The sequence below is a fragment of the Pempheris klunzingeri genome, chromosome 5 (assembly GCF_042242105.1).
Source record: "Pempheris klunzingeri isolate RE-2024b chromosome 5, fPemKlu1.hap1, whole genome shotgun sequence".
NCBI lineage: Eukaryota > Metazoa > Chordata > Actinopteri > Acropomatiformes > Pempheridae > Pempheris > Pempheris klunzingeri.
Genome location: NC_092016.1, coordinates 22903902 through 23023706, shown reverse-complemented (window position 1 = coordinate 23023706; position 119805 = coordinate 22903902). Strand labels below are relative to the sequence as shown.

At 41.5% G+C, this 119805-nt stretch overlaps 1 protein-coding gene across 2 annotated transcripts; it reads left to right on the top strand.

Moving 5' to 3' along the window:
- The first annotated feature begins 21868 nt into the window (after nt 1-21868).
- gnao1a (guanine nucleotide binding protein (G protein), alpha activating activity polypeptide O, a) lies at nt 21869-112811 on the top strand. Of its 2 annotated transcripts, none has more exons than XM_070831114.1 (8): nt 21869-22616; nt 23461-23503; nt 41821-41962; nt 83286-83446; nt 91156-91284; nt 92696-92825; nt 108534-108687; nt 111902-112811. In XM_070831114.1, exons 1-8 carry the CDS (start codon nt 22499-22501, stop codon nt 112087-112089), a joined length of 1065 nt encoding a protein of 354 aa, XP_070687215.1. In that variant the 5' UTR covers nt 21869-22498; the 3' UTR covers nt 112090-112811. The 2 variants fall into 2 exon arrangements, with proteins under 2 accessions (XP_070687215.1, XP_070687214.1); XM_070831113.1 differs by lacking the exons at nt 108534-108687; nt 111902-112811 and adding exons at nt 98457-98610; nt 100894-101108.
- The last annotated feature ends 6994 nt before the right edge of the window (nt 112812-119805 follow it).

Genomic DNA, 119805 nt, shown 5'->3' with positions numbered 1-119805 from the left:
TTATGCTTGTCAGGATTGCAGATAGATAAGGAAGTATTTCTGTTAACTGAGTGAAAAGATCTCTGCTGTAACAAAGCCTGACATCCCAAAAGCATTTCTGCACTATGAGCGGAGAACAACAAATCAGCACACCAATACATATAACACTTAAGTTAAGAAAAATAGGCAGCAAAACACTTTCTTGTTACAGCAATATACACCTGCTGTCAGTCAAGACACACAGGCGATCTTAGTGCTTAGATGCTTTTGAAAGAGGGCCACAAACCGCTGAAAATGTGAATTTGTTTTAAATGGTTTTTTGCAAAGACTAAAGTGTATTGTTACAGAGAGTCAAAGAAACTGAACATGTATTCCACCTATGTATGAAATATTTAAGTTGTTCAAACAAATAAAAGTAAAAGAAAGCAGACTAAGAAACATTTTCATTACTTTCTTTGAATTAGTGTTTTAATTGTTGTGCATTTACTACTTGCAAATGCATGGCCTTGTCCTGTAATGTCCTGTCCAAATGTGTTGTAGTTTCCACCTAACTCAAGCATACTGAGTTAGATAGCACAGCTAATAAAATCTACCAGCAGTCATTTTAGCCATCAAAATCATCAGTAAAGATGAGAAGCCTGGTTTAGTCTGCCTCTGTCTGAACTTAAGGATCCTTTGTTTGAAAAAAATAAGCCACCATCATTGTCACTACATTGGCAATGGAAAGCTTATCAGGCGTAGCAACAGTAACCATACAATGTCAACTTTTTGTGAAACAGGAGCAAGTACCAAATTATAAAAACATCAGTTACACTGGTTACAGGTGACCCTTATGAACAGATGTATTAAGGGGTGTTATATATGGTTATGTTACGTTATGATGTTATCAAGTGGGAGCATGTATAGATTAAAAAGCAGTGGTCCATGAAACAAACCTTGTGGAACCCCTGGTAAGACCTTTGCTCATAAAATAGAGAAGGTCCTGTCCATTAAACCATTGAAAATCATAACCTGATATACCAACTGAATCGCCAAGTCTTTCAAGGGGAGACAGGTGTTGAAATATTATGTAGTACATTATTTAGCAGCAGAATGTGCTAAACAGACTTCTGTGATTGCTATGATTCCACCAAGTTTACATTTCTAGATCTACTGGTGTTTATTTTTTGTATACCTGTGAAAAACAGCAGTATGACTACAATAAGAATCTTCTGTGCTTGTTCTAAATCATAAATCAAAACTGACACAGTAAATATCCAAAAATTAAGTAACATAAATAATATCCAGTCAGAATGCAGTAATTTATGATTGACTGCAAGCTACACTTCTGTCCAACTCCTCCGCCAGTGATAACAGCATGTGCTGTACTGCACTGTGAAACACACTAACTTAATTAAGATTGCAGGAACATGCATATACATTAAAGTCTGAGTCCATCAGAAACCCTGTTCCAACATGCCTATTCCCACTACAATGGTAATGAAGATAATATATGAATCATATCTACCAAATATTGTCTACAAAAGCATATTGAATGATATATTGGTTTTCTCAGTCACACTGACAAAGTCCTTGCTGCAACATAAAATTGGACACGTTTGTAAGAAGGACTGATGGTTCAGGTGGAGAAGGTAGAGTCCCCTTTAACTGCATTTTCATTTTATTTGTATTGCTGTTGCTTTAAACTCTGATGCACAAAGCCCTTTTTTGAGCAGCACTACACAAATGCAAGTTATTATCTTCACATGACGTCTGAGGATGTACAACAGATGCTGATTTGGGGTCATCTGTAATAACCAGCACACAGTGTCTGAAAAATAAATGGCTCACAAAACACATTTTTCATTTATGAATGCCAATCATCTTTTGTCCTCCACGTGGCACAGATAACCAGCACGTCACAAACTGCCAGCTTGTCCTGTTTTAGACCTGCAATTGTGGTCCTTAAACAATGCTCATTTCCAACGCTGCCAGGTATTTTTAGCAAAGGGATTGTACAGTACCGTTTTCTGTGAAAAGGCTATTTTGTCAGACAGACTCAGGAATAAGAACCATAGTCTTTTTTTATTCACTTTGGCTTTGTTGTAACATAAATCTCTAAATACTTGCTGACATGTAATATGTTCATCTTAGCCCCTGTCTGGTAGCCACCAGATGAATGTGACCATCTCATGTTAGACTTGACAGTAACCGAACACCAGGCAGAAAAGTAATGACTCTCTCTGTCTCTTGTCACTCAAGTCTGTTGCATCTTGATGCTTTCTGTGGTCAGAAGTGTCCACTGTTGCACCTGTGATCACACCTAACAGTGATGTCACAGTGTGCTGACACACCCTGGCGTACACCTCTACATCACCTCAGCAGGGAGGGACCGCAGCAGGTAAGCAAAAACAAGATTTTCAGCTGGTGTTAAGTTGCTTTTTGAGCTTGTAACAATAAATAAATGGATCATTTAGAAACAACTTTGGGGAAAATTTACATTTTGTGTAATGTAAGAGCAATTTACCTGTTGATGCTTGCGAAATTTAAACTGCTAAATAAAATAAATAATAAATAATAATAATAAATAAAAGAAGTCTAAGTCTAAGTCTAAATATTTCTGATTGTCTATGAAATGTAAAGTATGTTTCTTTGGAATCCAGACTTCTGTAGGGGATCAATGAGAATACCTATCTATCTGTGTGTGTGCGTGTGTGTGCAAGGTAACATGTGCTATGCTGTTCTGTGTTCAAATATGAATAAAGGTATAAAATGTGTATGTGTAAGGGAGAGAGAAAGCTTGCGAAACAGGGAGAGTGTTCCAAAATTCATATATGTGTGGGCATGCTTTGAGGTTACATGATTAGACTCAAGTCAGTGTCAGACTGAGAGTTGACAAAAACGACTTGCAACTCGACTTAAACACCAATAACTTCACTTGGACTTGATTTGTTCTGACTTGAGATCCTGCCCAAAGCCTAAGTCTCTCTTTATGATTCCATGGACAGTGTTTCCTTGTTGAATTGCAGTGACTTTGTTATGGATTTTGTTCTCCATCTCCTACACTGAAATTGAATATTGAATAAAATATATCTTTGCAGCCAGTATGGACTGAAGGAACAAATGAAGCAGCCAGCAGTTACTATTGGCATTTGAGTAAAAAAAAAAAAAAAAAGGTTTATTTGATAGTCATTTTAAAGGTCATTCTTATTTTTTGAAATTAATATACTTGAAGTTATACCTGTATTTTAAGTTTAGGACTTTAGAAGTTAGGACAAGTTTGACTTGGGACTTCACCTGACCCTAACCTAACAATGACTTCAGCCTCTGATTGACTTTAATGGCAACAAGCGGACGGCATCACAGTTACGAACATTTACACATCTTTGTTGTTGCACTGTTACATCTGCTTGTCCTGTCACTTTGATTTCCTATCAGAAATCTGCCCCTGCTGTTATACTGTAACCGTGCGCTTCATGTCTCAAAAAACCCAAAACACATACAGACACATTCTGATGTATTTTTAGAACAAACATTTTCTTTCCACAAAATATGTAATGAAAGTGGGACAATTGTTTGGATATGTCAGCATTACAAAGAAAGGGTTTTGACGATGACGTTCATTTCAAATTCTTATAAATTAGGCATAACAACTTATGCTGTGAATTTCACTGTGTGGCATTATGTATGTGTGCACACACACACACACACACACAGACGGGAAATGTAGCTGCTATAAATATCATTATCTCTCCTCTCAGCTTGTGTGTCTCTCAGGTTCTCTTTGTCTTGCCTTCTCCTTGTTGCATGGCTTGGTTGAGCTGCACTCCTCTCCAGTTACACCTCTGATGTAGCACATATTCCATTTGTGATGCCTCCAAATTAGATTTCAGCCCTTTTAACCAGCCATAACCCTGAGAGTGTCAGTGGTGAAATTACTGTCTAAAATGCAGAGAGCATGTTGCTTTCTCCGGTTACTGGCTCATCACAGTTGCAGTCAGGCGCGAGGCAGTAAGTGCAGTTTCCCACAACAAGGTTATGCAGGATATCGATGTTAAGAATTGTATTGTTCTTTTATGCAAATGATGCACATTTCTAAAATTTGAACTTCAGGTTGTCGTCAGTCGTGTTTTTAATGTTTCTAAGCCTTTTGTTTGTAGTTGCCGCTGCTGTTTAATGCTTTTATTAAGTCAACCTGCCACGAAGTCAGCCCCATTAGCTGTTATTATTTGCTGTTTGCTGTTTATGTTTACTACGCAAAAAGCTTTTTGTTGATCCTAAAATGATGCCATTCATGCCCACCTCACTGCATGAGTCACACAACAAGACCTCTGTTCTTTTCTAGTACCTAAATGTTTCCAATTGAACTGGTTTGTTGGAGCTTGAGTCTGTTCAGCAGCACTGTGGCAAATATTGAAGAAGCGTGACCTGGAAGGTGGTTTTATCTGTGCAGCGTTGTCTGAGGTTTGTGTTTGAGATTTGGGGCTAACAAACCTGAGCAGCTTAGGTCATGTTCAAACCTGTTATGTCCTAGAATCTCCTGGTTTTTCACCAGGATTTTATGAAACTAATTTCCACTTTTTAATCGTATAGTTGTAGTTTTTCATGTTTTGTCTTATGTCTGCTCTGTCTTATGACAATTAGCTGATATTTCAGTCAGCATATGGTTGGTGCCTTTAATTATAAACCTGTTACAAATACCAAAGTCATGGTGGATATCAAGCCTGTGAACTAAAGGGTGATTTCCTTGTGGGCGCATCTATTCGGTCTACAGATATCTGTGTCTTTAACTGCTCAATGCTCCACTATGTTCACAAACAGCATAACATGGTGCAATAAATGTCTTCACCAGGGCCGATCACCATTATGAGAGGCCCAGCCGACAGCGGTCCCCAATCCTCAGTAAACCCCCCCACGGAGGAAAGCAGTGACAAAGAGAGAGACGGCGCAACGCCTGAGCCTGAGCACCCAGAGGCCAACGGGCACACACTTCATGAAGAGATGCTCAAGATGCCAGCGAGAAAAAGCCCTCAGCAGTGGTATGTATATCCATTGGTATTATCACTGTATGGTTACTTTGAAGACTGCATTATACAGTCAATGTGTGAGAGGCCCCACCCACCCAGCATGGGCCCCTGACAGCCTGTGGGCCTTGGTGCTGCTGCATCAGTTGCAGTTGGATCAGTTGGATATTTATGGCAGTGAAGTTCACCACCAGGTGGCTAAAATTTGGTGCTGAGCAGACAGAGGGATACTTCTCAGTTATGAACCCCTATTTTACATTTCACATCATCATTTCATGCATTGTTAGAGTCAAACTGAAATGAAATTGCATCTTGGTCTGCCTCAGTTTACATATTTGCTGTGTAAATCACTTGTCCTGGTCGGAACCGTTATCTGTCTCTGTACATGGAGATCTTATTTCTATACACCCAATCAAATCTTGCATAAAGCAGTGTTCTATCACAGCTTGAGCACATTGACAGCCACACTGAGCCAGGCAGCAACAAGAGCCACAGACTCTGAACACATTAGCTTTTCTGCTCAAGTCTCGTGTCGTGCTGTACCTCAGCATGCTGAACAACCTTTTCTTCCTTTTAACAATAAAGAAACTAATGATAATGAAAAAGTATTAACAATACATTTAAAAACACGCTGACATTATTTTTGACTTGGCTGAATGTGATTTCAGAGTGTTTATCAATTCACCACAGAGATCATAGACAGTTAGAAAGACTGTAAGCAATGGCTGAGTGGTTTCTTATTACTTATTACTCATCAAAATATAAAAGGTTTTCTTCATTATATATTCAGTATATCTCCGTATTCAGGTTTATGAGTCTGATTTATTCTGACACGATTTCATGTCCAAGAATTGCTTATTGCTTTTTCACATTTTAAAACAATTTTAAAACATTTTCACTCCTAGTGTTGCATTTTGTTTGGAACCTTACAGCCTTTTCTTTTTAATTGTTGTGTAATTTATACTGTATCACAGGAACTTGCAGTATTATTAATAGTAGTTTCTTGCTAAACTGCACATGATGATACTTGCTTACCATTAGGGTCAGCTCCACCAGTATTAAAGCAGAGTTATTATTAGACCTGTAGAAAAAGCTTTTTAGCTTCCAGAGAGCGAGCTCCTTTTTTTGGAGTAAGAGCCGAGAGGGAAATGATCCAAACTTCACTCTCCTGTCCTCCTTTGTCTTTCCTCTCCTCTCACTGTTACTCATCTCCTCTTCCCCCTTCTCCTGCCATCTTCCGTTCTCCTCTCTCTACGTACAGATTGCTCTTTTTATTCCTCTAGCTTCCACATCCATCACCGCGATGTCTCCTGTGCCCTTTGGTCTCCTCCTGCCCCCTTTACCGTCTTCTCCTTCCTCTTGTCTATTCTTCTCAACCTTTTTCGTGTCATTAGGAATCACCAGTCATTTTTCCTCCATTTCTTCTCCTCCCTTCATCTTGCAACTTATCTCCTCTCTTATCTCGTCCACCTTTTACTGGCTTCATCCTACAACTCTGCTCCCCACCCCCTTCGCTATCTCCCTTACACCTTCTCCATTAATTCTTCCTCATCTTCTTCTCTCCACCCCCCCCCTCCACCCCCCTCCTCCCTAGCTCCCCCTCCCCTACTCCCTCCCTCCTCCATACTGCTGCATTATTCAAACTGAGTGCTATTTTGAATGGCTTGTGTTGTCCCTGAGTACCTCTCCTCTCATCGCGCTCCATGGAGCATCACTCCATGGAGTTTAACCCCTCCCTGCAAAAACCCTCGACTGCACCAGACACACAAACACACACACGTCAGGTCAGACCGTGGCACACACATGCACTCTGTCAAACTCACGGATTCACACACATACATTCAGGTGTCTTCCTGAGCATGCCGAGGTGAATGTAAAGAAGTTCTCACCATTGTCATGTCACACATGCTCCTCCTTTCTCCTTCTTTTCTCTTCCTTCCCCAAATACCAGCCAGCGCTCCTCAGAGATCACTTAAGCAGCAGCTGCAGGCAGATGCAGGGCCAGACTACAACAGAACAAGGCGTCTTTTATTCATAACTACCAGTAGCACCGAACTGAAGCACTTCAACTGCAGGCGCCACGGCTTTACAACACCGAGCAGGGACAATGTTCTGCACCAGCAACAAAAAAAGAAAAAGGAGAAACATCACTGCATATTTCATCGCCTAAAAAAACAAGGGGGGGGGACTGAATGGAAATACAAAGAGATACAAAGAGTCGCTTCACACGATGGTCCTGCATCTTCAGTGATGTGTGAAAGTTAAGGGGGAGGAGGAACACATATAAGGGGGAGACGAGAAGAGATGCAGGAAGATAAAAATGTTGAAACGAGTGATTGACACATATGATATTGAATATTGCAGAAGCTGTTTTTAATGAAAAATACCTGGCGGTGAAGAGTACCTGAGGGTTATAACTATGAAATCCCAACTGTTTGAGCTGCTTTTCCCAAAACATTCAGAGCTTGAGGCGGTTCTCAAAATGTGTTTTGGCAGTTGTTTCCTTTATTGAGTTTTCTTTTTTTTCTTCAGCAAAATGGCCTCTGTGTCACCACAACTACCTCTCCTGTTTTTATCACCCCTTAATTTTTGCCTGACAGCTGTTCAGATGAGCTCCAGGGAGCATAATAGAAAAGAACGAGCTATGACTGTTCTTGGAAAAAAAGTCAGATTTAGTGTTAGTGGTGGCACTGGCGACGTGACTAGGGCATCAGGGTTGAAGCTCTTCTGCATTTTTCATGCAAAAAGTCTTTTTATAGCCGTGCTCGAGTTGTGAGGATGCGAGCAGGCCGCCAGTGAAATGGAGTTACTGACGTCAAACAAGACTGGGAAGTAAAATCAGTGGTGATTTCTGTTCCCATACAAAAGACTCCTGAGTGTGTACACAGCTCATTCCACACAGTAAATTTAACTTTGTAAAATTTAGATTATCACCTACAGCTGGAAATAAACCATTTTACCATCACTTGGCTATTTGGATCATAAAATGAAAACCGTCACTGAGGTCTGACTTAATGCCTGTAAAGGGAGCTCACAGTATGAATTACTGACAGCACACAGTCTTTGTCAAATTTAATTTAGTTGCTAACTTTGTCAGTGTTGCTCTTGTACACACATTATATGACAGCACTTATCATTGAAAATAACACAAGCTCATATCAAGTGATAAAAATGAATAAAGAAATCCCACGCAGGCCCTGCTTTGGTAAACTCTCTCTCCACAGGCCAATTATCTTAATGTTTTACAGCTAAAGCAGCAAAGGGGTCTCGATTTTAATTTGAAGCCTCAAGAACTTGCTTGCGGAAATGAGGCAATTAACAAAAAGATTGGTTACTTCTATTATTATCATAGCCTTTATTTAACCAGGAAGTCACAACCTGCCTTACACGGGGGAACTGGCCAAGACGGGGTCAACCAGCAGCAACAAACACATAACGGTGTGACCAAAATACATTGTAGGACACAGTGCATGAACATGTATGAGCTGTTATTTTGGCTGTTATGCAGTGACAGAACATAAACAGTCTCTTTTACTTTCACTGTTAACATACTATACATCTGCAGGCTACCAACACCAACATGCTCTGCGCATTCATGCCTGCTCTTTCCGGTGAACCTAACCCTGAGGAGGGTACAGACTGCTGCCGAGCGATGACCCTCCGTCATCACAATCAGCAAGACGAAGCAAAACAATGACAGAATTATCAGCACGCACTATGATTAACGGGTGGCACAGCGGCTCCGTGGTTAACACCGTCGCCTTGCAGCAGGAAGTCACAGGCATAAACAAGCTCTCATACACAAACCTAATATATAGGAATAAGATCAAAAATGCATGGAAACTATATATTAATCTAATTTAATTTAAAAGGCACTTTGATACAAATCACAGCTCTCGACAAAGCTGGGAAACTGAAATCTCAGTATATGACTAATACGATTTCTTTTTCTGTGCCAGACGTAACTTTTATTTACAGTTTACACAACGACCAAGTAGATTAGGCTCTTTGCACCCCCCCCCACCCCTTTTTTGGTAAAGAACTCTAATCATCACACGCTGCACGAATGTATTAACCGTCAGCACAGCACTGGCTAAATGTCATTTACTCTTAATTGTATAACTAGCACACTGATTTGATCACATCTTAACTCAGATGATACATAATGACGAAATAATACACAAAGTGACATTTTATCTGATAAGATATGAGGCATATATCTTGTTAATGTGACAAAATGTAAAGGCAGTTGTATTAAACATACATTTACATTATGTCAAACCTTCTGTACATCTGATCTTCATATTAGTCTTACACAATCTGATTTCTGATTTTTCAGCAAACACTTTTCATTTGTTGATGTATCGCAGATAACCAACATTCATCACATTTCACGCTGTGGTCTGATTGTTAATACTTTCCCTCTTCTCCTGCATGTATATGCTCTTACGTTTCTTATTACCATACAAAACTACTCAAAATCACTTGGAATTGCATATCTTTGAACTTGAAGTAGTTAAACATGATGAACTACCCCATGATAGCTTTCCTCCTTAAGGCATGATAGTCCTCACAATAACACAGAAAATACACACACACACACACACACACACACACACACACACACACACTCTCATTACCCATTGACTGTTTGCTGTTTGGGTGGATTAATAGGGATTACACTTTACGAACACATGCATCAGTGTCTTTCGGGGGATTGCATGTGTGTGTGTGTGTTTTATCTAGTGTGAGTTCCAGCCTTTTGCTGTCTATGTCTCGCAGCTTGTGTGTGACTGCAGGCTGCTTATGTTTATACTTGGCAGTCTGGGTCATGTCTATAGGATGGTAGTGAGGGGTCTGCAGATGACAGCGACGTCCTAAACAAAGGCTAAAGTACCTGCAAGGTTGTGCTCTGTCTCTGCAGATATTGACAGTCACCATATTTGGAGAACACACCGCTGCTGTCATGTGAAAACCTTGCATTTCTAATGTTTACGTGTTATTTAGAGGCACGAAAGCCATTTCAGCAGACAGCGGCAATATATATTAAACCAATAAAAAGCGTGTGTGTGAAACAGAAATGTGTGTGTGTGTGTGTGTGCTTGTATGTTTAAAGTCCTCTGGTATTTCCCCTGGAGCTTGTGCAGCACTGTTTACCTTTAATACGTGTACCAATGCCTCCAAGATCCAGATTAAATATATGGGATTAAAAGCACAGCAGGCTCATTATAATACTTTTCTGTTTGCAGGCCAGATACTAATCCTCACTTTGATCCATGTTTTACTACACACATCTAAAAGGTTTCACTCAACTCGCTGAAAGTAAAAAGCCATGCTGCCATGTTCTTGGCTGTAAAATTTGCATATGGGTTCATCTTCAGATGCTTTGAGCAATAAATGTTTCCATGAGGGCTCTAGCTTTTGTCCAGGACGTTTTTTTCATGGCATTTTATGGTTTGAGTCTCTTTTTTATTGTGGAAATATCTTTCCACTGCCACAAACTACATGTTTGCATTCAGTGGGAGAACTTTTTGGTCAGTGGTTTTATGTTTACTTTCATGTGCTTGGTCTTGACAATAGTTAATCTTTCTCTTTATCTGCCATGATGTTATGGCGCTCCTTCTTAAACATTTGTGCCTGCATTCAGGTATTTTTTTAACCTTAGTGTTATCCTCAAATTGTGGCTGCACTGACTATGCTAACTTTGCACTCGCCACAACAAACTGTAGAGATTTGTGTAACGTGACTCCGGTCTCACAAAGTATATTTAGGAAAGCGGGGCGAGCAGCTGACATTTAATTTCATTTGAAATGCCAAAGTAAACACAGAAATTAGTCCCTTGGATTAGCTATTTTTGCAAACCGCTTACAAAGCAACCAGCCAGCTAACCTGCTTGGTGTGTGGCCAGCACAGTCAGCTGGCTGGCTGGTTGTATGGCTAGTTTAGTTTAGGTGTACAGCAGCCTTAAATCAACAGCGATCCACAGCCTTACAAGTGTAAATAAACTGCCATTCAGCCAGCTTGGCTGTTCACAAAGTTGCCCTGGAACTACTGTAGATCCCATAGACTGTATGAAACAAGTGGACGTAGCTTCCAGGTCTTAAAAATAATAAAAGTCAAAGCAGAAGTGCCTTAAACCTGCATTCTTTCAAATTGCCAGCAGGAGGGCGACTCCACTGGTTACAAAAAGAAGTCCAAATGAATGGAAGTCTATGAGAAAATGAGCCTATTTCTCCATTGATTTATTACCTCAGTAAACAATTTCCTAAGTTGCTGGTTTCAAGTCTTCTTCAGTACAGCATGATTTTCATTTAGTATATTATGGTCCCATGATATACTACTATATATTAGGGTAAAATAGACCATAAAGCAGGGTATGCTTTAGGATGGGACAATGTCATGACTAACCAATCAAATGCGGTCTTCATGGAACAACATGGCTCCAAAACAACAAGAGGATGACAGCCATGAAACCAAGATGATGGAAGACGTCCATTAAGCAACACTCGAGGCTTCAAAACAGCAGTCCACAAACATGTCTGTCAGTCAGTCACTACGTCCACCTCTTATATGCAGTGTATGGAAGAGCTGTATAGTTCGTCAGAAACACTGATCCAGAGGGGATCGCCATCTGTCTTTATTTAAATGAGTCATGAAGAATTGATATTTATTTTGAGAGGCCCAGATGAACTTTGTTTTATTGGTTTCACAAATCTCTGCAGCCATTAGTCACTATAATCCATAATAGGGAAAGCCACAATCATGACAATAGGACTAAAGTTGAAAAATAACAGAATTTCCTTTGAGGACATGTCTGCCTTCCTTCGGGGTAACTTAGAGCGACTTACCTGAGTTTCATAGGCCTTTCTTTGCATCTGTTGTTCCATCATTCCTCCATGGAAGGCCTCTCTGTTTTTTTGTCATGTTCAAATTGGGCCATCACCATTATGAGGCTCAACATCATCTACTGAGAGCATCAATGCATACAAATATAGTGTATTAGTAGTATTAGCAGTAGTATTCCGTTTTGCGATAACTTGAGCCTGCCATCAATGATTATTATGGAGTTGTAGGTTTATTATGGATCATTTCTCACTCAACAAACATACACTATGCTGTTCTTGTCAACTCAAGTCTTTCCCAATTTATTTTGCTCAGCTCCTCTTTCAGAGAAGCACAGCTTTTCCGTCATCAATTACCTTGAGAGTTTCTGTCTGCTTTAGACTAGATCTTTTTGCCCCCAGCTTTTCCCTGGAGAGCAAAGTGCTGTTTTTCATGAGTTACTGGCTTGTCATCTCTCCCTTTGATCAGGATCTGATACACAGTCAGGCTACTCCTCTGCTGGAGAGGATGATGATGCTCCGTCTTATTTTGGAGCAAAAAGCAGGAGTGTAAACCAGTTTGAAAACCACTATTAACCCAACTGCTCTTTACTGTAGTCTGAGCTTTCTTTTTATTCTAACCTAATGTTTACTCCTTAGTGTAGAGATGGTTTAATGAGAGTTTTCTAGCTGGTGTCCCTACTAACTACCTTCATATTTCTGCTTTATTTGATTTTCTTTATTTTGAATTAAAAAACAATTACATGACACAGAAAGAGTATTATGTTAAAATAAGAGACAAGATGAGACATTTATATCTAAATCACTGAATTATATTTTAATTTATTTATATCTATTTATATCTATTAATTTATATCTAAAGTTAGATGTCAACACTAGTTAATTCAGCCATATTCTGTAGTTGAACTGATTTTCTTGGTAGAAATTTAAAGTATCCCATATACTTTTGATAATTTCTCATATCATGGAGGATTGAAATTCACATATTTTGTTTTGTCATCATACAAAACTTGGTTACAATTAAATGTAACATGAACCATTTAAGGGGAAAATGATTGATCAGTAATAATATTTTTTATTTAATCTGTTAAATATCAAACTGCTGCTTCTTTGGAGCTGAGGCCCACTCATCAGTGACAGAGAAACATCTCACTGCTTTTTCATCAGATTTCATTACACAGGGGTGTTCAAGCAGCACAGGTAGAAACAAAGTAAACAATCATTTTTCAGACCCACACAACAAACACACAGAGGGATTAAATGTATAAAATCAACAACAACGGGAAATAACACACATCATTAACAGCTGCAGAAGAAATGCACATTACATCATCAGTATCGTTGTGTGTCTTATGTAACCCCCAAACAAAACTAGAATGCAGCAGTGGTGGTTGTGTGGTAGGCAAAGGCGAGCACATCATAACTTCATGTCCGATACATTTGGTGTTATTTAAAGGCATGTTTGTAATAGCCCAACAACTTTCCAAACTGTCCAGGCTTCACTCAGGAAGCAGGAGTGGGTGTGTTGTTTTTGAAGGCCCACACAGTGCAGTGCCCCCAGATCAGTCAGGACTTTGGTGCTTTGTTTGCTTGTTTATCACTGTATTAACTGCTACTCTAAAATGGAAATACCTTTGTGGAATTTTGCTCTTGCTCAGCACCTGCTGAACAGCAGCTTACTTCAGCTGACACTTGGGTCTGCAAAAAGGGCAAAGTGTTGGCAGCCATGCTAGCAGCTCTTTGAGGCCGTACGGTGGTGCTTGGAGCTAAATGCCAACGCCAGCATGCTAACTAGCTCACAGTGATAATTCTAACATGCTAATGTTGAGTAGGCAGAATGTTTACCATGATAACCACGTCAGTTTGGCATATTAGGATACGAACATCTGCTAAGAAGCACAAAACACAATGTATAGCTGAGGCTGATGGGAATGTGATTAGTTTTGCAGGTATTTGGCCATAAAGTATTTGACAAATTGAGATGTTGATTTGGTGGTGGGGCTACATGTAAGGTCAACAGAGTGATCACAGTTCATCCAGAAGGGGAGCATAAATGTCTCCACCAAATTTCATGGCAATCCATCCAATATAGTTGTTAATTTCTATCAAAACTACATGCCAAACTCACAGTGGTGCTAGAAGAGGAAAGGTCAATTGATCATCATCTGGGCACCATGAATGGCTGTACCAAATTTTCTGCAAACTCATCTAGTGCTGTAGATATTGAAATTTTTCACAAGATAAACGATAAAACTGGTGTTACAAGAAAAGTCAGATGATCACCACAGTCATTAAAATCTATCCTCTGGGCACCATGAATGTCTGGTTCATAGCGAACCTAAAAGTTGTTTAGATGGAGGACAGACCAACACACTAAGATAAAAAACTGTCCAAATGAAGCTTAATGAAATTTCGGGTGACCCACCTCTATCCCATCCACCGTAACTCACCAGAAGCTCCACATCACATCCATCCAGATCCTCAGCTAGAGCTGCTTTTCACCATCATCAGGAGGATATTCCTGGAGGGTACTGTGTTCACCATCAGAACCAAATGTATTTCTTAACAATCCTATAAGCCCCTTTTTCAGTTAATCTGTCTTGGTTGACCCAGAGGTCAAATAATTGAAATCATGCATGGTGTATGTTTAATCACTGCCAGCGGGGCTCCATCACTATATATCCCATTAATGGTCTGTAAAATGAATTACTCTGATAACTAGGTTTACCGTAATGCCAAGAAATGTTATCTTGAAAGGATCAACATGATGATCGTGTGTAAAATACAATGAACCTCAGTTTTAAGATCATTGAAAACTGTACCTTTTTCTACTGACGGTTTGGCCTTCATGAGAAAATGTGGAAGGAATTATCCTCTTTTCTGTGAACATTTTATCATTTTATTTTACAATAATATAAATGTTTGTTACTGCAACAGTGAACAGACCTCAATAATTTCATTCACTTAATTGCGGTATTACATTTTACAAATATTGAATATAGCTTGGAAATGAAAAGATAATCCTTGTGCTGGTTATCACTTTAACTATGAAGATGATTATTCTATTTTTTTAATGTAGGAGCATTAAATATGAATTTGCTCCCATGGCAAGAGCAACATAGCAACACACACACACACACACATACACACACACTATCATCAGATGTATGGCCAGTGGATTAAATGGATTTTTTTGAAGCTCAATCTAATAATTTCACAGCACCTCACACAACTGATTCTGAGCCTTTTTATTTAATGATTTTTTTAGGTCTTAGGCTCGTACACATTGCTCACATTGTTAGCTAAACATCCATTTAGCTCATCCTACTGCAGTAGTGACTATAAGGGACTAGTTCAATTTAAAACAAATATGATTTACTGTCTTGCCAAGAGTGAGATGAGAAGATCAATACCATTCTCATGTTTGTACAGTAAATATGAAAGAGGAGATTGTGTATTTAGCTTAGCTGGACTGTAAACATTGAGAAAAAGCTAGCCTGGCTCTGACGCTAATAGAATATTATTATTATATTATTTAAAACTCATTCAAACACCAAAGCATTTTAAAAAAAAAAAGACATGTTGCTTTGGACAGAGTCTGGTTAGAGACTCTTTATTTCCACTCTTTCCATCTTCTTATCGATTTCTCAGAAAAACAGCAAATAAGTGTTTTTCCCAAATAGTTGAAACCTTAACCTTAAACCTTTTATGGTTTTTAAAAATATCCATGAGGCATGTAAAACAACACTACAGTTGTTCACTTCATTCTAAAATAATCTAATTTGTCCCCTGTCACAGAAAAAAAACACATATTTGCGTCTGGCGTACTGTATGTCACAGGATTCTAGGTCACATCTTTGTGGTTGTTTGTGTTCTTGTGTTAATCTTTTGATCGTTTCACTCGGCCCAGACATTATGAGAGGTCAGGGGTCAAGCTCATCAACAGTGCGACGTCTGCAGAGATGGTAGGGTTTCAGTATCTTGATCAGGCTCTCTTCAGTAGGGCAGATGTTTGAACCCAGGATTTATGGACAACAGAATTTTTAGCCATTGTTTGTTGGTCACAAGCTAAATCACATGCTTCACTGTACATAGAGTAAAATGTAATTCTTGCTTCATGATCGCCTGGCTGTTTAACTGATTTGTCTCAGTGCAGTTCACTCTGCACTAAAGCATAGCTCTAAGTTGTGGGGAAGTTCTCAGTACATTTTCAAGTCTATCACTTCACTTCTCTCCTCTATTCTGACTGGTGAGTTTATTTCTTCAGTGCTGCAGTCAGCATATAAGATGTCATCATTAAGAGCATCAGGATGCTCCATATCACTTCCCCTTTTCCCCACTCACGCCCCTTTCTTTAGGCCTGTAGTTTTCTTCCTCACATCACTCTTTATTTAATCAAGCTCTTTTTTTTTTCTTGATGTTTCTTTGAAGGACGAGGACTGAGGAGTGCAAATTACATCCTGACACCTCCAGTCAGCCCTCGTTCCACACTCTCCTTTTCACAGGCTGCATCAGGCCCCAGCTTCTGTACGGTTTCGTAGACAGGAAAATGTAGGTCTTTTTTTATGAGAAGCAAACCCTGGTTCTTTGTTTTGTTTGTTGGGGCTGTGATGTGGTATTGCAGGATATCGCAGTAGAAGCAAGTTTTTAATTGAGCTAGTGTTGTCAAGCTTTCCTTTCTCATATGACGCTGACATATTGCAATGTAAATGGAAGCATTTTTCCCAGAAAAAAGAGGTCTTGAATATTTACTTGATGGCTACATACATGAGACTAAGACAGAGACTAAAACTGACAGGTCCCTAGTAAAAAAGTCAGCATCTGCATCAGATGAGGATCCACATGGAAGACATGTAAATAAAGTGATAGCACTGTTCTTGTGTGGCAGCGTAGAGCTAGTTAATCCTACTTTATTTTCTACACACACCAGTTCAACTGCCTTCCCTGCACTTTTGGTCATGCATGTTTGATTATTCATGCATGTATTATTATGAGTATATGTTAGTCAGGGTGTTTATGATGTGCTAACATGCCATGTTATGCTTTTTTAGATTCCTTTAGCAAACAAGGTCTAAACAGGGTAAATATATGATCAAAAAAGTGACTGCTGCCAGCATAGTTCTGGTTTGATGTATTGCAGAATACTGTTTTAGTTTCTTCACTTTATATGTCCTCAGTCAGTGGATCCCACCCAGAGTCTGAGGCAACAGCACAGCGCTTAAACTCTGCTGGGAAGACTTGCATCACATCGGTGTTGATTGTGTGTGTGTATGTGTGTGTGCATGCGTGCTTGCGCGTGCTGCTTGTGTAACAGTAACTGCAGCCTGTGCTTGTTAATGGACTGACCAGATGTGACAAAGTAAGGAAAGGGAGAAAGATGGTATCCTCGTTGCATCAGTGCCTCTCTGATATCAGTGCGTATGGATCATGCTACACACTGTAGATAAAAACCACTCACAGAATAACGTGTACATAGTGTGGATATGGAACGCTTCTTAAATAGCTTGTGACTGAGCTCACGAGTGCTCTAGATGCAGTCTTAAATCAGTTTATTCTGCAAAGAAATTGAAGGCCTTAATATTTTATGAGCTTCTTTACTGCACTATAATTTAACTTATAGCCAGGTATCAACAATACTTAATGTTGAAAATACCTCAACATACAGTATATCAAACAAACAACCTACGTTCAAAATGGGCTCAAAATCAGCTGATACTCTAGGGTCCAAGGTTATGGTTAGACTGCTCACCCTGAAAGTGCAGCTGAGACACAGATGGGGAAACTGTTCTCACCACAGCTTCTGCTTCTATGAAGCTTTAAGCCACACTAGCTGCGTGGCTCCATGGATAGCAAAGTCAGTCAGTCAGTCAGTCTACAATTTTCGGATGACTTGCTGTGAGATTTTGTACAGACATTCATGGTCCCAAGAGGATGAATCCTGCCAACGTTGGTGATCCCCTGACTTTTCCCTTAGCGCCCACATGAGGTTGACATTTGTGGTTTAGGTTTGTGGTGACTTACCTTGAAAGCAAGTGGATGGATTGATATGAAATTTGCAACAGATATTCAACGTCCCTTGTGGATCAACACTTTTTGATCCTCTAACCTCACCTCTGGCACCACTGTGAGGTTGACATTTTTGATTATGATTCATCATCAGGTACAAATTTTAGTCAAATACTTTGGTTCATGACTTAAAAACCTGCAAAAACTCAGAGGTAGAGTGGGTTGTCCTTCAATCAGAAGTTCAGCGGTTCGATCCCCGGCTTCTCTAAGCATGTCAAAGCTTGTCCTTGGGCAAGATACCGAACCCCAACTTGCTCCTGGACCATGGCTTCAGCGTGTGAAAGGACAGATTCCTCCTGTATGAATGATGTGTGGATGGGTGAATGAGGATGTAATGTAAAAGTGCTTTGAGTAGTCAAAATGACTAGAAAGGCGCTATACAAATACAGACCATTTACCATTTAATGGAATTCCAGTTAGTGCTGATGAGTAATTGTTAGCATGCTCTCAGATGAGATGGTGACCATGGTGAACATTATACCTGCTTAACATCAACAATCTAGCATTGTGATTGTACAGGATATTATGAATGTGACCATTTATCTCACACTTAGCTGCTGCAATGGCTGCAGACCCTTTTCTTGTCAAAATGATACTCAGCTGATTCATGAATAAAAGATGACTGAAGTTTACAAGTATGCTTGTTAACCAAATTGTGCACAAAGAAAAATTATTATTATTGTACTGCATTTTTCTGTGTACTCATGCAGTCGAGGAAGCCAACCACGGTCTTTGAGGATCAGGGTTATTTGCAGTGCAGAAGGATGAGCCATGAGGAGCATTTGCAGCCAACAATGAACACAGTGATTTGGTTCATACAAGTTTATAGGTCCATCCATCATCTATACCGCTTATCCGTCAGGCTCAAGTTTATAGGTGTTAAATTGAAAGTCTGAATGTGTACGTGTGTGTGTGTATATTTTTTGCCTTGAAGTTGTATGTTTGTTGTGAAATGATCTTCTTTAAAAATACACCCGGATGTGGCTGCTGTTAGGCAAGTGCTTGCACTACTTCCTGCACCATCCACTTGTTCACATTGGCTCAGTGTTATTTGGTGCTGGGCAGCAGACACTCAGCGTGTGTGAGTGTGTTTGCAGGAAACAGCTGCCGAGGGTTTCATAGGTGGGGAACTCTGACACTCAATCATACCTGTCTACGCATCTGAAAAAAAGCAAGCTGTGCAGACCTGCAGAGTGGGCGGGGAGGGGCAGCAACAATAAATGAAAATGTTTTGCCGCTAAATGTAGGGAAGATTTTGGACAACCACTCAACTAGGGGATCTTTGTTTATACTGGATTAAGTGTAACCTGATAAGACCAGTGTTAAACAAGATGTTTTTGCATAACCACCAAAAACTGAGCACAAACAGGCATGGCTGCATTTTTTTGCTATTTGATGAAAATAGATGCTATGTAATATTGTTTGTAGTAAAAACATGGAAATGTTTGATAAAGTCAGTTTAATTATATTGGTAAGCCTTCCTTTCAGTGGGTACTTCTGTCCATTTGCTGAAATAATCAATGAAGTGTGTGTTTCTTGTTTAAACAAATGCTTTGTTTTAGATGAAAATGAACCATCCCACTGACTGAATGTATACAGAGTCAATTGACTCTGTATACATTCAGTTTTTTCTTCAGAATTTAAATGAACTAACCACACAATGTATTAGTTTAACTAAGTTTTCCTAAAGCTCAAAACTGACCTAAATAATTCTAAAATCTAAATGGATGTAAACTTTGCCAGGCATCAGAGCTCTTCATCAGATTTGGTCTTTGCTGATGCCACAAATGTAAAAATTGCGATGGTGCTGATAGACGAGTAACCTCCAAGTTTTACTGCAAATGCCAGTTGGGCGCCAGATATTGCCAACAAACATTAACCATTACTGCAGCCTTTTAGAGAATGGTTCCCTTGAAACCATGAAATCCAATACATTTCTCATGTTGTTATTGCATTATGCCTTGAGACTACTGAGACTTATTTTCTAAGGCTTTGCATATCAAGTAATTAGAAACAGCAATCAGCAATAATATATTGGCTGTGATGATCAGTTAAATAAACCTTTACAAAATGAGCAAACACTCAAGATTATTTACATTTGGGAATTAGATTTAGATTCAAATGCGGTATTAGATGGACTCACCTTTAGGAGCAGCACTAAGCAGCGGCATACTGTGCAATTTACAGCAACCAAACAACTCCAGAAAAGGAAGAAGTATTCATGCACCCCACTGCCTGACATGTTTCAGCTAACTGTCCATCTAGGAAGCATCACAACCAACAGTAAACTTCACTGAATATCTTAGGGGATATGTAATGAAAATGGCAGTGTTTGCAGTTGTGTGTGGTAAAGACTTACAGGTTAGCTCAGAGATCTCTGTTGGATTACTGGTAACTCAAATGGTTGCTGTGAAAGCCAATCAAAGGCACCACAGATGTTCTTGAGTAGATACAGGGGTCTGGTGCAGGGTGTCGATGGGGCCATTACACAGATATGGGTATTAGTAGTGTGCGTTCACTGGCTGCATCACATTGGACAAGGTCAAATTATAATCAAGGCACTGACAGGCTTGTTAGTGTTGCTGGTGTAAATGACAACGATGATGATGATGATTATGGACACTTTAATACTGCACAAACCACACTAATATTGGGATAAAATGTCGTCCTTTATACAGTGATGAATCAAATGGATAAACGGACATTATGGAGCAGCTGCTTCCTACGGTGTCTCTAGCTGCATGTGATTATCCTCATGCATACATTTGTGATATTATATAACATAACTGTCCTTGATATCCTGAAAGCATTGAACTAAAACTAAACAACGTATTATTGCTATAATTACATATAGATTCTATACCATTTGAGAAGCAAAAGATGACGATAATACCAGCTCTGTCATCGTGGCTGTATCACCATCTTAGCTTAGCATGTTAGCATGCTAACATTAGGCAATTAGCATTGTACACAAGGCAGAGCTGGGGCTGATGGGAATTAATTAGTTTTGGAGGTCATAATCCAACATACTGGACAAATTAAAACTCAAACTGGTGGTTTGAGATCTCCAAAGTTATCGCAATTCATGTCTGAGGAGGACGTTAACTTTTCTTTTAACAAAATGTCATGACTGGAATCCAGCCAGTAGTTGTAGAGACATTTCACTCAAACCCAAAGAGTTAATGACATGGAGGCACTATGAAAAATTAGGAGAATAAAGGAGTTTTTCTAAATAACATTGGACCCACTATCCACCTGTGTCTGACTGGACTGCACCATTAAATGCCAACTAATGAACCTCCATGCTATGCACCCTCTGGTGTGTCTGAAAGCCCCTACAAAACCACCAGGAAGTGGACCTGTAAGTGTTACTTCCTGTGCTACTTCCCAGTGAAGCGTCACGCAGACATTTTAGTTTATAGATAAAAGTACATATTTGAATGTAACATTACAAAATTAAAAACCTAAATTGATCAGACTTAAACAGCTAATGACACATTTAAAGATGAGCAGTGTGTTTACATGTTGGCTCTCGTTGGCTTAATCACGCACACACCTGTGACCGCATCACATTTCATCTCCATCGAAATATTCATGCGCTGAAGGAAGATCACGCGGGCGCTTCACAGGTGTGTTTGCGAACTTTAGCTAAAAGCTGCACATGTGCAGTTTGTCGCTCTTGGGTTCACTGGATAGTTTAGTCATCATTTACAGCAACTACTTGTTGAAAACGCGCAATTTATCGCACGGCCACCTGATACTTATTTTGTGTTTAACACGAAGCCTGTGAAGGTGCTGTACACCGGAGCACCGCCAGGCTGCGCCATTAGCACCTGAGTGCTCTCCCTCTCTCCCCACTTTTTTTTTTTCTTTGCACGTCTCTGACGTCACCAACCTGCAATTGAACGAATGAACTAACGAGCGACCGAGCCCCCACCGGAGCTACCGGGAGGCAGTAGCGTTACAGAGCGAGTCCGCGCCGCCCGCCCGCCCCGGAGGAGCCTAACGGAGGAAGGTCCGCTGTGAACGCCGTGCTGGAACCAAACGATGCGAGCGCTGCTCCCCGCCGCCCAGTAACACTTCACACTACCGACCACTGGAGACGAAGAGACCCGGTACCGTGATTTAACTCCCAGACAGGAGGAGAGAGAGAGAGCGAGAGAGAGAGAGAGAGCGAGAAAAAGCAGAAGAGAGCCGGAGGACGGACGGACCCACGGACAGACCCCCACCAAGAAGCACGCTTGAGAAACGAACAACAGCGGTGGCTGAGCAGCTCCGTGTCGTGTCTGCGCTGTGGATCAAACCGAGCGGATCCTCGATTTAAATGCTTTAACGGCGCCGTGTCCCCGGTTTGAGAGCGAGAGAGAGGGAGCTGCCCAGAGAGAGAGAGAGAGAGAGAGAGAGAGAGAGACAGAGGGATCACTGAGGGATCGAAGGCACGGCACAGAAAAAGGAGGAAATTAACCAAGAAAGGAACAAATAAAGAAGGATTTGCAGCCAGCTTTGTTTCCAGGCGCAAGTTTTCATTGAATCCACCCTTTTATTGCCTTTTTTTTTTCTCCCGTGGATCCCGGTGTCGGTAACGCTATCAAGCTGTGTTCTCTAACCATGGGATGTACTCTGAGCGCAGAGGAGAGGGCGGCTCTGGACCGGAGCAAAGCCATCGAGAAAAACCTGAAGGAGGACGGTCTCACCGCGGCCAAAGATGTGAAACTGCTGCTGCTCGGTAAGAGACGCCGGTTCACCCCCCCCCCTCCACCCCCACCCCCAAATCACCACCCACCCACCCACCCACCCGTAGGGCCTGCAGAGCCACAGCAGAGAAACGAAACGCCTGGGGAGGGGAGCTAAAGGTGTGGTGTGTGGGGGGTGGGCGGCTGGTAGAAGATGATCACTGAAATAATATTGGTGGAAATTATTAGAAATAAAAGCATGACGTGTATTATAACGCTACCAATCAACCACATGAAGAACAGTCCAGTATGTTAGCAACGAGGTATTGATTTTGCCATCCAAACACACCCTTCCTCCTTATTACATCACTGTGAAGCCACCTGCCATTACACGATTTTAGCCATTACAATGTAATTCTGCACAAGCAGTCAGCTTGTAGGTAAAAGGTGGGGGCTTCACCAGAGATGATAACTGCAGATGGGAGCCAGGGGGGGAAAATGGCAGCATGCAGCAATGGAGGGCCAAGCACAGGCTGTGTTGGTCCATTGGTTCAGGGTGGGACATCGATTCACTGACTCTTTGTGCGAAAGAAAGTATCTGTTAGTAGTTAATCTATTTGACTAAGTTCACAGATGGGAGGGTGGAGGGAGGGAATTAGAGAAAAGGAGGATGTTGAGGAAGAAAGGGTGCAGCCACTCTCTACTTTCTCCATCTTTTTATCTCCACCCTGCTGCTGCTGCTGCTGTCCTCATTCACTTAGGTTTTCAAGAGGCTGATTCTCCCTTTCTCTTTCTTCCACCCCCTCCTCTCTCCATCTTGCTCTCTCCCACACACACACACACACACACAAACATATACACCCTGTTTACATTGTGTTCTTGTCTCTTATCCCTCAGGGGCTGGAGAGTCAGGGAAAAGCACCATCGTCAAACAGATGAAGTAAGTCTCTAATAAGCACGGTCTAATAACCCTATAGTGTCTGTGTGTGTCCCCCTCTCACTCTTTTCCCCGGTCTCTCTCACACACATGCAGCCTGATCTCAAAATGAGTCTGTAGTCGCAGCCTGCTAGCACCTCGATCTTGTGCCATGTTGGGTTTTTTTTTTTGTTCTTGGACTGTTGACCCTGTAGCACCCCTGACCTCAGCCACATTCGGCCTTGTCAGACACCTGATGTTGCTCTCCAGTATGTGGGTGGAAAAAAATGGGTGTGGGGGGGGGCGGGGAATGCAGTTGCAGTGTTTTACTGTACTGCTGAGTTTGCATGAGGGTGATATGTGCTGCTATAGAATATGTTACGTGCACAGAGACATTTGTCCAGTAATGACAGATGTTGCGTTTACTGAACTGGTTTGAAATTGCTGCTTTTCTTTCATTTGTTAGAATGGTTCCGATTTTAGGTGTGGCCATGTCACCAGACCTAGTTAAAAATAAACAGGAACCCTGAAGCACATTTAAGCGATCATGTCAACATCAGTTTAGACTTTTTTTGGACTTGTGCTTACATATTATTGGATTAAGTACTCCTAAAGGGGTTTCGGACAGGGACATTCTTAAATTGATATCTGTATTGTATGAATGCCTAAGGTAGGATAAGACTCACATCTGCTTTGCTTTCCTCCTCCACGTTAATGATTCTCTGATCTCTGGTGCAGAGCTCACCTCCGGTCACACACTTGTGCCTTTGCTGTCCACCTTAATGCTCCAGACATGTTATATTCTGTAGGGTTTTTATTTAAAGAAGCTACAGTGATACAATGCATAGGGCTTAGTCTGCACAGACAGTAGGGATCTCAGTGTTTTCCACCTACCTCAATAGAAATCTATGATAATATTCCCACATGAGTCACGACTGCTGTTTTCAGTGAGTTCACTGAAACAGATAATTCGTTAATGGATTTAATTGGAAACTGAATATCTTTGGGTTTTGGATTGTTGGTCGCACAAAGCAAGATATTTTATGATGTCACCTTGGGTTTGGAGATTGTATTTGGCATTTTTCTAACATTTGAGGACCGTTAATTGAGAAATGGGATCACTTGAGAAAATAATCAGTAGTTGGAGCCCTAGTATTCATTTATTTTTTTAATGCAATCTATATAACAGCTAGTCTTTGTCATGGCAATATCTGTTCGCTGTAGCCAATTATACCTTCATGTAAATATCATGTAGTCTGTTGGCTATGTCACTGTGTGTGTGTGTGTGTGTGTGTGTGTGTGTGTGTGTATGCCTACTTATTAACTACAGGTCAGTCCAATATAGTTCTGCTGAAATACCACCACATTACTCCTGTTTTACTCCTGTAAGGACTTAATGTGTAACTGTGGCAGTGAGTTTTGTGGCTTAATTTAAGCAGTCTTGAGCTTTTGTTTCTCCTACAGTATCATTATATGTTTTTTTTATAATACTCCCATAGAGATTTATCTGTGCTGCTCAGTACAGTTTCTTTCAATGTTATCATACTTTAATCCTTCAATAATCCTGTAATATATCAACAGGATTTACTATAGTGTAGTTCTTAAGGTTGGCTGCACATCAGCTGGTACATCAACAGTATACCCCCCCCCCCACCCATCAGTCTCTCTGTAATCCAGTCATGACATATGGTTTTTTTTCTCCAATCTCCTCTGCTGCGTCATTTTACAGACGGCAGAGTGCGTTTCAGCCGATAATAGGCTTTGGTTGTGGTCGTGTAGTGACATATCACATGAGGACATGATTCAGTGGATCCAGATGAGCCTGTTTCTCAGCTGTTAACGGTCACTCCAGCTGCACAGCACGTTCTGCACACTGACTGACCAATGCTCCCAGAGGGTTCATTGAACATATATATATATATATAGTTGACCAAACCATTGAAGCAACTGAACTCATTGAACGTGTGTGACTGTTATATACATTTATATGACTTAGCGTGATGCAAATGGGTGTTAATAGGTGGCTGTGTTAATCCATACATGTGTAAACCCATTGTGCTAATATTACAGATATTAAAGGAGGTGAAACATCAGATTATTGCTGCTTTACACTGACTGTTAACACACCAAAGGTACACATAATGTGTGTATAAGATTACTACTATTTCATGAATTTTTACAGTAATTTCTTGGCAGAAAGAGAGCCAGTTTCCTTTCAGCTGGTTCACACCATGCTTACTTCTCTCAGTCATTCCTGCCATACCCCCTCCGTGGTTCGGCTGTCTGACTATACCCTCCAAGCTATTTTTGCTCAAGCTTACACAGGAGTTGATAATACTGCATCTTGCAGACAACATCATCTGTTAATTAAGAAAATGATACACTCTGCATATTTCTCAGGGGCCACCTTATCTCTTATCAATGCTATGTGATGTGCCCCTGGAAATGTCTTCTTGATAAGGTGCACTGACCATGATTGATTTGATGTGGCCACGTCGAGCCAGGGACTGTAAGTGCAGGAGGGCCACTTTTTTGTTTGCAAAACTGCAAAAATGTCTCCCGAGCTGGAATATTTGCTTGAGTGAATGTGTAGTTTTCACCTTGCATACTACTGTATTTCTTTACAAGGGTCATCTGATATTATAGAGAGGAAAGCTGTGGTGGACAGCGCCCTGCTAGGAAAGCCTTTACGTTCCCGTTCAGAGACGCTCTGCTATTTCCGGAACCGCATCAGAAGAGTGGAAAGCCCTCGCTGCATTTTCTTTCACAGTGCTTTGAACATCTGGGGCGTGCTCAAGTGTCCAATTGTGGTGTGTGTGTGTGTGTGTGTGTGTGTGTGTGTGTATGCGCGCGCTTTCTTCAGAGAGAGAGTGGAAGAGATAGACGGAGATAAGTAAATGAGATTTAGATCTAGATTTGATGGTGTTTGTAGATGGAGCTGCAGTGTGTGTCGCAGCTGTGCATGTGATCTCAGTGAGTGGAAATAAGAAGTCTATTAGCACTCTACAATACAGTGGAAAAATACTGCAACTGTACCCGCCTTTAACGCTGCTACTTCTGAGTCTGTTCCATAGGTTCTGTAAGGAAATAACTTCTGAACTGTGCTTTGTTTTACCAGACGTGTTGTGTCATCCAAAACTCAGATTAGACGCAATCACTGAGTGACAGTAACTCATGACAAAGCACAGATATCATCTCTGTGGGGAGCACAGGTGCACTGTGGTGTCAGTGTTTGTTTGTGTGTGTGTGTGAGTGTGTGTGTGTGAGAGAGAGACAGCGATAAGGAGACGTGGGACTGAGAGTGGATTACAGTTGTGCATGGATGAGTGAGTTATCAAGGTGTGAAGCTGCAGCACAGTCTAATGCAGAACAGCATCTGTAAGACAAGGAAGGGGAAGGAGCGACGAAAGAAAACATGACTGTGCAGAAAAAAGGCAATCCAATAGAAAAAGGATTTGCTGGAAAAATGTATGACTGAATTGTGTGTACTTGTGCCTACATATGTATACGATCACCATCAGTGAGCGTAATATTATATAAAATATTTGGGACAACAACCCAGGGGACTTGGTCATGTGTGAACAACATATCTTGTGTGTAGAGCTGTGTGTGCGTTTGTGCGTGACACCATCTGTTTATGGGGCCTGTGTGTGTGTGTTTAGACGTGTGCAAAGGTTCTCTCGCTGCCCAGCTGGCAAACTGACCTCTCCAGCAATGCTCACTCTGTGTGTGTGAGAAAAATAATTTAATGTAGTAATTTTTTTTTCTTTTATAATTGAGCAGAACCAAGGAAGCCACTGCCAGGCACAGCCACTTTTTCACTGGCTGTGCCTGGCAGTGGCCTCTAAAAAAGATTAGAGGTTCTATCCAGTGGTGGGTGTGAGTGCGGGCTCCGTCCCTTTGTACTTTTATAATTATGTGTGAGTTGTTTGCTCTCTGCCCTTAAAGGCTCTGCTTTAAGGAGTAGTTCTGCTAGGGCAAACTCCAGAGATGTGCCAGGGAAGAAATGAGTGACTGGTTAACAAGCAGCACAAGACATGTACACGTGCTTTAAAATAGCATCAAGCTTACCTTAAGAAAGCCCCAACTAGCTAGTTTCTGAGGTAGGCTGTGCCAAACAGGGAATGTCTGGTGAAAGAAGCTATCAAATTGTATTATGGGAAATGTAGGTTCCAGCATTATCCATACTAAAAGTCTCTAGTAATTGGTTAATTAAACAGTTAATTTTGCGAAGTGTCTTTTGAGTCCCCCAACTTTAGGGAAGTGACACACCAAACCACTGGAGTACCCCTTAAAATCAATTAATAGTTCTAGTTTTAATCAGTCGTGTTTGCGATGAACATGTTGAGAAGCTACATAATTATTCGGCCCTCTAGCTGCAGAGAGTGAACGCAGTGAGTCTACCTGACTTCCCCAGGCCACCCGATAATCAGAGGAGACGCACCATGACACCCCTTCATACCTGATTAAATTGCCAGGTAATTTCTCTTTCAATCATTAACAGTCTACAGCCCTTGTAAAACGATATAAACTGTGGACATAAGACTTGATAGGATAAATGCCGTTTACAGGTGCTGAATAGCAGCAATGGATATGTTCTGTAAAGCTCACACATCAATGCTGATTTGTAGTTCGATAACAGACTTCTTATTTATAACCAAACGGGGGGAGAGCCTGTGATCTATCATGATCTCGTCATCCTTGTTTATAGACACTCAGATTGTCCCGAGTGTCAGGACTCATCATATATGGACAGTACTGCTTTTTAAACATTCCCCCTTTGCACACAGCAGTCCTTATAATAGGGCAGAATCACCTTTGTGTATATTTGTTTGTACAGACATTTTGGAAGCTTGTGTTTTGTGGTGCTGCTGAACGGTACTGCATTTGACTGAAAATGTTTCTAACATTTAGTCTACCTCCGTCTAAAATCAAAAGCCAATCGTTTGTTGCATTGTTTTGGTCACTGAAAGCTGGCTTAATGTTGTGATTCGGCTGTCTTTATCAGTTGTCTTGAGTATTTTCCATGACACATTTACTAGAAATGATTGTTTCAGAGTTGTAGCGAACGGATGCTGAACAGTGCTGTCAGATGAAAACCTTTCGCCCTGATCACAATTCATTTGTTTGACTATTATCCACTGGGTTTAGAAAGGATTTCATGACCTGAGGAGGCCTGCATCTTTCCACCGAACTATATTTTTATATATTTGATTTAAACTATTTTGATCAGAGTTTGGTAACACTCATAAAATGTCTCCTGTTGCTCTGCCATTAGGATTTGAGCAAAGACGCATTCGACCCACACAGTCAGAATTCAGAGAGGGAGTATTCAGAGCCTTTCTCTCGCTTTCTTTCTCCTTTTCTTCTTCTCTGGCTTTCTCTTTTACAATGTATGTGTGTGTTTGTGCCACACTGACATGATCGGAGGCGACCGGCCGAAGGGAGAACAAACGCTGTCCGTCCCTCACGGCTGCACTGCTTCCCACAGGCTGTTCCCACCGTGTGTGTGTGTGTGTGTGTGTGTGTGTGTGTGTGTGAGATTTCTCTAGAACAGGAGATAATTAGGTTTAAGCCTCAGAAGAGGAGAATAAAAGGGGGAAGGGGAGGAAGATGGAGGAAAAAAGATGGAGGTGTTTTGTGCTGAAAGGCAGAGGGGGAGAGGGGGGTTGTAGATGGAGGGACATAGAGAGGGAGTTTTAATGAAGGAAAATAAATGCCCATTGCATAGAAAGACAGACAGAAAGAGAGTCACAGTCCGCAAGTGGGCATAGAAAGGACTGAACTTGATAAAGAGGTGGAAGTAAGGATGAAGAGAGCGGTGATGAAGAGAGGGGCGAGACTACTCTGGGAGGAGAGGAAGAAAAAGGGAGGAGAATTACCGGGACACCCTGCAGAAGTAACCAGGGAGGAAAATTCAATTGAGTGTCGGAGTGTGAAAAGAAACAGAGGAGGAGAGAAGAGGGGACAGGGAGGATGAGTGTGAATGAGGTTGGGGAGGTAAGAGGAAGGAAGCAAAGCCATTTTGAGCAAGAGGAGAGAGACTGGCAAGTGAAAGAACATATTCTCACTTATTAAGTAAGCCAGAGGAGGTGATAAAGGGAGATGAGGACAGCGGTGTAGAGGACAGAGTCCAAAGGGTGCTCCTCCTCTGGACTCTGCTCTCCTCGATAATTATTAGCCTCCTTTTCCAGGGACGGCTGGAAACAAGGAGAGAAAATAGATGGCAAAAAAAAGAGAGAGAAGGGGGGGGCAAGTGAGGGGGGCCAAAGTTGGCTGGCACCAACTCAAGTCTTGCATGAAGACACAGTCTGTAACTGGTCATCTAAAACAGTCCGTCAACCAGATAGTCACCCTTCATTGGTTAAATATAGCCGTGGGCGTGCTCATCACCGGAATGATTTGATTGGCTGCCTCAGTGAGCTGTGAAATAACAGCAAGGCAACATCTCATGATAGCTGTGTTTGCGTGTGCACATGTGCTCGCTGGCACGTCGGAGCCGTCTTTGATAACATTGTGTGTATTCAGCGTTTGAATCCTATTTGCATTTTGTCAATAGGCAGCGAGACGACAAACAAACAAACAAACAAAACTTTATCAAAGCATACACACATGTACGCACTATCCCAAATGAAGAAGCTTCCTTTTCTTCTCCTTTTCATCTCAACATCTCAACATTTTGCCCTTCTCATCCCTTCTTTTCACATGAAGCACATTTCCACACAGGGTTGTTCAGCCTTTGCCCTCCTCTGTGCACTCACACACAACTCAACACTCTATGGCCATTTTAACCCTGTGTTATAAATGGACTCGTGTTGATATGATGAGGTATTTTAATAACGCACTGTAGACTGTGTTGAGTAGAAATAGCCATATAGGTACTAACATTAACCAGAACCACACCAATGAGTTGATGATTGGGACTGCAGGTTTATACCACCTGCTTTTGTTGCCTTGAAATTCAACATCACTACATGTTTTATAGTGATGAACTTTACCGACCTGAAGCTACTGAATAGGCACCATCATTTCCAACAGGCACATCAGGTTGCCATTGACTTAGTACCTCTAGATGTCTTGTCACCTGGCTGACTAAGATTCCTGACTTGTCTTTAGGCTGATATCATCAGACTGTCACTACCAGATGCTTCAACTAAGGAGAGCACGACCATCAGCTTTAATAATCAGTTTCAGCACTGATGTGGAAGAAATCCGATGTGAGTCCCATCTTTCCAGACAACTAGTTCGTCAGTTAGCTACTTATCCACATGCATTAGGGACAGGCCAAGCACACAGAATGGCCAGTCTTATCTGTGCTAAAAAGCTTGCTGCACCAGGCATCTTGTTCAGGAGAACAGGAACCATTTGGTGACTGGTACCAGATCAGCTGATCCTCACCACATCGAAATCGATAGCCCCCCCCGACCCCTCCCCCGTCCTCGCCCTCCCCTCTCTGAAAATGATTAAGGCTCTGGAGACCCTCTGCAAATCTACAGTTTTCCCAAATTCCTCCTGCGTGGAGAGCCATGTGTCGGTCTACCTGCCAATAATCATCCAGCATGTGTCCTGTCAGAACACGTTAGCAGTTTAGCTATTGGTGGTAACACAGCAGTCACTTTTAATATAAAGCAGTCTTTCTTTGATCTGTCCCTCTCATTCTCTGTGGTTATATTATAGTGTGTTTCCACTCTAAGCATGTCTGCTTTCTCTTTCGCTCTGTCTGCATAGTCGTATGAGACCAGGTCAATATAACTGTGTGTGTGGTCGGGGCGCTAATCAGGACTTCTTATGAAAAACAAAGGTCTTTTGTGGGTGGAAATTGTGTTTGTGTGTGTGTGCACGCGCTTGTACACATATACACAAATGAGTGTGTTTTTTGGTGCTTTTATTTGTGCGCTAATGTTGATGTGGCTGTGTGAGTGTGTTTTCTTGTGTTAGATCCATTTGGCAGATTTCATGTCAGTTCAGTGCACTGCAAAACAAAGGAGTCTTGTTACAGTGGCCGCACTCAGCTGATATAAAGTCAGCTGATGGTGACTGTGGCTGGGTTTGTAGCTGGGAGAGTGTATCCTTTGAATGCATGTTTTAATTTTTGTGTTTGTGTCATTAATGTGCAGGAAATATAAACGGTAGATTTGAGAACAGTAAATACTACGTTTGTGATTCTCATGAAACAAACATTTAATTGTTTCTGACACCTTGTCGCACAGGTTCAAGCTTATTTCAGGCATAGTATAGTAGTTTAGCATAATGCTGTCAGATACAACACCACCACAAAGCACAGCCCAGGACTGAGCCAACACATAAGCAGCTAAAGTTACAGCTGAACAGAAACCAAACACTTTAAGTAAGTAGAGCTATTGCATTGCTTCTTATTACATCGTACATGTGTTTTTATTATTCTGGTCACTCTGAAATCCAGAAAAAGCACTGGTATGATTCTTGATTCGAGTTTGTTATTCTATCAATACAGGAATAGATGGGAAGATCTAGAAGTAATCTTTATCTTTATTGTCTCCGACAAAATGTGGCTTCATTGATCATATTGAATGGAATATTGAAAAGTTATGGGATCACCAAAGTCAGTAGAACTCCCTGTCAAGGAACCATGAAAGTCTGAACCACATTTCGTGCCATGAGGTCCATGCAGTGGATATTGAGTCTCAGGATAAGTGAAAACTCTGACCTGGTGGTGGCGCAAGAGGAAGAATCAGAAGTCATTAGGATTCATTTCCCGGCACCACGGATATCTGAACCTCATTTCATGGTTATCCATCCAATAGCTGTAGAGATTTTTCAGTCTGAGTGGAGGACCGACTGCCCGAAACCACCATCCTTAGAACTACGGTGCCAGCATGGCCAATCAAAGGTTAGAATGAATTAGGTCAAACATGTAATTAATTCAAATGAATTGAATTTGAACAGTTGCTTACATAATGAATATTAAATTTTTTTTCCTCCACTTTCAAATGTTTTTCCAAATATCAAATAAGAAGCCTTACTTTACTTACTATGAAGACAAACGGCATTTTGCTGAGCCTCAGCCAGACCACAAACATCTGTCTCTGATCTGACATCTGTTGTGGAATTCAGGAAGGCCCCACTCATTTGTTTCCACTAGATGACTGCGCTTTTCTTGGTTTGAATCCCATAAAGTAAGTAAATCACAGTGACACCGGGGGAAGACATGAAAGCTGAATAATTGCATTTTGACCCTGTACAGTATCTGGGACGACCTGATAAAACCTGTGACCCCCCCTTCCCTCTGTCTCATTCCTTCCAACAGCCTGTCTGGAGGCTCCATCAATTTACCCATGACTCAGATTGCCTAGAACAGAGCACATGTTGACTTATACGGGTTATAATATTAATATTATCAGCTGCTACTGGAACAACTACTTCCCATAATTCTGCTCACAACTGTAAATGCAGAACAAGAGTCACTGTGTTTTCACTTTATTCTTGCCTACTTTTCAGTAATGCTAACAAGAAATCCCTACAGTGTACTTCTCTTTAATGGCTGTTAGTTTTTCTGCATTTTACATGTTTATATGTTCATTCATTTAAAGCGTACTGGCAACAGAGACCGCAAAATATGTGACAGACCAAACAGACCAAAGAAACTACCTGAGTGTACTAACACTTGCTAGCTAGAGGCTTTTCTTTATCTGAGAAGATAATGGTATTATTTTGACATTTCTGGAATCTGAGTGGTTTCCCCTAAAGCTTTCTTTCTGTATTGAACTGTTATCTTTTCCAAATGACCAGTTGAAGATGTCAAGATCCAACCCGAAATGTAAACACCTGACAGTGAAAGCACAGTGGTGTGATTGGATGAGCCACTGAGCCAATAGCACAGTCACAAAATGGCCTTGAATCTCTTTATCATGGTGACCAGCCAAGAAAAAATGCTGAGCAGAAGTTTACATTTTATTCACTTGCGATTACCAAACAGTGATTTCTGATGGGAGCATCTACATTTGAGTGATTGAGTGAAACTGTCTGGTTTTCCAGCCAGTGAGAAAGATTTTCACTATATTCAACATAGAAATAGTTATAGACAAACCCCACAAGTAATGACTGAATTACAAGGCTTTAGTGCAAGATTTTGGGCGTGACTTTTTGTGCAGCTGTTGTTACCTAACTGTTAATTAGGCAACAGCTATGACACTGCACTCTCTGCAACTGTCACACTGAGCTTTGCAAGGTGAGCACCTGCTTGCATGTGCTGTGTGTGTGTGTGTGTGCACGTGCACTTGTGTTTCCCTGTAGAAATCAGTCACTGGGGAGGGGGAAAGGGTGTGTGAACACTGTTTTTTAATTAATAGTTAATTGCAAATGGAAAGGGAGCGGAAGCAGGAGGTGAGGGGTAAAAAAGAAGAAATAATTAGGGAGTGGGGGGAGGAAGAGAAGATGGCAGTGAGTGGGAGAGACAGTCGGGGAACAAGTATGATGTTAGGTGGGAGAGAAAAGGCACAGGAATATAGGATGAAAGAGGACTTGGCAGAGGAGAGAGGCAGATAGAGATAACATGCGACAGTGAAACAGAGAGATAATGGCAGACAGATTTAATGAGGTCTTCCCAGATGTAATCCTGAACTGTAATTATTCTGCTCTCCTGTCGGCCTGGATTTATACGCGTGTGTGTGCAGCTCCTAACGTCCCTGCTGAACCAGTGTGAAGCAGACTGTGTCCCTTGGCGCAAGAGCTCTCCATCAGCACATGACCAAACCTGGAGCCGGGACACATTGTTAGACTGAAAAACCTTTCGAAGGTAGAAACTCCTCATCTTCAGTCACAGTGGAAATGTTGCAGCTCTCCAAGATACACTGGCTGTTAGCAGCTGCGATGTCAGTGAGATATGAGAAGGGGCTCAAGGGTCAAACACATAAGGTTTTTCTTCTCTTTATTTAAATTAGCAATCCAATGTTTCTGTAGTCACAAATGTGGGGCTAAATCTATTTTCTCCTCTTTAGATTGTTGTTAGACCTTTAAGTGGTTCACACAGGATCATTGTTGTTGTCATGTGTTTGGCAGATTCATCAACTCAGTCAATTATATTCAATTCTGTATCATTTTGTGCATACATTAATCATCCCTGAAGCCACTAGTAAGGAAGAAAAAAAAAAAAAGTGTTTTGGGGGAAAAAAGGCCAGGGCACAGAGGTGCATGTGTATGTGAGAGAGAGAGTATGTGTGCTTAGGTTGCTACTGCTTGACCTTAAGGTGAGATGGCAAGTGAGTGGAGCCAAATGACAGAGCAGCTGATGCCTCTGTGTGTGTGTGTGTGTGTGTGTGTGTGTGTGTGTGTGTGTGTGTGTGTGTGTGTGTGTGTGTGTGCGCGCGCTAGGGTGGGGGCAGTGGACATCTTTGGTTATTTATAGCTTCTTTTTTCTGATTATCTCCCTCTTCTTTCGTGCTCTCCTTCATACCCATTCTCACCCATCACATTTTTATCCCCTCTTCCTCCTTCACTCTTTGCCCTTGCTCTAACGCTTCCCTAACCACTTACAGACAAACACACAACGCAGAGAGTGTGTGTGTGTGTGTGAGTGACTGTGTCCAGCCGTGTTGACAGGAGTTGGTCAGCGTGCACTTTGTCGCGACTAAGAGCTCTGTCGACAAAGACCACAAAGTGAGTGGATGCACAGCACAGCGATAAAGAACCAATCGAACAGGTTCTCGTGTGTTTGTGTGTCAGGACAAACAGTGGTAGCTAGCAACAATGCAGAACAGAGATAAAGACCTAATTGCACAGTGAGGTTCGTAGGCTTTGTGTTTGTGTGTGTGCACGAGTAGGTGTGAGGATAAAAATATGAGTGTGGGGGATAATGGGAGACAGAATAGAGAGAGGCAGGCATGGTGTGTTTGATACTGTGTGTGTGTCTTACATGGACTACAAGGTCTTCTTTTAGTATTGTTGGCGGTTGTTTCTGTCTAGCAGTTTGTGTTATCGTAGTCAGAGGTACTGACCTTCTGTACTGCTGTGCATTATAATTAACTTACTATGTAGAGTGGCTGCCTTTAGATTAGATAACACGTAATGTCGCTGCTTTAAGCATCTGTCTGTCTGTCAGTCTGATGACAGGAGTCACCTTCACACAAAAGGCATCACTTCCACATTTTAGGGGAAGTGAGGACAGTCTACTTCACTTTTTTTTCAATGAATATGTTTATTCAAAAATGCCGTTTGGTTTTTGAAAACCACATATCAAAGAGCTGACAGTATGCTTTTGTCCTAAACTCTAGAAATACAGAGGCTCACACATGTGACGTCACACACATGATCCTGGGGGAGGTTTTTAAGGTGGGTTTGATTCACAGCCCACGGGGTGATGGTACTGAAGAGTGGGTGTCGTTACTTAATTGCCTGTAAGCCGGCCAATTGGCGTGTCTGATTTAGCTCGCAGGCTGATGCTAACATCTGCTGAGATGCACATAATTTCCCTCCACAGTGCATCTCTTAGAAGCAGTCGCATTGCTGAACAATCTTGACTTTGATTGCCTGACATTTAAAAAAAAAAAAAAAGATCTTCCACTGTGATCAGTGCTTCACTATCTTTTTCAGTTACTTAACCCATGAAATGTGAAGCATTGTGTGGTCCACACAAGTGTCTTTACACAAGTGACACTCAAACCAGACAGTGTGCACGCTAAATACGGCCAGTTGGTGGTTGTGCTGTCAATGGACAGTATTCTCCCACAATGCAGTGCACAAAGTAAATGGAGAAACTGTCACACAGGGCTTCTGTTACATAGGTCACACTTTGCAGTAGCAGCCTGCCGCTCCGTAATTATTGCTGTCGCTGCTTCGTATTTTTCTGAAATGCCATGAAGTTGCAATTACACACCTCTGCGAAGCTGCCGGTCTTCTGAACTCAACCAAACGGTTGTCTGCTCTCTCTCCATTATGATGAGCCACCGGACCAGTGGCTGGATGTCAGTCACTTGCGAAGTCATGATAACCAAGTTAACAACAGCGTGAGTGCAGCGATTTCTCCTGAAGCAGAGCAACTGACAGGGCAGAGGATAAGATGACGTTACTGGAGAAAGACAAAAAAGGTGGATTTAACTAGCCGACGTTAGGTTGAGATAGATTTTGCAGTTTGAAGAAACATTCGTGGTATATTCACCGATGGTCACTACTAACTGAAGTCATTTTCCTAACGTTATGTAAGGTTAACAAACTCAGTGAATCATGATACCGGCAAGGCAACGTATCATATTGTCAAGTGTCATTTTATTTCATATTTTTAAAATGCCTGATTATATTTACTGAAAAATAAACTTGCTGAAAAAACATTCCAAAATGAAAACATTGCAACTTTGCCAATTCTTGTTTGTAGATACACACACACACACACACACACAAAGAACTTCATTTGTTATTTAAAATTTATCAATTACAAGTTTTCAAAGTACCAAACATTTACACGCTTATTGCTTGCTTACTCACATCTGTCATTACACTTAACACCTGCTACTTGGCTTTCAAAATGGCAGCCACATAATGATATCATGGAACAATATCGTGGCTAAATTGCCCATATGTCTGTCTCTGTGCCCATCTGTGAGGCTCGGTGTGAAACTAAACTATGTTTCAGGTCACTGTGCAAATTGTGCCAAAGCTACGGGAAATTGCTCACATACACATTGAGACACACACACACACACACACACATCGTGCTCTCTCCTTGCTGACAGAAGGGCTTGAAGAGAGGGTAATGAGAAAAGGTCCTCATGCATGAAAGCTCACGTCAGCAGGCCAGCCAGCCTAACGCACACACCACACACACAGGCACAAGTCCTTGATACACCTCTCATAACACTTGCTACAACACAAATCTAAATCTTTTTTCCACGGTATTGCACACAGGTGTGATTATGATGCCACCTGAGAGCGGGTTGTTGTATATCATATGTCTTGGATATCACATTAGAATGATAGACTCCCGATGTACCGGGTTCTCTGGTTTCTGGAGCCCCCGGTTCTACTTTTTAGTTTCTTATTGATTCGGTGCTTCATGTAGCTGTGAAACACCCTTCACCCTCTCTCTTGGCATCTCGCGCTAAACACACCGTTTCCGCAGAGACTGCAGCATCCAATTAAGAGTTTGTCCTCGTTTCACCTCTCTGGTGCAAAGAAAGATGGAAATAAGAATTTCACAAAAAGTGTCTGGTTGGCAAGTCATTAAGACGGCGAGAGAGGAGAGTAAAGACTGAAAATCAGCCTCGCACACATGAAGCTACGAAAAAATAAATGGATCTCTGTTTTCTGCTGTGATGCAGAATATATATCCGTGAACGCCTGTGCTTCAGCTCTGCACGGTATGTAATTTTGTCAGACATGTTATCTGATAAGAATGAACCATTTATTCATCCAAGTGCCTGTGTATAGATCTGTGCTTTGGCCCTCTGTGTGAAAGTCACCGATGTAAACAGAAGCCTGGTGTATTTATATGGGACTGGCAGGCGGCCTGATTGATCTGAAACATTACACTCTCCGGGACCGCACTGTCCCCAAGACCACAAACACACACACTCGCACAACATAAACATGCTCACACACACACGTCTGCCTGCATACAGATGTATAGTGCCACGTGTTTGTCAAATGTCCAGACACACACTGCTGAGGTGTTTTTTGAGACAGTACTCTGTGTGTGTGTGTGTGTGTGTGTGTGTGTGTGTGTGTGTGTGTGTGTGTGTGTGTGTGTGTGTGTGTGTGTGTGTGTGTGTGTGTGTGTGTGTGTGTGTCAGAAAATGTCAGATGAAATCTCACTGAACTATCTGAGAATTTTTCACTGACTACATGAACGTCACTTTTCATATATATATACACACACACAGATCCAGTGATATACTGTATATACACAGTACTGTGCAAAGATTTTAGGCAGGTGTGAAGAAATGCTGCAACAATGCTTTAAAAATGTAAAATTAAATTTTTATCAATTTACAAAATGTAAAGTGAGCGAACAGAAGAAAAATCTAAATCAAATCAGTATTTGGTGTGACCACTTCTTGCCTTCTACACAGCATCAGTTCTTCCAGGTGCACTCAGCAGGTAGGTTCTTCCAAACATAGGGTTAGGGTTAGAGAACTAACCACAGATCTTCTGTGGATGTCGGCTGCCTCAGATCCTTCTGTCTCTTCATGTAAAGACAGACAGACTGGATGATGTTGAGATCGGGGCGCTGTGGGGGCCACACCATCACCTCCAGGACTCCTTGTTCCTCTTTATGCTGAAGATAGTTCCTAATGACATTGACCGTGTTTGGGGTCGTTGTCCTGCTGCAGAATACATTTGGGGCCAATCAGAAGCCTCCCTGATGGTAATGCATGATGGATAAGTGCAGCCTTAAACTTGCAGGGAACCTCCACCAGCTTCACTGTTGCCTGCAGACACTCATTATTTTACTGCTCTCCAGCCCTTCAGCGAACAAACTGCTACAGCCACATATTTCAAATTCAGTCCAGAGCACCTGCTGCCATTTTCCTGCACCCCAGTTCCCAACGTTTTTGTGCATGGTTGAGTTGCTTGGACATGTTTCCACATCAGAGGTTTGGCTTTTTGGCTGCAATTCTTCCATGAAGACCACTTCAGGCCAGACTTCTCTGGAGAGTAGGTGGGTGTACCTGGGTCCCACTGGTTTCTGCTGGTTCTGAACTGATGGTACTGCTGTATGTCTTCCGATTTCTAAGGGAAGTCGGCATAATGTGTCTTTCATCTGCTGCACTAAGCTTTCTTGGCCAACCTGCATCTACGGTCCTCAGCATTGCCCGTTTGTTTTTGCTCCTTCAAAAGAGCTTGAACAGCCCATCTTGAAACCCCAGTCTGCTTTGAAATCTTTGCCTGGGAGAGACCTTGCTGATGCAGTATAAGTACCTTGTGTCTTGTTGCTGTGCGCAGTCTTGCCATGGTGTGAAACTGTCCTCCACAACCTCACCTTGGTAGCAGAGTTTGGCTGTTCCGCACCCAGTTTTAAGCCTCCTACTCAGCTGTTTCTGATTCAGTTAATGACTGTGTTTCAGCCTACATATAAAATTGATAATCATTAGCACCTGTTCGGTATAATTCGTTAATTATTTGCCTGAGTTTGATCCTACAAAGTCTCTGACTTTGTGCAGGTCTACCTAGAAGAATTTATGCTTTTTTGAGGGCAAAGGGTGGTCACACCCTTATTTTTTAAAGCATTCTTACTTTACAGCATTTCTTCACACCCACCTAAGACTTTGGCAAAGACATTTTGGTCTCCATTTTTTGTTTACATGGTGAGTTTTCTTTCAAGATTATTTCAGTTGTTTTTTAAAGCATATGTCACACACAGTCAGTGATGATTTTGTGTAACGCTGTATGGTGGCCTACTGGCGGAGAAGCCAATACAAGTCTTACAGACCAACTACAGGTCTTTAGCATTACTACAACATATGTGGAAAGTTGTATAAAGCCTCTTGCAAGCTGAATGAAGGCTGATAAATTGCCTCAAGTGATGTACCTTGAGTCAGCTTTGGTTGGGTCTGACAGCTAGTTTGAAAGTGAAAGTGAATTTGGGGCTGTGGAGTAAGAAAGAAGTGAGCTTACCCAGACATCTATAGCCCACTCTTCATCTCTGCTTAACTCTAGAGGCTTGAGGCTACATTAGCTGCTATTAGCATATCACAACCACATTGCGTTGGTCAAGTTGCATTGTGGGTAATGCAGGGCTTTGACATGGAAGAAAATTGCATGGAATAAAATAAATGTCGAACTATTCCTTTATTCATCTACGCTGCATCACACTGCATTACCACTACAACAGTATCCTACAAGTATTTCTTGAGAGATGCTGCTGTAGTGGTATGTCTCCATGCTTCTAATCCAATTTGTAAAAAGAAAACTACTTTTTAAAGAAGAGCAAGTGTAGATTTTCCAAGCAGTTGCTCCTTTGTTCAGCAGTACTGCTCACATGGGTCAGCTACAGGTCAGATTAGTCCGATTTCTACTGGGGTGTTTTATTCAAGCGAACAAAGCTATATTTTTTGCATGTGTGGAGAGTTGTGAGGCTGTATCTTATTCCATATGTGCGCACACAAATCTGAGTGGGCACATATGGAATAAGAAAATGTTCACAGCAATTTGCTTTGTTGTTTTTTTAAAAACACAAGGTCAAAAGGTTTGTTACATTAGACATTATGTATAATTTAATATAACTTATTACTGCAAAATACTTTATTATAGTTGCAAGTTGTTGGTCTTAGGATGATCCATTTGCTTCCTCTGAGATCCTTTACCCGCATCAAATGTTATTTTTTAAGGATTTTGAATTTATGGTAAGTAAGGCAGGGTGTCAAATATGGTTCTTTTTATGGTCCAAACTGAAGAGCTGTGACCACGATAGCATTAAGTCAGACAGTATGCTTTTTTTCAAGCTGTAAACTAGGCTGGCTGTGTAGCCTACATGAGGCAGGCAGCCGGTTAAAACAGTACATCCCCTCATCATAGAGATTAGTGGGTGGTGCACCCATGTGTAATCTGCATGGTTTGTCAGGAGGCTAGAGCCACAATAAATGGCTTTTATACAGGAGGACAGGACTGGACAAATGTACTGTAAGCTGTCAAAGATGGGTGAAGTTGTTTGAAGATGTGTTTCAGGAAGTTTTGATCCTCAGTCCTTTTGTTGGCGAGGTCCTGTTCACTGTGATTCATCTGTATGTGGGGATGTTGTCTCTCTGAATTGCCTCACAGTGTTGCCCCAACCTGTATCTGTCTGTGCGTATCAGGCACCTGTTTTCTGGTGTGCTGTCTGTTGTCCTTGGCTGTCTGTCCCTCTCTGTTAGACTCTGTCTGATTCGTCCATCCTTACAGTCTCTCCTCCTGTCAGGCCTCCTGCCTGGCTAACTGTCTAACTGTCTCTGAGTCTGTCTTTCTGTCCTCGTGTTAGCTGCAGTGAAAGACATCATGACATTTAAAACAGCAGGATGGGCTGCTGCTAGGACTGTGTGCCTAAATGTCAGCTTAGCCTACTGCCCCCCGCCTCTCCCTCTGTCTTTTGTGCTTTTGCTGTAACCCTCCTTCAACGTCCTGTGTTTCTCTATAACCCCTCACCCCCATTCTTTTCCTCCCCTATCATATTTGCCAGGAGCACATCCACTGCAGTGGAAACCTCTGATGTCCACATGAACTTTAACTGTACGTTTTTCGTAGCGTACATATACATCTTTAAATATGGCTGTCAATCGATCCAACCATTTTTTTTTAGTGTGTACTGATTGTGTACGTCTATGTAAGAAGTATGTAAAGGGCCAATGCCAAACCTACTTGGCCCATTGACTAATGCGTGTCCGTTTGTGTGTGTTTAGGATCATCCATGAGGACGGTTTCTCTGGCGACGACGTAAAGCAGTACAAGCCTGTCGTTTACAGCAACACCATCCAATCTCTGGCTGCCATCGTGCGTGCCATGGATACACTGGGCCTGGAGTACGGAGACAAAGAGCGGAAGGTCAGCACTCCCATCTCACACGCACACACGCACATATCCCCAAATATATAGTTTATGATGACTTACACTTACACTGAACTGTAGCACGAACACAAGACCATCACAGATGGAAATGTCTCAAGATTGTTTATTTTCTCAAGTCCCAAGCTGTGAACAGAATACGGCTAAAAGAAGATGTCAATCAACATGAACCACTGAGCTAATGAGCTTTCAGTCCTAAATGCAGCAAGTAGTCACTGGATGAAGAACTGCTGAACAGGAGTTCTTTGAGAGGGCACTGTGTGCCTTATGTAGAGTTACTGTCTTTCAGCTATAGCACTGGGAGTCCAGCTCTTTTATCGAACCTGATAAAGTATCTCTGAGCAAGACAGTGAACTGCACCAGCTACAGATAGTTGTTCCAACCTTTTGGGGAAAAAACATGTCAGGGATTGACAGAGTATGACATTATTTTGATTGGCTCACTAAAAGCAAAGTGAATCTGTCAGGGTCAAAACCCTGTGCACAGTGACTGTGTGTGTGTGTTAAGCATGCAGCGTACTGTAAGGAGAAGGTGGTAATGTCACAGCCTCATACAGCTAGCTTCACAACAGTAATTTGTTTTGGAGAGGACGGTGAGAGATCCTCACAGCATTAGCATTTTCCACCCACACTGATAAAGAAGAGTACAGACTGCTATTTATGCACCAGAAGTTGAAATATTCTTGCTTACCACAAGTAGCACTCATTTTCTGTCAGGTGGTTCCAGTAACTTGCTACTGGATTTGATTTCAAAATCAAAACACCCTCAGGAGCAGCAGTATAGCATGTGGTCAACATGCCAAAGGCCTCCAGGCAGCGCATAAGCCAAGCACTATTACAGATTCCAGTTAAGAGTGAATGCACACCTTCCCCACACAGTTTGCAATGTATACAATTTTGTCTGGTCAAACATGAATATTCAGCAGTGTGCAGCTGCGTCTGTTTGAGCAGCACAGCACATATTATGCTGTCAGCTGGAGGTGGATGAGCAGAGGTGAAATCTCAGCTCGGCTGTGTTTCCTTGTTTCTGTATCATCCATAACAAGTGCTCTCGCCATAATTTTTCAGGCAGAAACTACAATCCATGGCAGCAACAGCAACATGTTGCTCAAATGCAGATGTCTTATGGAGCGTTGTGTGTGTGTGAATCTAAGTTGGGATAGTAGAAGAAATACAAAGTGTTTTGAAGAGAAACAGAATCAGAAAAGAAACATATATGTTCCTTATGATGTGATGATGACATATTTTCTCTTTGACTTTGTTATTGAATGTCATCTCCTCACCCCCCTGGGTCTATTTATTTATCAAACTGGCTAATGGGAAAGGCTGCCAGCTAACCCTGTCATGCCCGTGCTAGAAGTTCCATCGTGCCAATCAATGTTAGTCCTGCTTCTAAGTCCTCTAAATCCTAGCGCACACAAGTTATATATGATACTCTAATTGAGGATTACGAGTCTAATCCCACAGAAGAGCATCAGTTCCATCTCAACACAGAGCAATGTGAGGAGGTTAATTATGTATGTAAGTACCAAAAAGAGACAGTATTGCGTTATACTAACCTCTCCTGACCCATGACTCGGTTTTAGGTCCCCAAAGTCTCATAATTCAGCCCATCAGAGTTGCCATGGTAGTTATACCTTTGAACCAGTGTGTCGAGTGGAGGAAGGTCCAAATGGATTACAGTGTTTCCCGCCTGGAATTTATGAGGACGGCCCACTTGTACAGCGCTGTAGATTAGCTGAGAAGTTTGGAACTGTGCTTTCAAATACAATCGCACTTAACGTCTCTAATTGAATATATGCAGTACATCAGGTACAAGCTCACATGTCTGCTCTTCAATGCGATGCTGTTGAATGCCGTAGCCTTCCAGCATCACATGACAACTCCCCCCCTCCCTGTGGGAATAACTGGATCATGTACAACAGATGATGTATTTATATGTAAGATATATAACACTTATTTATTTTATTTCTAGCAATAGGAGTCTTCAGTGTCTAAGACTCCTCTTCATCTTCAGTGATTTAAGAAACTAAGACAGCAACAATTTAATGCTGCTGTTCTTGACGTTACACTGAAGGAAACTGTTCAGGTCAAAGTTCCCCTGAATCTAAATATGCTGTATACTCGACAGTGTTAGTGATGTTGTTGACAGTGATGTGTTGTTGATATTGATGATGAGGATTAATAGCGTAATAATTGTGATGATGATGATGATGATGAAAATGACTAATAATGCCTTAGCGAACGCAGCTTTGACTTTATTGCCTGTAGATGGCTCTGTTTGGCCCCTGACACACCCTGCTGGAGGTCACAGGTTTGTCTTCGGTAGCAAGTTTTTCTAGAATATTAGAGTGAAAGAGGCTCCTGACCTCTCTTCTCCTGCACTTTTCTCTCTATCACACACACACCCACACTAACAGACACGTGTCATTGGCCTTAACCTTATCCAAAGGCAAAGTATATTTTTAATCACAATGAAGCTATTGATACTCAGAGCAGAGAGCTGAAATAACAATACACCTATTGATTAGGATATGATATCTGTGTGTGTGCTTGTGCGTGGTGTGTGTGTGTGCGCATGTTTGTGTGTTTTAATATATCTTGGGTATTGCATTTCTAGTCAGAGGTGAAGGGAAGGGCCTGAGGCATAACGGATTATTGTTGCCAATCATTTAAAGAAAAAGGCATGGCGTGTGTGTGTGTGTGTGTGCACGTGTGTGTGTGTGTGTGTGTCCCCTCCTCATCCATGCATGCCTGCATCTCTCTGTTCTGATGGCAGCAGCATAAGCAACTGATGGGAGCGGCCCACGCTGAGATGAGGCAGTGGATCTGACTGTGTCGAGGACATACGATTAAATAACTTGACAGGATTAGAACAGGATAAAGTAAGGAAAGAATTAATTTAACCACAATTGGACTACACAGGTTGTTTCATTGGCTTCCTTATTACTACACCAAGATTGATAGTTGAATGAATGGAGCAGTTATTCACATAATTCATTTCATATTTACAGTTTTCTAGATTATATGATATAGTTTAGTCTATGTTAATATAATGTTTAATTCAACTGTTTTTAACATAATGTAGAAATAATTCAGTCTCAGATAATCTGGGCTACACACTGCCAGTCTAATATAGACAAAATGTAAGCAAATATATGAGAATGGTTCTTTTCTTAAAATTTAATTTATTACTTTTTATTTTCCTCATAGGAGATGGTGATATTTTTACTTGGTACATATTGATAAGAGGAAATATGCTGGTTATATAATAATTATATAATTTATCATATTATATATTCTAATGGTATTCTGCCCGGCTTGTTCTGGAAACATATTGATGTAGGAAGATTACAGCATTAAAGTGTCAAAATCTTACCGCCTGGACTACAGCTTTCCCACAAATCACACATTTCTGCGATATGGTAAACCTACAAATGCAGCAGAGGCTGTGCCAGTGTTAAAGGAGGTGCTTTTTAATTTATTTTCTCACAAATGATTTCACATTTTCTGTAGTTGTTATTTATATCAGGTAATGAATCTGAATATGTTTCAAGACCAAGCAAAGGGGTGAAGGATGAAAGAAGGGCATCAAGGGACAATGAAAGAAAGCGTAAAAGAAGAGAGACACGGTGTAGTTGATGTGAAAGCCCAAACCATGAGAGGGAAAGAGGAAGGAAAGGAGATTATTTAGGAGAGAATAGAGACAATGTGACAGCGGACAAGAAACAGAGAGAGAGAGCTGACTGAGCCGTGTTTAAACTACACTCTACACCCGACTTCCCCTCAAAGTAACCAGAGGACTTGGAGGTGCTCACGTCTGTAGAGGATGAGGAGTACAGCTCCACAGGGGGACACCTATTCACCCATCAGCTGCCTTTATGCTGAAAAATGTGTGTTTTTCTTTAAGTTAAGCCGTACTTGTCTTCTGTCTTCATGTCCCTCCCTCACCCTTTGTCTCTCGTATAATACAATGTATCATAGGCACAAATATTCAACTCCACCTGTCCCCCCCCCTTTTTTTTCCTTTTTGCGCTCTCACCTCATCCTCTTATAACAACCCACCCCCCCCCTCATCTGTTTCCCTCGGCCTTGGTTAGTTGCTGTGGCAACTCAGTGTTTTGCCTTGCTCTCAACACATTCCGCAAGCCCATGTCCAAGGGCGGAGTGACACATACACTTACACACACACATACACATAACACACACACTCACACAATGATAGCGGGCTTGAAATAGACTGCGTGTTGTCACTGCTCTATGAATCTTCAAGCAGTTTTCACTCAGGTTTCAAAGAAGCTGCTGCTACCATGGAAATTTTGAATATCTCTTAAAACCTCTACAGGTATTTGGCCCCAATAGAAACCTAAATCAGCATTTGGTTTTTCTCTCTCGTTTTGGTCAGATTCTGAGAGACTTTCATTAAGTACCAATTGACCAGTAGTGCTATTGTTAGAATAGCGATTGCCTAATAGCTTGACAACTGTAACTGTCAAATTTTGGGTTTCTTAGCATGTTTAAGCCGTGAGCAAGGAGCTGCAGTAAGAGTGATACTCGGCATATAAAGAGGTTGGATGGTAGTTTCTTTTTTAGCCTCTCCAAACCAAAAATACAAGAGAGAAAGTGTAAAGAATAGATTCAACAGTGTGTTTCTCTGCCGGATTGTAAGCTGCTAATGTTAGCATGTCCAGCTAAATCTCGAACTGCCTCTGTAGTAACCTAACCCGGCGTTACTTACAAGGGTGGGGGTTACAAGTTGTGGTACAAACAGGACACCTTGCCAACAGCGCCCCGCCCAGGGGATACGAAGCAGGGTGTCTGGGGCTCCTCTCCCATGCGATTTTGAGTGTCAGACACTTAATTTCCTGCGTTCTGATTAATTTTTATACACCAATTTTTAAGTGCTCTGGTACTATCAACTTGAATGTGAAACAAAGAATCAATAAGAGGAAATAAAGAGTCAATAAGAGTATAGCACAGCTGCATCAATTATATTAAGATCAGATCATAGACATTTGAAAGAAGCAAGAATCCACTGAAACTCAGAAATAGCAAATGGCATAAACCACTGACTATACAGTGGATGACTGAAAGTAAAAAAGTTTTAAAAAATGAATTTATTTCTGGCTATATTTTCAAAAAAATATAAAGCCTATATATAGCCATACACATACTCATGAGGAGAAGAACTGTAAACATAGTCCGACCTAATAACAGTACAGTTCTGGCTCCTGTCTCCTGCCGAACATTGCTTGAAATATGGCACCTGCAGACTGACCCACTCACGATCCGTCTGCCACTCACATCTTCATTTGGACAACCTCATTTTGTTAAGGGAGGATTTTTAAGAAAATCATGCATATGAGTTTCCATAAGCAGGGCCACAGTGATGCTATGTGATGGACAACTTGCCTGTAATTCTGATCTAATACTTGTGAGACTCTTTTGGTTTTATCTTTTCCCATCATTTTATTATTTCTCCTATTGGGTGCCTGTCTCAGATGCTACACTGTCAGAGTCTAGGCTAACATTAGCAGTTCTGTCCTGCCCTGTTGAATTGCAAAGCTTGTTATCTGAGATAGTGTGACGCTCACCAAACACACTGGTCAGTGTCATCCTGAAAGTCTGTACTCTTGTAACATTAATAGTGAAACCTACTTGCTGAAAATAGTAAAAACAGTAAAGCATCAATCTAACCTCTGACTTCCAAGCCAAGTTAAGCAGCTAAACACGTTTATGGTAAAATGAAATAATAGTCTGATCTTACATTTTCTAATGATACAAGGACCACTGTAACGAGCTGTAACTGTAGCGCTAATCTTCAATGCTGTTTGTGTGTTTCTTCTACATCCTACTGTTTTGCCATCTTAAATCTCAGTCTTGTAGCACAATATTATCCCCTAAGACCACATTTAAGAACCCTTTTTTTTTAACAAGATTATTATTTAAAATGAGTCCGCTAGAGACAGTGTCCTAAACCAATTCATGACGTTAATGCTAGCATAATCAGCGAGCTAATACCAGTACTGTATACTGACAATATATCGGCATACAGCCGTCATACAGAACTGCAATTTAATCTTTAGTACTGACTCTGAATGGCATCAGTGGATCTTAAAAGTGAGCCAGGAGCAATAGCCAGGCCTGGTGTCTTCTCTTTTAGCCCGATTTCTTTGTTTGTTTCTCTTTTTTTCTTTGAGTGTGTGCCAGTGTGTACATTACTGATGCACTGGCCTTGGGCTCCATTTTGTATACACTAATTGCTTCATTGCATCCGCACAATTCTCTGTGTGAAAATTCACCAGTCTTACATTATGTTTGCGCATGCATGCTCAACCTTATTTGTTCAATGTCGGTAGACCTGCTTGTGAAGATAAATGAAGTCAGAGGCTGAATGGCGCCTGTGGTAGATACACACACACACACACACACACACACACACACACACACACACACACAGACACACGCATACACATTGACACACACACACAGACACACGCATACACATTGACACACACACACATTGACACAGACTGTATAGATCATCAGAACCTGGTGATGGATACATCTCAGTTCAAGAGATTATTTTGTTGAAGTTTAAAAAAAAAACAAAAACAAAACTCATCTCTCTAAATAACAAAGACAGAGGAGATGGGAGATAAAGTGTTTTCAGCATAACTTTCAACCCTTTTATAGTTGGACTGATCCATACCCTTTATCTCGCTCATCATTACAGCTGTTACTGTGGCTTCTAGTAGAAACATAGAAAGACTGATGAAGAGAAGGACATTTCGAACACAGCTGCTAGTCTGCTGCAGCTCGTACGTGGACACACATACACAACCGACATCAGAAAAACACTTTGTGTCTCAATGGACTCTTAAAGGGAGAGAGGGGAGGAAGACGAGAGGGAAATGAACTGAATAGATGGGTGAGATGGAGAGGGAGAGAGAGAGAGAGGGAGCTAGCAGACAGGTTACTGCCTGTTGTTGTGGAAACCAGCTAGTTATCCTCATGGGTTAGTGTGTGTGTTTGTCTGCGCGCGCGTGTGTGTGTGTGTGTGTGTGGGTATGTGAACAACGCCCCTCTGATGATAATGTTCCCTCTGCTCGTTAAAGACTTAAACAACCTGCACATGGGCACCTTTAAGGGTAGTTTAAAGTGAAGGTAAGTACGACAGGCCTCCTGTAGAGCTGCCTTTACTTGTTTAGCCTTTTTAAAGCACAGTGTATCCTTAAACAAGGTCACCTCACCATAATCCATAACTATTTTTATTTTGCTGAAAATGCTATAGAAGTACTTGCAGTCAGAAATTGCAGTCTAAGTAAATACATTAACTATGCAATATCATTTTGGTTACAGAGCAGCAGGGTCCCTCAAAGGTTTTGTCTGCACATTGTTGAACACAAACATTTAGCATCTGCATCAGAGCGCTGCTGCAACAAACATTAATTTGTAGAACTTAAACTGTCTGGTGATATTTTGTGTTTTTCTTGGTCTCATTAAATCCTGAAAAGATAAAAAATCAACAATGCAATGATTCTACTAACAAGTGAGTGTATTAATCTGCAGCTGACACTAGTCCCCAACAAATGCTCTATTTAATCCTGTTTGAGTACCACTTACTAAAAACTATGGCATCCAGCTGTTCTAGTTAGTTAGCCTTTTTAAAAATTCAAGTGTATATTTGTGAGTGTTTTTTGAAAATGTGTGTCTTTAGCAGGAATCAATGGTCTTGGAGCTAAAAGGCTGGTTAGCTATAGCTATAGAATAAACTACAGAATATCTCCAGCCTCATCCTTTAAAATGCTTTTGCGGATGCTGACAGTTGCTGCACAATATTGAATATTGGCTTTCGTTTATCTTCGTAGAACTATAAACCCTGTGGTTTGTATAAATTCATTTTTGGTTCAATTTGGAACCAATCTAGTAACTACTTCATGATGCAGTGCTGCAACCCAATGTTGCATCACTGATTTAATGGTTGTGGCTTGTGTCTGCTGATTGAGCTGGTGGGCAAAATATTCTTTCTGAGCAATAAACTTAATGTAGTTTTTTTTTTTTTTAATTATAGGAGGTTAGTGGCTAGTGAAGTTGTTGTTTACAGCCAAACAAACAAAAAAGAAGATATAAATGGAACTTTACAGTGCTATAATTTACCCCAGAACCAGTCATTTTTCCTAATTTGCTGCCCTGTTTTGGACTGACCCGAAAAATCAGTTTGACCTATTTTTTGTTCCCTAGTACACAGCTTGAGAAACACTTTTTAGTTTAGTGTGTGTGCGTGTGTGTGTGTGTGTGTGCACTCAAACCTGTGACACACCTAAGGTTATTGATCAGAATTTGAAGCTTTGAGTCGGTGTATGTGTGTGATTATAGGTTCCCTCCAGCCAGGTTAAGAAGGTCATTGTATGGACAGAGCCTTCACCACACACTCGCATCCAGATGATTGAAGTTTTTTGTGTGTGTCTGTGTGTTGTTGAGAGCCAGCGTGTGTGTGTGTTTGAAGTGTGTGAGTCTGCTACCTTCCTGCAGTGCTGAGCTCCCTTTGATTTTTGTTCCCTCCCTCTCTCTCGCTCTCCTCCCTCCCTTCCTTCTCTTTTGTTATTTTCAGCATCCTCCCTTTGTCTCTCCCCTCCTCACATCCTCTCTCCTTTATCCCTCCCTTCTCCTTTTCTCATTTTCTTTCTTCTCTGCATGCCTCCTCATCACTTTCTACCTCATATCATTTCACCTCTGCTTTTCTCATCCTTCCTCTACTTCTCAATCACAATCCTCCTCTCTCCTTTTTCCTATTCCTTTTTATCTCTTCTCATCATCTTTCCTTCCCTCTTTGCCTTCTTGCATTTAATCCTGTCACACCCTGTTTCCTACATTCTTGCGCTCATCGATCCACTCTGTTCATCCACTCAAATCCACTAGATCAATAATCTATGCTCTGTGTAAAGCATCTGATTGGCTAGTTCACTAGCCAGTGATGAGAGGTCATTAGTCTGTGGGTTACTGCAGCTGGCTAATGAACACACACACACACGCACACGCACACTCTCTTTCTCTGTAGATTTTAGGCCAGCTGTGTGTGGATGTGTGTGTGTAGAATGTGTGAGTGTATACCGAGATACTGAGCGGGAGACAGAGAGATAAATATAGTAAACCAGAGAGAGGAAGAACAGAGAGAAAAGAGTCTGCCTCATGAAAGTGAGATTGTCACAGCAGAGAAATGAACCGTATCCTAGCAACAGAAAGGACCATGATCCCATACCTGAGATTTGGAGAGTGTGTTTTTTTTTTCTCTCTTTCTTTCTTTCCATGTAGGGTTAAATTTTTGAGATATTGTAGTGTATCCTCTATTATTTATACAGTAGATGTGCAGTTGACACCGTTTGTCAGGACTCTGTATGATGCTGTAGAAGAACCAGTCTCTTATCCACAAATACTCAGTGAAGTACCCTGCATGGATCCTGGAAGCGGCCCAGTACAGAGACAGTATCCCACTGTTGGCCGCACTGAAGCATCATCGCATGGTTCAGTGGCTTGTTCCACTGTCACCTTTCGGTTTGAATCTGAGGACCAGCTGGGACCTTCCTGTGTACAGTTGGCTCATCCTCCCTGCTCTCCCACAGTCCAAAGACATGCAGGTTTGGTGGATTGGCCGCTCTAAATTGCCTGTAGGTGTGAATTTGTGTATGAACGTGTCTGTCTGTGTGTGCCAGCCCCTGTGATAGATTGGCAACAAATGCATCCTGGGATAAGTTCCAGAGTCCTGCGACCTTGAACAGGCTAAGCGGTTTAGAAAATGGATGGATGCCTGACTCAGTAACATCTCAGTGATACTTAGCGAGGAGGAAACAAGCATTGTACATTTCCCCAAGAGTGTGTGTGTCATCACAGTGTTAGATTAGGGGACCTGTGGATCACTTCATTTTAGACACAGTGTTAGGGCAGCAACTAAATATTTTTTCAGTAAATATTATCCTCCTGCATTTTCTATGAAATGTCAAAAAATAGTGAAAATAGCCATCATACTTTCTATACGGCTTGTTTGTAGCCATGGTGATCGTATTGCTGTAGCAATATTACGTCGGTTCCTCCATCACTTTGTCTAGACTTATTGTTTTATAGATTACATTGACATTTTGTAGACATTCATTATTCTCAGAGGATTGATTCATATGACATAATTTAAGTTTTCCTCTAGCGCCACAATGAGGTTCATATTTTGTTTTAGTGAAATGTCTCAAGTACAGTTGGATGAATTGTTAGTAAATTAGATGCAGCGATCCACGTTCCCCACAGAATGAACTGTGAAAACTTTACTGGTCCCTTAACTTTTCATCCAGCACCATCATCAGATCACAGTTTTATTATAAAAATACCTGGAAAACTACTGATAGTCCCATCAGCCTTTTGTGATAATTAGCAAATCATAGCATGCCAACACACTTGCGAATATGGTGAACATTGTACCACCCTTTAGCATCACCGTGTTGGTGTCATTGTGAGCATGTTAGAATACTGCATTTAACTCATTGACAGCCTCACTGTGCTGCTAGCCTGGCTTACTGCCGGAGCAATGCAGTTGGTGTTGCAGGGTTTGGAAGGTTAGGCTATATATATTTATTCTGAATGAATTACCCAGATTGTTCTAAATAGAGGATCATGGATACTCATTGATTTGATTGATTTATTTTATTGTGCAATGCAAAAACACCCACAAGGTTGCTCTGCTGCGTCGTGTCGCCTCTGGTACAATGAGGTGTTTACTTTAATCACTTTTAAACAGATTGTATTTGTGTTCACGGTTCTATGTAGTTTTTACCTGTTGTGGGGGGTGGGGGGGGGGGGGGGGGGGGGCTATTTAGAGACAAAAGTAGACCCGTCGCTTAAAAAGAGAGATGAACAGTGTGATGCCTGCTCAGGTGCACGCAGCTTCTGTGCTCTTCAATTTTGGTTGATTATAATGGACGTTCCTTGGACGTTTTGCCTACAAGTGTTGTTTGATCAACTGTACACAAAGATATTTAGTATTTGGTGTTACATATGGAGAAGATAGTGTCAAATAGGCACTGTGAAGTAAATCTGGACAACAACTAGAAAACCTTATTGTCAGTTAAGTATTTGATTAATCTACTAAATCAGCTTTACACACTGTATCTGTATAAGAGATACTCTCATTGAAGTTGGCAGGGCATTTAGGATGTGAGACAGTGTCCGAGTGATGACGAGAGCTTTCAGAGACTGTGTTTAAGACAGAATGATGCTTTTTATTTCTGCTGTTATCAGCCATGTAGGGCATGATAAATTGTGATTAAAGTAAGAAAAAACACATGGTGTGTGTGTGTGTGTGTGCAACCTGCTCAGTGTATATTTGACTCCACTTAGCTACAGCCTCTCATTCTATTGCCTTCTTGTCTTCCCAGCGTGTCTGTGAACAAACTGTGCCTTTTAGATGGAGTAAAGCCTGCAAAACACGTCAGAGTGCATAACATCAGAAAGGCCGAGAGTAGGGCCTTTAGGGGAGGCAACATACACGCAATCGCATCCACACACAACTAGTGCTCCACCAGAGCTCCATAAATCTCCCTGCAGCCCTGTAAAACCGCACACACACACACACACACACACACACACACTTAATACAGCCACTCTCTCGCTTACCTCCTCACTGTGTTTGCCAGACTGGTGCTTCCAGCATCATTTGACAGGCACATGGACCTGTCTCGCAACACGAGCCGCCACAACACCGAGCCGCTAAGAACAGGACCATGATTCCTTGCTCCTGTCGCCTCCAGTTACAGGGGCCGCCAATCACCAGTGTTGGTTTGCCAAGCAATGCCTTCAGAGAAAAACCTCACGCACAAATATAAACGCACACATGCACAGATTCAAGAGACTTTATGAAATCAGTGAAAACGTTGCATGCCCATAAGCTGACTTCTGAGTGACTCGAGGGCAGTTTTAGTCAGCAGAAACAACGGAGACTGAGAGCATGGCTTGTTTCTACAAAATGCTAGGGCAAAGAAAGAATTGAGTGCCAGGCATATTTTAAAGCTTAAAGCCTTGCTTTAGATGAAAGAAGTAGTGTTGGAAAACGAGTGTAGAATGCATCAATTTGTGCAGTAGGCTGCTGTTCCTTCCCTCCAGCCCTTTAAAAACAGAACACAATATGATAGTTCAGTTGAAGTAAATGGTTTTATTTCAGTAAGTCAATTAGATAGGCTTGTGATCAGTCAGTCATGAAGGCAACTGGCATTTATGTGTGTGTGTGCGCTTGTGTGTGAGTCCAGCAGTTTTCTCAGGGGTTGTGTGTAAGTTACCTCAGGGATTGGGTTCTCAGGTGCTGAAAAAGACAGAACATGGACCATATTCCCCCGAGAGGGAGGGAGAGAAGGATGAAGTATTCTCCCTTAGGTGTAAAGCATGATGAATAGAGGGATGGAGGAGAGAAAAAGAGCACAGAGCGAGAGGGAGGGAGCATGGGAGATGGTCCTTCAGGGTTTAGCACATCGGCACACATACCTCTGTGTCTATGAGTGTGTGTGTGTGTGTGTGTGTGTGTGTGTGTGTGTGGGTAGAGTGGATCAGGTTGATAAAGCACCCTACGTTAATGTCATCACATTTCCATTCCTCTGCAAAACAGCCAAAAGTCATCAATTGCTGTGTCAGTTCAGACCACTGACACAGTATAGTATCTGTATACAGAACATGCTGTTTGCAAACACACACTCATACTGTGTGTACCGCAAAACAATGCGCCAAACTACATACAGTAATACTGGATTTAGAAGATTATTTTTAGTGCCTGGATTTGTTGGGCATTTCTGTAACTTGTCGTGTGTCTGGTGGTTTATGTGTCTGGTTGGATTTTATTTAAAATCCAATATCAAGTGGTGCTAATTAATCCCATTCCATCGTAGCTGCATAACATTTGTGGGTTTTTCTTCCATTCAATCATTCAATTAATTGGTTCTATAAATCTTAATTTCGAAGGTACTGTGCTACGTCTTGTCTTATATAGACCTTTACATTGGCTGTAGTCTGTTAACAATGATTGAAGTCAACGACAACCAAGTTCATTATAAGTTGGAACAGTTCTTGCTATCCAAAAGTAAACTGTGTGAATAATACAGCAGTAGACTGGTGTAGTGTTTGTATGTCTGCGCTGGCACTCTCTTACAACGTTGTGTGTGAATTTCTCTCTGTTCTGTGTTCAATCTGTAAGCCAACCGCTGGTGCAGCTAATTAGGCCACGCTAAAAATAGACACCTGCCCATAAGATTAATATATCGTCTCCATCACACAAAACCTTCAATGTGTAAATCTCCTTCCTTCCATAGTTGCCGGCTACTCAGTATTTACCAAAGAATCCTTTTCTGAGCTTGGAGAAGTGGACCAGAAAAAGTGTGTATCCAATTAAAAATAATTTTAGTGAGAGAGGCCTCAATAACTGGTACTGTATTTTGAGCAAGATTAAGCAAAACAAGCTTTTGTTTCAAGCAATGTAAGTTTTGGCATTTTGAGTATATAAGTAAAATTATACTGTCATTGTGTACTCTACTAGTGTCTCTTACATAGCACTGTACGTACTACTGAAATTGTAGATAGCCTGTTAATTTTATGTGTCCCAAAATAGACACTAATGTAATTGAAGTACGGCTCTGCAGCAGAAAACTGTAGTTTAAACCATACTAGACTCAGTCTGCCGTGGCTGGCAATCACGCCTGGCCAAAAATAGACCCCGGGCTGATCTGGTGGTCGTTATTGGTGTGGACCAAAGCTACACAATCTACAATGAACTGGATATCAGAGCAAAAGCTAAAAAGTAAAGATGTAGTCTGATACAAACAACATTGATACAAACAACAACAATACACTGAAACCTTATGCTCTGACTTATATGCTGATGTTGAGCAGATAATCTATAGCTTCACCATCTTAGTTTAGCATGTCAACATGCCAACATTTGCTAAGTAGCACTAAAGACACAGTACAACTCAAGCTGAAGGGAATGTCATTACAAGCCAAAAAATATGAATTTGCTTTCTGGCCTTAGGATTGCGCTATACGTAATTTCCCATACTTATCGGCTAAACTTTTTTTCATCTTCATTTGCAATCTGAATCCCCCCCCCCCTCCCCTTGGAGGCACACATGGCCTACTCTGCAGCATTGGTATCAGCCTATCCATCATAATTACAACCTAGTGAATCAACTGCAAATATTAAGACAGTGGTTTCATATTGCTCTCACCAAGCATTAGCCCAGTTAACCAACCACCACACGCACTGAGGCAAAATCCTAAAACCTCAACCTCACCAACGCAGCACACTTGTAATTACAAACCCAGAAGCAACTTACTTTCAGCATTGAATCAAAACCGACTCACCACTCTGCCTTGATGGGAGAGACACAGTCATACCTGATGACAAACTGTTTTTTGTTTATATTATTTCTCTCTTTCCTTCCCTGTTTTCTGTTTTTTTGACCTCCCTTTCCTTTTTTTCTGGTGTGTCCTAGTTTTCCTGCTTGGTGACCTACACATTCCGCTGTACACACATGCAGTACATGCACATCGAGAGGGCAATGAAAGTGTGCGTGTGCCTGCTGTGCCTTGTAGACGTAAATTATGAAGGACATTTGAATCTATATTTGATGAATGCCTCTTATTAAGAAACCAGGCGTTTGGCAGCGGTGGCTGCAGCGGCTTTGTGTGTTCCTGTGTCCCATTTTATGTTCATGCAAGTGTGCGCATGTGTCTGTTTATACGGATGGAAGAGGTAAAAGGCTGCTGCTATCAGTCTTTTATCAGTCTCAGCAGCCCAAGCAGAAGAGAACTGATCTCTCTGTAGCCTTCGTTATCAGGAAGACCGCCGGTGTTGATTGTGCTCGGCAGAGCAAGCAGAGTTTGATCAGAAGCTGATGATGTGACAGAATCCAGGGGTGAACAGGATGGGGGGTGGTCGCACATAAGCAGATTGATCAGCTAGCTGTTTATCAACAAACTGATGCTTGATACAAGCTGATAAAAGCGTGTGGTTGGTCTGTGTATTTTAGTGATTTGATTCTTGATCAGGTGGGGGCAATTTGCCTGAGATGGCAACGACAAGCCCAGAAGAGACTTCAGTAATCATTTATTTGAATGCTGCTGAGTGTTCCCATTTGACATCCTGCTGGCATGAGTCACTGGGAGATTGTCAGAAGTCTTTGCCAGATCAAATATCCTTGTTTGAAGCACAGCAGTCTTTTCAAACAATTTCTGACATTTGAATATGCTTCATAGATGATGAGTTCATGCTGCTGTCTGACAAGGTGCTGTTAAGGGTTGGCTTTCCTCAGCTATTTGTGCACCCTACACTATGTAGTAGGTTCTTAATGTAGTTCAGAGTGGGAGGGAAATGTCTGATTAAGCTCATTTGATCATTTATTCTAATGTAACTGGAATAATAATATGTTTTTAGAAATTCAAGTTAAAATCTCCCTATTCCCTATCAACCTCTTCATTCTAAATGAATCATACATTAACAAGCTAACATTTTCATTTGTTAGTTGGCTAACTGCTGGCATAACATAAAAACTAATCTCTATATAGTAGCTAGTTTTATGTGGCTCAACACATTTCGAATTACTTAGTGAACAGAGCCTTCACAGTTCACCTTAAGTAACGAAACTTCACTGTACAAGCTTGGGACCCAAAGTGACTGATGTAAATATTCCCAGTGACTTCATTCAAGAGGTGAACCAGAGCTGATAATCTGTAATGTGCAATGAAAAAAAATGCAGGAAAAAGTGTCAAAAAAAACTGACTTTGAAATGAAAGCAAAGCAGAGAGGAGAAGAGCGACGCGTCTGCACCGCAGCTTAGTTGGAAGAGAGGCTTTATAATTCAAAACATCATTTAAAATCACTTTTTTGCAGCATTCACACTTTCATTCCTGGATCAAAGCTTATCCAAAATATAAAATGAAAAAGCACACACACTGAGACACACACAAACACTCCCTGAAATGCCCGTCTACTTTTTTTTTTTAACCCAGATGATTTAAATTACTTGCATCAGGGAGGAATATCCACTTATTACAGCATCCATTCTTGACATGAATGGAAGTGATTTGGCTGTAGAAAAATATAATCATCTGTGGATGAAATCCCTTCTCATCTCTTCATTACATAAGTTAAGAATTATATTTTTTTTTGCTGTAATTTTCCTTATCAGTCTGCTGGGGGGTTTGGTTTAGCCCCTACTGTCAGTTCTTTGCCAAATCAGACGGGTGTTTCCATAATGAAAAGGTTCTTGTGTTGGCAGATAGGAATGATGATTAAACCTTTTGTCTGTATGCAAGCCATGAATCTATGAGGATTGTCAAAGCACACAAATTTCTGTGAACAGTGTGTGTACGTGGGTGTGTGTGTGTGTCTGTGGGTGGGGGGGGTGGGTGACAGGCAGCATAATGTATGAGTGCTTGGCCTTGGTGCTGTGTGTCTGACCAGGTAATGAAACTCTGACTCAGTTGTTTTCCAGCAAGGCACTGTCCACCCTGATCTATGGCTACACACACTGACTCAGATGCATTCACACACGCACACACACACAGTCAGAGGTTGACTGTCCGCACACACACACAAGGACAGGCACATGCTACTAAATGACATGCAATGTTGATGTATTGCTACAAGCTTACACATCCTGCTGGCCACATTCACACACAGTTTACCTCTCACTCACTCGCACACACACACACACACACACACACACACAGTCAACATGCTGTTAATTCTGATTGTCGAAGGACACATTTTTCTCTTACACAGTAAAAGCCAGACAGATGGAGAGCTAGAGAGACTAGCAGTCAGAAAAAGAGAGCAAAAGATGGAGGAAGGCCGAGATAAACAGCAAAAAGGCTGAACAAAAGATACCAAACATGTACAGCAGGTGCTACAACTGCATAATCAATCAAATTAACAGGGAGCCAGTAAAGCCAAGAAATGTTCCTCACTGAGGAGAAGTTTCATGGACCAGTTCTAGTTTTTGGAGGCTTTTTTGACTCATACAGGTGCAGGGAAATAAAGTCGCCCAGGTGAGTACCAATGAATGCATGCATCATTATGTCTAGGTGTCCTCTAGAATACCAAGCTGTTGACATACAGGCTCACAGGTACTTTTATTTTGATTAGGTAAAAGGCACAACTGAGGATCCAGGCCACTGGAATGGGAACACACATAATATGTCTCCATACTATGAACCAGAGTACATGTAAACAGAAGATGAGAGGTCAAAGAACAGGCCCTGAGGTTCCCCAAAGGTCAGCTTCTTGCACAGTGATCTTGAATTCTAAACATTCTGTCAATTTAAAGACTAAAGATGGCCATACACTGATTTAAGATCCAATGATCAGAGGTGTGAAAGGCAGCGCAAAGGTCAAAAAGGCCTAAAATTGATCATGTTCGAGGGATGGTGACTAGAAAATCATTAAATAGTGCACGGAGAGCGGTCTTGGTGCTGTGTGGCATTCCATTAAGCCTGAATGAATTCGCTTGAAAAGAAATTAGTTGTTCAGCAAAATTTCTTCCCATCTTCCTAGCCTAGTAATGACAGCCCAGTCCAGTGTAAAACAAATTGTACACTACCTTCATCATCCTCCCTGCTGTCACTGTGATCATATTGCAGGACTGATGCAGTTGTGGCAACTTTAATATTAATATTATGGTATTATGGTTAAAGCTGCAATCGTATGTGGTGATGATTTTCGAAACTCCCTTCACCAATTGTGTGCATGAACATGTAATGGCTGTGAAATTATTTGTGACATTAATTTGTACCTGGGCACCAGAACGTGTGTGTGTGTGTGTCTTTGGATGTGGATGTGGGTGTTTGCACACTGCTTTGGCATTTAGAGGCTAATCAATGCCCTGCTGACTACCGCTGCTAATTGAAGGTTAGCAGATACCATCAGCATGGGTCTCTCTCTCTCTCTCTCTCTCTCTCTCTCCCTGACTTTGGTCAATAAAGCTGTATTTTTGTCCACCTCAAGAGCAGCATCATCCAACTCTTAGCACACATGCACACAACACACACATACCAGCACACGCTGATACACATCATCTTATCAGAGACCCCCCCCCAATTAGTAACATTTCACTGTTGGTTGCACTATACTTTGCATTTGATGGAAATGCATTGTCGTTGCATTATTATCCATTAAAACATTTCCATCAGCTGAATGGGGTTTGGAAGACAGCAGCGTGGCGGCATCTGAATCTCACTGATAACTATTGAGAAAATCTGATCATAATCTAGAAATCCAGAAAATTTAATGCACATTTTCCTCTGTACATTTGAACGATAGCATTATAAACAACTGTCAAAAATTTGAAATAACATTGCTATATTCTGTAATCAAAACCACAACACTTCAACATTGTGTGTGTGTGTGTGTGTGTGGGATTGTGTGTGTGAAGATACTGAACAAATGTTGCAGTTATGTAGAGTCAGCTGCAGCCAGGGGACAGTGTCATGTCAGCTTGACACTGTGTGTGTGTGTGTGTGGTTTGTGCAAGAGAAGATGGGGCGCTAGGTGATCGGTGATTAATTCTGATGTCTGCTGTTGCCATGGTAACAAGGACACCTGAGAGGGAAGCAGAAAGGGAGAGAAGACGAGAGAAAATGACCAGCGTTGATTTAGAAAAAATGACGCAAAGGAGAGGAAGGTCAACATACAGTGAGATGGATGAGAGCAGAAGTCTAGATGATGCAGGAAGAGGGAAGGATGGTGAGGAAGCCAGCCCTCCATTTTGAGCTGGTTTATGGTAAATCATTCTGTAACAGAAAAACTGTCCCTCTTTGTCTCTCTCCTCTTCCCCCATCTTCTCCTCAATCCTTCCCCTCTGTCTTCCTTCCTCCCTCTAATTCATCTTCCTTCAATTATTAACTCCATAAAAAGCTGCATCTGTCTGTTCATGAATAATTTAGCCTTAAATGGGGTGTCCCCCGTGAGTGTGTGTGGGAGGGGTGGAGGCATAAGACCCATTCCCCTGTGCACGTGTGAGATGGAAAAGAAAACATCCATCCATCTCTCTCCGCCCTGTCCAGTTGTCCCACTCTCTGTCCCCCCTCCTCCCTCTAACCCTCTCTCCGTCCCTTGTGGTCCTCACTTGAATGACCTGTTAAAATCGAAATCGCAGTTTGAAAGAGTGTAACTGTCAAATATGTGTGCTATGATGACAGCTGTTGGCTGTTACATTTAATGAAACCAGCCACGTAGTTGTACATTTACAGAGTGTCTGGATGCCATGAACGTCATTCATTCATTCATTAATAATTATTATCTAGTTATGTTGAATAAACCAAATGTGAGCTGTGTGTCAATCAATATAATATAACTACTAGTTACAGGTTAAACAAGACGTTTATGATTAGTACAGTCAGTCCTTGTTTAATGCCGTGTTGGCCACAATTACAGGCCTGGATTATAATTTACAGAAATAATTGCAGTTTAAATGCAATATTAGTCAGAAAAATCACAATTTTACATTGTAATCAAATTGTTCAGCCACTCCTCAGATTGACATTTGTTCTGCACTGTGACTAAATGGACACTGAGTTAAGACTATCGTTGGCTACATACCGTATACGTGTGTGCATTGATACTAACATAGAGCGCTGTTGTTGCAGTCTAGAGCCATCGACGATGGATTGAAGAGACTCACAAGAGAATACTACTATAAGCTGTATTGATTGTGTTGGATTTTTCATTTCTGAGGTTGCCGTGTCCTTTCACATCACAGCAGAACAATAGCATTTTACTTTGTACAGTTTCAGCCCGCTGTCATGACTTTGAGGCCTTTGCTTTTGGATAGCTACCCGGCCTCGACGTCGACGCCGTTGGATTGGTCCTAATTCCTTCTCAAAGGCCTCTCCCACTCTCCCTCTCCAGCTCATTTTGTGCTGCAAAAGTGCTGCTTCTATTGATCAGCTAGTGGAGAAAAGGCTCAAGGGTTTGTGAGGATTTGTGTGTGTGTATTTGTGTGTTAGGCAATGACATAACATGGGCCCCAACGTGTCTGGACTTTTAATGGAAAGCTGGTTGGAGCCCCTGTCTCTCCCCTGTGGTGTCCTCCCCCCCCCCTTTCTCCTTGTCTCTTTCCCTTCATTCTCGCTGTCTTTCATCTTCATCCCGTCCCTCTCTTTTCCCCTCCTCCTTCCCTTCTCTGCTCCTCCTTTCCGCCGTCCTTCACTGCTCCCTCTCCACTCAATCTAAACTAGCTACTTGGCTGTGGACTAAAATCTGTGCCAGCATTTTGTTTCTCTGTGCAGCAGCTGACCAGCTTACTGACCCACCCTGATAAATTCTAATGTTCCTTCTCTCACTGCTCTTGTCAGAGTAATTGCTGTAGGTGACAGAAAATGTATTCAGTTGCTGCACCGTCTCAGTACAGTACAATCAATATATTAGGCATGTTAACGTTTGGGTGCAGAGCTGTTTGAAGAGACAGACCTGCACTTCATTATAAATATGTGTCTATGTTTTCCACTTCTATTGATTTGATGTGATCCTTAAGCTATTTGTCACTGTCGGCCAATGTGCTCATTATTTGTGCCACAGTGAGATATCAGCCGATTGACCTTTCATACGCTTGCTCATACATAAAGTGAAATCTGTTCTGCTCTTGAAGTAAAGCTTTCTCTGCGCTGTTTCACAATGGGGGAAAAAAAAAGTAGCTCAGCACTTAAGGTAAAGATATGTGGTGGAAACAGGAAAGAGATGCAGGCTAATAATGATGGAGTGGCAAACGTTTGCCAGCTCAGCAGACTGAGACTGCAGATATTAGCAATGCTTTCAATTATCGCTCTGAAATTATGGTCACAGAGCTCATCTATATGGTTGAGCTAGCGACGTTTGAGCTTTAATTTGTCTTTTACATCAGCTTGGATAGATAATTTATGGATTTTTTGCTCTTTTAGTTCTATGCTCACATCCCTCAGCACATGTTGACAGTATTGACACACACGTACACACGTGCACACACACATAGACACACACACTGGGCTTATGACAGTCACTGTGCACCTGAAGGCCTTACAGAGGGTGACGCTCACTGGAAGTGCTGCAGGACAGAGAAACAGAGAGCAAGACTTAATGTCTGCGTGGTCCGATGTGTTCTTTGTGAGTTCACTGCTATAGTGAGTCCTGTATGAGTTCTGTCATGCATACAGTAATACGCCTCAGCGCAGCCCCCTCTCTCTGGGAGGGTGTGTGTGTGTGTGTGTGTGTGTGTGTGTGTGTGTGTGTGTGTGGTGGAGCTGTTCTCTGTCCATAGCTGCTTCTCTTCACTATTCTTCAGTCTTCTAACAGAGAAGAGAAGGCAGAGGGGCAGCATGAATAGACCAGAGTAATGGGCTGAGTGGGAGGGAGGGAGAGAGGGAAAGAGAGAGAGAGGGAGATGCGGAGAGAGATGGGAAAAAATGGATTGATGGAAAGTGTATGTGTTTGTGTTTGTGTGTGTGTGTGTTTGTGTTGTTAAAGTGCCCAGTCAGCCAAGCAGCTAGTGCATCACTGCTGCTTTCTAGTCTTGTACTGCAGAAAGTTCTGCCCACGGGGTGCTGACACACACATACACACACACACACACACACACACACACACACACACACACACACACACACACACACACACACACACACAGTTTTATCACAGTACGATGAGTGTTACAGCCAGACAAGTGCCAGCAGTTTTATGTGAGCAGTCACACACAAAAACACACACTCTGGGGTCTGCAATCCCCGACCTCATTGGCCACACACGTATGTTAACACATATTACAGTTCTTTACCCACATGAGCATTTCCATAATCATCAATAGCTTTGTTTTGTCTACAGCTATTAAAAGATAAGAGTCCAAAATTGACAAAGCTTATTATCTGCGTTGCACCGTCTACTTTTATTTAAGTCCTCTGTTGGAGTATAAACTGCTCCACAAGTGAGCAGAGATTTGCCAGATGGTTTTGAGACACAAGTCAATGGTACGGATACATCTCTTCAATGAATAAGAGCTCGCTAACTAACAGTTGGACAACTAGTTAAGTCAGAGAGGAGGAGTAAATGGCACAGTACAGGGAAAATAGAGAGCGGCTCAGAGGGGCTTCTCTTACTGATTAGAGCTAGCATTGTTCTCATCTGGTAGCATGTTAGCCATTAGCTAGCCATCTGCAGTAGTTTACCAATTAGCCCTGTGAATTGTCAATACGTCACCAGGTCCTCAGCACCGCCTCTTTCTCAAACATGTGTGGATACATTTCACTGTGACACTTTCTGTGTGTGGCCGGGCCTTAAAGGAGAGAGTCGAGGTAATTTTTACATCTGGTGAGGGAGAGAAGTTCAAAGCCAGTATTCAGTGGTCCCGACCCTCTTTCTTGGATTTTAACAAAGAGGGAGTGTCCATGACATAAATTTGAATTAGTGCAAGAGACAAGAACCAGTCCTGGAGTTAATCTTACCTTATTCCCTTTGCACTCATCATCATCACTTACTATGTGCTCACTTTTTAAAAATCACATTAATAGTATAAAAATGTATGAAAGTGAAAGGGAACAATGGTGATACATGTACTTGTCAGCGAACAAATGAACCATGGAGATATGGTCTGAAAATTCATTGAAAACCTTGACAAGCTTAGAGCTTTGGGACTGATATTGAAGCTACTACACACACACACTCTCTCTCTCTCTCTCTCTCTCTCTCTCTCACTCACTCACTCACTCACACACATGCACAAAACACACATAGAAAAGCTGCTGTTGAACGATTTCTAATACAAAATCGGCCAATAAAAACTGTAGTACAATGTGTTCTCAGGATGAGATAGCACCACTAACACATACACACAGTTGACACAGCTACTTACTGACAGATGATTCACAGACACACACAGGCATATTTAAGCTGCGCTCATCAAGCATCCCTGTCTTTGATTGTTTGTTACAGTGAACTGTCATTATTTATAGTTCATTGAGGCACCGGCCTGCTTGTAGTAGTGCTGTCTGTGTGTGTGTGTAGCTGTGAAAATAAGATAATCTGGTTCAGTAGCTTTTATCTCTAATGGCCACAACACCCCAAATGCATATACACACACACACGCTATGTTTTAAAATTTGTGTGTTTGTGTGTCTATCTCCTACGGTGTGAGATATGAGGTTTCTTCTTTTCTGCCTCTCTCTTTTCTCTGGGCGTCTTACCATTCAGTTTTCTATAAGCCCCAATGCTAGTATCTAGGATACCAACCAGTTACCGTAGCAACCAGGCTAGCCGGCCACCTCCATGGAACATGCAGCCGCGCAGTCACCTGACCACCTATCATTCACTTGATTGGATGCTGTGTTTTGGCCACGTCTATTCACACGTTATTGGTTGGACTGGGGGGCCCAACAAATTCTCTGGTTTTCATAGCCTTACTCTATTTTCTCTCCATCTCCGCTCCTCTGCATCTCTCCGTCCCTTCCCCCTCTCCTTCTGTCTCACTCTCACTCAGCAAACACAGGGATTGTATTACATCAGCGTAATGCTACAGTCACTGCATGGATTCACATTTGATACTTCTGCTTTGATGGACTTTATGTTAAGGGAAACACATGTTCTGCATTGAGATTCAAAGAAGGGGCAATAACTGAAGAAGGCTACAGACCATTTACAATAAACAAATGAAACAAATCTTTAGAATGTAACATTCCTCTAAGTCTGTAAAGATGTATTGTTTTGTCATCTCATTAAGGGAAGTTAATGTCTTTCTTTTACATTTTGAAAGGATTAATCGCCCTGAATTTGTCTCCTTTGTTACGCCACAATCATAGTAAGATACTCTGTGCAACCATTACAGATGGTTCCTCTTATAAACAAAGCAACACTGCTCTTGACCCACTACCAGACGATCTTGTGACTCCCTGGTATTCATAACCTGCAGGTTGAGATCAACGGAGTTACTGTGTGAAAGGCAGGTTGTTATAATTCTGAATCCTGCACAGAGACATTTTATTTTGTCTAAGACTACATTTAACAATTTCTTTTCATCATTGATCCATCTGCCTTGGTGGTAATCGATTTGTCTTTAAATGTCTTTAAATGTCTGAAAATAGCACCTGTCATAATTTTCCAAAGATATTCAACCTACAATCATAATATGACAGAGAAGCACCTATTTTTGTGTGTTTATAATGTTGGATGTCTCGCTGGAAATGTACTAATACATGTCATGGACCAAGTCAGAAATCGAAACTTTAAGAGAAAATCATTTATTTACAACAACTTCAAATAAATGAAAGTTTTAAGCAATAAAAATGGATCATATTTCACAGTATTACAAACTTCTAGCAGTAGAAGCAGAGCAGTAGAAGAGTAGATATACTCTGAGCAGCTTCTTCCTGCTTCTCCTGTGATTGCCATACTCTCCCAGGCCTGCTGGGAGATGCAGTCCTTTTCCAGTATGTCATGGATTTTTCCCGAAGTGTTCTTCTGGAGGGAACACTTAACCTTAAAAGCACCCAGCTACCTCTGGGCTCTATGTTGTGGTGCAGTGTCTCCTTGAATCATCAGACTCTTCGAATGAACGAATGAAAATGGACTGGTGAATTTAAAGCAGCCATTGTGCCTAAGTGGTGGCCAGTCGGACTGTCCTGGTTATCCTGACAAAGCAAGATAACTCCACACAGGTCAGCTGCTGGTCGGCTGTGGGATACGTCACTCTTTCCCAGGCCTGAGATCTCAGTTTCTAATCCTCATTCCATCTTCATTACGCTCAGTTGTGACAGTACAGAAAGACTCTGGAGATCACTGACGAAGCCAAGCAGCACACATGCCTGGTTAATGTCGCCAAACAAAGCTCTCTGGAAAGACCTCGGCTTTGCTTTGAGATCCTGTCCATAATATCAATGGGCACATCCCTGTTTTAAACATGCTTTCCTTAAGAATGCAAACATATGCCTTTTTCTAAAGCCACAGTAGGTGTACAGGAACCAAATGGTTTGCAGCAATATTAAACTTTGGCATAACGCAGGTGATAAGCAAACATTTTAATTATGTAATCCACACTACTAATGGCTGTCATGGTTGACAGCAGGCCATTAAATATGCACACAGGCGGCAATACACACATCTATAATATATATAATTTGCTGCCAGAGAGCTAACACCCAAACATAGGAAGTACTTGTTTCCTAAATATTGTAGCTCTTCTTCACTTTATTTATTTTTGCTTTATGTAACAGCTCCTAGTTTCTCCCAAATATGAGAATCTATTGCTCAGTGTCTGAAGTACAGAGAGATGCTGGGATTGAGCATTGTTATCCCCCAGTTCATTTAATATTCACTGTATGTTAATAGGTGTCACGATTGTGTGTTTGTGTGTGTGTGTGTGAGTGTGTGTGCTTCACCAGTACACGCTGAGGTCTCAAGTTATGTTTGGACAGAGGAGGGGTGGCAGCTCACTGTTGGACCTAAGTATAGATGAAGTGTGAGAAGAAAGAGACAGTGAGTGACAGAGAGGCAGATTGGACGAGAGGCTGATACTCCAAAGGCACAACGAGAGGGAAAGAGAGGAGGAGGATGAGAGCTCAGGGCACAAAGGGTGACAGTTAAAGAGAGAGTGAGGGAGGGGAGTTCGCCCAAGAAAGAGAGATAATCTGAGGTGGGAAAACACAGAAACAGATATGGAGAGAATGTTGAGATTAATGATCCCTGTTGGAGGAAAATCAGGTCGTTTTAGCAAAGCAGAATCAGAGGGGAAAAACGGAGGCAAAGAAGCACACTAAGCTATAAAAAGGAAAAAGTCAGTTCAAATAATGGAAAAAATGTCTCAATCCATTTTAAGAAGCGATGAGTGTCTGAGTTGTAGCTTGCATCTTGATGAGCTGTTGATCTACATACAGGTACACACACATACACACACACATTCAAGCTGGAAGTAAATGAAGCATTGCACACCTTTGTTTAAACTACAAAACAGCTGCCAAGGGTTTACACACCCTTTAAATTCGAAATAGGAAAACAGAATTATCAGGTGTGTCTGTGTGGCCGTGCAGGTGCAGCATGTCCACAGCAAAATAAGCCACACAAAAGCTTGAGTTGGGTACAGTCAGTTGACGTAGAGGATTACTCTGTATTTTTGGTCTTTCATGCTTTTAGGTTGTAGGGAGTCCTCTTTGCAAGTAGGTGTTATTTTGTATGATGGGTTTGCAAAAAAAAAAAAAAAAAACATGTTTTGTACATGGCAAGCAAAATGCTGTGCAACGGTTCGACCAGACCAGAACAAGTGAGAGGGCAGAAAGAGACCAGGATCCCTATGAGCAACAGTTAAATAAGAATATAAGAAGCACCCGTCACTGGTAAAAGAACTCGGAGGCTTAGCATCAAAATCAGTGCAGATTTAAAGAGGCACTGCACACTTAGTTCTTGAGCTGTAAACTGAATCATATGACTGTGTTATGATGAAACACATCGACACATATGATGTGTTAATAATGTGTTAATGTAAATATATAAAAATCCATCAAAACCCATCTAATGTTTTAAATCAACTCTGAACTTTGCAAGGCCAATACTGATAGTCAACTGGTTGGGACTTGACTATATCATGAAATTCTTGGGGTTGGGGCTTGGGGTTACAGGTGCATAGCCAGCCCCCACCCTTAAGTGAGACTGCACTTTTTTTGAAATATATGTTGATAAAGACTCATCATTTAGAGGAGTTTAAGCAAGAGGGAGGGAGGGAGGGAGGGAGAGGGAGAGAAAGAGGGAGGGAGAGGGAGTGAGATGTCCGCAGAGAGAGACCTGAGAGCACCAGCTTGGGGCTTTACTGGGCCTGGAGCCAACAGCTCCAATAGACATGGCTTAGGACCACCATGGTTGTCCACCACACTAATGTCCACTTGAGGGGATTGTGGAGGGGAAAAGTCCTCCACCTCTAAAGAGCCTGGCCAGGGGATGTCACTGAGCGACTCCTGCCTCACACAGCCACAACCACTTCTCACCCTCACATTCCCTGATAAGCTGAACCACAAACTATACCAAGTGATTCCATGCACATTTTATGGTATGAGAGTCGTGCATGTGTTGAACTGGTTTATCACATTGTTTCTTCAGTGGATGTTTTTCGGGGAATAAGACTTTTATTGTACAATTATTACTATCCAAATAGAATTTCTCCATAACCTTGTCTGGTATCAATATCAAAGTCAAAATTATTTGTATGGCAGCACCAACATCCAAGTTGCTTAAACTACTGCGAAACAAGATTTTCAGACAATACATCTCACCATAGACTGTAGTAAACTAAAGCAGTCAGCTTTTACACTGAGCACACCCACTCCTGAATAAAAATGTGTTGTTTCGGAGTGTCTGGTGGTCAAGTTGCATGCCAAACTGGCTGGGGACCTTTGTTGCATGTCTTGTCTCTCTCTCCTCCTGTATTTCCTGACGTTATTTGTACTGTCAACCATGAAGGCAAAATGTAAAAAATATAAAGAAAGGAATCCTTAACTTTAAAACACTGAGCTCAGTTGATTTGGCTCCAATTAGTCTTAATTCGCCCTGAAATAATTTTCAAGATAACATTAAATCTTTATCTTTAAGTTTTGGGGGAAAAGCAGATGACGTAACAGTCAAAAACTCAAAGCTAATGTAAGGGCTGTGTGGGTGTGCTCTGATTAGATTTGGCTGTTGCCATGAACAAGACAACCTCACTACTGTCTTCATCTTTTGAGTGAAACATCATGAAATCTTTTTCTAATTTGGCCCTGTCCACTTCACAGACGAGACACAAATTTAGAAAAATATTTAGTGGGAAATAACCAAAACGGTTGTAACCTCTTCTGCTGGCTACAGAATTGAAGAATGAGCAAATAACAAGTAAATTGGGAGCTCAGACTCTGTTGAAATGATGAACTGTTCAGTGAAAAACACACCCAGCAAAGATGATGTCTCTCAAATTGAAAATCTGAGATTTCAGACATCAGAGCCCAAATGGTGTGAACACATGCTCATGATCGCTCATCACTCGTCCACCATTTGCTGCTGATTTGGAGATTTAACAATACAATATTGTTCTCAACACAATCTCTGTGCAAAAGCAGAAACCAGGGTTTTTGCATACAGTACATAACGTTTTGTAACACACTCATGTACACATTCATGATGCATGCAAAGCCGTGCTTGCTCCTCCTCCAGCTCGCTCCATCTTTTTCTCCACCTCTCTCGGGGATGAGGTGAGGACAGTAGGAGTTTTTCTTTTTGCTTCCCGTGTTCTCTGGCTGCTATTGACTAAATGTAATTTAAGGGTCTGCTCATATGCCCAATATCCGCCACCTCCCTCCTCTGTGTGTGTGTGTTGTCTTGGGTGTGGTTACAGGATGCCCTGTGAGGGTGGTGGAAACGGAAGCTCCACTGGAGCAAGGCTTGGACCACACACATACTCTCACACACACATATACGTCTGTGTGTGTCCGTGTGTTAGGGCTCCATTGGGGCAGTCTACAGGAGGTCTGAACAACAATTTAATATTTCATCACTTCCATTATTCAGCAAGTGCTACAGAGAGAGAGGGAGTGGGAGAGACAGGGAGGCGGAGGAGGCGGTGTGTGTACCTCAAGCTAGTAAGATACTTTTGCATCTGACATCTGTATCGCTAACGGAATTAATTTTATTGTTTGAAAGGCAGAATTGGAGCAGAAAATGATTTAAACTATTGGTATATTGAAAAGAATTCAGAACAGCGGGACAGGAGGAAGGCAGAAGGGAGGAGAGGAGAGGTGAACACAAAGTAAAGTGGGGAAAGGGATGGAGGGATATATGAAGGAAGGGGAGGATGATGCTGATGGAGGAGGAGGAGGGTGCGGTAGAAGGGATTCGAAGGGCGAGAGAGAGAATCAGACACAAGATTGCATTCCTGGGAAATGAGGATGGTTACCATGGCAACTGCAGCTGAGAGTCACATGACGCAGAGGAGAGAGAAAGAGAGAGAGAGAGAAAGAGAGATGGAGCGAGAGGGTGGGGTGTGCCAGCAGACAACTGAGGAGGAGAGAAGAGAGATGGTAATGAGGTGAAATCATAAAGATAGAAAGACCGCAGGAGGTGGAAAAAGAGAAGACAGAGAGAGAAACGATAAATGAGTGTGCGTGTAAAGTCACTTGTGTGTGTGTGTGTGTGTGTGTGTGTGTGTGTGTGTTCTTTTTTGTAGGCCGCTGGATTACAGTGACGTTATGTGAGGTTTGTCCGGAGGAGGAATGGTAAAGGTTAGACTGTGAGAGACAGGAGGGGACAGACAGAGAGAGAAAGAGAGGAGGTGTGATTGACAAGAAGGACGAAGAAGATGATTGAAAGAGAGATCACAAGTCCGAAAATAGAAGAGAAGAGGGGAGGGGTGGGAGAGAGAGAGAGAGGGAGAGGGTGAGAGAGAGCCAGAGAAAGGGGAGTGAGAACAGATTGTTGATAGAGAATGCCAGCCATGTTTTTTTTCCCCGAGATATCTGATGGCTGATGCTGTGACGTCAGCAACACACACACACACACACACGCACACACACTCTTACATTTAGATTTTGTACTGTCTGTTTCTTTTTTGCCCGTGTTTTATTAATCCACTTTTGTGTTGTGCCATTTGTGTTAACTTCAAACAAGATGAAAATGAACTTGTTTGGCTAATTCTCAGTTATTAACCTACCACCACACTGAGCACATTCAGTGTTCAGTCAGTGCACGACTGTGTGACAACTGGTCTCAATCAGTCTGAAATGAATATTATATCCTTTCCCTTGTGGAAACGATCTAAACTGAGCCTACATTGTATAGATATACAGTTGTTAACTAAGCTAACCAGAATTGAACATTTTGGTCTCATGCGAAACATTAAAATTGAACCTTGAAGGTTATTTTTCCTCCAGTCTCTCATTTTTTCTTTTGACACTGAATGCTTTTGAAGACAACTAAAAGATATATAAGATAAGTGTGAATCCATTCAGGAGCTGCGCCTTGTCAAAGTGAGGCCAAAACCACGTGGCTGACCATACATCCATGAGCTGGACTGTTTATGAAATGCTAGAGGGCTTTTAATTTGAAAGAACAGACACAGGAATTAGCGGCATGGACAGTCATTGGTGTTTACTCAGCTGGTCCCTGCTGTTTTGAGCTGTTTGAGCAGATATTGTTATCTCAGGCAGGAAATCCAAAGAGTGGGCTAATTTCGAGAGCTAATTAATTAATTGATTAAATTGATATTCTAAATGGGCGACGCCTAGTCGACTAATACCTTGATTAAAGACTACAAGTCAACTACAAAAATCTTTGGTTGGGGGCAGTCTCAGAGAACACTTTGAATCCACAGAAATGTTTCTTCACCGTCCAAGCGTGTCAGCTTCTAATCGCATCTTTCTATTGGCTTTTTATGTAATCACACAGCTGGTCAAATTCACCATGCAGTCCTCCTTAGCACACCATAAGTCACATGTTCTATAGCATAGATATTCATACTATTTATAAGATGGAGTGAAACTGAAGTCAAACACTATACACACACTCCACACAGACATACTGTACAGCACTACACAGTGACAACAGTAAGAAAACCAGTATGTGAGTGTCAGTTGATTAATGTGCATGACAGGACATTGTTGAGTGTTTGATCGTAACTGGTCCATAAAGGCGTCCTGAGGTCTGTTATTTCTGGAAAACACTCTTAATTTAACTGTTTTAAGTGTAATTACATCACTCAGTAGTAGTAGTTCTTTGTGTTGATTTATAATTAAATTAGGGTGCCATACCATTTGCCAAAACGCATTACTCATTTCTTACTGCAGATGGCCCTCAGTTACTCAAGCTTGGAATAAAATAATTTAAAGTCAATATTTCATGTCAGATGATTAATGCTGTTGATAAATGACTGCACAACAAAGTGAAAATGCATAAGAAAGCTGGCCATGATTGCAAAAGCAGCCCCCTTAGGGATAGATGTATCTTCTTTACAGCTGCTGTGCTTACATAAATGTTGGACAAAAAGGTCTACATGATGGGATGCACTCCCACTTAGTGCATTTACATGCAGTCAAGTAATCTGGTTATTGTCAGCCTCCTGCAGCTGCTTGATCTCTTAAACATGACGTAAAGGAGAAACCTGGTTTCCTTCATTGGTTCAGGGGGCTAAAGAAACACGCTAACCACACTAGGGATGTGTTTCTATGCTTGGCAGCGTTAGTCTGTCTGTGGGTCGGTCAGTCCTTCGCTTTGGCCCAGAGTGAAATATCTCAACAACCACTCGGTGGATTGCCGTTGAACTTTGGTACGCACATTCATGTCCCGATCAGCAGGGGTTGTAATAACTCCTGTGATCCCCTGACTTTTCATCTAGTACCATCATTAGTTTTAATTTGGTATTTTTTGAGCCAGTACCAAGGTTTTTAGCACCCAAGAGACACAAAACTACTGACATTCACAACAGCCTCATCTTTATTACCACACTAAGCTCTGATGGTGGCTGTGGTGAAAACGACATTTTTAGTCTAGCCGATGATGTGCGAACTAAAACTGAAAATAGGTCACACATGGGCAACAGACTACTTGTTTCTTTCAGATTCTCATTGATGGTCATACATTACTAGGCAGGTATCTTACACAGTGTGAACTTTAAATACACAGTCTGTAATACAGTCTGTGCCAGTCCACTGTTTTTGTTGTGGCCAAATCTGATTACTGCCAAATCTGTATGTTATACGTATGTAAAACATGGTTTTCTAACTTAACTGATTTACTGACTGTGTATGTATACATGTAGATGTATTCAGTGGTACTTGACATGTAAGAATATGTTTCCATGCCTTTTGTAGTGATTTGCCTTCATAGTGTTACACACATATTACAGGTGACTCTAGTTATGTCCTCCTAGATAAGAGTAGGTAATTGAACAGAAGCTAAAAGATTATTACTTTCTCCGTTTCCTTGACAACTGCTGCGTGATGGTGTGTCTGTGTGCAATTGTTCGTCCATGCATGCATGTGTGTGTGTAGAAGTTTGAGTCGTGTACAAAGACGGCTGTGTAGGAAGAAAGGAGCATTCCCACTTTACTTGTCTGAATAGTCCCATTACTATCACGCAGGCTCAAACACACACACACACACACACACACATATGCTGACCCTGTGGATTCCAATATGTCTGTTTAGACAGTATCCTTGGCTTGGGCTGTGGGTTTTAAGTGTGTCTGTGGCCCACTGCCCAGCACTGGAACACGCTCTGTCTGGACACACACACACACATTTACACACCAATGGAAAACGCGCTCAGTTTCTTCTTTCACTGTCCTTCTATCATACCCACACACCCCGATGTACGCACTCTCTCTCTCTCATTCCATATCAGGCATTGTGTGTCTGTTGTCAGAGAGGACAGAGCATCAGGAGCAGAGAGGAAGCTGGAACAGAGCTTTACACAGTGCTGTAACACATTTACATCAAATCAAATCCCTTCGAGTGGGATCAGCACCTAGCACAGGAGGACAGACGGAGAGCGCTTCAACTTAATATTTGAAAGGGAGCATGTTCGTGGTGTCTCAGCACACCATGGGCTTAGATTTAAATGTGGCTCATGGACTTTGTCACTGCCGTAGCTCTTATCCCAAAGACAGTACTGACCAGTGCTAATGCGCAAATAAATCACACACAACCCCGTGCATGTTTCCGACACAACAGAGATTTTCACATGGTGTTTCTGTAACACACAAACGGGCATTACCAGCAATTTCCTTTCAAGTTTGGTGACCACAGGCGGGTGCAGCCAGGTGCAGCTGTGAGCAAAGTGGAAGAGAATCTGAATACATTATTGGAGGAGAGAATACAGGAGGAATACAGAATCAGCAGGTGGAGTCAGGACGAGCTTCAGCAATGGCCAATCACATGAGCTCCGCTCACTCAGCCTATGCCATGGTTGGCTTTGAACAAGAGGAAATCAAGTAAACATTGATTGAAAACATGCAGGGTATTTTTTTACCTCGGTTTGTTTTCATCATTTACATATGATCCCTTACCGTTATGTGCACCAACATCATCCTACCCTGAGTTTGTTTCTTCCCATCCCAGCAGCTGAGCTTATATTTGATTATGGGTCAGGTCAGGTTTCTCATTAACAGGTTGGATCGGGTCTGCAATTAATTTAGAGATAATTGCAGGTTTGTACATGTCGAGCTGTGTGCCGCTGCAGAGGGTTACAAAATAAAATAATACTTTTGACATGACAGAATAATATAATATAATATCTCACCATATCTCAAATCAGAGACTGTTGATGAAACAGATGCATCATCCCTGCTGCTGTGTGATGACTACGGGTATTTAATCAACTGCAGAGAAAAGATCCGACGTGCTACAAGTTGTTGCGGACGACCCGCTCATCAGACGTATGACTGCTGACATCTCTGCAAACTCCTGGTCACAGAGTTACACTCATGTGGATGATAGTATTGGAAAGAATATACATACATGTTTATGTGCAATATATGAGAAACAGTGTCGCTAAAGGAAAGAATTCAAACTTAACACATGAAAGGTAATTTTGGAGTCTGTGTCTGCACCTCTGCCAACTAAAGCTACGAACAAGTTTTAATGCAAACACGTTACACACCCTCAGCACGCCCCTCCCCCACTTCAGCACAAATCTCCGCCATGAGGAAAATAACATAAAGATGCGTTTGCTCGAGCAATGGAACCAGAGGCCTTCATTTTTTTGTTTCTTTTCCCCCACACACACAGAAAACTGCAGACTGGAAACTTTTGCCTCCATCTCTTCATTATCCCATTTGTAAGGCACATTGTTGTCCTCTAAATCTTGTTTCAGCACTGCCTATTTCCAAGACCTTGATTAGACGGGAGGCTGAGATAGAGGGTGAATGGCTGATAGAAAGTTGGTGTGGAAAATAATCAACCTTGTTTATTGTTGAGCAGAACTCTGGAAGATTTATTTATGTCGCCACTACTGAAGTGTAGACGTATAAGAACATTTGGTCAGCCGCACACAGTCAAACCGCTACTTACTTACTCGCTAATGATGATTAGTGAAACCGATTATAGTTACTGCCATCACCCTCATTAAAACCAAGGTTACCCAAATGAGAGCTAGCCGATACTAGCTTACTGAAGTATTGGTATCAGCCTATCTGTTGTAAGTAACGGTAAATGTCAGTATATTGAGGTGAAACAGTGACTCGATTACATAGTTTGTCCAGCAGAGACAGCTGACAAGTTCCACGCTAGCTTCATGTCTCCATGAACAGTGATGTCAGTCAGTCAGTCCACCAATTTGGAGCAATCTATGTTTAGTGCTAATTACCAAATGTGCTAATTTAGCATGCTAAATGTTGAATGAATCTGGTTAATATTACCTGCAAAATGTCAGTGTGCATTGACTTTGTTAGCATGGTAGCATGCTGACATTAGCATTTACCTCTTAGCTCATGATTATATTAAAAAAGAATCTACATTGTATTAGATTTTGAAAATATCAGCCTCAACAATGCCATATTGGCTTGGCTGATCTAACACAAATCCCTGAGATATGCAACATCATCATTCTCTGTAATAAAACATAAAAGGAAATCTGTTGATGTTGATCTGATGATGATTGTGAATCAGATCATGTTGTGTAATCCTATCCCTGACTAAATGAAATTGTGGAGTAAATAAAACTGCTTACAGAATCTGAGCACCCCTGCCTTAACAATCCATCCATTTGTGATTACTGTAGCACTTTAATATAGACATTTATATTAATTTCAAATACAACCCTTTCTTTGTGCAGTCCAAATGTATTCACCTGCATGAGAAAACATAAAAGTTGAGTGCAGCTGAAACGTAAAGCCTCAGTTGGACCATGCTTGTGTGGTTTCCTCTCATCCTGTCCAGTGCTGGACAGGATGAGAGGACAGTCTGACCCAGGTCTGCTGGAATAAACTAGCAAATTATAAAACTGGATGTGGGTGTAGTAGTCTGTAACATAAAGAATAGATGACGCTTTTAAAATTGTTTTTTACAGCTGGATCTGTGTAACTATTTGTATAACTACGTTATACTACATCTGTTCTCTAGAATAACAGATGTGCTCAGCCTCTATAGGGGAAACACTGACACACACACACACGGATGGATGAGTGTTTGTTTGGTGGATGTGTTGGGGATAGTTAGTTTAGGCAGGTACATGGGTGGTGGGCGTGATAATGTACTGTGCAGAGGGATGATTGGCTATAGACCGGGGACAATACGAGAGGTGAAAGGTCCTACAGTAAATGACAGAGCTCTGCTTGGCTATTGAATGGACGGATGGAGGAAGGAGAAAAAGGAACAGATGCAGAGGATGTGGGAGGGATGATGATGATGATGATGGCACAGCTGCTTGCCTATTCAACGTCCAAGCAGGAATGAAGAGCAGGCAAACAGACAGCAAGTCTGTCATTACACTTGAATGACAGGAACATACACACAGAGACATTAACCAAGGCTGTTATCATCAACTTTAAGTAAAAGTAAGACAAGCGTAAGGTCCTATGAAAAGATAAATAAAAAGACTGAAATACTTTATTTGTTTATATGCAACAATCTAATTTGATTAAAACACTTGAAACATAAGTACCATTACAAGTTATCCAAAGCTATCATAACCCTCCCATCAATGACACTAAAATATGCAAGTACTAAAACTACATAAAAAATTATAGCAAAATTACAAATACTATATAAAGAGCCCATGCACAGAATTCACTTACATAGAAATTTAACTGCTGATATGAAAATAACACTACAATTACTCTCACATACACAATTGCAATACTTTGTAAGCAATGTTTTCCCCACACGTCACCACCCCTCTCACTGTGTGTGTGTGTGTGTGTGTGTGTGTGTGTGTGTGTGTCAACAGTTCAGAGATTTGAAAGGTCACTCTGACGAGACATGAGGCTTCAGACTGTCTCTGTACTGTAGCTTCCAGTCCTACAGAACACACAACAGTCGCTGCTGCTTGCTGAGCTTAAATGCTGTGAGCGCATGGTCATGACTGAAGGCGGCTCAGATGAGCATTTTAACACTCCTCCCTCCTGTATTCTGGCTGTTGGACACATAGAGGACACAGTTGGGGGTGTTGAAGTGAATTAATCAAACTGAAACTCTCAACCTGAGGGGATAAAAATAGGGTTTTGATAAGGGATGAGGACATTGTTTGCTGTCACAATAATAAGAGGCAGCTAAAGTGAACAAGTAACCCAGTGCCAGTGAACAGCAATGCAGTGAGGAATTTAACTGAACAGTATGAAACTGAGGCAAAGCACTGCTGCAAATGACAGTACATGCTCTCCTGGTAAATAAATAAAAAGGTTTAAAATTGATGATATGTGTGTGTGTGTGTCCGTGATTGCAGGTCACACACTCGCATCACGTGGGCAGAGCCTTTGAGTCCAGAGAGAAACAGGATATTGATATATACACAAAATGTAAAGAAGTAGAAGGAAATCTATGGGACAAACGTAGAAACACACTTGCCTTACACACACACACACACACACACACACACACACACACACACACACACACACACACACACACACACCTTGGTGACAGAGTTAAAAATGGTTTAACACAAGAGAGGACAGTGACGTTCATGTCAGTGTCACAGAGGTGAGAAATGGAGGGTAGAGCTGGAGGGGGGAGAGAGGGAAGGGGGAAAGGATGCAGAGATATGAAAGAAGCTGATTGAAAGGGAGGAGAGAGAGTGGGAAAGGAGGGAGGGGGAAAGAGATGGGGAAGCAAAAATAGAGATAGAGAGAGAGGAGAGAACGACCAAAGGACAGTGAGTTAGGCAAGAATGAGAGAGGAAAGGCTGGTGTGAAGAATAAAAAGGGACAGGATGGATAGAAATACAGGGAGAAACCAGAGGAAAGGAAGAAGAAGCAGGGGGAGAAAACAGAAACATGACGCCAGGGGAGGACAAATGGAGATGAACAAAACAAACATGGTCATGAGCACAGATGAAAGGAGAGATGAAGGACAGATGGAGGAAAAAAACTGTAGAGAGATGAGTGCAGATAGAGTTCAGATAGAAAAAGACAATGACAGAGATGACGATGATGATGATGATGGAGAGATGGCTAATGGCTGACAGAAAGGCCGGGTGACTGGATGAGGTCAGGTTGGTGGACAGTTGGTAGGCTTACAGTGGTAGACAGGAAGTAGAAAACTGCACGCGATAAAGACGTAAAGGAAATAATAGAGGAAATGTCTGGTTGAAGCCTTGTCCACCAGAGTCACTTCATAATCAGATGATCCGCTGTCATTTACGACACAAACACTAAGGGCTCTCTCACAGCTGTAGTTCAGTTCCATCAGTCACGAATAAGGAAAAAACAAGAAGCAAAGCTGCCTTTCAGCTCCGGTCCAGTTTGTCTTCACACTGATTTTACAAGCGAACCAATAGGCCGAAACTTGAATTGTCACTGACTGACAGTTAACTTGTTGATGGGACAGTTTTTAGACTGCTACGTGCACTGACAGCATTTATGCTTTTTATTGAAATATCTCGACAACTATTGGATGGATTTCTGCTTATTCGTGCTTCATTCAGTGTCCCCAGAAAATGAATTGTAATATCGGTGTTGTAATAATTCCTGACCTTTCATCTGGCATCATCAGGTCAGAACTTGAATTTGTCCAACACTTTAGTTCTGCAGGTATTTGGTCATAAACCGATGACATTCCCATCAGCCGCAACATAATAGTTACTAAACATCACTGTTATTATCACTGTGAGTATGTTAGCATGCAGAAGATCATCAAAACATGGCCTCACAGTTGCTACCATTGCTGTAGACGCTCAGTCTTGTCATTAAGACACTGCACTGACATGGTGACGTGTAAATTAGGCCATTACATTACGATGACCAATCAGGAGATTGCTTTCCTAACAGTTCACAATCAACAGATTGATTGTTTTTGTCACTGTCTAATCTCACTCTGTGGACGTAAGGTCTAGCTGAATCTGCTTGCAAGTGGTGAAAAGGTGGGTCTCCATCTGGTTGATGGGTCTGCAGCAGATTTTGATTGACAGCTTGACACACCAACCCAAACCAGTAAACGCAACAGCGTTTGTTTGAGCCAAACAGAAGCAATAATGGCATATGTATTATAGATGTGGAAGCTTAAGTCCGGAGGACAGCTTCAGCCAGTAGATTTAAAGATTCCCTCTGTTGACAGGAACAATGAGCTATTGTAAAAGAAGGGAATCCATGACTTTGGCCGGATGGCTGACAAGACCGGAGATGTGAAAGAGGGCAAGAAAAGGAAGGGGAAAACCAGAAGAAATAAATAAATGCACGATAAGAAAAAAGAAAGGGACAAAGAAGCTCTTTAATGATCATATCAAAGCCTGCGTCTGTTGAATTTAGACAAATGAATCGCGCCTTTTTAAGCCTTGAGTTATTGTGTTGTAACGTCGTGTAAAATAACATTTCATCAGGAAGCATCATTGTGAAATCACTCCTCATCCGCCGGAGAAGTCTTTGTTGACATCATTAGCTCTTGGATGTGGGGTTAGCCCAGCAACTCGGTGAAATCCTTCAGTAAATGAAATGTGACTGAGGCTGCAGGTGTGAGGGCGTCAGACTGGGTGTTAATCAGGAGGCTGGAGGAGCAGACTGTAAGCATATACTACTGTCAGATCTCCAAACCCATGCAATCTGTTATTATCTCTCCCTCACTGAGTGGCATGCTGTGAATTTCAAGGTAATGTGGAAACTCATCAGGCCTTCAGTTATTGTAATTTCAGCCCCCGAGTGCAGTGTAATGTAATAGTAATGTCTGGATAAAATTAGCGTAAGGGCACAGCAACATTCATCTATCCACTCACTATACTGTTTCATAGGTAAAAGAGAGAGGAGACCTGACAATATATATTGTTCCAGTGATGGAGTTAGCCAGGTGTAGTGTTGCATAGATTCATTGATTTTAGTGGTATTCAGTTGCTTGGAAGTTAAACTGTGTTCATTCCGTTTGATATTTCTTTTTGCTGACTCGAAGATTTCTGAGTTCCCAATAACAAAAATATTGCATTTATAGAAGTGCCTGTAGGCTGTAACCGTACACTCTAGTGAAGTATATTTAGGTCTATTATTTGTATATTTGATTCTTTTGAGTAACATATAGCACACGGGGTATTTAAGTCTTGCTGACTCAGATTATAGAGCCACTGCAAGGTTTGTGTTACATTATTGCTCTGTTACAAAGACGTAGGATTAGATGTTTAAGAATTTAGTCATTTAAATTGCACCCGTAGGATCAAATGGTTCAAATGATTACTTTGAATCTCGGGCAATATAATTAAATTGTATTCTACATAGTGAATTTGTAACCAAATGTGGTGTAAAGTTTCTAATGAGATGCAGTTCAGTGTTTCTAAACTGCCAATTTCAGTTTATCAGCAAGCTTTATTATCTGTGGGGTTAGGATAACCCTAGTGTGTTATTTGCAGTAACTGTAATATTGCCATCAACAGTAAAATCCTATGTTGTATTGTAATGTATTGAAAGCTGTATATTTTGTAGTTTCTGAGATGTCTGGTGAAAACACCAGTATTTTTTAATACCAAGATTTTTTTCCAGATAATCTATTTCCAGTCCAAAACTAAGAAATGATCTCTCCAACCTCAGCCATTCGAAGAATAAGTGAGCTAATTAAGTGTCATCGAGGTTATGAAAATCTTACATAGACAAATCCATTTTAAGATTTTTCCATGTAATAAGGCAGGTTCGAGACACCAACAATACATTCTGTAATACATTTATTTTAGAAAGGACCCTCATCAAGTTTCAGACAGACGTACAGGAATTTATGTTCAATAAAACTGGGCTTTCCTTTCCCCTTGTGGAGAAAGACAATATAACTAAATTTGAACATAACATTAACTCTTTTTGTGTTATTGTCATAACATCATAGTGTTACATTTAACATAGACGGAGCAAAAGTCATCCCCAATTATTAATGTCTTGTTAATGTGTACATGTCAGCGTGCAGCTGCAGAATCGTTTGATTTCTAGTTTATCAGCATACGAAGCCACCAAATATATAAGAGTACAAAGGTCACGGCCTCAGCGTCCTGGCATTATTGCTGCAAGCAAGAAATGACCATGTAGGAGATGTGTGGTAAGTGCTAGAGAAAGAAATCAATAACAAGGAGAGGGGGGGGATGAGGATCAACTGCTGGAATCAGACAAGATGCTGGTAATGGCCAGCATGGAATCCAAGTGCTGGTTTATTCATAGCTAAGTGGCTAGCAAGATTTTCCATAAACAGAGAATGACACGTCTAATATAAATTAAACAAGAGAAATAGAAGATTAGAAGACTGACTTCAACCAAAATCATCTCAATGAATAAATACCATCCTGGTCTGTAACATCCATTATCACAATAGGGACCTTATGGTTGATAGGCTGCTTGTATCAAGCAATAAATGTATGAAGTAGCCTGATGTGAACCAGAGCTAGCAGCTCATTGACAGGACTCTTATAAGACAGTGACTCCTCTGCAGTAATGTCAGTTACCAGGAGCTGCTTTATCTGCCTCTTTGTCTGGAAAGAGTTCAGTGCAGACCAGCCGTCTGAAGGAACCAGAGCCAGATCACCGCCACATGACAACAAACTCCTCTTTGGCCTTCTGCAGCTAAAAAAAGACAGAAAAGACTAAACCTTTGTCCAAGCACAGCTAGCATTATTTTTAGAGCTATTCAGAAGGTTTGCCCACATTGCACTTTGATGACTATAAAATGAAATTTGAAGTCAGACCTCTCTGTAAACTGCTCTCTGGTGTGTCTCTGCGTCCGTACTGGTTCGCAGTGACACGTGGATTTTAAATGATGCTTTCGTGAAGGCCTTTAACCAGGAGAGTAAATGGTCCATAGAGAGCTGAAAATGCTTCCACTCTTTCCTCTCTCCACCTAATCTTGTACTTTTCTTCTGTCATTGCCTGTAATTGCCTTCTGTAATTGTTATTACCTCAAACCTCCTATTTGCTCCTCCTCATCCTCTGCCCATGGTAACCCCCTCCCTCCTCCAGGTCATTTGTTTCTCACTCTTCTGCCTTATCGAACACTTCTACAGTTTTTGAAAGCACACATACATTTTGGTAACATACAGAATTTATCATACTGTTGTTGTACACATGAACAAATAATCTCTGACTGTTACCCCTGCTCCCCGTCAGGCCTCTAAGAATACTAACCTCCTGCTTCTCCCCCCTTGTTTCCTCCAGGCGGACGCTAAGATGGTGTGCGATGTGGTCAGTCGTATGGAGGACACAGAGCCTTACTCCGCCGAGCTGCTCTCCGCCATGATGCGCCTGTGGTCCGACTCAGGCATCCAGGAGTGTTTCAGCCGCGCCCGCGAGTACCAGCTCAACGACTCAGCGCAGTAGTACGTACAGTGCATGTGGCTATTTGTGTGTTTTTTGGCTATCTGATCAATTCCTACCTTCAGGCAGACTGTCTTATTCCCCTTGAAAGTACATTAACAAAGCCAAGTATAAGCCTAAGCACACAAGTAGAGAGTCAGAGTTTGCTTAATGGCATCACTTCATATGTCAAGTCAGCATTGTTCCTCCGCAGTTTATAGAGATGTAGTTAACCCTGTGTCCCTTTTAATGGGTTCAGAAGAGAAAGCTGGCACAGTCATCTGCACACACATTATAGTCAACACAACACAGAAGAAAATTAAGTTAAATGTATATACTGTGAGAAAATGGCAGGGTGGATGGGCTTCTTATGGTGCACTCAGTGTGTGCAGTGAGTGTGTGGGTGAGAGACAGGCTGTGTGTCTGCGCTCAGGACAGACAGGTGTGCTGGAGCCAGGTTAGCAAACGTACATTAGGAGCAACAGTTTGTCACAAACTAAAGCCAAGCAGAGTAGCCACAACTTCGGCCTGCAGTAGTAAGAACCCCAGTCTGTGAGCAGGTTGTTTCAGACACAGCCATATATTTCTAAATTCAGCAGGTGAATCTGAGATAACAAGGCAACAAGTTATCATCAAAATATGCTTCTTTTTTTACATATTTCAATAGCTGGAAGAGATGTAAAATAGGGGTGGTTTATCTGTTTTAGCAGACAAAGTAAAATGTCCATAATTAGTGAATATGTCAAATATTAAGCAAGCAAATGGGTAGGCAGTTACGGGAGGAGTGTGCGTGTGCGCGTGTGTGTGTGTTAAGATAATTGTTACAGAGGTAAATGTGACAGTTATTTGCAATATTGATTCTGGGTGAGTCCTAGTGTAATTTATATCTAATTAGCACCGTCAGCTGAGAAAGCAGAAACTGAATTTGTGCACATTTACACTATGTGCAAGTGTGTCTTTATAGTGAAGGATGGGACAAAACAGTATGTGTTGTGAATTTGATGGTGTTTGTGTTGTGCCATCAGAAATACCACATCACTGACTCAGCACAGTGTGGGTGTGTGGGTGTGTGTGTGTGTGTGTGTGTGTGTGTGTGTGTGTGTTATTCCACCTTCCCAGCTGAGTCCTGATTTTCTAAGGCCAGATCAATACATCCCCCTCTAACCCACTCACCATAATAAAAGACAAAAGTCAAAACACACTCGCACACAACACTATTTGTTTGTAATCTTCTAAATGCGATCATACATGAGCTATTACGACACACAGTCAATCACCATTACAAGTAGCAGGCCTGATTTATGCTGAGTGCCTCCGTGTGGGTGGAGAGAGAGAGACAGCAGGAGGAACACAGCGAGGGATTGAGAGGGGGAGGGGGGCAGGGAGTTATTTCCCTCAAGTGCCATGTTTGTGCGTGTAGCCCTTGTTTAATTGTGCACCATACATCCAACGAAATTACACAGTGACATAAAGAGAAACTGAAGCAGAGTGACAGATGGAGTCAGAAGTCTGTGCTGCGGTGTGCAGTACATACTGTACGTTACACCACCCTCATTAGCTCTAACCTTGGGTGCAGTGAATGTATCTTGTGTTTTTCTTTAGGTGATGCATTGACCACTTAACATGAATTCATATTAAACATCATTCTCAGCTTTACCAAACCAATACACTTAAAGTCATGTGACAACTGGCAACAGTGCATTTTAATGGGCGAAACATCAAGTATGCTTATATGGAAATAATATTGAATAATATTTATGTTAGTGAGTCATAATATTCATCCAGGGGAAGTTATGCAAAATGTTATGCTTGCCTGCCTTTGGATTTCTAGTATGTTACTGGGATCAGTTAACTGTTTGGCACAGTTTGTTAGTGAGGTAATCTTAAAATTTCAGGATTTTCTGACATGCGAGGCAGCAGGATGTGCCTGAAATCCTCAACATGTGCCAAGATGTGAGTAATTTGTGCGCACCAACTCCACACTACAAATGTTATTCATGCCACAGTCGGGGAAAATAACGGCAGGTGTTTGGCAAAATCCTGTATTAGGACACGTCAAACATTGTACAGGTCTACAGTTTAACCACCATTCTAAGTGAGTGTGTATCCAGAGCAGCAATACTTCTGCTTCCTGTTACATTACATCTGATGCAACAAACCCCAAGCAAGGGAGACATTCACTGTTAAAGCAGACACTGGTTTCTAAGTGTCCATTTTTGTACATCATTTGTGGATTATGCCTTTGTGCCTCATTATGCATGATTTCTTACTAAGAATTCAGAGGCAATAGTCAGTTAAAAAAACAGAAAAATACCTAGCGTTAGAACTGACTAAAATGAGAAGATACCACATCTGCAGGTGTGATCAACATGCACCATTAGGGTGGGAATCTACCGGCTGAAATAAGCGTCCAGAAGCAAAGCTGATGCAGACATAGAGGCTACGTTAAACAGAATACAATGCGGGGAGCAGAGAAGACAGAGAAAACACAGAGAAAGAGCAGGAAAGATATCGAGAGATAAGAGGAGGAAACTTTAAGAAGTTCAGCACAGGCTTGGACAAAGGCAATGCATCAAAATGACGAATGATACAGAATGAGAGAGATGAGAAGTGAGACTAAAAAGGTAAACACAAGGGTGAGTCAGTTAGTCCAAAAATGACGAGAGAGCAAGAAAAGATGGAGAGCAGGAGACTTGCAGTTCCTTGTTTCTCATTGTGGCAAATATAGTCCTATCAGCATTTACATGTGGTCAATTAACTTGAAGAACATCCGCTCTGTCTGTGTGTGTGTTGTGTGTGTGGGTGTGTGCCTGTGTGTGTCTATTTGTGTGTCTGTGTTAAATGTCACATTAAAGATTGATGCACACTTCCTATTATGTTGTGGCCTGTGGAGCAGAACAGGCCAACCAGCCAATGAACTGATAGGACAGATGTCACATGATCGGACCACACTCCGTTTGGCTGTGCGTATGTGTGTCTTTCTTGAAAATCCCCAACAGCAGAAGAAAGTCAATATTTCTCCAAAGCTGAGATATTTTGTCAGTTTCTCCTTTGGTAAGACAGTTTTCCACTTGCCAGGTGTGACCGTTGGGCTAAAGGTTAGGTATTTAGTAAAGACGATTATGACACACACGTGTGTGTGTGTGTGTGTGTGTGTGGTCACACATGCATGTAATGTGTATTTGTATGACATAGAAAGCAGAACGCTCTATTCAGAGAGAAGCAAGTACTGCCTAAAGCCATCTCTCTCTCTCTCTCTCTCTCTCTCTCTCTCTCTCTCTCTCTCTCTCTCTCTCTCTCTCCCTCTCTCTCTCCCTCTCTCTCTCTCTCCTTCTCTACCTCTGTGCAAATGCCCTGCATGTACTGACCTATTTATCACAATACACATACACTGTTTATGATGTACATCCCCTGCTTTTGTAACATCGTCTTATGCATGTATCCATTTGGCCTCCATTAAAACACACATCCTCCATATACACACACATTCAATGGAATTAAAATGCCAGATGAAGTAGTTGAATGGACACTGGACCAGAGCATGGCTGTGGTGCTTTGGTTTATTACACTGAAAGACTGCAGGAACAGATAGATCAAGTGCATAGTCGCCACTAATGAAGGTAATCTGAGTATACTTGTTTAGTAACTTGTTAACTAACTGAAATTAATTGTCAAATAAAATGGCTTCATTCTCCATTCTTTACTGCAGATACTGATTCCATTGCATTTGATTATTTAACATCAATGAACTTCTTACAGAGTAATAATGTAAAGCAACTTCAGCCACATTGATTTTAATAGATAAACAGAGTGCATCCTGGTGCTGCAGGTGCTGCTAATTCTTTTAAATTTTACATGCTTTTCTTCATGAAACACTAAAATACTAAAACACTTCCAACATGAAATGTCCTTGTTTCTCATCTTCTCTGGGATAAATCATGACGGGGCCCGTTACTCTTATGTTGCATCATGTCGCTGCAGCTTCCATAGAGGTCACAAGTGGAAGTTGTAAATATGTGTCACAACAGTTACAGTAGGGGAGACGTCTGCCCATCTAAAAGCTGGTTCGTGACAAATCTCCTTTGGGCTGATACTGTAAAAAAACATACAGGCCATTAAAATTATGTTTTATACACTTGCAGATACAGTATGATGCTATATTTTGAAAGATCACCTACATGCTGTTGATAATAAGTGAAATCCATTTACTAATGACACAGAAGCTGGGAAAGTTTAAAATGGATGTTCCTGTCCCGCCTCAGCTTCCTGTTCTTGTACATTCTCTGGTTTCCCCCCCAAAATACAAAAAGACTACCAGTCCTCAGTTGATGTTAATGACTGAACAGTACGCTGACTCTTTTTACACATTACATGCAACAATACTGCAGGCTACTGAAAACAGAGGAGTCTGTGAGAGAAAGAGGGAGGGTGGAGGGCGTGTTAACAGAGTGTCGAGAGAGTGATGCCGAATATCGCAGCTTGTCGGAAGAACTCTTTTCTGTGCTGGAAATACACACACACACACACACACACACACACACACACACACACGGTCATCCTTGTCTTTATCACCACAGAGAAAACATTCTCTCCGGTTGTCTGTCCTTTGTGCAGATCTATAATACAGTACATCACCAGGGAAATGACTGAAGCGCACACTGGGCTCTGGTATTAATCGACTTTGTGCACCGTGATGAGTAATATCAGGATGAGTAAAAGGACTAATGCAGTGGTGTTCTACATACTGTACATCTAAAAACCAGGCAAGCATTCAAAAGTCATTAGCCTGCCCAGGCATGATTTAATGTGATTTACATTGCCGTGGGGGCTCAGAGGGCAGCAGTTCCATCCATGAAATAATGTCAGCATTTGTGTTAATGTGAGTTCATATGAAAAATATTTATCTGAAAAGTGACTGCAGGGTGCACACAGCGAGCAGGAGCAGCTTCCCGTGGTGCTAAAGGTCATGAAAGTCACATCAGTGAGCCCAACAACAACGGCAACTTTGACTGACCTTTCTTACGCACTAGTCAAATATTTAAGTGCAGCCTACTAGTGTGTTCTTCAGGCATTCAGGAAAGAGAGAAAGATGAGATGAAGAGATACTTTAGTGGTCAAACGTTAAGGACAACAATCAATGACTTCTAGTTTACAGCTTGAGAAGGTGGTGATTTTAGTTAGTTAGTAGACTTTAGTAGGAAAGTTTATAGGGCTGCAACCAGCGATTATAATCATCAATTAGTCTGCTGAATCCTGATATACCAATTAATCATGTAGTTTATAAAATGTCGTAAAGTAGGGAAAAATGTCATTCATGAATTCCCAGAGCCCAACATGACATTTTCAAATGTCTTTGTTTATATGACCAACAATCCACAAACCAAAGATGTTCAGTTTACTATCATATATCACAAAGAAAGGCATCAAATCCTCACATTTGAGAAGCTGAAACCAGTCAATTTGCCATTTTTGTTTAAAAAATTACATTATATGTCTGTAATGTCCAAACTTACAATTTAACTGTTTCTTACTGACATAAAGTATGTGATTCAGTAAGTGATGAAGGACTGCTGCTACAGGCGATGATGGTAGGGAGAGCCTGAAGTTCTTCTCAGATGTGTCTGTGTGTCGCTTAGTGTAGATCTGTTATATTCGATATTCACATTGATTCTGTTCAAACATGACAACATGGAGCCGCAATGCTTGAAATATTGTTACTGCTGTTAAAACAGCAATTTTGAAAAATATAAAAATGACTACATGACTATAGAACATTTGCACAGTCCAACAGCATCTGGCTTTGTGAATTTCATAAAAGTGTGATTTTGTTGTATTAGAATGATTTGGATTGACCAGCTGTTGATGTGTCAATCATCATACTGTGGAAAGTAGTTAGCAGAGCTGTTTAACCTTTTAAAAGGGAAAAATGTTTTTTACACTTTAAATACAGTCATAACATTATGATGTCAGAGTGTCTAAGGTCCTGCAGCACCTTTGCCTCATTGTGGCCCAGGAAAAAAAACAGACTTTTTGCTCTCACATTCTCTTAGTCCCCCCCCCCCCCCCCCCCCCTTCATCTCTCTCTATCTACTTCCTCTCCAACTCCAGCCCATATTCCTTTCTGTGTAATCAATAGTTGTTATCACTGAAGCTGTGTGAGTGTGTGAGTGTGCGGTGTGCCAAACGCTTCTTGTTACCATCGGCCCAGTATCGCCTCCCTCTCTAGCCTTTAGTTTTTTCTCTCGTTCTCAGTAACTCAGCATCCATTTAAAAGTTCCGATACAACGCTCTCCCCAATAAATCCAAACTTCACATCCATTACACTAAATGGATGCATGGTCTGGGTATGTGTTCCTCTCATCTCTCCTGCTCCTCTGTCTTCCTGTCAGCCTGTCTCTGTCAGCTTAGAATACTAATAATGTCTGAAGGGTCGGTGTGTGGAAAAATAACTTGTATTGCTGAGACCTCACTCGGCACTCCGTTTTTAGAAGTGAAACTGTTTTTCAGAAGGGAGCATGTAAGGGATGATACCCTGCAAGGTGGGCAGAGGCCACATGGCAATAAAAGAACATAATGGACACCTGCCTGCCAGTCAGAATAAAGGGTTCTCAGTGGCTGTGGTGTAAAAGTGAATATGTAATCAAGTCACAGTTCTTTCTTCAGCATCTCCCTTATTCTTTGCTTGATGGTAGTGTGGATTGATACAGGAGGTAAAGTAATAATCCCTCAGCCAGAGAGCTGCCCTGCAAAGGCTGTGAGATGAATCACTGAACTGTAGAGTTCAGGATTATTTGATTTATACTTCTACATTAACAAATAAAGGTCCACTTCCAGGGATATTCCATTACATAACTGAACAGAGTCATCTCATCCACCCACTTCCCTGTATCACTTCTTACTTAGTGGCAAATAGGCACGGTTACTTGGTTTCCATATGCATTTCATCAGCCAACCAAGGTGGACGGCCTTTATTCATTACATGTGGAGGAACTAGGCAGATAAGGGAAATTTGTTTGATGGTGGAACATGAAAAATTGTCCACTTGCAGCTTGAAGCTACCAACAAAGATTTCCTGTTCTCCAGTAAGTAAGACTAATTATAATCCCATAACCTCCCAGAGAGGAGGCAGGTAGAGGACAGAAACTGACCCCACTGCAGCCAGTAGAGTAGCACATTTACTATCATTACTAATGACAGTAATCCAGTGAGTGGGTGGCATATTGTGCTTGTTATGAAATGAGTACAGTTTCACCCACCTGAACCTAACATACTGTATATTATTACAATGTAACGCAAAGTGGAGCACAGCAAACAACTGCATCCATTTTAAGTGATCATCCTCCAACTGCTTAAGCTAACATGAGACTAAAAGATGAGAAGCACAGAGCTGCTAGTGGATTTGTGGCAGACTTCAAAGGAGGAGAAGAATCTTCTGAAACCAGTTGATGGCTGCAGACATGATGGCGTGCTAAAAGACTGAGCCTTAAGCGACATGGTCCATACAGACATGGAAGCACAGAAACAGCATTGTTCTAGTATAGCAGAGTTGAGTTTGTTAGTCCTAGTGTCATGATTATTAGTTAAGTGTACCAGCTAAGAGCAGACTGTTATTTTGGTTTAACTCTCTCACTGCAGCCCAATGCACACTGAAATCTAACTAGAAATCAATCTAGCTAGATGTAGATTGCTGCTGATCTACCATTGTGTCTTTGTTGTGTGTGTCTGTGTGCAGCTACCTAGACAGCCTAGATCGGATCGGTGCGGCAGACTACCAGCCCACAGAGCAGGACATCCTGAGGACCCGAGTGAAGACCACAGGCATCGTCGAGACACACTTTACCTTCAAAAACCTCCACTTCAGGTCAGTATTAACTCGGTGACAGTCGCATCTGTAGCTTTGTCCTCTTTGTCTTTTCCTGTCACCAACACTGTACTCATCTCTCTGTCTGCTTCTCTAGCCATGCATACAGCAGGAACTGCAGTCTGTAATTAATAAGATTAAATGCTTTAAACAAGTGTCTATATTTATGATTGAGTGCCTTTTTTAATGAGAGCTGATTCAATTAGAGCAAGGAGCTGTGGGAATGATGATAGAAAGGAGGGGTGTGTTGGGATGGCAGCAGGAAAGGGAAGCGAAAAGATGGGAGGAGTATTTTCCTGACCTCTTAATGCCATTGCCATATTTCTGCCCCTGTTGTGTGCGTGTGCATACACACACATAAACAAATGTGTTGGCAGGCAGAGCAGAGAGGTTAAAAAACTGTAGACACCAGTTATTTTTCTGGATGGACGCACCATCACTCTCCAACTTTGTCTCACTGTCTATCCTAATCTCTTCTCGTGTACATATGCCATTTATTGTGTGTTCTGATACACACTCAGACACACACTCAATTTAAACATGCAGAGAAACGTTACCCTCTGCTGAACGATGCTTTCTCCTGTATCTCTTACAGTCGAGCAGGCGGTCACTGGGTGTGTTTTTGTTGAGAAGCCTAAATATTGTCAGCTCAATTGCTATTACTGGCAGTCAGGCAGTGTGTGGGAGTCTACAGTGTTCCTGCACTGGGTGTAACCCATCAGCCAACCTACCAATATAGCCATCACATGCAGGACTGGGTTCATTTCACTTTGGATTCACTCCTCTCCGGTAGTGGTTTTTCTAACATATTTTAAAAGCCACATAAATGTAAGTTTTACATGAGAAAGTGGTCATTTCAAGCTTATGAAGACGAGGTGAATTACAGTTCAAAATCTCCCAGGGTAAGGGCATCTTTTAGATGGCTGAGGGAAGGAAACTCTCATATGGCTAGTATAGTCCATATGGTCGCAGTCTTTTTACTGAGCACAAACCCTTTGATACCCCACATCAACAGTACATCCAGTTGATAATTAGATGAAAATGCTGGAATTTATGAGATCCCAAATCTCTCCTCAGAGACACTGACTGAGCTTTTTGGACGCAGAGAAAGTAAATGAAAGTATGAGAGGGAGACTCACGGGGCACACACACAGGTGTAGAAACAACAAGTCGGCTAATAAACCCCAAGGTTCACCATTTTATGGCCTGGAAGACGGCCAGAATTGTCACATTTGTAAGTAAGCTGCTAGAATAATGAGCCAACGGAAAGAGGGAAACCAGAGACAGGCGCAGTCTATGAATGGACTTAAAGAAGCTACTTAGTTTGGCTGTGAGCTACAGCTGAAAGGTAAACGTGTGTGTGTGTTTGTGTATACATGTGTTTATTCTCCTATGTCTCCGCGTCCATCAGGCTGTTTGATGTGGGAGGTCAGAGGTCGGAGAGGAAGAAGTGGATCCACTGTTTCGAGGATGTCACAGCCATCATTTTCTGTGTGGCACTCAGCGGATACGACCAGGTGCTGCATGAGGACGAGACCACGGTAAGGGCAGATGTTCTCATGCAGATGCTCTGTCTCCCCCCCCCCTCCTCCCATTTATGAATATTGGAACACACCTTTAAAGGAATCTATCAACTTGCATCAGCAATGTTATACACTCAGGATGTGGGACAGCATGGGTAACAGTCCTCTAATACATGCTGACAGGGGTATAAAGATAGAACACATGCTTGCTCTATATGTAGAAACAATGTGTAAGCTGACATTAAACACAGTCTGAGACATGGAGGGATAAATGTCTGTGGTTCTCTTTGAAGAGCCTCTAAATGAATAAATAAGACATGAAAGTCTTACAATATTTATAGTTTCATTTTGTATATTAACTTAATAGACTGTGTCAGGAATGACAGACTTGCCCCAAAATTCCAAAGGGCATATCTTCATCTGGCTGCGGTCTGGTTTTGCTCTGTCCTCGGAGCAGAGTGTTTTGCCAAGCTAATCAGTTGACCTGTTCATATTTTGTTGATTTGGTTATTTTTACTTTTATTTTCATGCTTTTAACATGAGCAAGCAGGCTACATTTCTCACTCTGTCTGTTTGGCCTGTATATTGTAGTTATTTCCTACTTCGTTGTGTGGTAGCCTACAAGCAGCAGGCCAAAGTGAAAGTGTTTTTCTACTTTTAAGATGAACCTCTCGCTGTTCATGGTGTTAAAAAAACCTCAGTTGACGTGTGGCCTGGTGCCACCGCTTATGAAATAATATTGATGTAGTGATGGGAAATCAATCAATCTTTATTTATGTTGTGTTATCTCAACACGCTTTCCATAAAGAGCAGGTCTAGACCAAACTCTTTAATTAAGAGAGAAACCCAACATTGAAAATGTACTGGATTCTCTATGCTTCGTCATGCCCTACTCAGTCTCGTGGCACCTCTGGTGGAATTACAAGCATTAACAAGAGTGGCCATCATCAGCTCCAGCGGTTGCATCGCAGCCTGAATGCACACACTGGAATTTAGTCATTGCAGACAAACTCATCTACTTTCTTCTTTTATCTCATTTTGCATCTATCTAAACACACGGTGTTATTGAATAATACCGAAGCATCAGCAGCACAATGTAAATTTCAGGGGAATTCTAAGGTGTTTCTCCTCTTGATACACTATCTTCCTTCTATTGTTGAACTCTAACATCATAACAGAACATGTAAATGAATCAATGGAATACCACCCAGAGCCGCATTTAAAACACTTTTTGGGCTTTGTTTAACAAATCACTAAGTCCAACAATGCTCCACCTCCGGTGAACAGACGATGGCTTCAATACAGTTCGATGGTTTCAATGCAAAAACACAAGGAGACCCTGTCATTGTGTGCTATGTTTCTCTATGCAAACCATTATTGCCTCCATTCAGAAATGCAAACTAAACTGCATCCTGGGCAAAGCAAATGAGCTGTTTTAAATAATGAAAATAACATGTAGAGTATCTTAAGTATGTTGGTTTGCTCTAAAGCCAAATTATGGCGACAGCGGTTATGTTATGGGATTTGTTGATTTGATCTGGATCAAGTAAGAAGCTTCTCAACACAAGGCCACAGTCTGCCATGTGGCTGCAAAGATGATGCCATGTAACGTAAAACAAATAAGCTGATTTGAATGCACGGCGCTCACTGCTATTTATAAGCCTAAAGTGTATCCTTGGAGAATTCCATGCTGGGAAATTGTGTTCAGTAGCTGCTCTATTTATGCAGATGTCGTCAAGCCTCCCGCTGAGCTGGGAGCACCAGAAGAACGTCAGTTGAGGAGAGAAAATGTCCATCATAAAACCCACTCACTAACAGCTTCTAGTTTGTGCGCTGCACGTCTGAGCCCATTTAGTTGGTGCGTGATATGTTTTGTCGGCACTGTAAGGCCATGGTGATATTTTGAGCACATCTGCTTTTGTGTTTGATAGCAGAATCTGTCTCAGTTACATACAACATTAACAGTAAACAGGGTTTCCATCCCTAAACATTAAAGGGAAATTGCGCATTTCTACACTCACTATTTCTATCTATCTATTGTAAAAGAGACAAATAAACCATGTTTTCCTCTGACAGTAGCTCAGTATATCTGACTGTGGTGCAGTGATGATGATCATGACTTACCATGATACTGTGACCACAACCCACAGCCAAAATGCATCTGTGTGCATCTGTGTTCTGATCAACATTGTGTTTTCATTTAAAGCAAACACTAGAGTGAGAGTTATAATTATCAGGCGGATAACCAAATGTTTTTCTGTAAGCCCCCACATCCTCTGTCAGACACACTACCAGGCGTGTGATTCAAAAATTACAAGTACAGCACACAGTTAAAATATTGTACAATCAGACAGGGACGATCACCCACTCCTCCGTAATGGGAGTAATAATGTAATATATACGGTATATGCCTTGTGGGCAGTCCATTACATTTAATGAGTGTTTTTCCATAACACTCATCTAGTGTGGACAGGGGGGAAGGGGATCTAGAGGTGGATCTTTTCTGATAACATCTACTTTATTAGTATACCAGCTTCTTACAACTTAAACTAACACATTTACAATTCATACTGTGTGATTAGGGTTAACTCTTTATTTTACATGAACCCATTGCTCACACATGCATGTCAAAATGTCTTGAGTTCTCAGTGGGGACTTCCAGTACATCAGGACATATGACGGCATGTTCTTGGGTGGGCCGAAAGAGGTTACTGGAGATTCCTGAAGTCATGTGACTAGTACTATGTGCAGTATAGTCAGAGAAATAGAAAACTTGTAGATGACATGGTCGACATTTACGTTGATTTTTTTTTAGCATTAAGTAAGAAACGAAACAGAAAGTTGTTCTGCTGAAACAGAAACCTTCCATTATAAAACACTAATTAATGATATGATTATCTGAATTAATGCGTTCTGAAGCAGCAGAAAATGGATTATGGTGTAACATCTCCTGAAAGCCTGCAATCCGATCCAAAAATATTTTAACTAACATGACCGACCACTGGCAAGGGAACCAAACAAATGTGCGAGCTCATGTTTTATTTGCTCCGGCAGATAGTCTGCTCCCTCTCTCGTTCAACCATCCTGGCCCAAATCGGCCCAGTCACACCTGTTTATCTAACATGGGCCGAGTCCGATACAATGACTGACAGAGGAGCGCCAGTTGGGCAGTTTTTCGTTAACTACCAAGATGGCTGCCGCTGAGGTGGAACATTGTGTTGAATCCACTATCATGTCAGAATTAAACGAACTGAACAGTTCATTTCCTCTTAAAGAAGAACAAACAACTGCACTTCAGGCGTTTGTTGATAAGAAAGATGTGTTTGCTGTACCTCCGAGAGGATTTACATTTTGTTTCTGTGGTTGGTTGAAGGTCTATCCAATTTGGTCCCAAGACATTTTGATCTGCGCACATTGATAAACACTCCTTGCGAATCGAAATGAACTGAGGTTCCAAACTAATTTGCATTAGAGCAGTGGTCTAACAAACGATGCCATCTTAAAGGCTTTTTTTGGGGAAACTGAAACCAATGCTTTTTAAAACTCAGCACCAGCAGATTCCCTGCCATTTGCATTGCCTGCACAACATGATATGGTATCGTCAGTTTGTGAGCTGACGGAACAGGTTGCCCGTTTTGTTTGTGAAATTAGTTTTGAGACGAGTAAAGGAATACCTGGCCTCATGTCAAATGTTTTGATTGTATTCATATAAACATCTGTTTGTTGTATGGTCACACACACACACACACACACACACAGTACAACATACACGACTTTCGCTTTGTAATTCCCTTCTGTCTGTTGAGGAACTGCTTGCATTGTGTTTTTCTCTGCCTACCCTTGTCTTGTTTTTGTGAGAACACGCAGACAAACGCACACAGACTACTCTCTGAAATGACAATGGCTCTGGATGAACAATGTCTGGATAAAATCCCGTCCTCCTGCCTCTAAACACTTTTTTTTCCAGCACTCTTGGTGTGTGTGTGTGTGTGTGTGTCTGTGTTTGGGGGATTTGTATAAAGGAAGTGGGACATGTCTGGGTGGGCGGGTCCCTTGCATTTTCTGTTCCTGCTCTAAGCTCCGCCCTGCAGCATCTCTGGCTCCTTCCACTCCTCCTGTCACTCTCGCCATCGACTGTCCTCTCTAACCAATCAGCAGTCAGATCTTCTACAGATGCTCCACCCACAGACAGGTACGAACCCCCTGATAGGTTGATACATTCACAACAAGTTGAAAGCAGCGTCTCTTTCTGTTTGTGAACCAAAGAATTGAATGTACGTGTGTGTTGTTTTCAGTTCCAGTTTTCATGCCATCAGTCTTTCTATCTGTATTTGTCTGTCATTTTTCTATCTGACCTTCTGATCACTCCGTTATTCCTCTAAATTATTGTACTGGCTATTTAAACCTCCTCTCTTCTGTCATTCTATTGTATGTGAGGCTGCACTGCCTCAATGTACTTATCTACAGTTCTACTTATCTACAGCATTAGAGGATCATAACCAGAGAGACACTGCTTTCAACTCAATCTCAAACAGTCGGAGTCTGATCTGTTTTTCATCACTGGGCACTTTCATATGCAGTATGTACAGGTGATTTGTGATTAAGTACTGTTTTTGCATGAGCACTAATAAGTAAAGCCAGCAGCCACTTTGTTTTCCATCACTTTTAGATTAAATTTGCAAACAGAGCGGTGGATTGTGGGGAGAATTATTAAAGGTACCCTGATATATGAAACACACTCCCATTGCTAAAAACTCAATTTGGAGGGACAGAAATCCCACAATCTACTAACATGAAAATGCCTAATGATGAAAAATATAAAAGACTAAAATTCATTTAATCTTTAATTTATTAATCATCATTTTTGGCAATCAACTAAAGTTTTTACGTTTTTTTTTTTAACCATTTTAGATGAACTTTACATGCCAATTCAACAGTGTTTACATCTATGCATTATATTATGTTTTAATATAACATTTATTCCGTGTGTGTGTGTGTGTGTGTGTGTGTGTGTGTGTGTACACACACACACACACACACACACACACACACACACACACACACACACACACACACACACACACACAGTACATAAACCGCAGCTTGGAGTGAGCAGGTTTTATCCTCAATTTTCTTCATTGCTCTACAGTGCCCCCAGTGGTCCAAAGTTTCACCGAGTACCTTTAAGCTACAGTTCATTCCTGGTAGTATGATACATACTACTGTTAGAGTAGGCATTGGCTCACGGCTTTAAAGCTGAAAGTGCATGGCTTTGTTTAACTCGGCTGCAACAACCATCTTACTAATTATTTCTATTACTGATATGTTGATACACACATGCACACACACGAATGCTCACTCAACATGCAGCAGCAAAAAGCTGTGTCCATACACAGCAGGAACTCCCCAGTTCTTCTTTTCTGCTTTCTAATTTTGATTTTCTCAATTCCTTTGTGTTGTAATGGTTTGTATGCAGTAAGTGTGGTTGATTTGGCCTCTTGTGCTTTCTGAGCACATTTGCACAAATTCCGTATGCTTGCTCGGTTGATTTTTTTGTGGGTGTGTATATATTATATACTTGTATTTCAGAATCTGTGTCTCTGAGCATGGGGTGTGTTTTTAAAAGCCCATTTAACATCTCTTCTACAGAACCGCATGCACGAGTCTCTGAAGCTGTTTGATTCCATCTGTAACAACAAGTGGTTTAACGACACCTCCATCATTCTCTTCCTGAACAAGAAGGACATCTTTGAAAACAAGATCACCAAGTCACCACTGTCCACCTGCTTCCCTGAGTACACTGGTACATACCCATACGCTTGAGCGTGATAATCTATTACTAGTTTATTCCATAGACTGTATATAAAGGTTGACGAGATGACAGTTCCCCAAAAGGGAAGCCAAGCCATCTTGATTGAACCCTTGGTGGTTGTTGGCAATATAGGTCATAGGATGGGATATGGGCCAAGCCATAAAATCAAAGTACACAGTCAAATAAATCATGCCCAGCGATGATTTCTGTCATTTTACATTGAAAAATGAACACTTGAACTTCAGTGTGATAAGATCTGATACGTTTGGTTTAAATTAGCTATTGATGCTATAAAAAGGGGGTGTGACGTTAAGATACTCAATACCACGGCTCTAGCCCCGATCACTGCTGTTCATACTCTGCCTGTAAATGACGGCACCACTGCAATATGGCAGCGCCCTTATCTTTGATCTTCTTTGGCTTCATTTTTGTACAGAGGCACGCTGTCTGTCTTTATATACAGTCTGAAAGATTGGTGTGTACGATATGCTGTAGGACTGAATGGGCACTAGGAGGCACTGTGGCTGCTGAGGTAGAGCGCACCCCACCCAGGATTGACAAATATTTAAAGAGCAGGCGACTAATGAAGGACAAAAAGACCTAACTTTAAGATTTTCAATTTCCAATTTTGGCTAATTTCAAAGCATTTTAACACTAAACCCAACTCTAAAATCTAAACATTCAGGGGTGGTCAAGGGTGCTTTGTAATTGGGTCAATTGGGATTTTATGATATTAACCTTTTTAAAAACATATTTCCTTTAAATGGAAGTGTTTTTAGCTGATCCCATCGAAAAAGAAGCGGTGTTGTTAAGAGGCAAAGTGTCCCAGCTAGATGTCACTTGGTGGGGGACACTGGCTGCTCCTAACATAACATATTTGCAAATGCTTACATGTCATCTCACCAAATTAATATGGAGCTTCACGTGGCTTTTCCTGTTAAATTAGTGTTAATGGTCACAAATATAGTGTTTGTTTTTCAATCATGTCTTCCCAGCACACTCAGCACTCTCAGTACCAGTTGCTTCAATTAAGAAAACAGACAGCAACATTAATAATCTGTTTCAGCACTGACAGAGCAGAAAAGCCTGCAAACTTATTCAACTGTTCTAGCAGTTTGTGTCTCTCGACATGTATCTGATGTCTGCTGACGACTGCTAGTAAGCATTAGATACCCAACAGGTAGGGACAGACCAAACAGAGTAAGACTACTACTACTACTAATAATAATAATATTGATAATAATTATGATACTGATACTGATAATGATAGGGCTCAGTGAAAGAGTGAATGAAACAAGGAGTGTTACCATGAGTCCAAACAAGAGGAGCTGGAGTGTGGTAGATAGAAGAGAAAATGGGAGATAAGACAACGCAGGGGTAAACAAAAGAACGTGAGAGAGAGCAAGAGTGTGAGAAAATTAGGAAAAAGACAAAGCCAAAGTGTGGGAAAGCAAAATGGAGAGAGACCAAAACAGAAAGACTGTGAGAAAGAGAGAATTAGGATTCCAACCCTGTTTCCTCCTCTCTTCTCCTATTCTCTTCATCCTTTTAAATGGCCAGACCTCGTGGCTATTCTGATGAAGTTGCTGCTGAAGCAGACAGACAAACCACAGTGCTGCTAATGGCTGAGAGCCAGAGAGATGTTAGTGACACTTTGAGCCAAAATGACTCAAATCACTAAGATCTGACGCATTCCAAAAGCATTATAACACATTAAAGCTCTTGATTAAATCCACAGCATGCCAAATACTTGCATTACAAGCAGAACTAACTCTCACGGTTTATAATGGACTTGAACTAAAAGGGTCTACAGTAGATTTGGCACTGCTGTACAATGAATCAATATACAGCATGAATAATGGCTCCATCCTTTAGCCTCAAGGACCTCAATACTGTCACACTTGTTCTGTTGCTGTACAACGGCTATGACACATTGGCAATATTCAGAAACTGGAGGACTTTGCCAACAATAACAAGATAACATTTTTCCATCACGTTTCATTTGTCAGTCCAAAATCATCTGTCCATTTTGTCCGGAAAAAAATCATAATTTATTAAAGCTTGGCCAGCAGTGAGCACAGCCCCGTGTACACCTCAGCAGAATGTGTGCTGAGCTAGAGAGTCAAAGGTTAACTTTTCAGAAAGTATCAAAAAATAGTGCTGATACTGAAAATGTAGGATAGCCCACTGATATAGAGGTTCAGATAACACCAGCTTTTAAGCCTTCACCTCACTCCCACGACATGTCATCTGTCTCTGTGCCTCTCTCCTCAGGTCCAGACACTTACTTGGAGGGAATCGCCTACATTAAGTGTCAGTACGAGAGCAAGAACAAGTCAACCAACAAGGAGGTCTACTCCCATGTGACCTGCGCTACAGATACCAACAACATCCAGTTTGTCTTTGATGCTGTCACTGATGTCATCATAGCAAATAATCTGCGGGGGTGTGGCCTCTACTGATCATTCTGTTCAATGTCAGCCAATGGATGATGGGTGTGATTTTTTTGGCTACCTATGTAGTAACTGTTTGTACCACATAGGTGGTGCGGCCCAGAGCCCCATAAAATCAAGCCTTTGTGTGGTCCAACAACTTGACGTTAAATTATGAATTTGTTGGTTGGCTGGTTGAGACTTCTTTTTTACATCCTCTTAAGAACCAACGGCCAATTCTTGTAAAACTATACGTGTGTAGGTCTGTTACCAAATGTCTTTTTTTTACATTCGAAGCTTCGAATGTAGAAAAATGAACGGAAATCTCAGTTTGAGTAAAGTAATTCATCAGATTAAGATTGAACTGCTTTACTGACACTATTTGAGCTTCAGGTCTCTGTTGAAGTCACTGAATAACCAGAGGAGCTGTCTGGTATGTAATTTTTCTCATTTCAAAGTCTCTCTTGCTCTGTCACACTTTGCCGACCGATCTAAAGCTTACTCCATGGGTTGTTGCTAGTTTTTCTTGGTGACTCTTTAGAAGTCAGGCACATAAGGTGACAGCCTGCATATTGTGTCAACCACGATCGCGGACAGTCGAATTATCTACGGCTCAATTGGCAACAAATTAGCAGAGTTTTGGAAGCTAACTTTGATGCTAACTGTGCAGAAATACTGTAATGCTATACATCCAAGGGTTTCATCGGGGTTTGTATCACCACTGGAGATGGAGGGAGGCTCGGTGCGGCACAAACGCACATGAACATCCAGGCACAGGTGCACACTGGCACACTGTGCCTCAGACAGCCACCCCGTGCCAATTTAACATTAATTGAAGGTGCCAGGATCATTCTTATTGGTTTAAACAGAATAAACAGACATGCCAAAAAAAAGCTGGGCAGCATTCGAACGTTGACTTTAAAGTTCAAGTGTCAACGTTATTAACAAAGCTTCAAACTATTCAGTGCAGCCCTACTTCAGTGTTTAATTCTACCAAAACTCCAAATATTGCACAATATCTAGAGTCGAGTCGTCAGGGATACAAGGTTGCTGAGACTTGTTCGTAGATACAGCAGTGCCTTACTCAAAGACCTAGGCTGAATGCTAATTAAGCGTAGCCATCTTTAGGGGGTTTACAAGCAATGGGAGTCACTCACCTACCCCAAAGTATTCCTGCTCTGATACGTGCAGTGCACTCTTAGTGTCTGACTGCACATCTGTTAATTATGGAGCTCCAACATGGCCACTAATCAATCAGTTAATAAGACATTATGACCTAAATCATTCTGAATAAATGCAGAGAAAATATCATAGCAGTTGCTGCACCTGCTAAAAGGCTGCGACGGTGTGATGAGAGGGTATAGAAATAGTAACTGTAACGCTGAAATGAAAATATACTTGGAGAACAGTTTCAAATTGCCTGAATTGCTGTTGATAAATAAGAGCAAACCATTATGAAGTTTCCAAATAAGAAATTAACTTTTCATTATAAGTCAAAGTTTTAATTGTTTATGAACTAGTTTAAAATTGCATTAGTTTGTTTTTCTGTAATTTTTCACATGATGATTTGATATGTCAACTTTTAATAATGTCTTATTCATTGATTTAATATTGCCCATTTTATAGTTCATGTTAAACAGCGTGACCCAACGAGAAGGATCAGTTACCACAGTGTCCGTTCATCTCGTCCTGTCCTCCCCTGGCCTCAGATAAACACACAGACTCAAAACAGCCTCACATCGGTTTCAATACAGCAAAGTCTCGCTCTGTGAAAACTGAGGGGGAAGAGGGATTGTCAGAGCAGACTGTTTCGGAATATTTCCATTTACCAAATATCATCTTAAAGCCCCTGTGTAGGATTTGAACATTTCTGACTGTCGCGACTCCCAGTTAGTATAAAAGAAGACACTGTAGTAGGCAGCCTCAATGAAGGATTGCGCCAGTTTTGACTAGTTTTGTTTCATTTTTCTACAATCAAAAACTCATGCCTTCAGAGCCATTTGATGCTATGCTACAATCACATACACATGTAGTTTACGAAGAATTTCCATGTTGCAAAGGAACATTTGTGTCATTGTTACAAAACCTTAGTGTTTTGGCCGTGAGTGCATTTCATTTGGGAGTAAATTTGTGTTTTGTCCCTATAGAGTTATAGTATAATATAGAATTATGTATGTAATTGAAATTGTACTTTTGATCAAAGTCAGAAGAGACGAGCAGTGTAATTTCTTGCTTTTTTACCTTTACCTTAAATGTATACTTTATATTTAAATGCATAGTGAGGAAGTTGCTGCCATCATTCTTCATCCCTGTGGATGTCACTTCTGGTCATACTTTAGAAGAGAGAGTTTTATTTTAAACAGTTTTCCAGGCTCTCGGGATGCCGCATTCCTGGGTCGAAGAGCTACAAGAGATAGTGTTTTGACTCAACCACACAATTCCAAGATAATGCTTCAAAAGAACCATTGATTTTATGGGGCCCTGGAGCCACATCCATTGTGTGGAGCCACACCGTGTAATATCCCTGTTGTCCAGGACTCTGCCTTAATAAGCCAAAGGGTGAGTTTTGAAAGGTTGTATGCTGGTGAGTGCATTTGGTCCTCTGGGACTAGAATGTCAATCTTGTGACTATTGTGTTAGCCCCGATGCTTTGCTCTCTGCTGAGCTAGTTCAGTGCTTCTGCAGGATAGCAGTCCTCCCAGAGCTGCTGCAGAATTGAGGTTTGGCGTAGTGCACGGCTTGGTTCAAATGTAAAAGGACGTGCACAATTTATGGGAAGAGTTCAAATTCAAGCCTTTATGTTAAAGCCAAAGAAAGACATATAATAACAGCAAATATCTTCAGCTCCTCCTTTCTCCCTTTATAAGCAACAGTTACCGACATCACATAGAAACAGAGCTTTGTTTGTCTCTGGGACTCTGTTGAATTGACTGAGCTGAGTGTGTTTACAGCTTTACTGGTAGGAGTGCTCCCTGGCAAACTGAGGTAGAGAGCTTCTTTATTTATTTATGAGCAGGGCATTTGCTATATTCCACTCTTCCCTCAACTCTCAAATAGCAAGGCCGCATCTCCACCCTCTGCTCAAAGCAAGCTTAGTGATTTTTTTTTAAGAGGTAGATGACGTCATCAGCTCCTCCTACCACATATGTGCCAACTTTTCCTAATTAGAGACAGAGAGTTGCCTAAGGCTGTTGATCAGCCCGCTTTGTGTGTCTCTTATGTGTGTGCGTGCGTGTGTGTCTCTTTGTGTATTTTGTGTGTGTGTCTATGTGTGTCTGTGGATGGCACTGGAAAGGTCGGTGAATGTGTGTGGGCGTGCTCAATGGACATGCGTGCGTGTTGTGTGAGACGCAACATCAGCCCATGGGTGTTGTGTTGGAGTCCGTGTCTGTGGACTAATTACCCAGAAGGCACCTGTCTACCCTTTCCACACACAGAGGCCCACACCACACACACGTACACACACGCACTGAAGCCACAAACGCACCCCTGGGACATCAAAATGTCACAACACCTTACTTTTGTGCCACATAATACCACCGTATCGAACCACAGAACCTCAGATGTTTTTTGGTTCTTTTGCCAAACATGACGCCTGCTGCTGAGGACTTTTAGTTTACAATCTTCTGCTTCTGACTTACATTTATCACATGATGTGAAAGCAAAGATCTGACTGCGTTAGCTCTGTGATTGTTGGAAGTGCATTGCCTTTGGAGATTTGACTTGAGATATACATCAAACATCAAAGGAAATTATGCCAACACAAGGCCAGATAGAAGATTTCTATTAATTCTCTTTTTTTTTACTGCACTTCCCTTTTCTGTGCATAGAAGCTTGCCTCTTTTACAACACACACACACAGGCATGATCATGTCCAGTTTTGATTATAATTCCCAGAGAAGTTAAACAAATATTCCCCACTGTCATGCCGAAAACAAAGAGCATCTTACCTTATGCACGAAAAGACGAAGCAAACTATTGTGATCATTTTAAGCTTTGCACTACAGTAGTCATGCCCTCGCACAATTAAATTACAGGATTTTCCGTCCGCTTGTATGTCCTGCCGCTGGAAAAATACCCTAACATATTTAATTCAGCATTTTATGAATTAATAATTTAGTTTAGCATCCCCACTTGATTCAGGGCAGGTTGCAGGTGGATATTCTTAAACAAAGACACCCCCAACCTAAATTGTTTTATATACATTCATGCCTGTGTTTCTATGCCTGAAAGCCTAAAGAGCAGCCGGCAGTAGGCATGAACTGTGGAACCATGGGCTGTTGAAATTTCCATCCACAGTAAGTTAGCAAGCTCCACTTCACATGCAGATGAAAGGAAATGCCTACATTCGCATCTGCCCTCAGGGTGGCAATGGCTGCATACTGTTCGAGCTTTGTCTTCCAACTTCTTTGATGCCTGTGTGAACCTGAGGCAGTGCACAGAACAGGACGCATCCATGTTTCTGCTATACAAATGCCTCAGCAGCATACTAAATCAGTCAGAGTGATATCAGATTCATTTAAAAGTTAATTATCCCTTAATTTATTCACAATATGAAATACTTGCATGGATCACTACACTAGCAGGAATGTAATTTTAGGGACCATAAATGTGTTTAAATCATCAGCCACAAATCACCCACAGTGTACTTGAATAAATACTGTAGTGTTTTTCCAACCTTTCACCAGCATTTGGCTAACCCTGATTTTACATATATTGAAATCAGATTGGAGACATTTGAAACGTACTTGTTATGTACAGTTGCCCATCATATTGTGATCATTTTGTCTGCTTTTACTGTTGTCAGAAAGTCATTAGAAAGTCATTATCATGTGTTAAAATGCAGTGACATTTTTAGGCTGCATTATCACACTAATGTATTGTAACTATGGCTCATCTGCACATCTTAAGCTTAGTGATGTGTGGACTACATGCAAGGCTAGTTTGTAAACTACACATTGAGCAAGTAAGTAACGGGCAAACTAACCACTAACAAGCTAGCCAACACATACATTTCAGCCAAGATGGAGAAAAAATAAGGTCATCAAGCTAACTAGTTCACACAATTTATTCAAGAGACCGTCACCTTTTATGTCACGTCTATTTTGGAGGGTTGAATAAAACAACTAAGCTAACTCATTAACATGAACTAGCTAAGAGCCGGAAAAAGGTTTTTTCATTTTGTCTCTCCATTTCATCAGCATGGGCAAGACCGTTTGCTATTGGACAGTGGCTTGAATTCACATGTCAGAGTTGAACTTGAGACAGAAAATTGCACATTTTTTTACTCCACAGCTTCGAGCAAGTCCACTCCTTGTGGTGATTTAATTTGAATTAATTGATTTTGCTGCAAAGTTTTCTCATACATGTTGGTGTAACCAGCCTTTTTCAAAACTAAAACACAACAGCACACTCTGATTTAAAGTTTACATGATGTACAGTAAGTGGATTCTTACTATGAAATTAAAATTAATTTCACCTTTTAGCAAACCTGTGAATACAGAATGGATGGGAAATGGAGGAAAGCAGTTTGATTGAGCACAGCTATTCATGCTGATGAAGTTGTAGTCCTACAGGAGCAAAGAAATGTTTTGTTACACCTCAATATCTGTGTGTCTCTCTCTCCAACATCTCTAAAGCTAGTGGTGGTTTAAAAGCTGGAGACAGGATTGATTGGCTATGAGAAGATCACTATATGTGTGTATGTATGTGTGGGCATGTGTATGTGTGTTTGTGCTTTTCACAACCTGCCCCTGCTCATGATGAATTACCAATAAACCCCAGACAACCAGTGGGAAATTATATTGGCAGCCAAGGCAGAGAGCATAGTGGGTAATGTAGTTTATGTCCTGCTTCTGTCCCAGAGATGAATAATGGACTTGTACAGGCTGCAGAGATTTACGGATATGTCTGGGTAGTCTGAGGCCATGCTAGAGAGGGTTTATGGGTAATGGTGTCTTTCTTTCTTTAGGCAGCTGGCTCTGATGTGAATAATACAATCAGTTAATCGGGGCAGCAGGTGGTGGCTGAAAAGAAATGATGGCACCTTGTGCCAATCCAGTGCCTTAGAAACAAAAGCAGAACTCCCTCAATGGGACCAAAATATTCTGACTGAGTTTTGATCTCGAATTTTAGTGCCAAATGTTTAAATGCTCTATTGTGCTGCTTTTTGCTGACTTATTCATGCTTCAAATTTAGAAGTAGAGTTTTGCCTGTAAATGCTTTCGGTTTGTGTTATATGTTCAGTTCCAACTGAACCTCGCCAACTGATAAAATGAGCACTTAAGCCTCTGCAGAGCCTGGGAGATCCTGCTCTACTGGTGGACCGGGAGAGGACTCAGAACGCCACAGGGCACATGACCGTAATGAACTGGTTTAGAATTAAGGAGGCAGAGTATAAGCTGGTCAAAGTCCTCGCACTCATCTCACTCTCCACCCTTACTGCTGCAACATTTTTAAGCTTTCAACCATCTAATGTCCAAGTTTTAAAGCCTGTCAGTACCAACTCACATCTGTCTATACTGCACAGGTCACCTACAGTTAAATCTACAAACTTGTTTTGTGTCCATTTGCAATCATGTGTAGGTGTGGGTGTGTGTGAGTTTGTTTGTGTATGTGTGTGTTGTATTTTACTGAAAAATATCTGCTGTATCTCCCTCACTGCTGTGATAATTTATTGCAAGTTGTATTTATACATAAGAGAAATGACAATAAAGCACCACATGAGTAACTCAATATGTCTGATTATTTTCCTGACCTAATTACTTTGTGTGTGTGTGTGTGTGTGTGTGCTGAATGGAAATACTGAGGATGTTTGTTGATTTTTTTTTTTTTTTTTTTTTTGTCTTCCCTCCTCCTTTCTCACATTCTCTGTGGTTTCCCTAAACTGTGACTATTTGATGTAAATGTTGGAAAGGATTTCCTGAACTGGTCCACTTTGTAAACTAACATTTCCGCTGTTTCTTGCTGCTTTGTGTGTGTCAAAGAAAGAACTCACTTGTCACTGGGTATCTTTTTCACTGCATAATGCACAATGTTGCACCAGCAATAATTATGCAGAAAGAGGTTTACCCCCCCTTTCTTTTCTCCTCTCTTTTTTACTGATGTTTAAATTGGAAAGAGAGAGGGAGGGTTTTGACATTATTTCCTTCTTTCTGTGGTTTTGGGTCATTTGGCTTTTAGAGTCATTCACAATACAAAGGTTACAGACTGTTGGTAACATTAACTTTCCCTTTCTTTCCTCTTCTTTCTCTTCCACCATCCATTTACTTTCTCTTCATTTCTGTCCTTGATCTTTCCTCTTTTCCTCCCCCCTTTCACCTCTTTCTCCTCTCCCCTCGGTTTAATCCTCTTCTCTTCCTTTCACCTTTCCCCGTAATCTTATCTAATCCTGTCCTTCTTTTTTCATTCATCTTTGCTATCTCGTCCTTTTTTCCACCTTTCCATTTCCTTCTCCCCCTCTTCTCTCATCGTCCTTCACAGAATCGCATGCACGAGTCCCTGATGCTGTTTGACTCGATCTGTAACAACAAGTTCTTCATCGACACCTCCATCATCCTCTTCCTCAACAAGAAGGACCTGTTTGCAGAGAAGATCAAGAAGTCTGCACTGAGCATCTGCTTCCCCGAATACACAGGTAGAAAACAAAATAAAAGCCTTGTCAATATTCCTGAGTGTATAGGTGAGAAATAACAGCTCTCAGAACATGTGAGCGCCGACACTTGACAGGTGCATGAAATTGATTTCTTAGAGAACACAAAAAGCTGCAAACCAATGAAAGTGAATCCAATTACAGAGGATAGAAAAAGAGCATGATATCCTATAAATTGACTGATGAATTCACTAGTTTTTAAAAAGAAGAAAAACATGTCAAAAACGCCGCTATTCCATTTTAGTTTTGCCCACATTACTGACGAAAGGCGTTTATGGGGCTGTTCATCTGCAGACTAGTGCAGCATGGGAAGACCACTACATAAAAGGCCGTCTTAAAACATGGATCTAAAGTTTTAAAGAAATAGTTTGACATTTTGGGAAATAACTTACTCTCTTGTTCAATGTTAGATGAGAAGAATGATACCAATCTCATGCCTGTATGTTGAATTTATAGCAGGAGGCAGCAGCCAGTTAGCTTAGTTTAGCATGAAGACTGGAAACAGGGTGAAAAGGCCAACCTGCCTCTGTTTAAAGGTCCCACATTATACCTCATGCACAACACAATATGCTGCTTTTAGACTACTGCAGTCTCAAAATTATTCATCCCCAACATGACAATCAAAAACCTTTAGTTATCACTACACCTAGTCCTGACAGTGTGTGTGCTGCAACCACCGCCAAACCTTGGTGGATTTTGAGGTATGTTTGGTATCTTTGTCCTGTTGGAACATCCAGTGACGTCCAAGCTTCAGCTTCCTAATAGTGTGCTTGAGACAACACCTGATTTGCAAATGAGTGCTCTTTTGAACAATTCTATTCAGGGGGTTGAATCATTTTGAAACTGCAGCGGTCATTAAAAGTGGTATATTGTGTTGAATTTGGAGAAACCACCTGTAATATTAGCTGTGTTGAGCTAGTTCAATTGTTTGAGTTGTTCATTGAATAGTTTTGAGCATAACGTAGCGACATAACATGTTCATTCAGGAGCTGTAGTGGTGCTGCTAGGCGGACGTTGTTATCTGTGGACAAAGCCAGGCCGGCTTGTTCCCCTTTTCTGTTTTTAGGCTAAGTGAAGTGAGCTGGCTGTGGCTGTAGCTTAATATTTACTGTACAGCCCTGAAGTGAGGCATCTCTTCCTCTCTCAGCAAGAAAGAAGCACATTAGCATATTTCCTAAAATGTCAAACTATCCTTTTAACTTAAATCCTGCCAGAGAGCCAATATGCTGAATCTGGGATGATACTATATGAGGCGGAGGTAAAGAGAGGAGCACCAGTTTGAGAGAGGTGATATAAAAGTATGAATGACTACCCGCTGTCCCGTCCTAATGTGATTCCCAGAAGTTGAATGGCTTTCTAAAACCCCTCCTGTGGTTCTGGCCACTGATTAACCGCAGCTTGATTCAGTACATTAGTTTGGTTGTTCTGTGGTATCTCCGGAGCGATACACATGAACATTTACTTCACTGGGTTTGAAAGGATGGCAGAGATGGAGTGAGAGGAGAGAGTGATAACAGGGAGACAGAGGAGCAGCCTGAAATAGAAGCTGTGAGGTGGAGAAAAAAGGAGACAGATTTCTTTATGTGGAGGTGAGAGTCACATGTAGCCGTGGCATTGAAAAGGAGGGGTTTGGAAGTCGGAGAGCAGGAGACAGTCACGCTTGGTCAGCCATGAGGAGGGGAGAGAGGAGATGGCAGGTGAGAGCTGTCTCCTGCCCTCTTCACACACGACGCTCAACCGATCCTGCTCTTTTCTGTCTCATGCTTTGCTTATTTTCTGCTAACTGTCTTTGTAATCACAGTAAGTCTATCTGACAGGTTCCATCTTTCCCCCCTCCCTCGTCACGTCCTCCTGTACCTAGCCTCACAGGATAATGTCCTTAAACCTTCACTTCTGCTCGGTGCAACAAAAGTCAACCAACCAGCAGAAGAAAAGTGTTATTGATCATGAATCTGAACGAGTGTCAGCGCTAAAGATCGTATGTCTTGAAATCCAAGAATTTTAAAGGGCTGCTCCAGTAATTTACAGAATATATAATTTAAGAAATCAGTGCAGAGGCAGAAATATCCTGACTTTTTCACTGTGACGACTAAATGCAACTCAGTTGACCTTATTTCGCTGCCCAGTTTTGTCTTTAAATTTCCAGTTTCTGTTGCTGGCTGCAGTAAATACATGTAAAAACTCTGAGTGTGATTGGATCGTACAGCTGCCAACGCTGGGAACAGATAGATGGTCGTATGTTCTGCGAACAGCACATTCACCACAGATGTCAGATTAAAGAAGACTATCTTTGGCACGACACAATCTTACTGTGTGTTGTAGCAGCTGTTTGTGTGGTGAGAATCCTCAAGAGCTCTGATCAGCACGATGATGCAGATTATTAAATTAACATTTGCATTTGCATTTAAAAGCGATCAGTAAACTTTTACTTTTCTGGTCCAGAATCTAGACCAACAAATCTTGTAATTATTAGTTGATTGGGTTGCAGAGCAACAGATCACTTTCAGTTACATGTGAATGACATTATTGGCAGAAATTATTGACTTAATCTATTATAAACTCGAATGTTTCATTGTAATGGAAATTTCAATCTGTTCTAGAGGCAAAATTGTAGTTAAATGAGGCTTTTTTTGTGGTTTTTGCTGTCTGTCTGTTGAGATGCCTGAAAAAACCTGATTTTCAGACATTGTCATGTGCTCAAACTTATATATATTTGATATTATTTTTTTCATCAAGGAGTGTCTTTAAGGCTTTCAGGCAACCATACGTAACAACAATACGTAACTGTAATATTGGCGTTTTAAGGTCACAATATAACCACCAGTTACATGGCACTGGGATCAATGGGTGCGCTGTGGTACTTCAAAGTAAACCAGCACACCAGGAGTGTTTCAATTGACTTCTTAGTGTAATAGAATATTATATATTAATATTATATTAATTATAAATGTTATTATAAAACATTGAAGCAAAAAGAACATTTTAACATTGCATGCAAACACATGGGCACCCGCACACACACACATGCACCAACACACACATACTAAAAGTCCCACAGGCTGAGAAGAAACACCAGCAGATTTTAGCAAGAATTCCCAGGATCTATTGGGATCTTAATTCCTGGCTTTCATCCCTGCAGCACTGTAAAATCAGGAGAGTCTCATGGATATTCTCCCCCGTCTCTCTTTCCTCCCTCCAGGACCCAACACCTACGAGGACGCAGCAGCTTACATCCAAGCACAGTTTGAGAGCAAGAACCGCTCTCCAAATAAGGAAATCTACTGTCACATGACCTGCGCCACAGATACAGGAAACATCCAGGTGGTGTTTGACGCCGTGACCGACATCATCATCGCCAACAACCTCCGAGGGTGTGGCTTGTACTGAGCACGCCCACACACCCCATAATGTCCTCCCCTCTTGTCCCCTCTTCTCTCTCGCCCCTCCTGTCCTCCCCTCCCACCCCCCACCCTTGCTCCTGTTCCTTTGACACTGCTGTGGAAATGATGATGGTGATGATGACGATGATAATTTTGCTGATTATTTAAAGAAAAAAGAAAGAAAAATGCAACTAGGTACATATTAATAATGAGGATAATTTAAAAAAATAGGCATACGTATATATAAATATATATATATAATGTTTTTAGTTCTTGTCTCTTCTCTTCTCGCTCCGACTTCTCCTCCTGATGTTCTTTGGCCTGCTGCCAAGCAAACAATTTGTTTGAGTAGAAAACATGGAACCCTGCAGCCTTGAAAACTTCTTGAACAAAGTCAATGAAAGCCTCCGTTACCCGTTCTCCTCTCTTTTTCTTTCTCAGCCGTGTCTTTTGTTGTTAACAAAAACAAAACCTGTACTTTTTTTTGCAGATTTTTTATTACTATGAATATGACTTCTGTTTTATTTTTGTTGATCGTGTGTATATTTATTACATGAGTATCAGTCTGTACACTGATTTTTATTCACATTTTGCCTCACCTTGACACCTTTATTTGTGTAGCCTATTATTCAGTTTTTTTCTTTGCTATAGTAGTGATTATGTATTAACATTTCTTTTTCTTTTCTTTTTCTTTTTTTTTTTTTGTGGAAATATGTGAAAATGTCTATAGCGCTAAAAAAACACCAGACAGGTCGGCAAAAACCTTAAAAAACACTGCAGATCTGGCGAAACTGACAACACTGATGTTAACATTAGTCTTTTGTTTACATTAGCCAAGACCTTTCAAGATGTTTGTTGTCACTTTCCTTTTTGTTTTTAAGTAACTGGTATCATTTTATTCCAAACGATCCGGTTTTCAACGACAGGAAGTGGGGCTTCCTGTTCCCCCAGCCCGGCCTTAGCAGTTAGCCAACCGTCGGTCATGGCCGAGCCTGAGAGCCAATAGGAAATGTGCTAAATGTCCTATCAGTGCCATGTAACAGAGGTACTGTACTGTAGATAGCTACGCTTTTAGAAGCAAGTACACAACATTATAACTCTACCTTCCTCACTGTTATAACCTCTAGACCTACTAACATTCTCCATGTAAGGAAACTCACTCCTGGTTTGATAATGGTTAATTAATTTATTAATTTATTTATTGATTGATCGCCTGTCCTACACATAACCCATCTCTTTCTCTCTCTCTCTTCATTTACACACCACCACCATGCCTTTACTTCTCTCACCTCCATCAATCTCTTTCCTTTTGCCTTCTTTTTTGCATGGCGCCCCGGCGTCCTGACTACAGGGTCAAAGGGCCCCTTTCTTACCCTCCAACCCTTCTCTCCCTGCCCCCCCACCTTCCCTCCTCCTCCCCTCTTCCTCCTACAACCTTGACACAGATCGCATGAGATACTCAAGCCTTTGTATAAAGAGACCAGTTGATTCATAAAACTTTAAAAAAAAAACTTCACATAGATACTGTTGAGATAATAATTAAAAAAAAATACTTTCAATAAAAATTGCAAAAGATGAATAAAAAGATGGGGAAAAAAATACAAAAAAGAGCAAAGAAGATGGATAGCAGCAACAGATGGAGAGAGATGATTGGCTCCTGAGTGGGACAGGGTGGAGTCAAAGGTTTGTAGGGTTGAAAGCTCATGTGGGAAGCTTGGAAGAAGAAGTGTACATTTTGGGACTCTTGCAGTGACTCGTAGAATTCAAACCGTCGAAATAGAACAAAAACTCTCCACCCATAAGTACAATAATTACCAAACCGATGAGCGTGGGTATTACTACAACGACGACGATCATGAGGATCCTGTAATATTCTCAGAAGATCAAAAGATCTTTCTTGTGCTTTGTAGCTACAACATTTTTTCTCTATATCTCCCTTTTTTAAAATAAAAAGATGTTTTGCAAAGGGTTCCAGTTTGACAGCGAGCTGATTTGGACCCGTGACGATCTCAGACCGACCCCGTGTTGTTGTAATGCTCTGAACTGTGCCCCCACCCCCCTCTCCTTTTACCATTTTGCCTGTTTCCCTGCATTAGAACCGTGTCCTCACGTTAGCCTGACTCAGAACGATTAAATATAATATTATAACAATATCTATTTTTTATTATTTCAGAAAAAAAAAACACTTTTTTTGGGGAGAGCACGTTTCTCGCTGCGTCCGCTAGTTAGGGACGCCGCATGTTCACACATCAACGCTGTATAAAGTCATGCTCCTTTCTTCTTCTTCCTCTTCTTCTTCTTCTTCTTCTGTCTCTTTTCAGTTTGACACATACCTTCCAGGTCTACAATGAAAAGCACAGTTCTCACTTCACACACACACACTTGCTAGCACTCAGACACATACACACACAATAAGTAGATTTGGAAATTTGTTATCTATTCATACCTAATCAATGTTACCCCTCATCGATCTATCTAGCCATCTATCTATATAGACCTCTCTTTCTTGATTTCTAGTTTTTAAAAGAGAAAACAACTGTGTATAATGACATGATATAACTGTTTCTTTGGCATTCTGTTCCTGTTACCTTCATCTTTTTTTTTCTTTTTTTTTTACCTCCCATGTTCTGTTCTTTACCCAGTGAATCCTTTTTTCTGTGCAGCTTTTTTTTCTCTCTCTCTCTCTCTCTCCCTCTTATCCTCTTTAGTGAATGGTTGTTATTTCATGTGGGATGTCCGTGCTGGAAAAACCAATCGAATGTAGTGTTTACATTAAAAAGCCACTGTTTTCATGACTACAAAAAAGCCAACCTCTTCTCGTCTCCGAGTCCTTCAGTATCACTGTGTCTGTGTTTTTACCTTCCAGCTTCCAGCAGCACTTTCAATCACACTGAATATGTTGAGCGATTCGGAGCAGATATCTGTGAAATCTCCAGGTTTTGAGATGTATGATCAGAAAAGGATTGTCCTGCAAATGAACAAACTTCTTCGCGAAGTAGATTTCACAAATAATTGTTAAATTCCATCCAGACACTTTGGTAAAGTGCACAGCTAGAAGGCTCGCTGGCACCAAAAACACAAAGCTTCAGTAAAAGGAGAAAGTGAAACATTTGAACAATTGGAGATAAAGTCAGTACAGTACCATGTCTGAACCAAAACCAGCTTTAGGATTATTGTTGGTACGCACTGTGGCACCTAATGAGACAGTGCTGATGAACTATTTTAATTGCATTTTAATCAGCTCTCACTGTTGACAGCTGGCCGTTCTGTAGCCAGCAGCAGGCAGCCCGACGCTGCTGCAGTCACAGAGGGACAAAATTCATTACCTCAGGAGACAAAAGATGAGTTTGTAGAATATACCAGGCTGACCCAAGTGACTTTGCAGAGGCAACAATTTAATCTCAGGGAAACTTGTTCAGAGATAATGCAGCCCATTGTTTGATCTCAGCTCTTTCATCATCCTGAATGTACCTGTATTAAAAGTCACGGGCTCTTTTTAATGCCTAATCTAAAAACACGGTGACTGCATGTTACTGCTGGCTATCATCACCATCAGTAACTCACCAATTTTATCGTTGATTAAAGAGGCGGCACCAACACTAGACAACCAATCATCCAAGCGGACAGTCAGATTTTTACCTGTGTTGGTGGTGTTTAGTCTAGGGAGAGCAGTGTTGGACTGTTGGCCCACCGCTTTGGTCCAGACTGATATCTTGCCATGAAATGAGGTAGATTCACTTTTGGTTCCCAGAGAAGTTGCCAATCTCCTGATTTTTCCTCAGCTTTTGGATAGGCTTTGGCATCGTCGTCAGGTCAAAGTTGTAATTCATCCAATACTTTGATTTATGGCCAAATACCATGGATGTTTTCAGAAAGCTGAATGCAGTGCCGGCACTCAGCCTTTCTGCCATATTGCTCCATTGGCCACTCACTGCATTGCAATGGAAAAAAATCCTTCTGTCAAATCCCTCTGTAAAACTGCTGACAGGACACCTCGAAATGCAAGCGAGCTCAATTATTACTCTTTACACTATGAATTTATAATCCATGGTTTTATATTTCTAACACTTAACCTATCAAAGCTATTTTTATTTATGTGACGTCATGTTGGCTGAGGGGGAACATTCGTGCTCGCACAGTGGGCCGCACAATGCTTGAGCAAACCCAGAAGCTAGAAAAGGTACTTGGTTTATGCACTTTCATTTCAAGTGAGTGGGCGCCATCTTTGAGACCAGTGTCGAGCTTTTCTAATACACCCATGCCAAACACCTGCAAAACTAATAGCATGCTAACATTTGCTATGTATCTGCTGCTGCCGTGGCTGTAGGCTCTCACAGGCCGGCTACATTGAACATGTAACATATCTTATCCAAACCATTCGCAGAGCGGCTGCTGCAACACTAAGGCAGCGTCACACCATCAGACGAGGCCCCTCACAGGGGTCCTGTGTGGCCGTCTGTCAGTGCGCATCCAACATTTTCTAACCACACAGACACAGATTGGCGGAGGAAATAGTTTGGGAGAACCGGTTTGCCGCAAGGAGAAACCCACATGTAGGATAAAAGTGCCAAATGTTTCCTCCTCATGATCTGTGTCTGCTCACATCTGGGCGAACATCCGTGCAGAAAGTATAACTGATTCTTAAGTAGCAAGTGAGCACCACAGAGATTTGCTCTACCCCTGGAAAAATAGGCCATCCCACTATTTGCATGTCTATGTGAGGTGTGTGTTCCCCTTTTACACAGAAATGAGTCATAAATTTGAATCAATATTTTTTCTGTCAATTTATAAATATCTTGGATAAGTAGCCGTCATGTACATCACCTGCTTTGTATCAAACAAGGCTTCTACTATGGGGTCTTGAAGTAATTTTCCCTTTCACATAGCATACTGTAGTCTGTAGATCTTCACGGTGCTGTGCTGGGTCCAAAAACACAATGTGAAGACAATAGCTCACCTCCCTGTTTTACCTGTGGCCCACACAGCCGTGCAGCATATGCGAGCCAGTGAAAAGGTGCATTCTGGTAACAATCCACATTGGATTAGCTGTAAAATGCATCATTATAAAGCTTAAAGTTGAGCCCATGAAAAGGGGACATGCATGGTTATTTGAAGACAGCAACACAACCACACAGTCATGTGACGTGTGCTATAACCACTGGGCTGCTAAGGAACTTCCTTTAGCTGGGTGACGTATTTTCCACTGTGTGGTATTAGTACATTTACTTAAATAAAGGATCTGAATACTAACAAACAGAAACTGTTTAAAGAGCTAATTTAGATAATGTTTGATCTCTTGTGTGGTTCAGCACCTTGTAGAGCTCCATTAAGTGAACATGCTGCGTCCTCTGACTGCTGTAATGCTGTTTGAGGCTACGCTGTTATAGTGACCAGCAAAAATGGAGGCTGGAAAATGGAAAAGCTTGAAAGGGGTTTTTTCATGGTTCAATTATCTGTCCCTCATAACACACACACGATTCACCCATGATAACAGAGAGACACAAACATGGTCCTTCCTGTCCTCCCCTTGACTGACCCCCACTGGGAGGAAGTCATGAAGTGACTTAATGTATTTCACACACACACACACACACACACACACATTGTCTCACAGACTGGAGACGCCAAAGTCAACTCAACAACACTAAGAGAAGAGTTTGTGTCTGTTGTCTCTTTGCTTTGCTCTCACATTCCTACTCATCCTTAGTATTGGCAGTGTCACAACTAATACACGACATCCTGAATTCATCTGCGTGTCTCTGCAGTGCAAACACACACTAACAAGGAGCCAAGTGCTGTCATTACACTCCTGCACATACTGTACACACACACACTTCACCAGATAACACACACAATCTGGCCTCTTACAAAGGTGTGTTTCAACTGTACTGCAGATCCTATTGACATGAAACATCACACACGCATAGATCAGAAAGAATCCCTGCCACGGCAGATAGAATAATAAATGTGAGCCGGAGTGATAGGAGGCAGAGAGGGAGGTTGTGTCAGACTGTTCATTCACACATGAAGAGAGAGTGGAGTCTTTCATCCTCGCTGCTGTGCCAGTAGCTGTAAGGAAAAGGCTGGTTCACCGGGTTCAAGCATAACACAGAGAGAGGAGGAGAGAGGCTGGGCAGATGGAGAGAGCCATCAGACAGCAACAGAGAGGGAGGGATGGAGGGGGTGTAAGGAAGCAAAGCTCTGAATCTTATCTACTCGACTCACTCTAATTGCTTTAAAAAAAAAAATTCATTCAGTCACTCTCCTTACCGCCTACTTGCTTCTTTCTAGCTCTGTTGGGCCAATAATTGAACCTTTATCTGGTCTGTTTGTTTATTTGGATCCACATTAGCTGCTGTATCACAGGAGCTGCTGTGACTCTGGATCCTCATGTCTGTTACTAATGTCACTGGATTATTGGAATTATTATTTGTTTTAAAAAGAAAAAAAACAAAAACATTTTCATTGTTTTAGGAGGAGTTACAAGCTGGAACAAGAAATGCAACGAAAACAAGTGAGAGTGAGCACAAGGGGGGAGGAGCAGATATTGATTTTTGATTTAGCAATGCGACTGACTGACAGGGGAAACTGACTGATGAGAAGAGTGACTGACAGCTGCATTAGACAGTCCAGTGTCAAGCATCTTACATCCTACCTCGAGTGGCCGCGCTGCCAACAAGATATTTTTAAATCCTGGGGAAAACATCAATGAATCATCATCAAGCGAAAGAGAAGATAAGAGCGGTTACTTCAGCTTACTGCCTAACTGAAACTGACACAGTGCCTACTTCACATATGGAAGTCATATCTAACGGGCCTGCATGTGGGAAAGGCTTTCATCATTTTTTACTGAATAAAAAGCCAGCCTAGGACTGGCTCTTCCTCACTCTGCCTTTTCTGCTTTAGAAAATAACAGGCGAGTGCCGTTCTACCACACAGCACACTCGTGTGTGTTATTATGCTGCCTTTTGCTGCAGGCACGCAAGAAAATACAACCTCTGCTGCTGATGATGAGCTCCAGCACAAAATGACTTCTCAAGTTTTTGCGCTGGATGGAGGGAAATAAACATCTAGTTCTGCATAATTGTGTTAAAGTGCGTGATTCAGTGAACAATCTTTACAAGAGCAGTCATTTTAATAGCCGAGAGTACAAAGTAACACTTGAATTATGATGTTCATTGCCAGCCTGCGAGCTATTATGATCAATAAAGGAAGACGGGCTTTATGTGGACATGGATTCTCTGTCACGTTTGTTTCAGTCCCACTTGGTTTGGCGTTCTCGAGCTTCTCCCCACACAGTTAAAGACAGGTCCTGCTGACAACAAAGACAAGTTAGTCCTCATCTAACTTTCAGCAGCAAAATCTGGTTTCGGTTGTGTCGTCTCTGCACTCCAGAATATTGGATTTGAAATGAAACTGTGATTGTGAGGATTTAGTGCTGGCTCTCAGCTTTGATTTGAGGGTGTTTACAGCAGTGTCATGGGTTTTCAAGTCACAAGGAGTCATCACTTACCCGAGACCTCTCCTCTGCTGCTGGTACGCCCTAAAGACAGGAAGCCTGCAGCCGTGTGTGACGTGGCATGCAACTGTGGGGAACATAACACTGGTGAAACCGCGTGGACCCTGAAGAGTTGGCTGAATGAACACTAACAAGAGACAACATCAGCTGTGTGTGAACGGCAGGCTAAAACTGGTCAAGGGAAGAGGTCAAAGGTCATGGACC

Excerpts from the sequence above, each read along its gene's own strand:
- gnao1a (XM_070831114.1), top strand. The coding sequence starts at position 22,499 with ATGGGATGTACTCTGAGCGCAGAGGAGAGGGCGGCTCTGGACCGGAGC. Across the intron at positions 83,447-91,155 it reads CTCAACGACTCAGCGCAGTA|CTACCTAGACAGCCTAGATC; the intron begins GTACGTACAGTG and ends GTCTGTGTGCAG. Across the intron at positions 91,285-92,695 it reads TTCAAAAACCTCCACTTCAG|GCTGTTTGATGTGGGAGGTC; the intron begins GTCAGTATTAAC and ends CGCGTCCATCAG.